Source organism: Bipolaris victoriae, assembly GCF_000527765.1.
Source record: "Bipolaris victoriae FI3 unplaced genomic scaffold scaffold_5, whole genome shotgun sequence".
Lineage (NCBI taxonomy): Eukaryota > Fungi > Ascomycota > Dothideomycetes > Pleosporales > Pleosporaceae > Bipolaris > Bipolaris victoriae.
Genome location: NW_014575387.1, coordinates 1 through 132,241, shown reverse-complemented (window position 1 = coordinate 132,241; position 132,241 = coordinate 1). Strand labels below are relative to the sequence as shown.

The 132,241-nt window shown below is 50.4% G+C and overlaps 55 protein-coding genes across 55 annotated transcripts in view; 25 read left to right on the top strand and 30 right to left on the bottom strand.

Moving 5' to 3' along the window:
• Positions 1-1,379, top strand: part of COCVIDRAFT_33491 (hypothetical protein) — a gene marked incomplete at both ends in the record, with an annotated part of 4,233 nt that extends 2,854 nt beyond the window's left edge. The window contains one exon of the mRNA XM_014706035.1: positions 1-1,379. This exon is cut by the window's left edge and continues 1,228 nt beyond it. Coding sequence (XP_014561521.1) covers positions 1-1,379 — 1,379 coding nt within the window.
• Positions 1,380-1,516: 137 nt separating this feature from the next.
• COCVIDRAFT_22458 (hypothetical protein) lies at positions 1,517-3,034 on the bottom strand (the record flags this gene model as incomplete). The annotated part of the gene is made up of 1 exon (XM_014705979.1): positions 1,517-3,034. The coding sequence occupies one exon, from the start codon at positions 3,032-3,034 to the stop codon at positions 1,517-1,519; it is 1,518 nt and encodes a 505-aa protein (XP_014561465.1).
• A 360-nt stretch (positions 3,035-3,394) lies between these two features.
• On the top strand, positions 3,395-8,032 carry COCVIDRAFT_33489 (hypothetical protein; the record flags this gene model as incomplete). Its single annotated transcript, XM_014706034.1, has 4 exons — positions 3,395-3,450; positions 3,593-3,754; positions 3,862-6,976; positions 7,025-8,032. The coding sequence occupies 4 exons, from the start codon at positions 3,395-3,397 to the stop codon at positions 8,030-8,032; spliced, it is 4,341 nt and encodes a 1,446-aa protein (XP_014561520.1).
• An 818-nt stretch (positions 8,033-8,850) lies between these two features.
• COCVIDRAFT_11889 (hypothetical protein) lies at positions 8,851-9,558 on the top strand (the record flags this gene model as incomplete). Its single annotated transcript, XM_014705948.1, has 3 exons — positions 8,851-8,867; positions 9,118-9,176; positions 9,242-9,558. 3 exons carry the CDS (start codon positions 8,851-8,853, stop codon positions 9,556-9,558), a joined length of 393 nt encoding a protein of 130 aa, XP_014561434.1.
• Positions 9,559-9,979: 421 nt separating this feature from the next.
• On the bottom strand, positions 9,980-13,582 carry COCVIDRAFT_86322 (hypothetical protein; the record flags this gene model as incomplete). The annotated part of the gene is made up of 2 exons (XM_014706033.1): positions 9,980-13,441; positions 13,532-13,582. 2 exons carry the CDS (start codon positions 13,580-13,582, stop codon positions 9,980-9,982), a joined length of 3,513 nt encoding a protein of 1,170 aa, XP_014561519.1.
• Positions 13,583-14,216: 634 nt separating this feature from the next.
• COCVIDRAFT_11887 (hypothetical protein) lies at positions 14,217-15,171 on the top strand (the record flags this gene model as incomplete). The annotated part of the gene is made up of 3 exons (XM_014705947.1): positions 14,217-14,314; positions 14,370-14,743; positions 14,792-15,171. 3 exons carry the CDS (start codon positions 14,217-14,219, stop codon positions 15,169-15,171), a joined length of 852 nt encoding a protein of 283 aa, XP_014561433.1.
• A 604-nt stretch (positions 15,172-15,775) lies between these two features.
• On the top strand, positions 15,776-17,053 carry COCVIDRAFT_11886 (hypothetical protein; the record flags this gene model as incomplete). The annotated part of the gene is made up of 1 exon (XM_014705946.1): positions 15,776-17,053. One exon carries the CDS (start codon positions 15,776-15,778, stop codon positions 17,051-17,053), a length of 1,278 nt encoding a protein of 425 aa, XP_014561432.1.
• Positions 17,054-18,044: 991 nt separating this feature from the next.
• COCVIDRAFT_11885 (hypothetical protein) lies at positions 18,045-18,404 on the bottom strand (the record flags this gene model as incomplete). The annotated part of the gene is made up of 1 exon (XM_014705945.1): positions 18,045-18,404. The coding sequence occupies one exon, from the start codon at positions 18,402-18,404 to the stop codon at positions 18,045-18,047; it is 360 nt and encodes a 119-aa protein (XP_014561431.1).
• A 2,960-nt stretch (positions 18,405-21,364) lies between these two features.
• On the bottom strand, positions 21,365-22,632 carry COCVIDRAFT_86537 (glycoside hydrolase family 10 protein; the record flags this gene model as incomplete). Its single annotated transcript, XM_014706032.1, has 3 exons — positions 21,365-21,508; positions 21,632-22,092; positions 22,170-22,632. The coding sequence occupies 3 exons, from the start codon at positions 22,630-22,632 to the stop codon at positions 21,365-21,367; spliced, it is 1,068 nt and encodes a 355-aa protein (XP_014561518.1).
• A 734-nt stretch (positions 22,633-23,366) lies between these two features.
• COCVIDRAFT_11883 (hypothetical protein) lies at positions 23,367-25,116 on the bottom strand (the record flags this gene model as incomplete). Its single annotated transcript, XM_014705944.1, has 5 exons — positions 23,367-23,474; positions 23,527-24,091; positions 24,143-24,653; positions 24,708-24,830; positions 24,882-25,116. The coding sequence occupies 5 exons, from the start codon at positions 25,114-25,116 to the stop codon at positions 23,367-23,369; spliced, it is 1,542 nt and encodes a 513-aa protein (XP_014561430.1).
• Positions 25,117-25,343: 227 nt separating this feature from the next.
• COCVIDRAFT_86551 (hypothetical protein) lies at positions 25,344-25,496 on the bottom strand (the record flags this gene model as incomplete). Its single annotated transcript, XM_014706031.1, has 1 exon — positions 25,344-25,496. One exon carries the CDS (start codon positions 25,494-25,496, stop codon positions 25,344-25,346), a length of 153 nt encoding a protein of 50 aa, XP_014561517.1.
• Positions 25,497-27,028: 1,532 nt separating this feature from the next.
• Positions 27,029-27,707, top strand: COCVIDRAFT_86298 (hypothetical protein; the record flags this gene model as incomplete). Its single annotated transcript, XM_014706030.1, has 4 exons — positions 27,029-27,213; positions 27,270-27,372; positions 27,454-27,550; positions 27,613-27,707. The coding sequence occupies 4 exons, from the start codon at positions 27,029-27,031 to the stop codon at positions 27,705-27,707; spliced, it is 480 nt and encodes a 159-aa protein (XP_014561516.1).
• Positions 27,708-27,998: 291 nt separating this feature from the next.
• On the top strand, positions 27,999-30,041 carry COCVIDRAFT_11882 (hypothetical protein; the record flags this gene model as incomplete). Its single annotated transcript, XM_014705943.1, has 2 exons — positions 27,999-29,356; positions 29,387-30,041. 2 exons carry the CDS (start codon positions 27,999-28,001, stop codon positions 30,039-30,041), a joined length of 2,013 nt encoding a protein of 670 aa, XP_014561429.1.
• Positions 30,042-30,555: 514 nt separating this feature from the next.
• Positions 30,556-32,171, bottom strand: COCVIDRAFT_11881 (hypothetical protein; the record flags this gene model as incomplete). Its single annotated transcript, XM_014705942.1, has 2 exons — positions 30,556-31,637; positions 31,694-32,171. 2 exons carry the CDS (start codon positions 32,169-32,171, stop codon positions 30,556-30,558), a joined length of 1,560 nt encoding a protein of 519 aa, XP_014561428.1.
• An 851-nt stretch (positions 32,172-33,022) lies between these two features.
• COCVIDRAFT_86419 (hypothetical protein) lies at positions 33,023-38,337 on the top strand (the record flags this gene model as incomplete). Its single annotated transcript, XM_014706029.1, has 5 exons — positions 33,023-33,190; positions 33,264-33,307; positions 33,366-36,662; positions 36,714-36,915; positions 36,964-38,337. 5 exons carry the CDS (start codon positions 33,023-33,025, stop codon positions 38,335-38,337), a joined length of 5,085 nt encoding a protein of 1,694 aa, XP_014561515.1.
• Positions 38,338-38,430: 93 nt separating this feature from the next.
• On the bottom strand, positions 38,431-39,589 carry COCVIDRAFT_33477 (hypothetical protein; the record flags this gene model as incomplete). Its single annotated transcript, XM_014706028.1, has 2 exons — positions 38,431-38,868; positions 39,035-39,589. The coding sequence occupies 2 exons, from the start codon at positions 39,587-39,589 to the stop codon at positions 38,431-38,433; spliced, it is 993 nt and encodes a 330-aa protein (XP_014561514.1).
• Positions 39,590-41,832: 2,243 nt separating this feature from the next.
• COCVIDRAFT_11878 (hypothetical protein) lies at positions 41,833-43,104 on the top strand (the record flags this gene model as incomplete). The annotated part of the gene is made up of 1 exon (XM_014705941.1): positions 41,833-43,104. One exon carries the CDS (start codon positions 41,833-41,835, stop codon positions 43,102-43,104), a length of 1,272 nt encoding a protein of 423 aa, XP_014561427.1.
• A 216-nt stretch (positions 43,105-43,320) lies between these two features.
• Positions 43,321-45,323, bottom strand: COCVIDRAFT_86257 (hypothetical protein; the record flags this gene model as incomplete). The annotated part of the gene is made up of 8 exons (XM_014706027.1): positions 43,321-44,059; positions 44,106-44,264; positions 44,314-44,447; positions 44,499-44,723; positions 44,774-44,808; positions 44,860-44,872; positions 44,928-45,020; positions 45,075-45,323. The coding sequence occupies 8 exons, from the start codon at positions 45,321-45,323 to the stop codon at positions 43,321-43,323; spliced, it is 1,647 nt and encodes a 548-aa protein (XP_014561513.1).
• A 4,526-nt stretch (positions 45,324-49,849) lies between these two features.
• On the bottom strand, positions 49,850-51,492 carry COCVIDRAFT_86536 (hypothetical protein; the record flags this gene model as incomplete). Its single annotated transcript, XM_014706026.1, has 2 exons — positions 49,850-50,971; positions 51,019-51,492. The coding sequence occupies 2 exons, from the start codon at positions 51,490-51,492 to the stop codon at positions 49,850-49,852; spliced, it is 1,596 nt and encodes a 531-aa protein (XP_014561512.1).
• Positions 51,493-52,029: 537 nt separating this feature from the next.
• COCVIDRAFT_86610 (hypothetical protein) lies at positions 52,030-54,374 on the bottom strand (the record flags this gene model as incomplete). The annotated part of the gene is made up of 2 exons (XM_014706025.1): positions 52,030-53,184; positions 53,235-54,374. The coding sequence occupies 2 exons, from the start codon at positions 54,372-54,374 to the stop codon at positions 52,030-52,032; spliced, it is 2,295 nt and encodes a 764-aa protein (XP_014561511.1).
• An 816-nt stretch (positions 54,375-55,190) lies between these two features.
• On the bottom strand, positions 55,191-57,280 carry COCVIDRAFT_22443 (glycoside hydrolase family 31 protein; the record flags this gene model as incomplete). The annotated part of the gene is made up of 3 exons (XM_014705978.1): positions 55,191-55,741; positions 55,793-56,405; positions 56,459-57,280. The coding sequence occupies 3 exons, from the start codon at positions 57,278-57,280 to the stop codon at positions 55,191-55,193; spliced, it is 1,986 nt and encodes a 661-aa protein (XP_014561464.1).
• Positions 57,281-58,128: 848 nt separating this feature from the next.
• On the top strand, positions 58,129-59,645 carry COCVIDRAFT_33472 (glycoside hydrolase family 39 protein; the record flags this gene model as incomplete). The annotated part of the gene is made up of 3 exons (XM_014706024.1): positions 58,129-58,718; positions 58,794-59,487; positions 59,577-59,645. The coding sequence occupies 3 exons, from the start codon at positions 58,129-58,131 to the stop codon at positions 59,643-59,645; spliced, it is 1,353 nt and encodes a 450-aa protein (XP_014561510.1).
• Positions 59,646-60,792: 1,147 nt separating this feature from the next.
• COCVIDRAFT_86289 (hypothetical protein) lies at positions 60,793-61,047 on the bottom strand (the record flags this gene model as incomplete). The annotated part of the gene is made up of 1 exon (XM_014706023.1): positions 60,793-61,047. The coding sequence occupies one exon, from the start codon at positions 61,045-61,047 to the stop codon at positions 60,793-60,795; it is 255 nt and encodes an 84-aa protein (XP_014561509.1).
• Positions 61,048-61,407: 360 nt separating this feature from the next.
• Positions 61,408-61,682, bottom strand: COCVIDRAFT_33471 (hypothetical protein; the record flags this gene model as incomplete). Its single annotated transcript, XM_014706022.1, has 2 exons — positions 61,408-61,475; positions 61,514-61,682. 2 exons carry the CDS (start codon positions 61,680-61,682, stop codon positions 61,408-61,410), a joined length of 237 nt encoding a protein of 78 aa, XP_014561508.1.
• A 398-nt stretch (positions 61,683-62,080) lies between these two features.
• COCVIDRAFT_86214 (hypothetical protein) lies at positions 62,081-63,695 on the top strand (the record flags this gene model as incomplete). Its single annotated transcript, XM_014706021.1, has 3 exons — positions 62,081-62,494; positions 62,548-63,015; positions 63,066-63,695. The coding sequence occupies 3 exons, from the start codon at positions 62,081-62,083 to the stop codon at positions 63,693-63,695; spliced, it is 1,512 nt and encodes a 503-aa protein (XP_014561507.1).
• A 1,618-nt stretch (positions 63,696-65,313) lies between these two features.
• Positions 65,314-66,561, top strand: COCVIDRAFT_44677 (hypothetical protein; the record flags this gene model as incomplete). Its single annotated transcript, XM_014706020.1, has 2 exons — positions 65,314-65,720; positions 65,769-66,561. Coding segments are annotated over 2 exons (1,200 nt in total), but the record flags the coding sequence as incomplete, so codon positions are not given.
• A 273-nt stretch (positions 66,562-66,834) lies between these two features.
• COCVIDRAFT_86488 (hypothetical protein) lies at positions 66,835-67,215 on the top strand (the record flags this gene model as incomplete). Its single annotated transcript, XM_014706019.1, has 1 exon — positions 66,835-67,215. The coding sequence occupies one exon, from the start codon at positions 66,835-66,837 to the stop codon at positions 67,213-67,215; it is 381 nt and encodes a 126-aa protein (XP_014561505.1).
• A 687-nt stretch (positions 67,216-67,902) lies between these two features.
• COCVIDRAFT_33468 (hypothetical protein) lies at positions 67,903-69,404 on the bottom strand (the record flags this gene model as incomplete). The annotated part of the gene is made up of 3 exons (XM_014706018.1): positions 67,903-68,828; positions 68,884-69,108; positions 69,158-69,404. 3 exons carry the CDS (start codon positions 69,402-69,404, stop codon positions 67,903-67,905), a joined length of 1,398 nt encoding a protein of 465 aa, XP_014561504.1.
• Positions 69,405-69,843: 439 nt separating this feature from the next.
• COCVIDRAFT_86663 (hypothetical protein) lies at positions 69,844-70,437 on the top strand (the record flags this gene model as incomplete). Its single annotated transcript, XM_014706017.1, has 2 exons — positions 69,844-69,981; positions 70,048-70,437. 2 exons carry the CDS (start codon positions 69,844-69,846, stop codon positions 70,435-70,437), a joined length of 528 nt encoding a protein of 175 aa, XP_014561503.1.
• A 534-nt stretch (positions 70,438-70,971) lies between these two features.
• COCVIDRAFT_22436 (hypothetical protein) lies at positions 70,972-73,518 on the top strand (the record flags this gene model as incomplete). Its single annotated transcript, XM_014705977.1, has 2 exons — positions 70,972-71,047; positions 71,102-73,518. The coding sequence occupies 2 exons, from the start codon at positions 70,972-70,974 to the stop codon at positions 73,516-73,518; spliced, it is 2,493 nt and encodes an 830-aa protein (XP_014561463.1).
• Positions 73,519-74,731: 1,213 nt separating this feature from the next.
• Positions 74,732-75,475, top strand: COCVIDRAFT_11868 (hypothetical protein; the record flags this gene model as incomplete). Its single annotated transcript, XM_014705940.1, has 1 exon — positions 74,732-75,475. The coding sequence occupies one exon, from the start codon at positions 74,732-74,734 to the stop codon at positions 75,473-75,475; it is 744 nt and encodes a 247-aa protein (XP_014561426.1).
• A 3,863-nt stretch (positions 75,476-79,338) lies between these two features.
• COCVIDRAFT_33464 (hypothetical protein) lies at positions 79,339-80,771 on the bottom strand (the record flags this gene model as incomplete). Its single annotated transcript, XM_014706016.1, has 7 exons — positions 79,339-79,789; positions 79,854-79,991; positions 80,052-80,126; positions 80,176-80,330; positions 80,381-80,540; positions 80,590-80,666; positions 80,718-80,771. 7 exons carry the CDS (start codon positions 80,769-80,771, stop codon positions 79,339-79,341), a joined length of 1,110 nt encoding a protein of 369 aa, XP_014561502.1.
• A 1,423-nt stretch (positions 80,772-82,194) lies between these two features.
• On the top strand, positions 82,195-82,365 carry COCVIDRAFT_86557 (hypothetical protein; the record flags this gene model as incomplete). Its single annotated transcript, XM_014706015.1, has 1 exon — positions 82,195-82,365. A coding segment is annotated over one exon (171 nt), but the record flags the coding sequence as incomplete, so codon positions are not given.
• A 94-nt stretch (positions 82,366-82,459) lies between these two features.
• COCVIDRAFT_33463 (hypothetical protein) lies at positions 82,460-83,251 on the bottom strand (the record flags this gene model as incomplete). The annotated part of the gene is made up of 2 exons (XM_014706014.1): positions 82,460-82,613; positions 82,671-83,251. 2 exons carry the CDS (start codon positions 83,249-83,251, stop codon positions 82,460-82,462), a joined length of 735 nt encoding a protein of 244 aa, XP_014561500.1.
• An 841-nt stretch (positions 83,252-84,092) lies between these two features.
• On the bottom strand, positions 84,093-84,780 carry COCVIDRAFT_86259 (hypothetical protein; the record flags this gene model as incomplete). The annotated part of the gene is made up of 2 exons (XM_014706013.1): positions 84,093-84,655; positions 84,732-84,780. 2 exons carry the CDS (start codon positions 84,778-84,780, stop codon positions 84,093-84,095), a joined length of 612 nt encoding a protein of 203 aa, XP_014561499.1.
• Positions 84,781-85,327: 547 nt separating this feature from the next.
• Positions 85,328-87,968, bottom strand: COCVIDRAFT_33461 (hypothetical protein; the record flags this gene model as incomplete). The annotated part of the gene is made up of 5 exons (XM_014706012.1): positions 85,328-85,417; positions 85,471-87,388; positions 87,467-87,567; positions 87,621-87,862; positions 87,920-87,968. 5 exons carry the CDS (start codon positions 87,966-87,968, stop codon positions 85,328-85,330), a joined length of 2,400 nt encoding a protein of 799 aa, XP_014561498.1.
• A 327-nt stretch (positions 87,969-88,295) lies between these two features.
• On the top strand, positions 88,296-92,044 carry COCVIDRAFT_22429 (hypothetical protein; the record flags this gene model as incomplete). Its single annotated transcript, XM_014705976.1, has 2 exons — positions 88,296-88,418; positions 88,469-92,044. 2 exons carry the CDS (start codon positions 88,296-88,298, stop codon positions 92,042-92,044), a joined length of 3,699 nt encoding a protein of 1,232 aa, XP_014561462.1.
• Positions 92,045-92,382: 338 nt separating this feature from the next.
• Positions 92,383-92,990, bottom strand: COCVIDRAFT_86296 (hypothetical protein; the record flags this gene model as incomplete). The annotated part of the gene is made up of 3 exons (XM_014706011.1): positions 92,383-92,620; positions 92,686-92,758; positions 92,918-92,990. 3 exons carry the CDS (start codon positions 92,988-92,990, stop codon positions 92,383-92,385), a joined length of 384 nt encoding a protein of 127 aa, XP_014561497.1.
• A 621-nt stretch (positions 92,991-93,611) lies between these two features.
• Positions 93,612-94,476, bottom strand: COCVIDRAFT_86604 (hypothetical protein; the record flags this gene model as incomplete). Its single annotated transcript, XM_014706010.1, has 5 exons — positions 93,612-93,721; positions 93,770-94,178; positions 94,231-94,302; positions 94,353-94,361; positions 94,444-94,476. 5 exons carry the CDS (start codon positions 94,474-94,476, stop codon positions 93,612-93,614), a joined length of 633 nt encoding a protein of 210 aa, XP_014561496.1.
• A 203-nt stretch (positions 94,477-94,679) lies between these two features.
• COCVIDRAFT_22426 (hypothetical protein) lies at positions 94,680-95,387 on the top strand (the record flags this gene model as incomplete). The annotated part of the gene is made up of 4 exons (XM_014705975.1): positions 94,680-94,688; positions 94,749-94,760; positions 94,816-95,177; positions 95,231-95,387. The coding sequence occupies 4 exons, from the start codon at positions 94,680-94,682 to the stop codon at positions 95,385-95,387; spliced, it is 540 nt and encodes a 179-aa protein (XP_014561461.1).
• A 679-nt stretch (positions 95,388-96,066) lies between these two features.
• Positions 96,067-104,358, bottom strand: COCVIDRAFT_86407 (hypothetical protein; the record flags this gene model as incomplete). The annotated part of the gene is made up of 5 exons (XM_014706009.1): positions 96,067-96,915; positions 96,977-103,058; positions 103,134-103,581; positions 103,640-104,077; positions 104,145-104,358. 5 exons carry the CDS (start codon positions 104,356-104,358, stop codon positions 96,067-96,069), a joined length of 8,031 nt encoding a protein of 2,676 aa, XP_014561495.1.
• A 1,354-nt stretch (positions 104,359-105,712) lies between these two features.
• On the top strand, positions 105,713-107,345 carry COCVIDRAFT_86609 (hypothetical protein; the record flags this gene model as incomplete). The annotated part of the gene is made up of 2 exons (XM_014706008.1): positions 105,713-106,668; positions 106,724-107,345. 2 exons carry the CDS (start codon positions 105,713-105,715, stop codon positions 107,343-107,345), a joined length of 1,578 nt encoding a protein of 525 aa, XP_014561494.1.
• Positions 107,346-107,840: 495 nt separating this feature from the next.
• Positions 107,841-109,013, top strand: COCVIDRAFT_33454 (hypothetical protein; the record flags this gene model as incomplete). Its single annotated transcript, XM_014706007.1, has 2 exons — positions 107,841-108,190; positions 108,245-109,013. The coding sequence occupies 2 exons, from the start codon at positions 107,841-107,843 to the stop codon at positions 109,011-109,013; spliced, it is 1,119 nt and encodes a 372-aa protein (XP_014561493.1).
• A 1,164-nt stretch (positions 109,014-110,177) lies between these two features.
• Positions 110,178-111,929, bottom strand: COCVIDRAFT_86420 (glycoside hydrolase family 13 protein; the record flags this gene model as incomplete). The annotated part of the gene is made up of 1 exon (XM_014706006.1): positions 110,178-111,929. One exon carries the CDS (start codon positions 111,927-111,929, stop codon positions 110,178-110,180), a length of 1,752 nt encoding a protein of 583 aa, XP_014561492.1.
• A 1,896-nt stretch (positions 111,930-113,825) lies between these two features.
• On the top strand, positions 113,826-114,453 carry COCVIDRAFT_69490 (hypothetical protein; the record flags this gene model as incomplete). The annotated part of the gene is made up of 2 exons (XM_014706005.1): positions 113,826-113,895; positions 113,957-114,453. Coding segments are annotated over 2 exons (567 nt in total), but the record flags the coding sequence as incomplete, so codon positions are not given.
• Positions 114,454-115,145: 692 nt separating this feature from the next.
• Positions 115,146-117,854, bottom strand: COCVIDRAFT_22421 (hypothetical protein; the record flags this gene model as incomplete). The annotated part of the gene is made up of 4 exons (XM_014705974.1): positions 115,146-116,293; positions 116,352-116,400; positions 116,481-117,742; positions 117,797-117,854. The coding sequence occupies 4 exons, from the start codon at positions 117,852-117,854 to the stop codon at positions 115,146-115,148; spliced, it is 2,517 nt and encodes an 838-aa protein (XP_014561460.1).
• Positions 117,855-118,688: 834 nt separating this feature from the next.
• Positions 118,689-119,791, bottom strand: COCVIDRAFT_22420 (hypothetical protein; the record flags this gene model as incomplete). The annotated part of the gene is made up of 2 exons (XM_014705973.1): positions 118,689-119,492; positions 119,540-119,791. The coding sequence occupies 2 exons, from the start codon at positions 119,789-119,791 to the stop codon at positions 118,689-118,691; spliced, it is 1,056 nt and encodes a 351-aa protein (XP_014561459.1).
• A 996-nt stretch (positions 119,792-120,787) lies between these two features.
• COCVIDRAFT_33449 (hypothetical protein) lies at positions 120,788-122,380 on the bottom strand (the record flags this gene model as incomplete). The annotated part of the gene is made up of 3 exons (XM_014706004.1): positions 120,788-121,527; positions 121,611-122,073; positions 122,126-122,380. 3 exons carry the CDS (start codon positions 122,378-122,380, stop codon positions 120,788-120,790), a joined length of 1,458 nt encoding a protein of 485 aa, XP_014561490.1.
• A 366-nt stretch (positions 122,381-122,746) lies between these two features.
• Positions 122,747-124,295, bottom strand: COCVIDRAFT_86590 (hypothetical protein; the record flags this gene model as incomplete). The annotated part of the gene is made up of 5 exons (XM_014706003.1): positions 122,747-122,946; positions 122,997-123,077; positions 123,129-123,572; positions 123,622-124,065; positions 124,121-124,295. The coding sequence occupies 5 exons, from the start codon at positions 124,293-124,295 to the stop codon at positions 122,747-122,749; spliced, it is 1,344 nt and encodes a 447-aa protein (XP_014561489.1).
• Positions 124,296-124,654: 359 nt separating this feature from the next.
• COCVIDRAFT_33447 (hypothetical protein) lies at positions 124,655-125,254 on the top strand (the record flags this gene model as incomplete). The annotated part of the gene is made up of 2 exons (XM_014706002.1): positions 124,655-124,788; positions 124,846-125,254. 2 exons carry the CDS (start codon positions 124,655-124,657, stop codon positions 125,252-125,254), a joined length of 543 nt encoding a protein of 180 aa, XP_014561488.1.
• A 130-nt stretch (positions 125,255-125,384) lies between these two features.
• On the bottom strand, positions 125,385-126,309 carry COCVIDRAFT_33446 (hypothetical protein; the record flags this gene model as incomplete). Its single annotated transcript, XM_014706001.1, has 4 exons — positions 125,385-125,615; positions 125,714-125,916; positions 125,970-126,121; positions 126,173-126,309. 4 exons carry the CDS (start codon positions 126,307-126,309, stop codon positions 125,385-125,387), a joined length of 723 nt encoding a protein of 240 aa, XP_014561487.1.
• Positions 126,310-126,853: 544 nt separating this feature from the next.
• COCVIDRAFT_33445 (hypothetical protein) lies at positions 126,854-128,225 on the bottom strand (the record flags this gene model as incomplete). Its single annotated transcript, XM_014706000.1, has 4 exons — positions 126,854-127,621; positions 127,677-127,944; positions 127,997-128,050; positions 128,125-128,225. The coding sequence occupies 4 exons, from the start codon at positions 128,223-128,225 to the stop codon at positions 126,854-126,856; spliced, it is 1,191 nt and encodes a 396-aa protein (XP_014561486.1).
• A 387-nt stretch (positions 128,226-128,612) lies between these two features.
• On the top strand, positions 128,613-128,867 carry COCVIDRAFT_86525 (hypothetical protein; the record flags this gene model as incomplete). Its single annotated transcript, XM_014705999.1, has 1 exon — positions 128,613-128,867. One exon carries the CDS (start codon positions 128,613-128,615, stop codon positions 128,865-128,867), a length of 255 nt encoding a protein of 84 aa, XP_014561485.1.
• A 160-nt stretch (positions 128,868-129,027) lies between these two features.
• COCVIDRAFT_86616 (hypothetical protein) lies at positions 129,028-130,057 on the bottom strand (the record flags this gene model as incomplete). The annotated part of the gene is made up of 3 exons (XM_014705998.1): positions 129,028-129,346; positions 129,400-129,789; positions 129,837-130,057. 3 exons carry the CDS (start codon positions 130,055-130,057, stop codon positions 129,028-129,030), a joined length of 930 nt encoding a protein of 309 aa, XP_014561484.1.
• Positions 130,058-131,200: 1,143 nt separating this feature from the next.
• On the top strand, positions 131,201-131,446 carry COCVIDRAFT_47878 (hypothetical protein; the record flags this gene model as incomplete). Its single annotated transcript, XM_014705997.1, has 1 exon — positions 131,201-131,446. A coding segment is annotated over one exon (246 nt), but the record flags the coding sequence as incomplete, so codon positions are not given.
• Between the last annotated feature and the right edge of the window lie 795 nt (positions 131,447-132,241).

Genomic DNA, 132,241 nt, shown 5'->3' with positions numbered 1-132,241 from the left:
GTATCGAGGCCGAGGTCCACGTCTTTTGGCTATCATCTGGAGACTTGGGAATGTACGAGGTCATCATCAACGGACGCGACGAAGGAGACTTTGACCAGACTGGGCGAGATATCGATTACTCTCTCGAAGATGAGCGCTGGTGGCAAGACATCAAGCGGCTTCGCCAACCGGAGGGTCTGACTGCCAGTCAGGAATTGGAGCAGACGGTCGACATTCTTGAAGCTGTCACAAGCTGGCCAATTGCTTCGTTTCAACATGGCAGGCAAGATGCTAACCCGAAACGCTTCTCTGCACTAAGAAAGATGTTACGAAAGGCTAAGCACAGGTCGTCAGTTGGAGAAAGTGGTAGATTTACAATGCGGAGTCAGAGGTTGCCTGCCGCTCTACTTGAGGACAGTGACAGTGATACGCAACCATCCATCAATGCAGAACTTGAGCGAGAAGATGACGATGCTGATGACGAGGGCGTAGCGTCAGATAGCGAAGCCGTGGTCAGCGGTAGTAACTTCGATGAATACGACCTGGACGCATCAAGTGACGAGGGCAATCAAGATGGCCCTACCACGTCGCTGCGACGCAGAAAAACAGCACCAAGCACTTCATTCTTCTCCCGCCAGCTCGACCTCCGCAAGGCTATCTGGAAAGGCAACCGCAAAGACGCCTCTTCACAAGGCGAAGACAGACCAACCTCACAATCTGTAACGCCTCTCAAACCCCATTCCAACGCCAGCGCTTCCGATACCGCCATCCTCCGAGCCGAAAAGCATCCAAAATCCCACAGCGTAGCCAGTTCCTCCTCCCAGATCTCTGGCTCCTCCCACCCAAACCCTCCAACCATCGCTCCCCCCATCCGCCGCCAATCTCTCCCAAAATTCACATCGAACCCCACCCCCCGCGCCGCCGTCTCCACAGAAGAAGACACCCAAGGCCCCTCCATCATGTTCGTCGATACCCCCAAAGCCAACTTAGCACCCACCGAAAACCCACTCGACACAACCTCTTCTTCCGCCGTCCAAACAAGCACCCTCCCACCCCCTTCCTCCACCCACCCCGCATCCACCTGCCAACCACCCCCTACCCAACCCGGCACCAGCACAACCCCCTCTCTCGCCTCAGGCTTCCCAACCCACCAATCCCTACCCCTATCCTTCAACGACCTCCCTTGCCGCGCCCAGCACCTCATCCTAAACGAACTCATGCAACGCCATAGTTCGAATACAGCTGTTATTTTCACAACGCTGCCGAGTCCACTACAAGGCACGTGTGAAAGTGAAGCGGAAAGCGTAAAGTATATTAGTGATTTGGAAGTCTTGTGTCAGGGGTTGCCGCCTACGCTTTTGGTGCATAGTAATAGTATGACTGTTACTATGAATTTGTGAAGAAACTGCTGCGGGAGAGAGGAGGAGTTTTGGGGGTGTGAAAACGTAGTATGTGATTAAATGGTTATTTTAATTTTTGCTGCATATCCCCCTTGATGTGCGGGGATAGTAAAAAGAGATATTATTTTTTTGAGGGGCTACTCGCTATCATCACTACTTGAATCTTCTTTCTTTTCCTCCTCTTCGACTTCGTCGTCGTCATCATCCGGTGTACCCGTCATGGGAAAAGCTTTTAAACACGTGATTCGCGTGCCTGTAGAATACGAGCCTAGTAGTTTTCCAACCTGGGGTGCTGAGAAGCCCTTTTCACTTTCTCCGTCTTGCTCGGCCTGGCTGTCGAGATCGGAGGTATTTAGTGCCCAGAGACGCACTGTACCATCGCTGCACGCGGTGACGATGACACAGGTAGATTGTGAAAGTGGTAAGATTTCAAAGTCTTTTACTCGTCCCGTTAGTCCTGCGGCTGGACCACCGATTTGGGCGAGGAGTTTGGCTTCTGGGATATCTTGCTTTGGTTTCCCTGCTTTGGCATCGTCTTCGTTGGAGGTAGTTTTGCTGGTGTCGTAGACGAGTACGCGGCCGTCTTCCGTGGAAACGAGGAGAATACTTTCTCTCTGCATCGTCTTAGGCAGATACATTATCTGGTGAATTTTTGATCTGGGCTCTGGTGCGATTTTGGCTTTGGGTTTAGAATCGATGGTGAAAACGACGAGTGCGCGGTCGAATCCGACTGCGAATTCCTCGCCTTCTGGGTCCCACAGTACGCGTCGGGCTTCACCAGAGGAAAAGCGACCTTCGCCTACGGCACCCAGGATGTTGCGGTCAAAGTTAAGGACGCCGGCTTTTTTGCCGGTAACGAGATTCCATAGGCGCATGCATTTTTCGCCTTTGCCGACGCTGAGCATGAGTTTCATGCTGGGGTGCACGGCAAAGTCGTTGATACCGGAGGGAACTTCGCCAGGGCCCGCGGTGTCGCCGCTGGGTCGGCCTTGGGGTTTGGGTATTGGGGCTTTGATGGTTGAGAGAGCGGTCCAGTCACGTGTTCTTGTAATAGCAATGGTGCTGTCTTCGGCTGAGCTCAGGAGCTTGCTTCTTGTGGGGAAGTAGAGTGCTGTAATGTTAGAGGAGTGGTGGAGGAGGGATCCGAGTTCCTTGTTTTTGGGGTTCTCGGTGATGGAGCCGCCGTTGAGGGAAGGGAGTTTGGGTCGGTTTTTTGAAGGCGGTGCTGTTGAAATTGAGTACAAATTTATGCGCTCGTCTGTGCTGCCGGTTGCGAGCGTGATTTTGGAGGTTTCGTCGGACAGGGGAGAGAGCGCCATGCAGCGGATGGCGGATGCATGGGCGTTGAAGAGAAAAGTGTCGGTAAAGTCAACTTTTGGAGCGTCGGATTCTGGGGCTGAGGCATCGTCTTGGCCAGTAAGGAGGTTACTTGGGATAGACGCTGCAAAGCCATGGAGAACTCTTTCGTAAGACCCAGTAATTACTTGGATGGTTGTTGTGTCTGGAATCGCATTGCCATTCTCTGCAACGGTCTGCACTTCGGTGGCTTCCTCTACTGCAAGCTCCTTGAATTTGGATGCAACATCGTTTTTCCTGCTCTTCAAGGCCTTGGCTGCAGCAGCGGTCTCGCCGTTCTCTCTCTTCCTCTTGACCATTGTGGATTATGTGTTTCTTTTGCTGGCGTTGCTGTTGTTGTTGCTTCTCCGCGTGCTGGTGTCCAAGATCCAGAAGTTTTTTGATGCAGCAAGCCGGGCTAGTCCCAAAACAGCATGGTGCCATCCGCGGAGGCCTATTGGGCCCAAGCTAGGCAGGGCTTATCGCCCCAACCCTGCAATGCGGCGCGCAACAGCGAAAGCGGGTGCTCTTTCCCTCACGTTCTCGCAAGTCCCGCGCATCAAGCCCAGTATATCGCATACCACCTTTTCATCAACCAACGCGACCACCATCCCCCATAATTCATCACAACGGCGGCACTCGTGGATAACGGATGTCGGCCTCCGTTAGTCGGCCTTCATATGTCCCTCGACAGTTTACGGGAAACCCTACGCCAGGAGAAGACAAATGAAGCCGCGTAAGTCATGCTCGACAACTGTGCATCGCGTTTGCCATTTGAGCGATAATATCGATCAAATGCGGCAATGCGACACCGAAAAATCGCTCCGTTTATTTTGATAGCGCGTTGTTGTGGTGTGGTGCTAATGTCATTTTTCCAGACTCGCATCCACGACGTTGCAGCGCCATTTCCGGGCTCTCTGGAAGGTAACAGGCTGCTGCAATGCCACTCTGAACGGGCACCAGCCCAGACCAGAGGACTTCGTCTACAACGAACCAGACGAAGACGAACTGCGTTTTCTCGAAGAAAACGACATTTCAAAGTAAGATGCCTCTCCCCTGCATTGTCGCTGTACTGTCGCTACAGTTACTGTTGTTGTTCGCGTCGTCGCTGCTGCCCCCCAATCTGCTAACACGGTCGCGTCTCTAGAGGTCGACGCTTCAACGATGCATCTTTACCCTACCCCGTGGCCCACACGGATACTCAAACAACGCCCTCTAGCACACTACCATTCCAGAATCCCACCAAATCAGTCTTCGCAAAATCATCGCCGTCCTCAGCCGTCGGTACCCCTAGCCTTGAGGATCAACTGCGCGCTGCCTCTGCCTCGCCCTCTGATGCAATCCAACTCAAGAACATAGTCGACGCATCAATGCCAAGCGACACTATTAATGTTGTTCCTCGGGTAAAGACACCGCATGTAAAAACGCCCCCTGTGGAAGAGGAGGAAACGAAAAAGGTCAACCTTGAAGCAGCCGATGCTGTCCAGGATGCACGAGATCAGAACGATTCTGCCGCCGATAGCCCTGCTGCAGACCCCAAGGATGTCGCCCCGCCAATGGACGAAGATGTAGATGCTTCTGCAACCGAAGACCAGCCCAAGTCACCACAGGTCGTACATCTGCCACCGAAAGAGGAGCAAGAAGCCAGGCTGCAGGATACGGAAAAGAGGCTGAGCAAGGCTGCTGAAAAGGAACGAAAGGAAGAAGAACGCCTTGCCAACCTCCCCACACATACATCCATTGATGTGTCCTCGCCATCATCAACTGTCGGACCGTACTCTCAAGCAACACCACATGCTCAACATCACTCTCCCGACACCAGCCCAGACATGGAAGCCTACAAGGAACGCAACAATGTACCGCTACCAGACGACGATGTCCTCGACCCCGCTGCTCAACAAGTCAAGGAAGACCACGAGCGTGCGCTGCAGAAACGAATGACGGAAGCAAGGAAACATGCTCGAGCACGTGAAGAGGACTCTCCCACACCCGACATTGAAAAGCAGCTAGAAGATGAGCAAGCAATACGCATAGCGAGAGACGGAAAGAGCCGCTTAGGCGAATCACAGCCCGGAAGCGACGTGCATTCGTTGACCGAGGGTATCGACCATGTTTCACGCAATAATGTTCCAGACACGGACCAGTCGACTGAGTGGAAGACTGCCCAAGACAATGCGGTTGACTCGTTGCCAACGCCAGCTACGGTCGCTGCGGAACCTTCGGCCCTGGACCGTGATAATACCGACCGTAGAAACAGCCAATCGCAACCTATTTCCGCTACTGTTGATCACCCCACACCCCCTGCTGACGTGGATACCGAGATGCGTGATGCACCGGCGACAGACACGCGGGGTGCAACCTCACCCCAACGGCACAACTCTCACAACGACCGTATGACCACCCGCGTCGCTTCTGGAGCAATTCGACAAAAATCTGTTTCCGAAATCATCTCAGACAAGGCGGCTCACAAGTCGATCCTCACACCTCGTTCGAGCAACCTGTCGGCTTCCACCAGTCCTCCTCGAGCGAGGACTACCCGGCGCAAATCCCAGCAAGTCTCGACTATTGTGTTTGCAAAGAAGACCCCAACGCGAGCATCGAAAGCCCTGCAATCATATAATGAGGACTATGCCTCTCTTCAGGGTGCTTCGGAAGATTCCAGTCGAGATTACCTGGAGGGACTGTTCAAATACCAGGCTCATCACCCTCCGCGGTCTGTACCCTTACAGGACCTTGTTGCATCTGCAAGAAAGACGGTGTCGACAGCAGGAACACTTGCAATGATTCGTGAACATCAAGACTACAAAATCCTCAAGAGAGTGTATCAGCTACAAAACGCCAACCGGTGGTCTTTACGACAACTTCAAAAGGCAGCCGAACCCGAACGTCCCTTTACCCACCAAGACCAGCTGCTCCTCGAAATGAAGTGGATGCAGACGGATTTCAAAGAAGAAAGGAAATGGAAGAAGGCTCTTGCTGCTACGTTTGCAGAGTGGTGTGCTGAGTACGTGAGTTGCTCACCGGAAGAGAGAGCAAGCCTACGGGTCAATGCATACATCCCGAAGACTGCAAGGCGCACAAGCAACGACGAAGATATGAATGATGCCCCCACGCCAGACCTCGTCCATTCTAGTACGCATGAGACAGAGAGTGAGTCTTATGGCGACGATGATGATGTTCTCACACCCGTCAACGCCAACCCTCCTGCTGGTCTCTTTTCCCTAGGATACAACGATGTCGTCATGAAGATCAATCGCACGCCTGCCAGCGATACCATGTTCCGGGAACTACCGCTTTATGATCCTATGTTCGAGGGCTCCAGCGACACCAATCCATTTTCTTTAACGGAACCCCCTATTCTTCCTGTTTCGAAGTTTGTCACTGGAAAGCTCGTTTCACAAATCCAAGGCCCACCAAAGAAGCGAAGTAGATACGACTACGACTCTGAAGATGAGCCTTCGACACCGCCAAGTCGATGTGGAACCTCAGCAGAACATTCGATGCCATCTACTCCAGGCCGCAGACTGTTCTGCCGCAATGATCTTCCACCAGAGATGACCAATGTTGCATTGTTTAATGCTGAGAACAAGCATGTCCGTGACCGTTTGCAAGCCGCCCACCAGTTCAGGCCGCCAACAGAGTTCAATATGCCTACTGTGTCTTTCTTCGAGAACCGGACTCCGTCGCAGTGGTTATGGGAGGAAGACCAAAAACTGCGAGCGTTGGTCAAGGAGTATACCTTCAACTGGTCTCTGGTCTCTCAGCAACTGTCTTTACCATCGCTGTTTGTATCTGGATCAGGTCGCCGGACACCCTGGGAATGCTTCGAACGTTGGGTGCAGCTTGAGGGACTGCCAGCAGAAATGTCAAAGACACAGTACTTCCGCACCTACCAGGGTCGGTTGGAGCAAGCCAACAAGACTGTGTTTGCTCAGTTCCAGGCCCAACAGCAGCAACAGCAACAACAGGGACAGACACCAGGCCAGCCACGAAGAAGACCCACAACCACGCCGATCAGAGTTGAGAGGAGAAGGGAGAACCGCCATCTCGCCATTATTGATGGCATGCGCAAGTTAGCCAGAAAACGCGAATCTGCTGCCCACAAGCAAGCCGAGTCCCAAAAGGCCGCGGCGCTTCGCAAGGCACACGAACCTGCGCCACCAAAGAACACCGTTCACACGCCTCAAGAGTTCAGTCGTCTCAAGTGGGAACGCGAAGAGAAGCTGAAGCAACGGCAAATGGCGCAGGAGATGATGGCTAGAGTAAGATACCCCTTTTTCGAACGTTTGTACGCTTCTGACACCCCACAGCAACAAATGGCAGCACAACGGCAGCAGGCACAGATGCAGGCACAAGCAGGGATGACGAACGGTGTCAGCAACCAAATGCAACGTAATGGCACGCCTGGGGGCAACAACAATGTTCCTCCACAAATGGCTAATGCGTCTATGCAGCAGGGTCAGAACGGCCCGACAATGGCTGCCAGGGGGCATCAATCCCAGCAGGGCATGCCAGCTAATTTCGGAAATGGTAACATGTCTGGTGTCCCCATGGGCACGCCAGGTGTTCCCCAGGCCCAGATGCAGGGTAACATGCAGAACGGACAACGTATGGGCCCGCCGGAACAGATGCGTATGGCAATGCAAAGAGGCCAGTTCAACGCTAACCAACAACATCAATTCCAACTCCAGCAACAACAAATCAACATGGCTACCAATCTGTCCCAGGGCATGGGTATGAACGGCATGCCAAACGCGAACATGATGGCATCCATGCCGAATCAAAACATGAATGGCGCCATGAATGGAACCATGAACAGTGCGATGAATGGAATGTCGAACAACGCCGGATCTCCACGGATCAACCAGGGCAACGGAAACATGCAAACCCCTGCACGTCCCTTATCCAGCGGGCACATGCCTCAACTCCTCCAATTCCAAAATCAACTAAAGGTACAGCATCCGGACTGGACCCCAGAACAAGTCACAAAACAGGCCTCCGACCACCTCTCCCGTTTCCTGGCTAAGCAACGTACACAGGCAATGAACGCAGCAGCTGGATCACCTGGCGTATCACCTGGTCCGCAAATGGCGAACAACCAGTACTTCCAGCAGAATGGTGGCATGGCCAACACTTCTCAGCCAAATGCGGTACAGAACTATCAGCAGCAACTTGTTCAGCAACAGCGGCTGATGGCCAGACAGCAAGCCGGTAGTCCAGGACTGAATGGCCGACCGCCCAGTCGAAGCGCGACGCCGCAAAACCCGCAAATGCAACAGAGTCCGGGCATGCAGCAAGCGCAGATCAACCGGACCTAGGTGTCCCGATTGGCAGTAGGGGCCTCGTGCGAAAACGCCTCCTCCTCATCATTGCCCTGTATATACTTTTAATGTTGCTTGTTTAGCGTTGTTCTTCTAAAGCGTGAGAAATCTGTTTCATGGTGCACAGTGGAGGAAATGCCTAGTTGAGAAAGCATGGTGTTATTGGCGTTTGGCGGCGCTATTGCGAATTGTAGAGGCAAGGTGTTTTGGGCAGTGGGACTGTGGACAGGTGAGGAGGAATTGGTCTTTTCCAGCTTTTGCTAGCTACATTGCGCTTCCTGTCAACGAGGCTTGTAGAAAAAGCCCGTAGAACCTTCTGAATATCAAACAACTCGAGCATACTGTCGAGGACAATTATCTTAACCAATGTTTCTTGCCTGGCATTACTGTTTATGTGAATTATGATTGAGTATGTAAGTGATAGAATCATTCATGATTGATTGTATTTCTCTTGGTTTTGTACTATTACGTCTTGATGTTGGGTAGTCTCTTTGAATGAACGTGGTCAAGAACTCAGGCCTTCGTGTGGAGACGCACGTTCACCGTCAGGGCGGTGAGAGAGGGCACAAAGAACATGAAGTGCGGACTAACAACCTCACCTCCGAACATCTCCACCCACAGCCACTACACTCTGTCGCAGTTTTTACCTGTGGTCAACCTACCGTTTCGGACCAGTCGCCTTGCTTAACCCTTTGGATTCAAGTATTTACCACCGCTCGAATAGAGAAGTTTGCCTCTTCGCCGCGCAGGTCCCAGGCAATCGCGTGTACATACACGACCAAGAAGAGTAGATTTAAGAAGACGACACCAGCACCATGAACGCGCCAGACAGGTACGTATCGATGTTTTCTATTTCTGCTTCAATACACACAGTCATCCTCCGTCTGCGCGATCCGCAATCCTGTGCTCTTCGGCGCGGACGATGCACTGCAACGACTATGCGACGTGGATTAACCTCCGGCTCGCGCAAACTCCTGGACAGCGCAAACTCTTGAGCTTACACGACTGGCGCATAACCAATTTACCCTAAACCATACACATATTACGCCAGCACAAAGCTAACCACATCTTCTTTCCCCCAGATTCGAGCTCTTCCTCCTCGACGAAGGCCAAGAAAAAGTCGAGGAAAAGGCGGAAACCCGTACGTCCCTCCCTTCCCTCCCTTCCCTCCCTTCCCTTTCCCCCCATCTAACACCCCCCTCCCAGGCGTCCCCAACACCGCCGTCTTCACCTTCAACAAAGAAGACCACACCCTCGGCAACCTCCTCTCGCAGCGCCTCCTCAAGAACCCCGCCATCATGTTCGCCGCCTACAAAGTGCCGCACCCGCTCTTCGCCACCTTTGAGCTGCGCGTCCAGACCGACGGATCCATTACCCCCAAGGAAGCAGTCATGAAGACGTGCAGGGAGGTCATTGCCGATTTGAGCAAGTTGAATGATAGTTTTCAGACCGAGTGGATTGGAAAGAGGATTGTGAGTGAGGGTGAGGCGGAGAGGGCGATGAGGGAGCAGAATAATTTCTAGAAAAGGGGGAGAGGTGGCATGGAAAGGCGTTTTCTCATGGAAGGTGAATGCTGCGATTCACGATTTATGGCGTTTTTGGCGATGATGGCTTTAGGGGCAATACGAATTTTATCGAAGAATGAAATATATCACCTTGTGCGTATTGTCGAGCTTGCGAAGTGGATTTTGTGATGTGATTGCTGTGAGATTGTGACTCGTGGTTGAGAAAAGGGGAGCGAGTATTACTTGTTGTTAACATTTCGAAGATATCACTCCTAACAGCCAAATGGTCATTTTATCTATGTTTGCGACACATCACGACCAGAAATGTATATCGTGTCCGTTCATGCAGTTTATTTTGTTATGCCTGACATATACTTTTGACCATACTCTCCTGATACCCTGTTCCAGAGGCGAACAAAGAGGAAGGATATAAGTTTATCTACTCCCCATCCTCAAGATGAGACCATCGACCCGATGTAGGTCTAGTCGCCAGAGGCACCTCCTGCTCCGAAGCCACAGTCTTATCCTCTTCACCCACAGCCACAGACTCCGAAGCTTCGGGTGCATCCGTTGGCGTAGCACCCTCGTCCTCCCTTATAATCTCACTGCTAGAACTACTAGTCTTCTCCTTCTGCTCCTCCTCTTCCTCAGCTGCCTCCCAATCTTCAGCCACCTCAACAGGCGTCTCCTTCTTCTTTTTCTTGCTGCTCAGACTCAAGACTGCAAAGCCGCCCTTGTTGCCAAACGGCGTGCTCTTCTGCACCTGTCGGGTAGGAATACCCTTTGATGCTGCGACTTGGCTCCATCCAGATCCAGGTCCGACGTCGGATTCTTTGCGGAGAACTGTCAGAGTCGAGTCAAGGCGTGCGAGCTGGATTTTGCCAATGCTTTGCGCGTTGAGAGCTTGGGATAGCGGTGCTCGGATGGATTCGAGCATAGCTTGCATGTCGGGTTCTGGGATGCTAAGACGTGCTGCTAGAGGCGGCTTCAATGCAACTGACTCGTCCGAGAGAAATGTAATTTCCAGTTCGCAGCGGAACGATGTAGTTGCCAGTACACTCTTGATGATAGGAGCGAGTTCCTCTATAGTGAGGGCGAAGCGAGGATTGAGGATAAGGAACGCGTTGTATGGATCAGCATTCATAGTGCTGGCCTTAGGACGTGGCGTTGCAGATGAAGAGGCAGCTGAAGCCGGTGCAGGAGCAATACGCTGTTGGACCTGGCGAGTGCGTGCACATTCTGCAAGTGTTCGCATTGGTGCCATGACAAACTTCGGAGTTTTGAAAATGGCCACATGGCGATGAGGCTCTGGGTCCATACTCTCAGAATCCATGCCAAAGTCCTCTGCAAGTGAGTGTATGAAGGCGCGCTGGTTGCGAGGCATGGGCTTGAAACGGAGGCGTTTCTCCTCCGGATCAGCTGCGAAAAGTCGTAGTTGCTTTTCTTGCGTGGCTGCCCAAGTAGAATTTTGTTGATACATGTTCAACGTGGCATCGGAATAGGGGATATGGTCGTTTTGGTGGGTTGGATCGACGTTGAGAGCAAGTGCTAGAACTCGGTTTCGCTCTAAGCGTGCGCATTCGTCGTCGCACTTGAGATTCTTTTTCAGATTACCATCGCTATTCTTTGAAGCGTTACATTTGGCCTCTTGCTTGATTCTCTGGCAATCACAGGTGACGAAAATTTTGTGTGGGCAAGGCTTCTCCTCTGTACATGGATGTGGAAAATGGCATGGAGCCAAGCAAGGATGACCACAGGTGTTGAGCTCCTTTCCACAGGCCTGAGTGCAAGGCTCTTCACATTCCCCAGGTCGGTGACATTGCTTCTGGCACTTGTGTGTGCCGCACTTGAGAGTACGACCACACACCTGGCCACAGCGAACTTCGTTTAGCCAACATGGCTGATTCTTAAGAACACTCTTGCCGCACAAACATGGTTTCGTAGTCAAGAACGCACATTTGGGGCAAGCTTGGTCGTCCTGATGGCAGCTGTGGTCCAGCTGAGGATGGCCACATTCCTTGGGCCGTTCGCACTTGAATCGGCAAGGGGGTGGTTTGGTACCACACGGTAAAGGAGGCTGCAAGACAGTGCGTCCGCAATTGCAACTGAGTTCGTCGAAGATGGCATCACGACATGTTCCGCAAGGGCCTTTGTGACAAAGTTCCTGGCAACGGTGCTCAGGATTGCCGCATTTCAACTGGCGGCCACAACTGCGGGTACAAATATGCTCTGATTCAAAGTTTTCAAGGGGCCGACGAGGAACTGAGTCCAGTGGTCTCGGCTTGCGACGGTTGGATTGCCGCTCGGCAGCCTTTTTCTCGCCAGCACAGCAGCGTTCGCCACACTCGTGTCGTCCACAGTTCAACGAGACACGGCAGACGCGCATACACTGAGGAGGCTCTTCGGTTCCCTGGTGGCATATCGTCTGGGAAGACGTACGGCCGCATCTGCACGAAATGTTGACTTTCTCCAGGCATGGTCGACACTCGCCCTGATGGCAGTGTTGCCGGCATTTATGTCCGCATGCCAGCATCTGCCCACATGGTTTATCGCAGTTAGGTATCGGGTCTTCGCAGGTCTTCCGAGATTCACTTGACATGTCGCGCAGTGCAGTCTTGCCACAAGGGCAGTGGGTGACTACATCTGGAGATCGTGGACAGTGAGGTGCTTCCAGATTCTGTGGATGACACGCCTGTTCGCAAGTGTGCTTTCCACAATCAAAGGAACGACCACACCTGTTAGGGCATTGAAACGAGCCGACCCAGTTCTCTGCCGTACTAGTGCCGTCTGCAGCGACATGCAACTGGCTGCTATTCTTTTCGATTTCTCGGTCATGACACAGAATGTCCTTCTGAACCTGACCACAGTAGCAACGCGCTGGTACCCTCTCTTCACAAGCACCACAAGGACCCTCATGACACGGTCGTTCGCACCGATGCTGTCCGCAAGACATGAGTTCTCCGCAGACGCTACCACAGCTCCAACCGTGCTCGTAATCGGTATCAACGCAACGACGTGTCACTGACTTCTTGCCACAGAAGCAGTGCTGCGTAGGTCCCATCAAACTACAAGGCGGACAGGGTCCAGCGTGGCACGTCGAACCACAGGGATGTGGACAAGGCTTGGGAAGCACTCGTGGTCGTGAGCAAGACTGACCACACGAGAATGGGGGTATACCAGGTGTGGAACGAGGGTCCAGCTCCTTCTCACACCAACAGTGGAAATTCTTTGGCAAAACATCCTTTGGCAAATTGCATCCTGGACAACGCCATTGCCTCGGTGGGGGCGTCTCTCCGTCTTGGGCTTGCTGCCGCGCCGCTGCTGAGCCCTCGTTGGTTGACCATTTCTTGATGCATCCCAGGTGGAATACTGTCCAGCATGTCCTACACGACCAGACGCCCCGCGTTCGTCTCGTAATGTCCTCTGTACAGATGGCGCACTCGTAATGACCGTTGTCGATGTCCTCGTGTGTTCTAGTGGCGATATCGGGGGCCGTCGACTTTGGGGCTTGTGGTTGCTTTTGTTTCGGCGGTCGTGGCTTACGGGTAGGAATCGGTTTGCCTGGTTGAAAGGCAGGTGCGTCTGCTTGTAGCCCTTGGGGCGTCTCTGAGGACACGGATGCAGTGTCATCCTCAACAGTCAACTGTCCACCGAACTGACGGCCACCAGCAGCTATTCGCTGGGGTGGATGCTGTGAGCCACCTCTTCCGCGACCACTGCCTCGTCCTCCACGTCCACCTCTTCCACCCCGGTGTGCCGCTTCCTGTACAGAGGCAGGTACTAGCTCAAGTGCAGCGTTAGGCTGCGCATGGGCTGCTGGACCATTGCGGCCTCCTCGACCACGGCCCCTGCCGCCTCGACCGCCGCCTCTTTGTGACTGCTGTCCTGGTTGTGCCTGTTGCTGCTCTGGCTGTGCGGGTGTGTCTGTGCTGGCATTCGCATTTGTGTTTCGATTCCGTCCACCTCGTCGCCTTTGTGGTGCTCTTGGGACATTTTCTGGGGCCGACGCCGGCGGCTGGGAAGCAACTGTGGGAGTCGACATATTTTGTGGTTCAGAAGTGATTGCGCTGGTGGTTGACAGAATAGTGATCATACAAAGGCCTCGGGGCGGAAAAGAAAGAAAACTGAGTACAATAGCAAGCTCTGGTATTTGTACGGCCTGCTGAACTGGGAAAGGAAACGAACAAGAAAAAAAAGACAGCTTTTGGGGTGTAATGCCGGGGAAGTTTGCAGTGGCGAGCAGTTTATATTGCAGAAACGGCGGGCGCAGGTACGCTAGGATGGCCGTTTCGAGAAGACGCAGCCACCGAGATGAGTCAAGTCGCACTCATTCCTCGGCCAGGCCAGGCCAGGCAGCCAGGCACAACTGCGGCAGTGCGACTCTACAGTATGAACAATCGGGTGGCGCAGTCAGTGTGGATGCGCGTAGCCTTTTGTGGATGGGTGATCGAGGGCGTGTGAATAATTTATGGCGCTTGCCGAATTTCCATTGTCATTTGTTGCATGCATGGGGAGCAAGCGCGTCATAGGGCCTGGCCGCCACTGTGGCTAGTGATCAGCTGTGGCTGAAAGGTGTGGCTAGTGCCGATGCATGGCTGCCGCATCGCGTTTGAGCTTCAGTGAACATCGCGGACAAGCAACCAGACCCCATCAACCCGCCATCCCCCGATATCATCATGGTCAAGACTCTCGCCGGCGCCCTCGTCCTTGCGGCTCTGCCATCGGCCCTCGCATTCCGCAACACGTCGCCATTCTTCCTCTTCTCTACAGCCGAGTACGCCTGCCAACTTCCCGTGCATCCTCACGTCTTCAAGCTAACCACCATGCAGCTTGCTGGTCCCAAACAATGACGCCGCCATCGCTGCATCATCAGACGTCACCGCCGACGTTCTCAAAGCTCTCGAGCACTGCCCCACCAAATCCTACCTCGTTGTTGAGCAGAGGGGCGTCGCCGCTGCCGACTACGCTGATGGCCGCGCTGCACCCCAGCTGAGCAGATACATGGCTGGCAAGCATGCCGAGGTCAAATCGACTGTCGCTATCCCCGACATTGCTGGCAGCGTCGACACGAAAGCCATCACAGAGCACCTTGTGGCCAAGTGCGGAAAGGACTACGACGATGACGACGTGTGGTTCGAGAGGAAGACATTCGCGGCGCCGCCTACGTCCAAGGCGCTTCGCATCGAGCAGCTCCAATCCGATGGTTTGTTTCCACATGGCTGACATGCAGCGCCAAAACTGACCTGTGTAGATGCGACACTCGAGCAATTCATTGTCAATGACGCCAAGGCTGACGACTACACCGTCATTTACATCACCACACCTCAGACCGAGTCGCAAGCAAAGGAGTCTATCCAACAACAACAATACGAGATGGACATGCCTTTCCCAGACGCTGTCCAGATGGAACTCAAGCGCGACCTCTCCTCCCACGCTAAGCGCGCCAACTCGACCAACAACGGCCTGTTTGAGAGATACCAGTACTTCACACCCGGTATCTTCATGGGCTTTGCTGCCATCATCCCGCTCTTCCTGATCCTGCTCGTCGGAATCCGAGCCCTTACCAGTCTCGAAGTTTCGTACTTTGCCTTTAGCAAGGAGATGGGTCCTAATGCCCAGAAGAAGCAGTAGACGGTGTCAGACTCGGGAGCGAACTTGTCAGTGTATCTTGTACGATTTGTGCGTTAGTAAGCATGGGCTGCCGGCGTTTGTATGGATTTTGGATTAGTAGGGAAATACCAAGCTTGACACAACTAGTTTTTGCCTTACCCGTTGGATTTGATTGCAACCTCACAGATGTCTAAGCCGTGCATACCGTGTTTCGCCATTTACACCGTCGGACAGCATTGCGCGTCGTGCTTCCATTGCTACCACACTTGCTTATGGAGCCATACGACTTGCACAAGGGCGGGTCGTTCGGGAACTCTGAGGTAAGGATCATGTCTAGTCGGTTCCCCAACTTTGCCGAGACTTCATCCCATCCGCACCACTCACAATGACGGTGAGCACTAGTTTCAGGAAAACAACCCTATGTATGACACTGATGTATAAGTGTCGTCCCGCCTAGCGGGGTGCACTTTGGTTTTGCTTGAATTGTGACTTGGATGGCAACTAGGGCATCATCGCGTTGGCTATAACTCGATATCTCTTTGCACACCTTTATTCTTTTAGTCCTCCAGCACTCATCAATCAAGAAATTTTAATCAGGCACCTCATTATGGCTTCAGAAAAACCTATGGATATCATCATTCTGGGGGGCGGTATAGCCGGCCTAACCACTGCTCTTTCTCTCACCAAGTTCGCACCAGCTTCTCAGACACCAAACATCACCATCTACGAGATCCGACCTGAACCCGCAACTATCGGCGGTGCCGTGAACCTGACGCCAAATGCTCTTCGTCTTCTGTCACACCTAGGAGCGCTTGACGAAATCCGTGCCCAGGACTATGGCGCAGAGTGTCTTGCCGTAGAAGTCTTCGACCTATACACCAACGTAAAAATTGCCGAATCGTCTTTCAAAGGCCCCGAAGGAAAAGGATTAGGAAACCCACCCTTTACAGCACTGAGAATAACACGAGGCGAAGCCTTAAAAGGCGTCCTTGCCGCCATCGAAAAGCACTCAAACATCAAGCTCATCTGCGGAAAAAAGACCACCAAAATCGACGAAGACTCCACCAGCGTAAGCATCGAATTCGAAGACGGAGGAAATGCAAGAGCCGACATCCTAATAGGCTGCGATGGCATCCACAGCGTTACCCGCCTCAAGCATGTCGAGCCCGAGCGCAAAGCCATTTACAGCGGCATCTGCAACGCCTTTGGCTTTGCTCCCCGTCGCAAAGACCCCAGCACCGGCACCTTCGAACCCACGCATTTCAGCATCAGCGGCATGAACTTTGGGCGCCGCGGCATGCTCCTAACCTCCTTCCACGACCGCGCCCAAGAAAGCATCTATGTTGGCGCTCTCATGCAAGTACCTGAGATCGCCGACCGCAACGGCTGGAAAGCCGCGGGCGCCGATGCCCAGAAAACACGGGATGAGATGCTAGAACGCTACTCTGGGGCTGCGAATCCGCAGATTGCACATTGGATTGAGGATGCGGAGGGGTTGTTTCTTTGGCCTGTTTTCACGCTTACCAAGGGGGGGAGGTGGGCGACGGAGCGGGTTATGCTTATTGGTGACTCGGCACATGCAATGCCACCGCAGGGAGAATCGACAGGTATTGTTTTTGAAGATGGAGTGTTATTCTCGAGGTGTTTGGCAAAGTGGATGCAGACGAGACGGGAGGAGGGTGCGCCGGTTAAGGAAGCGTTTGATGCGTATGAGAGCCTGAGGCGTGCGAGGATCGATGTAGCGTTTGATGAGAGTCAGAGTGTGGTGAAGACAGTTCAGGATACGCCGTGGTTGGGGCATAAAATTAAGATGAACGTTGTACCGTGGTATCTTTGGTGGACGAGGGGGTATCGCGAGAAGCATTTTGTGGAGGATGTCACGATGTGTGATATTGGGTATTGAAGGGAATTCGTCATTAGTATTCATGTTTCCCCCCGCCTCTCTACCAACTAAACGCAACATCCGAAATCTGAAGCCAACTCAGTTGTTTAAACCAATCTTTTTTTTGATACACCGATTGTAGGAAGGAGCTTTCCAGGCCTTAGTGCCGTAGAAGCTTTTTTGTTATCTTCTCCTTACTAGGACTCCTGCACCAATTTCAGAGACAAAAATACAGTGTATCTAGCTACTTCAGTGATAACTATGTATATGCCAATACAACCCCTATTCATTCATGTTTTGAATGAGTTAAACGAGTGTTTTATGTGAGAAGTTCAATGGCTAGAGAAAATGCAGAGTTAGTGGAAACCCGAAAATTCCTATTCTGATGCTACTCGTGTGAGATGCGCAATAAAATCTCCACATAGGATTGCACATTGTTCCATCCCTTGCTTAAACACCCCTCTTCGAGTTACTATTGTTCTCCCGTCCATACCTCGCCACACCATCACTTTGACTTTCAACCTGATTGGCCTTTCTCTTGTTTTCAAGTACTCGGATCAAACATATAATCCTCTCTTCTCTTTCACTCGATTTCTCCATTTTCAACATCAGTGTCTACTCTCTTCACTGTCCGGACTTGTTCGCTATTCACTGGTCTGTATCCGCTACTGTGCCTCTCCTAACATTCTCCTGAAAATCCTCCCTTTTACGAAACACAATACAACTACTTAAATATCAAAACGCGCCAAAACAACAAAGACCAAAACTCCACAATGCGCCCCTACTTCGACGCTTCGGAGCTCCCTTCTTTCCGCACCCTATCAGCCAGCCACGAAACCCGCAGCTTCCACACCTCCACCGCCCTCCAAATAAACTGCGTCCTCGCCCTCTCCCCCACATCCTCGAAGACTCCTACAAAAAAGACCCAACCCCTCCCTCACACCAGCAATTCCTCTGCAAACTCCTCTACCTCATCTCGCCCAACTTAAACCCTCCCCCCATCTTCCGCACCTCAGATAATCTTCTCCCCAACCGCCTTCCCAAAATAATCAAAGCAATATATGCCTCCGAGAAAACTGGTCCCCATCCACTTCCACCACGCGCTGCTCCCGAAACTAACCCCGTACTTGGCCAGTTGTGTAGTAAACCACGCGGTTTCGGCTGCATGCGCAATGTACAGGAAGTAGTAGACGAAGTTTTTCGTGTAACGCAGGTACCGCGCCACTGTCGCTGGAAGGACGGTTGAGGAAGGGAGAAGGAAGGAAGGGGTGGGGAGGGCGGCGAGGACCATTACCACGCCGGCGAAGATGATTTTGTTGCGTTGGGGGGCGGGTGGGAAGATGTAGGTGTTGTTGAGAGATTTGGGGGCCATGATTTGTGTTTAGGTTCTATTGGGCGATTGTTGCGATGGTTTTTGTTGGTGATTGCTGAAGTGAAGTGAGAAAAAAAAGCTTGGCGCTGTTATTTGGTTGTTGGCGTTTTACGGTTTGAATTGGGAGTGGGAGGAGAAATTTGGTGGAGAAGGGGGTTCGGCTTGATTTACGTGTGCGGATGTTGATGGCGATATTATATTGCGGACTAAAATTGACGGGTGGATGGTGAGGTTTTCTGAGGGTGGTTTGTAATAGGGCGGGGAAGAAATTGGAGACGTAGTACTACCGAGGTTCTGGGGGTTTGCACCTGCATACGAAGCTGGACGAGGGGTTTAGATGTTTTGAGGGGGTTTAATGGCGCGGTCGATTTAGAATGATGTATTGAATTGGATCTTAGGTATAAATCTTTGGATTTTCTTTGGTGTTTTCGTTATTCTTTCGATTAATGGCATGTCTTGTTACCGGCGGCATTGAGAGATCAGCATACTGCCGGCGCTAAGTAGTGGCTGCCTCGTATAACATTCAAGTGGCGCAAGATACTTTTCGGATGATGGCCAGTAGCGATGCTGTCGGCGCCGTAGTCGAAGCTTATGAATAGTTGCATTGAGGGGCTTGCTGCTTGGTGCTTCATTGGTGGGCAAAGAAACTCAAGCCTGAAGTTCGGTGACTAGTTATCTTTTATTTGTAACGACAAGTGGAATGTCATACGACAAAGAAATACCTTGATGCGACGAGTCCTGTATGCCAATTTTGGATTATGGTGTGATCAACATGGGATATGCAATGCACCGACACGGGCTGTTCCGATGGAGCGCAGCGCTGATCCCACAGCCGTTCTCCTCCTAAAGCGTATCATCTTTTCTCCACAAGAATAAGGCATGAGGTGAAATAGAGCGGATCTTAGATGAGACATTGAGTGTTATGTAGAGAAAGCCGTCCAACGAACTACTTGCCAAAATACCTTCGAAGCCAGAAGACGTAATTCAAGAGATGTCTAAATGAGGCTTCGGCATCTATATTCCAGGACAAATCTCGAGCCAGTCAAGAGAATACAATTCTCTGGATCATAAAATCGTTGTCGCACAAGAGCAACTACCAAGAAACCACTCAAAACCACGAGTCATGTAGACTCACCGGTAGCTCGCTGAAGCAAAAAGGCTACACAACAACCCCAAGAGCCGCAACCTCTCAATAACGCTTACCGAGAAAGAAAACCAGAACCCAGCGCAACCAATAGCAGTAGTAATAGTACCAAAACTCCCTCAAGAAACCCACATCCCAGTAGTAAGTGATTGGTCTAGCCTACGCACATGCACACACTACTACCAAGTCTCCAACCCAACATGTTCAATTTCCTCATGCGGTAAATGCAGCATAACAACCATTGATTCCTGGAACGGCTGCAAACACCATACTAAGGGCCGTAAAAGGGCATGCAAGCGTAGCTAGCCAGCTCCCCAAGCGGGCGGGAAGGGGGGAAAGGGTACGACGTCATTGGTTTGCTGGGCTAGGGGGTGGAGGGGACCGGTCGGCTGCTGTGGAACGGGGGCGGCGGGCCACCATCTATGCGGCCGGCTTGGAGGGGGTTGTTGGTGCGTAAGTAGCATGTGGTGCTAACCGGAGATTGATAGAAGAAAAAATATTGACCCTTGGAAGTGCAGGTCGTGGGTCTGGTGCGAGGAGGGGGGTTGCGGTGCTAACCGCTTGCGTGTGTGGAGGTTGGGGTGGGACTGGGTTTGGATGGGGAGTTTGGTGTGAGAAGGGAGTGTTATTGGAGATGTGTGGGAAAGTTTTTTTTCTGTTGGTCTTTTCAGGTGAAGGTTTTGCTTCTTACATGCATGTACGAGAGGAGGGTAGTTGAGGCGGAGCTACGCCGAAGCGTGCAGTTACCATGTGAGTGTGTGTGTGTGCAACCTTTTTCGAAGGCATTAATACATGACGTTATGTTTTTTTTCCTTTTTCCCTTTACCAAAGCCGACTCCTTCATCTATCTCTTACAGGTCAACATGCATCCTAGTAATAAAACGGAAGGTTTACAACCATCCAACAAGACTTTACTGTAAGTTACATGTGCACAAGTACCATCCCACCCCACATATGACGGGCATAACAAAAGACACACCCTACGGCAAAGCAAGATTCCACGCACACGGCAACACTACGGGCCAAACCCACACATACCCGGTAGATACAAATGCAGATGCATGCGCCCACACCCTCTACGCCGGGCGCCTCCGCCAGCCGCCAGCCTGCGGAAAGCCATTTGCCCGGCCTGCGCGCGCCGGCACGTGCTAATCCAATGCCGCCATCACCCACACACACACACACACACACACACACAACCGGCAGCCTGCGCCCCCCCCCCACCAACGGCGAGCCCGCCCCATTAGTCTCCTGCACACAATTCACTTTAAACCACAAGTCATGCCGCTCCCCAAGCCCCCCCCCTTCAAAACAGGGAATATCCCCCCAGAGGATACGCCCTGGCTACGCGATACCCACACGGGCTAAGGGTCCGGTGTTGCGCATTGCATATCCTCCTTGCTGGCGGAGGGACCTCGCCGTACGGGCCAATGGCTGTGTGACAACGCCGAGGGTGGGTGCAGGAGAGAGGCGAGGCCAAGAGGAATACGGGGCTGTTCATGGATGATGCCTTGAGGCTCACAGCGATCGATAGGAGTTGTGCAAAATTGCTTGATGGGGAAATATTGGGGGTGATGGGAGAGAAGGTGGAGCGAGATGTTGGCGAGAAGAATTGATTCATTCGTTCACTTGGGGGGTTTTTTTTGTGTGGATTGCTTTGGAAGAGGTTATGTACATGGAGACATTGCGATTCTGAATATTTACAAGAGAAGGCAGAAGAGATGTTGCGCTTATTGTGTCACACGTTTCTGGACCCGGTCCTTTTCCAACAACACCACTGTTGCCGAATTCCACCATTTCGCAACACAACGGAGATCTAGACGGTGGTGACGTTCTTGCCGTTGAGCACGTCCAAGAAAGCCGTGTAGGCGGGCTTCTTCTGGAAGTTGTCGTTCCACAGCAAAGCCGAGCCCTCGCCGTTGAACGTGCCAGGAACCCAAGAGTACTTGTCAGCAATTCCCTAGTACTCGTCAGCATTCCAGTTTCAATCACAAAAAACTCTTCTCTTTTACTGCGCCCAGAAAAGGCGGATCCGTGTAAAAGAGAAATAGAAAGGCAGGAGGAAAAAGGGAATCAGACGTACCCAAATAGTCATGCCAATACACCTCTGCACATTAATACAGCTCTGCGCGACTCTCGCCCACGCCGCCGCTGCATCCGCAAGTTTCTGGCTGTTACTCGGGTTCTTTGATCGGATATCCAACTCGGTGTACGCAACATCGACATTCAAATCAGCGTAATCCTGCAGCACCTTGGTCAGGACCTGGACGCTGGGCGTCACGTCGCTAGCCGTGTTCGTAGGCTCAGACACCAAGTGGCCCTGCAGACCGACGCCGTCGATGCGGACGCCCCAGGACTGGATCAGCTTGACGATGCGGAGGGCGCCGGCGTGCTTGGCGGTGCCGTACTCGAGGTTGTAGTCGTTGTAGTAGAGCTTTGCAGATGGGTCGGCGGCAGCGGCCATGCGGAAGGCGATGGGCATGTATTGTTCGCCGATGAGGCGGAGGAAGACGTTGTTGCGGTTTGTGCCGTCTTCGTTGAGGGCTGCGTATGTTTGTGTGAGATTTTGTGCAGACGGTCAAAGTTGTTGGGGGTTGAAAGGGAGAAAAGATGGAAGTTACCTTCGTTGACTACATCCCAGTGAGTGCACTTGCCACGGTATCGGCCCATTACCTGCTTGATGTGGTTCTCCATCACGCTCATGAGTGTGGCGTTGTTGTTGATCTGGTTGACCCAGTTTGGGAGCTGGCTGTACCAGACCAGCGTGTGGCATCGCATTTGCTTGCCATTCTGCGTGGCAAAGTTTGCAATGGCATCGGCATTGCCCCAGTTAAATTGGTTGCGGTTGGGCTCAGTGGCATCCCACTTCATGGCGTTCTCAGGCGTGATGGAGCCGAATTCCGAGCTGCGGATGATGTTTTGCTCCGTATTGTCGTTGCGGATGGTCAATGAGGTGCCGATGTAAGAGCGGCCTCGAGCACGGAAAGCAGCATCGAGAGCGTTGGCTGTTTGCCTGACTGAAAGAGGTGTGCCAGAGGCAACACTGGCGAGCGCCAGGGCGGTGGTAAGAATTGAGAAATGCATCGTTGACTGAAACTCGGTGAAGTTCTGTCCTTTCACTTTGTGGCATCGTTTTCCTATTTATACAAACGTACTCATCACACTTGATGGTGGGCGAACTCTTGGTTCCTAGTAACTCTTCATCTACACGTTACCCGACTCGATCTGAATAACCGTCTTGTCATGAATACGAGAGTGGAGTTCCCCATATGACCGTTTTACATAACGGCGATCACAGTGCTTAGACTAGGTGTGGATACACCATGTCTCCAATCGTATTTTGCCCAGCCAGTCACCCTTATTTAGACCCATAAATCCCCAGAGTCAGGAGAATTGAGCCAACTGTAACTACTGTCTACAGCTCTTAAGATTGCCACGTATAACGCAGACCCGAAAATATAGCTGTGCTAAAGACAGGGACGCGTTCTGGTTGGCATGGAAGACGTTCGACAACTTTCTGTTATTGGTTGGGCAATTATGATTGCAGGCATTGTGTAAGTGTGAGTATATGGGGTAGTGTGTTTTGCATCGGGCAAGGCGTCACATGGGTCTTTTCGGACATATTAAAAGATGCGTCTGAAAAACAACCGATGGGCTTGGTATCCAACTCATAGTAGTGCGGGGAAAGGGCAAAGCTTTAGCCCTGGCTTTTAGCCTCTTTATCCGCTGCTATCTCGCCCAGCACCATAGCCGTACGTCTGCAAGGAACCGTTATGGAAAACAACAGCGAAAGGCTTGTTTGCAACCCTGCTAGCTTTTTACGCCTTGGATTCGGGGCAAACCATCAGGCCTTGAAGACTGGCTACACCGCCAGTAACCGTATATTTACCGAGCTGTTTGATGTCAAAGTCGAACCGGCGGATAATCTTCATCAGTTAGTATTCGTATATGTGAGGCATCATCTGCCTTGCAACGTACCTCTGGCAGCAATTTATGCGACTCCAGTATTGCCACGTCTTTACCCAGGCAAACCCGTGGTCCTGTCCCAAATGTAAATTGAACTGCTTCCATGTCGAAACTCCTTTGCTGGCTTTCTAGCCACCTCTCTGGTTTAAATTCGTTGGCGTCTTCTCCGTAGAATTCCTTGTTTCGCTGAATCGTGTACGCAAAGTTCGTAACGTCAGTACCGCCGGGCACAAAGTGGCCGTCGATGACTTTCCCACCCTTTGGAACTTCTCTGGAGAACAGGTTAACGGCTGGAGGCCCAAGACGTAGACTCTCCTTGATAATTGCTCCAAAGTACGGGAGATGCTGCTTCATCTCATCGTAACGGATTGGCGTGGAAAGAAGGCCCTTTGAATCAGCTGCTTCAATCTCTGCTTGTGCTCTTTCTAGGACCGAAGGGTTGGTGAGCATGAACTGAAGCGTCATACCCATTGCTGTGCCCGTCGTGTCAGCTCCAGCTAGGATAAGCAATGTGACATGACTGAGCTTCTGAAGTGGGGTCAATGGAGAGCCATCCGAGAAGCGAGCTTCTAGGCAGCTAATTATGCTTAGTAGGCTGCTCTATACGCAATCTTCACATACGACTTACTGTTGCAAGAAGTCTGGCTTTCCCTGGAATTTCTCCTCGGCAATCAGCTTCTCACGAGCAGCCACCTGCCTTTCTGCCTCTCCCATAAGCCAGCCCATTCCTGCCTCGTCAGCGGTAGATGGAAGAAGCAGTTTCCCCATAATAGGAAGAGGCAACAGCTTCTCTCGGAGAAACTTGAATCTTCCTGTGAAGCCGAAGATGGGAAGACCCTTGCGAAAGTTTCCAATCAATCCCCTCTCATCGCGCTGGTTTTTGATGCTGCCAAAGGGCTCCGAGAACGATATCATGCCGAGAATGTCAGCTGCAAACTCGGTCATCTTGTCGGATAAACATATGATGCTTTTGGCCTCGGCATGTTCATGCAGCTTGGTGATAAAGAGTGTAATGAGTTCGTCGAAGCGTGATTCCCATGCGTTCTTCAGCGGACCAATAGTCCACGGACCATTCGACAAAGCTTTTCGCAACGCACGATGTTCTTCGCCGTCTACAATCGAGACCAGGTTCGGGGGGCCTTCGGTACGCAAAGTTAATACGTGAATGGTGTATGGTTCACACCTACACTAACCTAGTGCTCCGGATTGATAGACTCCACCCTTGATATTCATCTGGTTATCTCGATAGATGTCTTTCATCGAAGATGGTCGGCAGAAGAGGAGCACATAAGGAGATATGCGAATAGGGTGTTCCGCTATGGTATGTTAGACCTTTGTTACCGTGTGGGACCTGGGAGTCACCTTACTTCCGTACACTTTTTCGAGATGCGCAATCCACTCGGGTTCCTTGCGAAGAATCGAGATCATGGCACCCACGATAGAGAATGAAGTCGCATACCATGGCCCATGGAACTTCGAAAGTGGATGGAGCTTTTGCATGTAGAAGATGCGCCATAGTGTTGCTGTAACCATTATCCCAAGCGATAAAAGCCCAAGGTTGAGCGGTTTTTCAGCGAACTCCGCCAACGCTAACATCGCCATGTTTGTTGAGATGTAGATATTTAGAGTTCGGAAGTGCCTTCAGGTACTATTTCGGTGTTCCTGGGGTTTCTGGGTGAGATCAAGAATCAAACGCAGCTTGAACTTATAATCTGGGTTACTCCTCACTTAAAAGGCGCACCTACTACTTACACCTGCATATTGTGATTTGTGGATATGGATATCTTTTCCCCACAAAGTGCTGATTCAGCTATGTAAGTTGTTCAGTTTCAAGGCCCGCTGCGCACATGTAGACGTCCAGTTGATAGGCCGACTCGCGTCGTACAAGGGGCCTGACATACAGCAACTTGCCAAACTTGGGGACGGAGACTTTCCAAATGGGATATTCCATGCCATCGAGATCCACTTCTGTTTGGCCACATCGGTTAGCATGTTGAACACTGCATCCACCGTCGCTGATTTGCCAGCACCTATGCAGGGATTATATGCAAGATATGTGGGAGGATTCCAAAGGTGCGCATCACGCCGGACTGGCCCGTAGCGTTGAGATGTATCCAAGGCTTGGTTCTCTGGTCAGTGAGCGCTTAGATAGCAATGCCGAACATACATGCATATGCGTATTGTCTATCCTGGTGTACGGGTATAGGATGACGACAAATGAACGAACGAAGAGGGTGTAGTAATTTGCCCTGTCAGGAAACATGTGAAGCCACCATCTCGCTGAAGGATCTCAAGGCTGACATTTTGTCGTTTGATTGGATACATCGCCATGTGAATGACTGGTTGGGACACGACTTGCTATCATGTGTTGCGATGAATCGTTCGCCAAGTCTCGTTCAGGTCTGTCAGTCTCGGGAGGCGTCCCGAGTTCTAGAGCCTATCAGTCTTTGAAGCCGAGCCGAAGTGGGTGTTGCATCATGTTTAACGCGGATTTTTGATAATAGGAGCCAGCACACTTGCCTAGCTTTCGGCCAGCCGGGCTTTCGGCTAGAAATGTGCTCAGTTATTCTTGGCTTAGGCTCGTAGGCGCTACAAACACCTCCAGCAGCCTTTGCAGCTACTCCACGTAGTTAGCTACCAATTGAATTCACTCGGTATTATTCATATGCTTGGATGTACCAATGCACTGTACGAACAAACTGATTTATCAAGAACGTCTCTGCTTCTCTCGTATCAAGCTTTCTTTTTGAATGCTGGTCTTCCAATTGCGATGCTGCAAATGGACGAACTTCCTAAAAAAAAAAGTGGAATAGCGACAGATTGTTCTCATTGCCAAGGTGCTCGACTTGCACACTACAATCACTTTTGCCCATTTTCCCCGAATCATTTCTTCCATATTGCTGAGACCGCTACGATGTATTGGCAGATTAACGATACATGAGAATATTCATGTGAGTTTCAATGATCCATGTAGCTCAGATGTGATATACGAAACAAACGTCCTGCTTGCACTGAAGTTCCACAAGAACTTTTGAGTGAATGGATGGAAATTGCAAACAGTATTTGGAGACAGGTTGTCAGAGAGTAAGTAGTATGGTGGAAGAGGCCGGGGGTTCAGTTTCCCAGAAGCGATATCAGCTGCGACATAAGTAATTCAAAGAATGGCGTTTGTTTCTGAAGTGGTACCTCTATTGAATCTCAACATCAAAGCTGCGCGGTCCGAGTATATTAACTTCATTCCAATCGCTATTTGGCTACAAAGTTGATAATCTTGAACATGTATAGCTTGGTGGCATATTGTGTTTCGGTGAGATATGTGGAACTAGTCGGCTAACTTTAAAACAGGTATGAGGCCATCAAAGTTATTCACACGTAGGGTGTATAGGGATAGAAAAGCTCACCTCTATCTCACCTTGACATCTACAGTTTCGGCTCCGAAGAGTGGGGTTCCGGGAGAGTAAGCATATAAGCCTTTTACCCCGCAGAGGCATATCTTGTCCTCAAACTATCCGCTATGACTGAGATCAATCCGCTCGATGTGTTGGCCATAAAGAATGTGGTATCACGTTACTGCCAAGCACTTGACTCGAAAGACTTCGATATGTTAGACAGGGTGTTCGTTCCAGATGTTGACGCGAACTATCCCTTCAACAACAGCATGAAGAGCGTGAGCGAAGTGAAAGACGCTATCAAGAACCGGTATTACTTTGACCCTCTTTGTGATTGTGTAGTATGTCAGGATCTAAATGTCTTAGTCTCGGACCAGTCCGCACACACCATAGCCTTACAACGCAAACCATCACTTTCAGGCCTGATGCGCGCACGGCGCAAGTGGAGACATACTTCCAGGGAGTGCATGTAAGTGATGGTTGAGATATTCTCTCATAATGCCGATCTGCTGCCTTCAAAAAACCTTTCGCTTACAGTTCGTGTACGTAGTTTGGACAGGGCCCACATGAGGGCAAGATGCTGTGCGCATACGGCAAGTATATCGACAACGTGGTGCTGCTGAAGGCAGAAAATGATAATTACGAGGGTAGGTGTTTCTTTCAAACAAATCTGTATGAACCATGCGCTTATTAACACCCGCGATTCTAGGTGTGCGCGGTGCGAGCGGAATTTGGAGAATCACGAACAGGACGGTGACCTTTACCCAGAGGATTGGTGATGAGAAAATTATGCAGGAGCATTGATTATGATGACAAGATCTTTTTCTCGAAGAGAGAATTACCATCGAAGCTCTCTTGCCTTGGTATCCTGCAAGCGAAGGACGTCGAGGCGTGTTACCTCTCTTAGAAAGTTCGTATTGACGGCCACGTGCGTGACGACACTGCGCCTTCTCTCTGGTCCTTTCGTCTACAGACAGCTTCTGATAACCACGCAAAATACACTCTATACTTGTACCATCGCCATCGTTATCGTCAACCGTGTCACAGTCATACCATCGTTTGATATAACATCATAATCTTACTAACATCAATATCATGGCTCCTAAGAAACGCCCGCTACCATTCAAACCCGTCAGTGCAGGGAAAGCGAACTTCGAAGGGCAAAGAGCTGCCATTCGACAGAATGTGGAGATATTCAAGACCAAGGAGGACCATCACCGTAGGATTTTCAAATATCTCGTGGCGGAGCTATATGCTCGGAGCGAACGCCAGGGAGATGACGACATCACAGCAGAGCAACATGATATTGTGGAAAGACTCAGAAGCAACGCCAGTGATTTCAACTTGCTCTATGGTGGGGATAGCGACTTTGAAAATGGGAGCGAAGAAATGGTTGATGCTGAGGAAGAAGCCTATTTGATATCTCAAAGAGACGAGGTCATTCAGCAAGTCCTCGAGCAGCTCGATAAACCTATAGTCATGCGCGTGGATGTCGAATCATCATCTTCTCCGGAAACAATTATTCTCGAAGAGCCGGAGATCTTGGACACAACCGAAAGTTTCGAGGCACAGTATACGGATGACGAAATGGGGATCATATGTGGCCTTGCCGATTTGACCGGCGCATCATATCATCGAGCTGAGCAGTGTTTATCCGCAACCCACTGGGATCTGGAACTCGCTCTATCATACCTTGAAGAAGACCGACTCGCTTCGAGTACTGGAGGCCTTACAAATGATCAAAGTGATGCCTTGATCAAATTCATTCAGGATAGGCCCGTACAGCATGTATCGGTGGGATCGAGTGATGGTGCAAAAGGATGGGCTCTGGGACCGCAAGAGAGCGTCAACTTGATCGCGGCACTTAGGATCAAGTTACAGCATGCCAAAGAGCAGATCGCCGCTGAATACCCACAAAACGAGGAGTTTGAACGTGCCGGCAGTAAAATAAGAGTAGAAGAGGTAATTGGGGAGACTGACTCAGGCTCGTCACAGATTGAAGCTGCATACACTGCACCAGCGAACAAGCTAGATACCACAAAGAAAAGAAAACCCAGAATGCGAAAAGGCCTGTCTCACTCTGGCCAACCTCTATGGCTCGATGCTGCAGACAACGTCATTTCCTGCGCCGGCTCCCAAGGCACACCATACCAACAATACCTCCAAATGCGACGCCGTCTCCAAATTCAACATTACGGACACGAAACCATTCCCTCCGACGACCCTCATCGCGGCATACCGACAAGAGAACGATGTCCACCACCTTTTGTACAAGAAGTATCCGACGACGAAGGAGATGACAATGCCGTTTTCTTCGAAGAAGAAGACCCAACCAACGACCTCCAGGCCATCATAGATGTCATTCTCGCCCAAGAAGCAAAGGAAGCGAAGGAAGCAAAGGAAGCGAAGGAAGCAAAGGAAGCACAGGAAGTCGCGAAAAAAGTCAAAGCCGCGTAGCTCGCGCATGTCGAAGCCCTCAATAGAACTGTCAACGACATTTCCGGAACAGGCGATGAAGTAGACTCTGTAATCGGCGATGAGGCAGACTCGGTGATTAGCAGCCTAGAAGGAGACACGCGGGTCAACTCTCCTGTTAGCGGCAATGAAGGCCAAGATGAACTCACCATAACTCCCGCGTTAAGAGATCTATCACAGCCCAAGAAACTCTACATGAGGGTCCGGTTTAACCTCGGCGGTGGCGTCGAAGTCGCGCCGGGTGAGGTGAGCAATGAGGCTGCTGAAACTGAGGAGTTAGAACAGGAGGGGCAATTGGAAGAGGAGGGGCAGGTGGAAGAGACTGAGCGGGTGGAAGAGACAGCAAAGGGGGAAGAAATAGAGCAGGTTGAGGAGGAAGAGGAGGGAGAGAGAGGGAGGCGTGGGATGGGACCGGAACGGGAGAGGACGGCGGATGAGATAGAGAAGAGGAGGAAGTTGTTTGTTTCCGAGGAGGAGGATGCGTGGGATGGAACGTTTAGTGATGAGGAGTTGGATTTGGACGAGGGTATGGACGAGGAGGAAGAAGAGGAAGAAGAGGAGGGAGAGTCAGCTGGTGATACTGAGATCGGGATGGATGATGAAAAGGAGAGTGAGGTCGAGCGAGGTAGGGAAGAGTATCAGGGCGAGGGGCAGGGGGCCTAGAAGAAAGAGAATGAAGGAGAAGTAGGCAAAGAGAAGGAGGATCAGGGCAGAGTCGATGAATTGATGATGATTGAGTGAGGTCTGTTAGAGACGTGGTTAGCAATAGTCTTAGGGCATCCATTGCGCGAGTCTAGTCATTTTTCTAGACGCGAAATCAAAGGGTTTCATATGAACGTGTATTTTCGTCCGATGCATTGCCTCATCATTGTCACGATAATCACTATGATAGCAGTCCGAAGCACTGGTTCCATTGATGGGTACAGAAAGAGGTAGCTGTATTTGCAAACAATGCACGGGTATTGACTACGTATCGGTAGTGAATCATCAAAAAAGAATCTATACAGGGGGAGACCGCGCCAGTAATGTAGGTATGTTTGGAACAAGAGCCATAGGATAAGGCTCTAATTGCGTCTCGTCTGTCGTCCTAATGTCCTCCATTTCTTCAATCTGAGAGCATATTCTTGTGCATAGTGAAATCCATTCCTATACGCAAGTCGTCTCTCAACAGAGCCCCTTACTCGCTGTCCATGAACTCAACCATGACACTTGCGCCCTTAAGACCAGCAGCTTCGACCGTTTCGTCCAGATGCTCGATAAGGTTCTTGCCCATGAAAGAAAGATCAAACTCGGCGCCTTGCTTGCCCTCCCAGGGTACATCAGACTTGATCCATTCGTACACGCGGCGTACAGGATCTGCGAGGTTGAATCGGCGGACAATGGGTCGACCTGATGGGCCTCGGAACTGGATGCGTGTGGTTACCTTTGGGTCGGTAACTGTAGGCTCTGTGTGAGGAGCTTGTGCGGAAATGGCGGCAAAGGCTGGATTTGACGGAGCAGCCTCTGGCTCTGGCTCTGGTGCAGCTTCTTCGGCCTTGCCCTTGCCCTTGATGTTGTCGGTCGATTTAGTGAGAGCATCCGGATCGTCTTCCTGTGGGCCTTTGCCATTCTCCAAGCTGTTTTGCAGTGCCATCTCTAACATCTCCTCCTCAGTCATGCGGTTGACGTCCTTTTTCTTCGACTCTGACTTTCGCTTCGCCACTGGGTTCTTCGCATTGACATTCAAGCTGTAGCGGTCGAGGAACTCGTGAAGCTGGGCGTGGAACTCGACGGCCTCGGGTATCGGTGGGCCTGACCATACTTTGACCTGTTCACCAGTTCGAGGGTCGACAATGGCGATGTGTGGGTAAGCATCTGAGCTGTCGCGAGCGTGGAAGTAGTAGTTCATGTACTGTTGTCCACGCTGATCGTCCTTTGCGTACTGCAGGAAGATGAAGTTCTCGCGGACAGTCGCTTTGATGTCTTCGTTCTTCCAGATGTCTCTGTTCAGTCGCTGGCAGTCGAAGATTGCAGGATCCTGAATGTTAACGAGGAGCCACTTCTCTTCATCCTTGCCCATGTCGCGTGCCTTCTCCCACGAGCCCTGATACATTATTTCAAATGGTGGCCGGAATAGCTCTGCGAGCATGTTCATCTTAGAAGACTGCTCGGACGCACCTCCCGTTGCGGTCGCGAGTTCTCGTCGCCGCGTGCTCGAATCTGTGCTAGCGTCCCAGACGTTCGTGTGGGTTGTGTGTTGGTTGAAGATACCAGCGCGGCCTAAATTTGAATGGGTCAGTCAATTGTGAAAGCGGCATGCGAGAAGTGCGGCATACCAGTTCGGCGACGAGCCAGCTGTTCTTGCACTAGAGCATCTATATCCTCCTCTTCGTCGGCAGGGCCCCAATTGGAGCCAGGACCGACCAGGGTCTCTGTCGTCCGTTGCATAGGCGCGCGAACTTCGTCGACGCCAGCTCCTCCAGGTCCACCACCGCCGTACATCTCCTCTTGTAACCGCCGCGCCATGGCCTCGTCGTCCTCGACACCAGGTTGACTTCTTGAAGGCTGGTTTGTGCCCGAAGGAGTGGCATCGAAGTCCATGTCATCGTCGGAATCGATATTTATAGGATTCTGTGCGGTGGCGGCTGGGGCAGGTTGTGATGGTGCGGATGGAGTGAAGTCGAGCCCCGGGGCATCGAAGAAGAGTTGTATAGCCTGCTCAAAGTTGCCATCGGTCAAGCGCAGATACTGCGCAGCCTTTTCAGGATCACACGAAGTGATGCTGCAGAAATTGAGCACGGATTCCTCATCCATCTTGGGCGCGTGTTTGCGTTTTGCTCGCCAGTGATTACGTCTAACGAGAAATACCGGGCGTAGGGCCGTGTGTCTGAGGGTCTGGCGCAATAAATGAAATGCTTTGCGAGTACGGAAAGCTATTCCGCGGAGGCTGCTTGGGTCTGGAGTGTGAGGTTACAAGGGAGGACGCTGAGAAATTCCGTGTGGCGGTTGCGATTGAGGTGCAAGTAAACCGTGGCGGGGCAGAGTACTATGTACCTTTCAAACTTTCCGATCAACAATAACCGGACACCCTGTACCCACGCAAAGGGGTGATAATGTACAAGTAAAGGAGATCCTTCGGTAAGAGCGGATGCACTGCACAAGGTGAGGTTTGTGTGCGGTGCGTGTCGATATGACTGCTGGGCGGATGGTGACAGGCACAAGCTCGGCTTGTTTGGCTGTTCCGGTACACAGAAACCGTCGCGGGGCAAACTGTCACCAAAGGAGGCGAATTGCAGTTCTGGATGTGGTTGTAGGAGGGAATTAGAGTAAGAGACGTCGACTGTAAGAGAATCACGTCGAAGACGCGGTGCGTTTGTCCACAACTAATGCAGGCAGCGGCGAGTGCGTCATTCGGGACCCCGTGCGGCAGACCCCTGTCGCCTCACTGGTGAATGTCCGATACACGACATGTGGCAATCACCGCGAATACACTACGCCCCTCTTGGCCTCTATCCCCGTCGGGTCGTCCGTCTTTCTCGCCAGCCGACAGGACACGTCCTCCGTTTCTGCCTGTCGTCTTTGCCATATTTAGGCCTCTGGTTTGATCGCCAAAAAAAGCCGTTTGCGTCTGCATCACCACTACCACACGCCAGCCGATTTTCAACATGGCGGCAGAGCTAACTCCAGAAGCCAAAGAGCTTTCGCTGGTGGGAAAGGTTGAGATGCGCATAGCACTTGCCAGCTCAGACAAGAAACTTGAAGACTTGCTCAAGACCTATCTTCCGCCGCTGCTATTGAAGCTCGGGTCGGAAAGTGCTGCTGTGCGCAATAAGGTAAGAGACTTGATCATGAACACATTCTGTGGCCCCTGTTTCCCTTGGTCGCCGCTGATAGCGGGTTTCCTAGGTCATTTCCATTTGCCAACACATCAATACGCGCATCAAATCACAGTACGCATCTCTTGTTCAATATAATCGCCGAGATCTTTTAGCTGACACAATCATACAGAGATATCAAGCTCCCAGTGAGTGCTCTTCTAAAGCAGTACAAAGAACATGGGCATGTCGCCCTCATTCGGCATTTCGACATCCTGTACATTCAACAGGGCATATCGCGTCTTTCCGTAGCTGAACGGTTGGAACTTCTCCCGGTATTACTTCAAGGTATCGCCAAGGATTACGAGAAATCTGAACAACATACCTCTCAACTGTTTCATCTTATTCTGCGCCTTTTGGTCCTCTTCAAATTACCTCTCCGAGGTAGTAAAGAAGACGACGAGCTGAGAGCCAAATTGGGTCTCTCCGATGATGACGCGCAATTTTTATCCAAGTGGTTTGGAAAACTACTTTTGTTGACTATTGTTCGAACAAGCAACCCGCAAGATACCGCATCTTTAAAGTGTCCTGGGCTTTCGTCTGAAGAATACAAGTTCCTTACACTTCAAGGAAAGCCAGATGCTTGGGATCCTAGTGCAGATGCCGGTCTGAATCTGCCTGAATCAAAAGCCTTAGTTGCGCGACTCATGGCAAGTGGGTTGTTCAATGATGACGAAAAGTTCTTGCCGGCACTATTTGCATCTGCTGATACCAACTCCCGGATATCTGAGGTTGGCGAGGATACTTTGAAGCGCGTCATGTTATCCAAAGATATGGAACAACCGGAACTTGTAGAGAGTTTATTCGAACTCTACTTCGGCTCTAGTTCAGCTGGCGGGTCGCTTCCCGTAAAGACACCGTTGCGCATCAAGATCTTAACTGTGCTCTCCAAGTCTGTGAAATGCACAACGTACCCACGACAAATAGCAAGGATTGTTGAAGAAGGCCTCCTCTCGCCTGAGCTGAATGCGACCAACAAAACCGCTGGAAGAGAAGCTTCGAAGTTCCGCTCAGCTATATTTTCTCTTGTCAACTTTGTCGCCCGACGTGGAGCAGTATCGGATTTATCTCAAGTTGCTGAGAGTCTTGTTGGAAATCTGAGGGCTTTCATTCAAGACCAAGGCTGGCCAACCCCAGATCGCGACCAAGATATGGAGCTTCGGGGCTACGGCTATGAAACCATTGGACTCTTGGCCAAAGCTGCCCCAGAAAAAATACTATTGGAGCCATCGCTTGATCTTCTGGAGTTTCTGTTCCGATCATTACGTGAAGATTCAGCTGGCAAAGATGTGGCGGTTAGTATAGAAGAGGCCCTTTCTTCTGTGCTTGGAGCGTTCTCAAAACCGTTCGATGCTTCAATTATGCCCAGGTTCAGACAAATACTGCTCCGATATGCTACTGTAGATCAGGAAAATACACCAGCCTCGGACAGATTCACGAGAAGTACTCGTTATGTCGCCACACGTTTCGCGAATCGCTGCCTTCCCTACGCAGACGTCCTTGCGCGATGGATAGACATCCTTGCTGTTAGCGGGGGTCCAAACGATCGACACGAATTGATAGAGGAAGGAAGGCGAGGCCTTGACCCCTATTGGTTCAGAATGTCCAACACTCCACCAGGTGAGCGCGAGCAGACCAAATTGGTTTTTCCAGACTTTGACAAACTGGTCAACTTTGTCATTGCGCAACAAGGGCAAGATGCCGACGCGATGGAAATCGACCCGTCAGAAGACCCTCTTGTCCAAGTTAGATACTTCCAACAAGAATTCCCAAGTACCCTCCCGACCGTCATCAGCTTTTGCTCTAGCGTCGCTATGCAATCTGCTTTGGTTGAGAAAGGTATAGATCAGGATATCCCAGAAGATTGGGAGAGAAAGCTTGATACGCAGATGACTACAGATATGCGCGCTCGGCAAGCATTTCGCGCATACGCAGCAAACGACGCCCACGCCCGCTCTCTGGCAGTGTTATTGCGCGCTAGCTTCGATAGGCTCACACGAGACGATGTCAGCGACATTGGAGATATAGGCACCACGTTTGTGCGAATACTTTCCTTGCTCCCACAGAAACATTGGGTACAAGCAAAGGTTGTTCAGGACTTCCGTGAACTGCGACGATCTATCATGTCAAATAATCCAGCACGGCGTCTTGCTGCTGCGCACGCATACGGCCTGTTAGCGTCACATGAGAGTGCTGATCAAACTGCACTACAAAGTGAGCAAGTCGCCTTCTTTGAAAAGTTGGACACTTGGAAGACAGCGATTGGTGCTGATATCAATCAAATCAGTGGCATTATCCTGGCACTCGGCTACTACTACAGTAGAAGATTTTGGAGGGAGAACGCCGCATCCCCAGTCATCACGGATGATCATCCTGTCCATCAGCTGGTTCGCTCCCTGGTTGCCATCATGCAGGAGTCTCGAGATGCGACACTGAAGAATGCAGCCTTTAGTTGCATCGATCAGCTTAGTCTCTTCTATGTGATCACCCCATCACTGCTTTCTAAACACGCCAAAGTTGAAGATATCGCCCAGCATATTTATGACTCTGCTAAGACAGGCACCACCAGTGCGATACTGGCATTGGGTCATTTGTCTATGATCACTGAGGAAGCAGAGCCCGGCTCGGATGATGCATCCGATTACAAGGCCATACAAGACAAATTGTACGAGCTTCATGAGGTGCGTCAACCAGAGGTTCACTTCTCGGTAGGCGAGGCGTTGAGCTGTCTCGCAAGCGGCTGGGAATCGAAAGCTTTGACTGCCGAGCTAGATGTCTTGGATCCGAACCAGCCCGTAGAGCCATGGGATGCACCCCTCAAAACGCCATCTGGACCCAAACGGGAAAAGACACTTGGAGTTGTACTGGAAAAGACCTTGAAGGGCTGTGTGCAGACGAAACCATCCCTCAAGAAAGCGTCGGTGATATGGTTACTGTGTCTACTCCAGTACTGCGGACACAAGCCTGAGATGCAGGGTTATCTTGGGCAATGCCAGGTCGCATTCAAAAACTGTCTTTCTGACCGCGATGAGGTTGTACAAGAGGCGGCCTCGCGAGGACTTGGATTGGTCTATGAAAAGGGAGACCGGCAGCTGAAGGATGACCTTGTCCGTGACTTGGTCGGTTCATTTTCAGACAACAAGTCGAAGATGGCGGGTACCGTCACAGACGACACGCAGCTCTTCGAGCCCGGCGCATTACCCACTGGCGACGGGTCTATTACAACCTACAAGGATATCTTGAACTTGGCAGCCGAAGTGGGTGACTCGAGCTTGGTTTATCGTTTCATGTCTATGGCTTCAAACAATTCTATCTGGTCTAGTCGAGCTGCGTTTGGACGATTTGGACTAAGCAACATTTTCTCGGACTCAAGCGTCGATGGCTACCTTGCATCAAATCCAAAACTATACCCGAAGCTGTATCGATATAGGTATGAACTGTGAGAGACAACTATGAAGAAGTGCTGCTGACCAATATCTAGGTTCGATCCCAACACTAATGTGCAACGTTCGATGAACGACATCTGGAATGCCCTTGTCAAGGACTCTTCGGCAACGATAGACAAGCATTTTGATGCAATCATGGACGATCTTCTTGTCAGCATCCTCACAAAAGAGTGGCGAGTTCGCCAGGCTTCTTGTGCAGCCATTGCAGATCTGGTACAAGGACGTAGTATTGACAAGGTGAGCATTCATATCTATTGTGGTGCCTAAGCTAACAATATTTTGCAGTACGAGAAGTACCTTGACGCCATCTGGGAAAAGACATTCAAGGTCCTGGACGATATCAAAGAAACAGTCCGTGTGGCTGCAGCGTCCCTTGCTCGTGTCCTTACTGGTATTTTAACCCGCTCTTTGGAAGCTGGAGATTCATCATTGAAGTCTGCGACCGTTCAGCTTGAGCGTGTCATACCTTTCCTCTTTTCAAACTCCGGTCTGGAGTCGTCGGCTGAGGAAGTTCGTCTCTTCTCCGTACACACTCTCCTTCAAATTGTGAAGAAGAGCAACGCAAAGACACTCAATCCACATGTACCTGAACTAGTCGAGCGCCTACTCGGCTTGCTCAGCAGTCTGGAACCAGAAGCAGTCAACTACGTTCATCTCAACGCCAGCAAATACAACCTTACAGAGCAAAAAATTGACGACATGCGCCTCGCCAGCGTACGCCAGTCGCCATTGACAGAATCTGTAGAGCGCTGTCTCGACCTTGCAGATGCAGACACTATGGCTGCACTAGTCCCACGTATCGAAGCCGCCATGAAGAACGCAGTCGGTCTTCCATCAAAAGTAGGATGCTCACGAGTACTCGTCACACTCGCCACTCGCCATCGCTTCCTTTTCAACCCCTACGCCGACGGATTCCTCAAGCTAATCCAGAAGCAAATCCACGACCGCAACGAAACAGTCAGCTCCTCGTACGCAGCAGCAGCAGGTTATCTCGCACGCCTAGCATCCGACAAGCAAATTCTCTCCACCTTCGCCTTCGTCAACAAACTCTACTTCGAGTCTGAGGAAAACAGCGACAGAAACCGTTTACTAGCCGCAGACATAATGCGCGCCATAAGCTCCCACGCAACCGATCGCTTCAACTCTTTCGCCGCAGACTTCCTGCCTTTCATCTTCCTCGCTAAACACGACTCGGAAGAGCAAATTCGTAAGAGCTTCGGCGAAACATGGGACGACCATGTCGCTGGACCCCGCGCTGTAGCTTTGTACCTAAAGGAAATCCTCGCGCTTTCAGACACGCATCTCGAGAGTCGACAGTGGGCTATCAAGCACACGGCTGCCAAGACGGTCGCGCATTGCGTGCTGCAAATTACGAATGCGGTTGGTAGCGAGAAGATTGATGCTGCGACTGCGAAGACGATCTGGCCTGTGTTGGATAAGGCACTCAGTGGGAAGAGTTGGGATGGCAAGGAAGTTGTGCTTGAGGCTTTTGTGCGATTTGTAGAGCGTTCCGAAGCGTACTGGATGGATGCAGGGAACAAGGATGTTGCGAAGCAGCTCGAAAAGGTAGCTACGCGGGAGAGCAAGAGACAGGAGGGCAAGAATGAGAAGGTCGTTGCTGGGGTTTTGGAGAAGCTAAGAGGACATTTGGGGGTTTAGTAGCATGTTGTTGATTCATTGTTGTAAACACCCCTTTCTTCTTTGTATCTAGAAATACATACAATTTTGGGGATTTTGGAGGCATAAAATTGTTCAAGCCCCCTTATCCTGCTTCAACGCCTCCTCCAACGCCCGATCCGCACTTACTTCCTTCTCGGCCCCGTCAATCACTCTTCTCAAGCCCTTTGCGCACGCCGTTAACTTCTCTCGCTCATCATCGTCCAGCTCGATCGGCATCGCGCGTATAATGCCTTTTCTACCTATCACCGCCGGCATGCTAAGACAGCAGCCTAGATCTGGCTGGTAGAATGACAGTGGGCGCACGGAACGTGAGTCGAATAAGATGTACTTGCAGATGCTAGCGGCGATGTTGCCGATGCCGAAAGCGGTGCAGCCTTTTGCGGCGATGATGGCACCCGCCGCACCGCGTGTGTGGTCTGAGATGCTGGCTTTGAATTCTTCAGTTAGGGTTGAGGGGGGAAGGGCGAGGGCGAGAGGTGTTGTGCCGATTGTGGCGGAGGACCAGGCGATCTGTTGGAAGTTAGTATCGTTTTATATCCTAGCATCCTTTTCGCTTCCAAAAAATCTAGTACTCGTTCTTGTATCCGGGTAAGGGACGTGATGGTGATGATTGAGTAGTTTTTTGCTTTTGATAGTGGCCAAAGTAAGAAAGAAGAAGAAGAATGAAGAAACTCACAAACTGACTATCCCCATGCTCCCCCAGAACATACGCATCAATACTATTCGGCGCGACCTCCGCCTTCTCCGCCAGCACTCCCCTTAACCTCGCCGAATCCAGACTTGTCCCCGTCCCCAACACCTGGCTCTCGGGCAACCCACTCATCTTCCTCGCAAAATACGTTAGGATATCCACGGGATTCGCCACAAGCAGCAGAATCGTATGTGGATTCATCGGTGCCATGGCACCGAATATGCTTTCTAAGATGTGCAGGTTGCGACTCAAGAGTGAGAGGCGCGATTCACCGGTCTTCTGCTTGGCGCCAGCGGTAATGACGACAATGTCTGCTTGCCCGGCTTCGGCGTGCGTGGCGGCACGCACGCGGACGCCGCTTCCGCCACGGTAGGTGGCGTCGGAGAGGTCACGGACTTGGGCTTCGAGGAGGGATTGCTTGAGGTCTACGAGGAGGACTTCGGAGCAGATGGGTTGCAGGATGAGGGTGTAGGCGAGGGTGGAGCCTACGTCGCCGCAGCCGAGGATGGCGATTGTGGTTTTGAGTTTGGGTTGGGTCATTGTTTTATCGTCTCTTTTTGGATGTTGAGTTGGTGTTGTTGATGGTGGTGATGTTCTTTATTGGTTTGGAGTAGGAATTGGCAAGAGGCCTGGAGTGGTTGTGGGAAAAAGCAAATATACGTTGTTTTTCTCGGTCCGGGTATGGCAGGTAAAAGGGATATAAGCAAGAAGAGCTAGGGAAAGAATCTGAATGTTATATACACTTCCCGTAGGTAGGCTCGTGTAGTCGTCCGTTGTTCTACGTTGCCAAGAGCTAGGCAGGCGAAATGTGGCGTGATGCCACCCTGCAGATGGCAGGCTCAGCCACTTAACATGCGCTTCATCCCACTTTATTAGTTGAACAACGGTATTCAATGACAAACCTATTGACAAATTGCAAATGTTTCCAGATACTTGATGTACCGCGGACCTACCGTGGCAGTACTTAGTAGTGTTACTACTCTGTTGGTCCGTGGACCGCTAAACATGGTTCATCTCTCGACATAATATCACTTGACAGGAACAATCGAACCTCACATAATTATCCCTTTCGCTGCATTGGCTCTACGCAAAGACTGATGTTCATCACATGATTTAGCCCTAGTCAGGAATAAGGATCTTGGTATCCTAGTTAGCCTTGACCTGAAGGATGAGAGGAGTAGTATTTAAAGCTGATTGAGGTGAATTACAATGGAGCAGTTTGTGAAAAAGACAGCGAAGATACAGGGATGAACTTGGGGCCGCATAACACTTGATAAGTCAGCTTCTGGGCAATCTGATGGAAGGTGAGTAAAGAAAAGAAAAGGAATCCCCTACTTGTGCCCTTCCAGTTAGATCACCTGATACTTTCCTGCACCCACATATCTACAGGTTAGTATCGATCGCTGCCTTAGCGACTTCCTCATTCCGATCCTTCCTTGTTGTGCTCCTAGAAAGCAAGTTTGATGCTTACCTAAATGGACAATGTCGCGGTCGTGCAAATCCGCAATACCTTCCAAGATGGCTTTGAGAATTTGTTTTCGAGCTCGTACCGATACCTGACCTTGAACCAGATTTAGGAGGTCTTGATCTAGGTATTCGTACACGAGTATGGGTCGATCTGGTATAGTATCTACTGGCAGTCGTACGCGAGGAGTGTGAGGAAGCCTCGGTCGGATTTCCTCGTTGAAGCCCGAAACCATGTTTTTAGGTATGTCCTTCAGTATGAAGTTTTCATTTCTGGACCTTTAGAGGCATTAGTTATCAGAGCAAGTACGATATGGGAGGTGGCTCGAACGACGCTAGCCAAACGCGACCAACATGTGGTCTTTCCTGAATCAGCCTTTTGAATATGTAAGAGCGCCCAGTTGAGCTAACTAGATTGAGCGACCTTAAGGCTGCCATTTCGATGTATGCCTGGTGTATGTTCCACCCGCCGCAGCTGAAGGGGGCGATGAACGTAGGAAATGACTTGACAGCAAAGGTGGGCTTGGAATCACGTGTGGGTATAGCCAGTTCAGGCGTTTGTCAACCGTCAATGTAACATTCACTATTGATGAGTGCTGACCAACTAACAGGTGGTCTATTTCCTTAGCTCACGTATCTGGAGAAGGGTAAGGCAGCAATAAGTGAAACGAGGACCTTTGCGCCGCACTAGGGATCGAAACTGTTTGTTTTCCTTTTATCTTTTCTTAGAATGGAAGGCGTGTGGCGGCTTATATGAATTGATTCCCAGATGGGCACTGGTAACAATTTTACTCTTTCTACAATATAGAGCAGGCACGACTGAATCTGTTGTGAGACGCTGGTGTTGTGTATAGCTTCGGAAGATACACATGAAGTGACTGCAGGAATTATTGCTCGTCTAAGTAGATATTTCTGAGCGATTAGACTTCTGCATTTTTTCTGACTCCGAAGTGTGCGTTCGAGCTAGACTTCACAGTGAAAAGCATCCAGTGTGGGCCAAAAAAAGTTACATTCACCATTTGAAAAATGTTTGTCTCATTGTTCTTGCCACCAAATTGAACAGAATCCGGTTGGCTTGCGGCGGGGTTTCATCATGCGGCCCTTTGTCTCAAACTTCACAGCGTCATTCACGCTTAGATCATCTTGTAAGGAAGAAATCTTGCTCTTCTATTCTAGTTCCTATACAATATCATACCGCTCTACTGATTATTATGTGGTTGGGCCCTCGCGAGTAAGACTGTCGATAGATCAAAGGCACGCCCACGACACGAATTTGGAACATTCCTAATATCACAGTCGGGCAAGCCCAATACACAAGCATGGTCAGCTTCAAGAAGATCATGGATTCCTCAACAAAAAATGACAGCAATATCAAGCAAAACACGCCAAACACCAAGTGGGCAGATGAAGGCGACAATGCGACAAGAAAACAAGCAAATCACGAAACTCGTGAGAGGCAGATTACAAACTCATCACTCAACTATGGTAATCAAGAGGGATTTTATTTCCATAATCTAGAAACTCTTACTCCCGCTATGGAGAAGCGACAAGGTAGAAGTGAGAAGGAAAAAGCCTGGGACAGTTCTATGCCACGGTATTACTCTGTAAAGAACATATATAACTCTGGGCCAGAAGGCGAAAACCAACCAGCATGGGCAACATGGAAAATGCATGAACAAGAGCATAGGGAATATACCCTTTATCGGCTAACTGATCAGGACGTATCGAGCCTGTATCCAGTATCTCCGGCATCTGATCATCCACTACGTTCACATCGGCATGCAGTAGTTTTTCCGGTATCCCTACCAGGAACAGCTCATAAACAGCATGAGGAAAATGAAAATGAAAATGAAACCATGAACACGCGTACAAGAAGAGACTCTGGGGTTGTACATTCCTACGCGGGATTACCAATATCCATTGAAAAAGCTATTAATACGAACAAGCCACTACCTCCAGTACCACGTATTAAACCAGCATCAAGGCCGGGTCCGAAGGCAGGTCTTCCTTCTTCACCTCGCCCCATCACATGCCCCCAGAATATCAAGACTTTGTCCAAGAAACTCAAGTCCAAGACTGACCAGAGTTCTCCGCGGTGGAAGGGGCTTCACTTGACAGTTCCCCAAGTAACCCTCAAATCCAAGATTTCATTCCCAGGCCTACTCACAGCTTCCAAAAGTGGCTCAATTAAAAATATTGCTGTAGAATGCGACGGCATTAGCAGCTCTGCAAATGTTGTCTCCCTCCCAATCAAGCACATCGACGCCCTTCTAGGCCCATATCCATCTGAAACCACATCCAGTGCAAAGCCCAATGTAGAGAAAACACTCTCATTACCTTTGCACGTTCCAGCGACCAACGCCGCGGATATGAAGGCAAAAGGAAAACCCGCGGCGGTACGTGACCATGCACCCCCAATACACTGGCGAGATGCTTTTGTCGAATCTGCATTTGAAGCTAGTGAGTTTATTAAGCAGAGTGCGAGGGAGAAGCTCGATGGAGTTATGCGTGTAAGTCGACGAAGAAAGAGCTCGGATGCTAGCTTTATGTGTCAGGGTGTAGGGAATGAAGGGCTTGATACGTGGAGCTAGTGCCAAAAAAAACCAGCATCGTTGCTACCTGGCTATTTATTTTGATTCAAAGACTATTGGGTCTCATAACCCTGGCTGGACGTCGTCGCAAGTTTAAGCTTGCGACTCTCCCTATGAAAAACTCAGATCGCCACCTGTTGCTTCGCACACATCAAACCCGAGAACGGAACCTCCGAATTGCTTGAAGCGAGAGATTAATAATGGCATACTACCCAATCAATGTGCGAATCTGAAATCCAACCTCTTCATACCCTCATCTTTTGTCGATAACAAATAATCTTGCTGCTCCTCCTTTGTCATCGCATTCCATTTCCTGTCTCGGACTTTGTTCCTCCAGATGTAGAATAGCTTCACCAAGTAGAACAAAATGATGTTGAAGGAGCAAATCGCAAGCAATATCTTGTTGCCGCGTCGATACAGTGGCTTATCATCATCGCGGTAGATGTTCGTTGCGATGATGTTTCCTGATTGGACAAACATGTTGTAAAGAGCAGCAGAAACAGCGCGGGTCCGGACTGCATTGCTGTTCTTGGCGTTCCAGCCCACAAGGATAGCGTGGCAATATGGATAGCTTAGGAGTCCAGTAAGCAGTGCGTATCGAATCCAAGGACTGGCGCTTGCAGGCAAAGTTACTAAGCCAACCAGCCACGGGAAAATCCAGATGTTACTAATACTGCTGATGATGGCTCGCTCCTTTACTCTCTCGGAAAGCCAGGTAAGGATGAGCAGTTGCACGGCAAACAGGAATTGCGACGGAATGGTGAGCAAGTTGGCTTTAAAGACGGAAAAGCCGAGCTGTCGCAGGATGTACGAGAGATATGTGTTCGGCGGAGCAGGAGGAATGTATGCCGTCAAGCCAATAATGTAGAGCGGCCACTGTTCCCAATCGAAGCAGGATTTCAAAAGATGGCCGATGCCAACGGCTTGACGGTTGTTCATGTCACCTTTGGAAGGGCTACTAGAGTCAGCACTGTAGCAAAGGTACGTATTATGCCACTTACTCATCACGGAGGACTCTGTTGACGAGAATGTATTCCTCATGATCAGTGAACCATCCGTTCTTGCCTCGGAACCAGTGCTTCGTTTGAGTGGGACCAGGAGGCATTAAACCCCAGGACAGCAAACCAATGAAGCAGGTGATGACGCCCTCGATAAGAAACCTAGCATACCACTCAGCATCGGCTCTCACAATTAGATCTAGTAACATACAAATATTGCCACCCTGACCAGCCGTTGATTCCTCGCATTTGCAGGACACCAGCTGCAATCAATGATCCAGCAATTTGGCAAGTACTAAGAGCGGTCCAGAAGAAAGCCAGACGCTTCGGGAGTTCATTGGATTTCTAGGGTAATGTTAGAATACGTCTATCGAGTGACACCAACCGTACACGTACGAAGTAGTAAGTAAGCCATAGCACGATGTCGGGGATAAAGCCACCCATTGCTAATCCTAGCAATCCACGGATTACATAGTATACCGCTTTTGACTTCATTGCTGCCTGAGATGCGCTGACAATTGACCACGCGCAGATGATGAAAGGAATCCATCGATCGGCGCCGATTGCCTTACTAATGAGGCCACTCGGAAGCTCCGCTGCAAGGAACGAAGCGAGGAATATCTATATAGCATTAGAATTACAATTGAATAGATGGAAAATGTGATAAATACCGTTTGTCCATAATTGAAGTCATTAGTGGTCATGTCTGGAACAAAGTAAGCTACTTGTGGTGCGTTTCTCTCATTCTCTCACTTACTCAATTCTTCCAACTACAAGCATTATCAGCTAGGTGATTTTAATTGGATGAGTAGAAAGCAAGCTTACCATGTTGTCGGAGATAGCGCGATTGATATTTTTCCTGTTCAAGTCCAGTGCGCAAAACATCAGCCAAGCCCAGAACGTAATCCTGAAATCGAGCTGCCAAGCCGTCAGCGTTTTATTTCCTGACTCTCATGAGTTGTCCTTGCTTACTTTACGGACGAGGCGCTCCTCCTCTTCAGATGTCCACTTGTAGTTTGGATCAAATCGATGTCGGTTCTCGTATTTGTTTCGCTCATAGACTTCTCGCCAATGCTCTGCAACAACGGGATCACTGAAGACATGGTTGTCGCCATTATCTCCGTATGGCTCCTCAATGTCCCTGGAATCCGCATCTGAAGATCCCGAATCAGTGTGTTTGGGCACGGGTACCTGGTTCTTGCCGTCACCTAGTTCCGCCATCGTGCCTGTTGGCTAAGAAAAAGTAACCAAAAAGAGATGCAGCTGAATACAATTGACAAACAGAAATCAGGGTTCTGGGACTCACATCTGGTGTCTCCGAGCATCTCCGGGGCACTGTATTTAACCTACACGAAAACATTTCTCTTCAAGACGCCGCCACGATGTCGCAACATCAACAGGAATTGACAACATGTTCGAGCGATCCAGACGTATCACTTTGCCGAAGCTACAATCGGCCAAGGAGCGCCGGAAAATTGTACCCAAGTGACACAAGAAGGACTGTGATTGGGCATCGTCGTTCTTATCTGTGAATCCACTGCCTTCAGAACCGAGATCTGCCATTCAGTGACAGTCATGGCGTCACGCACGGCTCGGCAGCAGTCTGGCAGCTCAAGAGACGCCGGTGCTATGGGATCGGTGGCTTCAATACCGAACTAAACCCTCCATATGTATACCCTACACTGTAACCACCACAATCTGCTAGCCACTCAAGGTAACCCCCCGAGATAGCGCAATGCAGGATCACAATTGTGGGATGAAAGCTGGACATGTTTTCCTGGATGGGCTTGATTAGAGTCTTCATTAGTTGCTGGAAGGCGGCGTTATTGATGGGGGTGTGGTGTTCACGTCAATTTCTCAAGAATGGCGTCAGGAAACCCCATGCACGCCAAGGCCAACGCGTATTCCCGCATACAGGGGACCAACCCCACAACACAACACGAGGGGCGAGTGCCGGCTTCACTGTTCGTATTTTTGAGCAGTTGGTTGAAATGCTTCTGCGTATGTATCTAGAGATGATGATTGGCGGACCCCAGTACCGGCATCCAGGTAACTGACGCAGAAAGCACGTGGCGATTATATACATGTTGAGATCTCACGGTATAGATTGTACCGGATGTCATGGATGTTCTACTTGGCAACGGCATTTCTGTTTATCTCCGGGATGATCGGTGGACACCTTTGACGAAAGCGAAAGTATTCTCTTTTCCGAACGCACGGTACTCATCGCGTATACATACATACCTGTAAGGAGCCCCACAATCAGACCCATCATCAACTCGAGCTGTTTTTTTCCTTCAATTTCCTCATTTTGAAAACTTTACACCTAGTTATTCTCCTCCCAATTTATAATGAAGAAGAGTAAGGCAATGTATGTATGAGGATATACATTTCTGAGACAGTGGATATCTCGCTCTCTGCGTTGAAATAATGGGATCAAAGCAGCGTTTGCCAGCTTACCCATGTCCAAAAAAATGAAGACAGCTACTTCCATGACGTATATATAACATATTGCATGATTTTCCGTACTATAATGGTTGTTACCTGTCAGTCCAGCTTGCATCGTGACCACGGTGCTTACACCTGAATAGCCGCGTGAAGAGTATTATAGACTGACGTATGATTACTTTTATTACGCTTCGTGAGGCCAGATAGTTCTTTTAGTTTACTCGGATAAACGAATTCTCAATCCATGAGCCCTACGCGTATGAAGAGAAAGCTTAACAGTACCTGTGTTTCTTTTTGTTGATCCTATCAAAACTTGGGATGATGAATTAAACATAACCACAAATGATGGTCCACACGATCTGGTGGGGCTCCCATGGGTCAGCCGGCAGATATCGCGAATAACAAACTTCACAAAGTCAGCTAGTATAGCTTGAGAAGACTTGTGATTTCACTCCTCATCAGATAGTATGACTGAGTCTTCTGTTAAATCACCTTGCTGATAATCGACATGCGCTAGTGAATGAGTACTCCCTACCACGAGGTATGGTAAGGATATGGTAGTGGCCGCGCGGGCAGCGGGTAGGGGCATGGTAGGGTTGCCAAGCGTTGGGTAGAGGTAAGGTAGAGTCTTACATAAGTCCAACCCCTACCCTACCTCTACCCAACGCTTGGCAACCCTACCATGCCCCTATCCCTACCTGTATACCACCTTAGATCGTCAATACATTTCAGTTAATTCAAATCATATTTCATACTGCATTCAAACCATGATGTTCAATCTATAAAAAGTCGTCAAATTCTTCTCACATCTTGGGTGCCCCAAAATTTCACCCTGACCCTTCATTTCATTTCAGTCAGCAAATTGTCTGCTCTACTCAACCAATGATGTATCCGCTATATGATCAGTATTGATAACGTTGTGGAAGAAAGTAACCTCGATGTCCCACTCTAGTGTCGCTTTCCAAAAGTATGTACAAGCGCTACTTATTGTTCCGCTATCCGTTCAGGAGTGTACGGTATTCAGTGAGGGACCCAGTACACCACTGAAACAACATTGGCGTTCAAGCCAATCAACCTTATTTGATGGCCCCTATATCTCAAACCTAACAAGCATTAAAATCGTTCTCGTATGCTCAAGGCTATCTCCTGGTAAGCAGAACAAGGGTTACTGCTGGACCTGGTGTCTTGAAGGTGAACATGTCGAATTCCTTCTATGACAAAACCACGTTCAATGGTCATGTTCATTCCACGCGACAAGCAGGATAACAATCAAACAAGAAGACACTGATAAGTATTTGTATTAATCCGTATCAAAACCACCTCAACACACCACCTCCAGTCCTCCTTCTCGATGCATCCGTATCGCAAACCCCCATCTCCCCGTCATCATCGCCCCAAACCCGTGCACACCGGCGGATATTTCGTCCCCCTCGGCCACGTCTTCGCACAAAATCCCCATCTGCAGTCCACAATACACTTTGTCGACCAGCAATTCTTGTAGCAGCCACAGTATCCCGCATCGCAGCCCATGACGTATCTGGGGTCGTTGACGTCCCTTGATTCTTGTTGGAGGTGTTGTTCCGGCTGTTCGTGTGCGGTGGGGGCGGTGGAGGCGAGGCCTGCTAGAGCGAAGGTAAAAAAAAGGCGAAGAAGCGCATTCTTGAAAAATGTAAAAGAGACGGGTTGAGTTGGAGTGGAAGAGAAGTGAAGTTGATAGTAGTGATGGTGATGGTTTGGTAGAGAGGACGTTTAGAGTGAGAGCAAGAATGGGTTCTTATAGTGTGGGGGACTTGAGAGAGTGCATGTCATGAGTTTCTGCTTATTGTTAAACTCGGGTCTTCTGCGATAGTTCATGTTGTTGCGTGATTTTCTCCTTTATTTAAACTTAGGTACCTAATAACCCAAGTGATATACATCTATGCATGTCATCATTCGTGGTTTAAGTATAGGCTGGTAGATGGGGTGAAGGCTATGTAAGGATTTGGGACTTCCCTATAGAAATGGGGTGTCAAATATCTCTATGAACATCAGAGCCGTGAGATTACTTGGTTTTGATTTAGGTAAATATGGAGAAACCATGTCCCTACATTACTCGATGATGATAACACTAGAGTTACGTAAAAGGCCAGCTGCTCTTATAGGAAGATAAACACCCCTCAGATAACTCCGCGATACTATCGCGGAGCTACCATAGAATTCTAGTGTTACCCTTATCCACTGGTACAAGAAGATTCATAGTAGAGCGGTAGTAAAGGCTAGAACTGAACCTATCTACGTAAACCTCGAAGATCTAGAGTATCAATTATGATAGCCAGGCCGGTGATGAGAGCGAATTTGCTGGGCTGGAACAGAGCTATTTCAAGTTACGCCGACATTTCCCGGAGAAGCTCGTATAGCTGGTCCACTATCGATACTTCCCCTGCTGCGTGGTAGGTGATACTTGATATCTGTGCTTTTTCGGAGAAACAATCCGATGATGACGCGCTCGGGCAACTTTGGCATGATTTCTCTCGTAATAAGTGTATAAACAGCTGCACAGAGAGTTGTGCACTTCTATTTCAGTCTAGGTGCTGGTATATGAAAACATGGATATAAACCCTAGGAAGTTCAGCCGTGTACTTTGTCAGGGCATTTCAAGGGGACGGGGAACTACTTAGGACTCATGTTATTAGGTTTTTAGCAGAGACTAAGTCTATGGAAATAGAAGGTAGGTATAGGGATATATAGCGCATCTACTTCTAACTTAGCGTTCTTTCTTACTATTTTGTAAATCCTATATCATATTTAAATTCTGATTAACCAGGTAATTTAGCACGAAATCGCAGACACGCCCTGCAGTTTCAAGAAAGTCCTGATTCCAGCTGCTACCTCGGGCTGCGAGAATTTGACTTAAATAACAAAGTGCTGTCACGTTCGCAGAATAGTGCACCGTCATCACTCATCACGTATATGTTCATATTAACGCTGTTTCATGATACCAAAACCAGTCAGAAATGCTATCGTGGATGCTTAGAGTGAAAGAGGTCTTTCAAGATAGCGATTGTCATCCAAGCTGCCCAGCAATTCCCTCCAAACTTTCACATTCTTTCTAACTCGCGCTTTGACCAGATCAGTGCGGTTAATGAAATAAAGAAATTCAGTTTGCATTCACCCTAGGAATTTTCGGTGAGAAGAAGCTGGGAATGACGCAGCTCTGTCTCAGCATTTGCGGTGATTAGAAAAAGCTTACTACAGCAAGACCAAGATATGAGAAAGGCCAAGGTCTATTTTTGGTTTGAGGTTGACAGATGAATATGAGATCAGGGTCGCTGGGTCAAAGCGTCCTTCTTAATGGCTGTGTCGGTGTACGCATTTACCTCATAGCTCTTGAAGTCCCTAGCTCGGACACCTTGTGCGAACAATATGTCGATCTCCTCGAAAGTGCGTCCTTTGGTCTCAGGTAGGCGGAAAAAGGTCCAGATAAAGAAGAGGAATGCAAAGCCACCCCAGAAAAATCCTGTTTTCCCCTTCCAGTTACCAGCTGTTGGGTTGAGCATGTAAGGATTGATGACGTTGCTGATGATCTGCGCGATGTAGTAGACTATGCGGCTGAGGCAAACACTCTTGCTACGTAATCGAGTGGAGGATACCTCGGTGATGATGGCGTAACACATTGGTCCAACGGTGAGATAATAGATCGCGAGCCACCCAACCATCAGACCAGCTTGAGCATAGTTTCCTTGTGATGATCTGCCGTCACCAGCACTTATAGCGCCGACAGTTACAAGAATCGCGGTAAGTCCACCTAAGCCCCAAAGGTAGATGGTTCGACGGCCGCAGTAGGACATGAGAAACCAGGATGCGATCGTGCCAATTGATGCAATGCCCAGACCACCAATAGACATCTTGAAAGAAATGCTGCTGGGAAGACCGGCCTGAACGAAAAAGTATGTTGGGGTGCCGCCCATGGCTGAGCCGCAGAAGGGCTGAGCGGCAAAAGCCATGCAAGCAATCTCGGTTCGACGCAGGTCTATGCCCTTGAAGCATTGGAAGTAAGACGTATCCTCGCTAAGCGACACTTCCAGCTCGTTTGTACGGACCATCATTGCGACCTTCTGCTTGATTGAGTCTAGCTGGGACGGTGAAGAAAGACGTTTCAACATCTTTTCTGCCATTCCAAGGTCGCCTTTACGGACGTAGTGCCACGGTGACTCGGGAGCGAAGAAGAGTACCAGGAAGAGCGGAATGGGCCATACCCACTGAATGGCAAACGGAATGCGATATGCCCATTGGCTGGTACCACCAGAGAATGCCGACTGTACACCTGCAGAGATGAGTTGTCCGAGACCCCAACAGAGATTGACATATACGGCGAGATATCCCCGCAAGGCCAAGGGGCAAACCTCGCTCGCATAGGCAGGTGCCATAGTTGCAAAAACGCCCTGTAAGCATTGGTGAAAGCTCCAAGCTCTCTCGAATGAGCACTTACCCATGGTATACCGCAGAGAAATTGGCCTACAAGTAAAACAGGCAAATTGGGCGCGGAGAACGAGATGGCGATGAAACCACAGATGAAGGCCAAAGAAGTGAGAAGGACCGGGCGGTAGCCATATCTGTGGCAGAAGTGTCCATTGGCAAAAGCACCGATGATAGTCCCACACCCAACAGCGTTACCAAGTCCAGCTTGCCAGGAGGCCGTAATCTGACAGGCTCCGCTAGAATCGCATTGACCGTACCGACGAGCGAAGGCTGGCTGGGCGAAGAACGAGTAGATGAGGACGATGTCGTAGCCTTCCATGATGATACAGGTCGATAATAAGACGGACCACATCACCGATTTGGGGTGAAGGCGGAGGGCTTGCAAAGGTGTAAGATCATGCTCGTCCTCAGCCGCCTGCCTGGCTTGATGAAATCCTTCATCGTGCTCATCATGGATAACTTCGTTCTTAGTTAGGGTAGACATGAGAACACTCAATGTTGTTGAGCGCAACTGTATAGTACAACAGAGAAGATGACCGACTTGAAATCCATGCAAGTAATGATAAGCAGGAGTATATAGTTGCGTTATCGAGGGAGAGTAACATTGCGCAGTCTCGTTCTTCAATCTAACCCCAGGCACCCCACCGGAGCAAAAGCCTGATAATCTGGGGTAAAACCCGTCTGGGGTTACATGTGGAGAAGCAGGGGAGACGTTGGCGAACCAGGTGACACGAGCTACGGAGGGGCCGACCAACCCCGGTGGGCAATCCGCCCAGAGTTTCGCAATACAGTCTCCACTTTTTGGCAGTATGAACTAATGGGATGGCAATTCATTTCGATTACGAGACAATTGTCGGGGATTTCGAGTGCGCAGGAAAAAGATCTCCATGCATTGGGGTTTCGATTACGAAGGAAGTTGGCTTCGAACTTAAACTTTTGTCTGTGTCAGAACAGCGCCTGAATTTAACCTTTATGTTGATCCATCGGTACTAATGGGGAAGAACGCGCACGATCAATATTCTCAGGCCATCGCCAAGCACCAAGGGAAGATGAGAGAGCTCTGGTTCGTGCGATTCCTCTCCGCACGCGACATGGTCTCGAGTATCCCACTCAATGACTTTACATAGCACTCCTCAACACCCCATGTAAACTGTGGCGCTGTATAGTCCGTGTTGCTACATGCTCGTGACCCTGCCAGAAGCAGGCTCTGTCCTTCTCGAAGAATATTGGGGGCAGCTTGGGGATCGAGGATATTGCCAACCCTCGAGATGTTGGGACACATCCTATGACCAACGCGTACGAACAGCTGTACCAGTTCATCATCCAAGGGTCGGTCCAGGTGGCAGAAGCTTGGCTCTGGAACACCATCTCTGTCGTTGAAAATAGCCTCAGAAACTTCTGGTAGTTGCATGGTCACGCAGAACGACCACAAAGTAAGGGTTGCGATATAAATGGCGTAGGGCTCTTGCACACTGTCTCGACTGTACCTTCGTACATGCCAGTAAAGCGCAGCACAGTGAATCACAGCAAGTCTGGTCTTATATCTATCTTCAACGACCCACTGCATTAACTCATTTCGTGCGCGGTCTAGACATATCCGGCTTTCAGTCTGAGCTCCGTACTGAGTAATATCTGTCAGACTCCTTGCCAAAGATTGAATGCAACCAGTAGGCGTGAGTATTGTGATACGTGCGAGGTGCAGTTGCAAGATTGTGTGGTGTTCAAACCCAGAGGATGTTGCTACTTTGCTGTTGGCATGCCAGTGCAATATGTCCAAGGAGTCGCAAGCACTGTTGCGCCACTTGGAACCTATCTGAGTCGAAGGGAGCCAGTCCGAAGGTGGACGGTTGTGTTGACTGGCGCTTCGATGTTCTGCCATCGCTGAAGGAACCCACGATCTCAGTCGACTTGCCGTCAGCATATCCTTTGTATGGCGGTAGATTGCGTGTATCAGTAGTCCCACACTGAAATCGTTAAGACCCATGGGTAATCTCTTCTCCATATAAAGAACCTCAAGGGCCTCATTCAATGTCATAGATTGGGGAAACCCATGCTCTGGACGATTCTGCAAGCTGCCCTGCCATATGTCTTCGCATGATGGCAGTTTGGTTCTCACATCATCAATGTTCAACAAAGGTCGAATTCCAAATTCGTACATCATTGAACAGTCGAACAACTACTTCAGTCAGCTGATAAGATCAGTGATGAAAAGTTGATGCTACACACCCAGAGCGAGATCCCAGTCCGGATTCTCGCTTCGTTTCTCAACCAGCCTGGTGAGCCAGGAGACGTGCACGAAGAGAGGACACCACTGTTCGAGGAGTTTGGTTCGAGGAGTTTTAGGGAGCGACAGCTATTGACAAGATCATGACGCACTCTTAGTGCCTTGTCCATGGATCCCTGCCTTCCTGACTGCAGTAGGCAAACAAGGTGCAGTATACCAGCTTGCAAAATTTGAATATCAGCGGGACTGGTTGCCAGCAGATTTCCACTAGGTACGTATAAATCACTGTCGATAAAATTGTTGAATGCGAAGTAACTCCCATTTTTGCAATGATCAAGCGCAGCGTCTAGCCTTCCCGAGAGGATATTATATGAATCTTGCGATCCGGGAACGAATCTGGACCCTATGGCAGCAACAGCAAGGAGAAGCAGCCATCTCTGGGGACTTCCTTCTTCGAAAGTTGCTTTACGCAAGAAAGGAAAGACCGGGTTGAAGCGGGCAAAGTACTGCTGCACGTAGCGCTCAATTTGCGAATAAGTAGGGAATGCCGCCGATTCGACGCCTGATTCGTTCGAATCAAGCCCGTGGTGTCTGAGCGTGTCACGCAATGTACTGTACGCTTCTTCAGAGCATAGTGTAGATGAGCAGGATGGGTAAACTGTTTCCGGTGCATTGCTTATCTTGAGACCGGTCGGTAGCGTCTGATCAATAGTAAGTGAGCCACGATCATGATATCGGCCTCTGAATGGCGCACGTGAGCCATCGCCGTTAACATAGTATTCTGCACTAGCGGTGAGAGGCGTTTGCGTGCTCTGCGCGCTGTCGCAACTTGAAGTTTCAATCACCAAAGAGGTAGGTTGGTGTGTTTGCTGGCGGAAACCGTGATCCATGTCATGTGTCGTTGGGATAATGGCGTCTGGTGTTTGTTGTCCGCGCGGGTCAAGTGGGGACTTCCCAGTGCCATTGTTGGGTAACATGTTCCAGTCAATATCGTACTGATATCCAGGCGAGATCCAATTGATGCCTAATGGGCCAAGATCGGGAAGGTCAACGTCGTAAAGCGTAACAACGTCACCCAATGACGCACCCCAGATGCCATTCTCCTCTCCAGGTTCACCAGGAGCTGCGTCATCCCGACGCATTGCAGTACCGTCACTTGACGGAATCTCTACTGCGCTGTCGACTGCAACAGTTTCATGGGCCATTCCTAGCAAGGCGCTTGAACCCAAGTTTTCGGGTTCGGCCGACTGCATTCCTCTCCGCTCGCTGGTATTGCCTCGTGAAACTGCTCTACCTGAGGCAGGGTAGCAACATGGCAAGTTGCGACTCGAGCATCTCTTGCATGGTAAACTCCGTGAACAGCGAACGCGATCAAGCGCACACTGCTTACATGCTCTGGAAGAAACAGGTGTTGCTGACACTTCGTTTTGCTGCTCATGTGATGCCTTGTGACGGGTCAAGACATCACCGATTTTGGTTAGATGTCATCTCCAATACTTAGAAGATAACTTACAGTCGGGAAAACCGTTTTTCGCAAAAGGAGCATCTGTATGGCTTTTCGTGTGTATGTATGCGAAAATGACGCGTGAGATGCTCTGGCCTGTGGAATGTTTGGTTACAAATAGAGCAGCTAATATGCATCTTTGGCAACGACTGAGTTGGTATCACACAGGCCGGTGAAGGAACAACTAGAGCACTAACACCTTGGCCGTGGCATTGTTCGAAAACTCTTGTAGCGAGTGTGATAGGTGGGCTTTCTGATGTCAAGGGAACCAGGAAGACAGTGCGGGGTTGTCTGGACAGCTGACCAGGTTTTCGTGTTGAGACTAGGAGGTACCAGCCAGGAACGAGGGGAGGGAGCAAGGGGGAAGACACATTCGGGCATATCATTGCACAACATCTTGGTCCGAGGCATTAATCTCTGCCAGACTTGTGTATTAGAAATCGCACGTCGTTGTTTACGGCCTGATAAATACAGGCATTTCCTGCAAAGGAGACGCGGTAGTAATATGGATGCCACCCTCGTAGGTATCTTCGCTCCATAGCCTCTGCCACTTCTTGCCATCACTCAGCTTTGGTAGATACACTGTCGTCTGCGTCTGACCCTCCGAAAAAACCGGGCAGCAGAGATACTTGTCGCCATACATGTACTGTTCATCGACTTCCCAACAAGTGGCATCATCCGGAAACTCGAAGAAGAGCGTCCGCATGACTGGGGTGCCATGCTCGTGAGCTTCCTTCATAAGCTTTCGCGTGTAAGGTCGAAGCTCTTCACGAAACTGCATGTACCTTTTGCAGATCTCAAACACCTCCGGCCCGTATGACCACACCTCGTTGGCTGCACCGCTGCGACATGATGCTCCTCCAGTATTACCGACCTTCGCCTGCCTTGGCTCGCGATCGCCATGAAGTCTCATAACAGGGCAAAACGTTCCCCACTGGAACCATCGCACGAACAACTCCCGGAACTTAGGGTCATTGGGATCACCCCCATGGAAGCCACCAATATCTGTTGTTCAAGGTAAGTCTTCAATTAAAGCCAGGACTGGAAGGAGGTTACCTGTTGTCCACCAGGGAATACCGGCGATGCCCATAGATAACCCGGCCGCTAGTTGGTTTCGGAAGCTGCTCCACGAGGAAGCAATATCGCCACTCCATACAAGGGCACCGTACTTTTGACTGCCTGCCCAAGCACAACGAACAAGATTAACAACTCCAGTCTGGCCCTCGTCTAACATGCCCTCGTAAAAGGCACGCGAGTATTCTCGTGGAAAGATGTTGCCGATTGCCAGGTTGGATCCAAGATGATACCTGTAGTTGTCGAGGTCGTACACCGTGTACTCAGGCTCAGCTTCGTCCAGCCAGAAAACCTTGATGCCCTTTGAGTAGTAGTTTTGCTTCACCTTACCCCACACGTACTTTCGCGATGCTGGATTGGTTGGATCGAAATGTACAGTGATGCCTTGGAATGTCATAGCGATGCGCTCACCACGCTCTGTGCGAATGAGCAAACCCTTCTCCAGCATCTCTTCATAGTTCTCAGACTTGCGATCGACTGTCGGCCAGATAGAGACCATAAGTTCAATGCCCATATCTTGCAACTCCTTGACCATGGCGTCTGGATCTGGCCAATACGTCTCATCAAAGCGCCAATCACCCTGTTTCGGCCAGTGCTGAAGCTCGTCAATACAAGTTCTGAACGGGATTCCAGTCTGCCGAAACTCACAAAGAAGTCGATGACGATCAAATCAATTGGCAGTTGGAGTCGTTTGTACTCTCGTGCTATATTGAGAAGCTCATCCTGGGTCTGGTAACGCAACTTGCATTGCCAGAAGCCGAGGCCATATTCTGGCATCATAGGTACCTTGCCAGTGGCCTCGGCGTATGCCTCAATAATCTGTGCTGGCGTCTCTCCTGCTACGATCCAGTAGTCCAAGACCGTTGTTGACCGAGCCTCGAAGCTCATGATGTTTTTGCCAAAGATGGCAGTCCCAACGGACGGATTGTTCCACAGGAAGCCATAGCCACGAGAAGACAGCGCAAATGGTACGCTGGCCTGAGAGTTGCGGTGCGCAAGTTCGATCTGAGTTCCTTTGATATCCAGATAGGGCTGTTGGTACTGCCCCATGCCATAGAGCTTCTCCTTTGGATCGAGGCTCTCGAACCGGGCCGTGAGATGATAATCACCACCAATGATTGGTTTGAACTCGCGAGCTTCAATCTCGAGAGCGCTACATTTCGGATCTGTAGGCTCTCGCCGGTTCCGAGCAAACTCCTCGAGCAGGACTTTTCCACTGTCATCACGGACAGTCACTTTACCCCGCTTCGTTACTGTAGCGTTGATACGGCCGTTCACCAGGGTAGCGCATTCATCTGTGATGTTAACATCCGATTTTGTGGGCTTGGCTTGAAGCAGCGCCCAGTTTTCGGTAGGCATGCTACTGGCTTTGGTCGCACGAACACGGAGAGAGTTTTGGCCCCACGGTTCGATCCATAGCCGTTCTGCGTCGTACGCAAATACGAGACGACCGTGCTCTTGGAGGAACATCGTTCAGCTTAAGAAAAGTATGTTTGTGGTTAAGTCAGAAACGTCTATTGAAAAGCGGTTTGAGTGAAGCCACGCATCAGATGCGTGCGCACAGCTTTACAGGCAAGCCAAAGCGCTGCGGCTGCAAGACCGTGACAAAAGAACATCATTAATGTAGATCAGCGGGGTCCACCAGGCTCGTGTACCAGTACGTGCAAGAACAGTACACTTTCCCCGTGTTGTTCGGAGAGAAGGATTTGTCTCCACGCGCCTCCACCGGAGCATGAGGGGAAGGGGCGCTCGAATAGTAGTGGGCTAGTGTGTTCTCCACCAGAGAATTCAACCCGTTTTCTAAGCGTATTGTTATTATGCCATGATAGTCTTTATAGCTTAAGACTATCTCAACACTTGAAATCTCAGAAGAATATGACCAAAAATAACCCTAGAAACACAAAAAAACTAGTCATTTACAACGGCTGCTGTTCTATACAACAAAACTACTTATCCAAGCATTGTACGTTGCTGAGCCTGCTGTACCCCACCGGAGACATTGTATCTCAACATGGGTTATGCGGGGTTACAGGCATCCCTTCCCTCTCCACCGGAATTTCCACTAGGTCTACACAGATTTGGCAACAATTAATTTAATTTCGCGCTATTGTCACCCCGCATGGCGTCCACAGCTACAATACTGCTTCTTCACAGTCAATCGAATATTCTTTTGAGAATATGTCGCTGGAAAATAATTCCCGGATTAATTTAAAATGCTAGTAGGAGCTTGCCAAAGACGTGCATACATAAGAAGAGATTGATGTACCATTCATTGAGGCATGCTATTAGGCCTGTGACCGGTTCATTCTCGAGAAAAGATGAGATCATCCACAATTGCTAGTATTCTGCTTTCGAGCCTCACGCTCCTCGAAGCAGCCAGCATCCGAAGAGCAGCCAAGGGCGTTGCAACCGTTGACCTTTCCAAGACTTCGGGCCAGGCAAAATCCCTTGCTTCAGGATGGATCTACGGATTTCCCGACAACGGGACAGAAGTAGACACTTCGATTCCCGCGAATTACATTACTGACGTCAAATTCGGTGCCAGCCGAGCTGGCGGTGCTCAAACCTCGACTCGTGGCTGGGTCGATGGTTACGACAGCTACCTTCCGCGCTTCAAGTCCACCCTTTCGAATTACCGTACCACTCGGAAATACAATGGCGAGTTTATACTCCTCGTCCACGACCTATGGGGAGCAGACGGTAGCAGCATCCCTCTCTTCCCCGGCGACAATGGCAACTATACCGAAACCGACGCCTTCTTGACCCAGCTCGTCAAAGACATCAAGGCCAACAACATGCTCGACGGCCTTATCCTCGACATCTGGAATGAGCCTGATATTGACTTATTCTGGGCTCGTACATGGCCCCAATTCCTCGATTACTACGTCCACGCCCACAACTTCCTCAGGCAAGTTCCCACACACATGTCACTTTCTACTTTCTCCCTAAACCACTAAGCTAACCAACCCTCTCCCCTACCCAGAAAAAAACTTCCTTCAACCATGCTAAGCGGCCCTTCCATGGCCGCCTCCCCTAGCACAAACTCGGAAAACTGGCAAACCTGGCTCAGCACCATCGCCAGCAAAAACGCCGTCCCGGATATCTACTCCTGGCACCAAATCGGCAGCTGGTCCCGCCAACCCGACGCCACAATCCCCGACTTCAACACCCTGCGCTCCTCGAACAAACTCCCTGAACGCCCCATCGACATCAACGAGTACGCAGCAAAAGAAGAGCAAACCCCCGGCTGCTCCGTGTACTACATTGCCCAACTCGAGCGGCACAACCTGCGCGGTCTACGCGCAAACTGGGGCTCTGGAACGGGCCTGCACGATTCGCTCGCTAATCTGGTTTTTCCAGAGAGTGGCGCTGGGTATCGTCCGAATGGCGAGTGGCAGTTGTACAAGTACTACGCTGGCATGACAGGAGAGAGACTTGCGACAAAGGCCGCGGATGATAGTTTGTTTGACGTGTTCGCGACTAAATCTGCAGACGGCCTTGTCAAGGTTATCGCGGGGACGCGCATTGTGGAGGGTCAGTATGATATTCAGATTAGTGGGTTAGAGGGTGTGGCGGTTAGTGTTGCTACGTATCGTTTTGACTGGGCGGGGCCTGCGGGCGAGATTGGGGCGCCTGTGGCGTTGGGTACGAGTACAGTGAACGTTAGTGATGGGATGGTGAGTGATGTTTTTCTTTCTTCTGCTTCTTTTTTTTTCTCCCCGGTAAGGACCTGGATATGAAGATTGCTAATGTTTCGTCTGAACAGATTACTATTTCGGTTGATCCGGCGACTAATGCGACCGCGTATGCGTATGAGATTTCTGGTGGGAAGTAGTGAACTGTCACCACTCGCCTTGTTGTTGATTTCGATGCCTAGAGAGTCCTAAAATGACCGCGTTCTGGGATTTTGTATGTAAAGTGTATAAAGGCAGTCTCTGCAATTAATCTTCATCTTTCTGTTCATGTATATACCTGTATAGCAGTGGTTTGCTTCCGCCCTAAACATCAATTGTACTTACATGTGATGTGCTTGAGAACTGCATGAATTCCTTCCTATATAATATAGAAATATGGAGTACAGAACCCTAGTTCTTCATAATAGGACTTATAAAATTAGCCTCAACGAAATACATACATAGCTGGTTATTGAAAGCTAATTGGATCGCGTTTCTTCACGCGCGAACACCCTCTCCAGGACCGATTGCAATATGCAGCTAAAGCTGCCATTATAGCAGACCTGGACTCTTTCCATGGCACATCATTTCTCTCGCGCAAGGGCTACTAAACTCCGCGTCAATGTATGGTTTGCTAATTATAAAAGCGATTTTGCGACGGGCTGGCATTGGCAAAATGTTGGTTGGGTTTCTATTGAGCATCGTACGATGACACAATTTTTCAGGCAGCCAGAAAACCAAGGAAAAACATATATCGGATGGAAAATATATACATCTTCCTGCATGATTAATATCGACGGGACAAGGGACAAGGAAGATTCAGACGAGCAAATATCCAAAGTCGAGGACGCGAGGCTAAAAGAGGGTAAAATTGTTTCGAAACGGGCTGCACGGCCGTGCCAGCTGGGGGATCCGCGCTGCATGCAGAGAGAACGGCTGGCCCCAGTGTTTGTTAATTATGGGATTTGGGATTCGACAAAGTGTGCGCAAAGGGATATATTTAGGTAGGGTTAACCCATCAACTAGAAGTAGCGCACACGACCATGTCATAGCTGAGCTATCAGCGCGTTGGTGCTACCCCACGATGCAGCTGACAGCGGGGGGCCAAAAATAAGCCTGCATTCAGTGAGCAAGAAACGAAACAAAACTACCGCAAGACAGCTAGTGCGCGGACGACGTGCAGATGGAGAGCGTTTTGCGGGAAGGTGGCGAAGCGGCTCGGGGACTAAGCAGCAGAGGGTGCAGGAAACATGTTTGTAAGTCGAGCACATGTGAGGCCAGGCCTGGGGAGCCTGGATGCCGCAGCGCTCACATGACTTGGCAGCGGCATAGACGAGGCCTAGGTGTAGTAGAAGCAGGGCGCAAAGGCGTGGGTGGAGCTGGGGTGCTGATGGAATTGCGTACGTATGCACTGGGGCAGTTTGAAGCTTTATGTCGGACGAGCTGCGGGCGTACGAGGACTGGAGTCAGCGAGTCGAGTGTTGGTGAGGCAGCGAGCGGTGATGGACGAGTGCTGTCAGGGCTGATGGTGGTTGTGTGTGGACTGGATGGACTCGAGAACATCAGCGGCAGTGAATTGGATTCAACCAAGTGGGCCGCTAACGCAGTGGGACGGCGCTTGCAGGCCCAAACAGGATTAGCGCGCTTTTTTCTCATGCGTCGGCCAACCACTCAGCTGCTGCAACCGCCATGTTACATTTTGCCCATTTTGCGGGCGTCAAATGTGTACCAGTAATTGGGTATCAGCCATTTCCATGCCCTGCCTCGCTGCACCAGAATCCTGGGCACAAGGCGCTCCCGACGACTCGCCCCCGCCGCCCGTCGTCCCATGGCTGTTTCCTCGGTGTTTCCTCGACCTGGGCCATGCTCTCTTAACGTCTGAAGGCGCTCCAGACGCCAGAGGTACATTCACCCACCACTACCTCATCCTCTGACCCATCTTACGTCGGCAACAAAAGAAAAGAGAGACAGAGACAGAGACAGAGCGCAATCTAGAGCGACAGCGTTGCATATTGCCACGCTGACCGACAGGATAAGCACGAGGCATTGCAATCACAGCTGCCCATAAACCAAGCTTCTGGTCGCATCATCTGTACATCCTCTATCGACTTCTCCCGGGCGTCTATTTCGGGCCACCACTCGCCTCGTTCCTCTGCGCGCCATTGGCATCCACCTCGTCTCCCCAGCCGGCCTATCATACGCGAACCTGCAGTCGTGCCAGCTGCCTGCCTCTAGCCGCCATACATTTAGAACGTTGTAAGTACCCGCCCGCTTTGCCATCTTCTCTCTCCCCACCTGCTACTATCCGTGCTCCCCACCTATCCAATCCTCGCCCGTTGCCGCTTTCCAAGCGCCCCGACAACAAAAGCCCAGCGCTTCGCCCACTTGCCACGCCTTTTCCTTTTCTCCAGCAGGTCTCTTATTGTAATTCGTCGTGTTTCTTCTATCATCCATCTCTTGTAGCCTTTCTCGCGACTCGTCTTAGCTGGGCTGGATTATAGTCGTCGACGTTGTGGCACTGTTCTCTTCCTACTTCTCTTGCCCCCACTTGATGCCATTCCCCATTGCCCTCGAGTAAAACTCGCATATCCTTAGTATGGCCGCCAACGACAAGAAGCTTACCCATATCACCATTGAAAGACGAAGCTCCAAAGACTCTCTCGACGTCAGGACACCACGTGCAGCCCGCTTCGCAGAGGCAACATCAGTTCACTCGCCTATTGACCCTCCTCGGTCACCAGTCGAGTACCCAACGAACCACTACAAGCCACAACCCCAGATCGCCGACACAGGCTTTGGCTACATGCAATCAGTCGAGATGGAGGAAACCGACCGAAGGTACCTTCCTCCCCCAACGCCAAAGACGCCTCTCAAGAGCGCCTTGAAGTCGCCTGGCGCTCCCCCACGGACACCAGCCGGCGCAATGTCCATCATGAGCCCTACCTTTAGGGAAGAGCAGCAGCTTGAGAAGCGCGAGGCCATGACTGAAAAGGAGCAAGCAAAGGATCTGGTATGTTTATGAAATCGCCATCTATGCTACGTGCATTCACTAACACCAACTAGAAAATCAAAGTACGCGTGCGATTGGCAAAGATCTTCCTCCGAGGTGTCAACTTTGCCTGCTCTCTCATCGTTCTCTCCATGGTTGCAACCGCATTTGCCATCTTCAACGCTACCAAAACCCTGGCTCCTCGCAACGGTCTACCTCCATGGGCTAACAACACCAAAACCTGGCCCCAGATTCTCCTGCTTACCATTGCTTGCATTTCCCTGGTCATGTCCATCTTTGTCATCATCGCCTATTGGAGAGGAGGTCACCATCGGGCCGAAAAGGTCGCTGCCTACTACACTGTCTTCGCCGTTGCATTCTTCATCTTCAGCATCATCATGTGGGGCGTTGGTGCAGCCGTCTTCAATCAAAGTAAAGCGCAGAACAACAACAAAGACATGTGGGGTTGGTCGTGCGTTGACAACAAGCGACGACATCTCTTTGAGGATGACATTGCCTATGCCCTTGTCTGCCGTCTTCAGGTATGCATCCCTAAATTCCTCCATTCTACAACCCACTAACAGTGCGTCAGAACTGGGCTCTTGTCTGCTGCATCATCGAAATCGTCATCGAGGTCCTCGTCATTGCCATTTACGGAATTGTCTTCTACCGCTTCTGGTCCAAGCGCAAGCTCCGCAAGTCCATGGCCATGCGCGACCGCGCTCGTTCGGATCTCTACCTTGCTCAGCTGCGCTCCCAGTCCGCTCCCAACACCCCTGGTTTCGGCCCAATGTCTCCTCGCTCCGGCGGCTGGCGCCCACCACCAGGCCACCCAATGTACGTGGACCCACACTCTGCGGCTGAGAATGGCGAAAGCGATAAGGTTCAATACGCATATGCACGTGAAATCGCTCAGCCCCAGCCCTTCACCCTCCAGGCACCACCTATCAAGGTCACTGGTGCGACTCCCAAGGTTGAGCAGGAAGGCTTCGAGGCGCCTGTTCGCACAAACACCGTTTCGCCACCACTTCCATCTCCAGCATTCCAAGAAAGGAGAAACGACCACGTTGCTGCTGCGCCAGGCGAACAGCAGTACGCCGCTGTGCCCATTCCTGGTGCATACACCCCGCTAGCATCACCTTCATACCCACCACCACAGCAACAGCAGCCACAAGCACCTGCTGGCTTTGACTTTGGCCCGACCGTCACCGGCCAACGATAAGTTGTTTTTGGGTATTTTTGTGATTTAGCGCGCATCCTCGTCGTTTCTCTCTTCTCTTCTATCTCATCCGGCAAACGCCCAAAAGAAAAACCTGTCCATCGTATCCACATGGCATGGTTTCGGCGATTTTGACCCTGGAGTGTACATTTTTTTTGTCCCTCATGCGAAAGCCCCGGCTTTGGCCGGCTTGTGCTTAGCTTGTTTCCCTTTGTTCTTGGTCCTCACTTTACTATCGCTAACCAATGGTCGATATACCTGTATTTTTCTTGTTATCGCTTGATACCTTTTTTTTATTTACACAAACTCGAGTAAAGATTGGCGAACTCATCACACCGCTCTCTCTGAACGCAGGTTTATATCTTTTTTTGTATCGTTTTGTTTCTTGATGAGATGGACGATATATAGAGATATGAAAGGGGAGGAACTGGATGGTTTTCAGGAATGCGAAGAATGAACCTAATGCAGACTGGAACCTTTTTCCTCTCTTACCCTTTTTTTCTACGTGCATTGTCATGATGTATTGGTGTGATGTTTGGTATCACTGGTGTTATACCCTACATACAACATGAACTTTGAGGAATAGCGGAATAGCTCAGTCAGTACTCATCACCGCATTCTTGTTTTTTTTCTCCTACCAAAAGAGATTTGAGCAAGGGAAGCTGCGTTATTACCCCACCCGCTACACCCCTCTTGCTCTCTCGCCGTGCTCTTCACGTGATTCCCACATGTGCCAGCGTCTCGCCCGACGGGATGCGTAAGCTGTCACATATGCCTTGCCGGTTCAACGTGCCGTGTCTAACACCCCCCCTTTGATTGTCTCGTGTACGTGATGGGTCGCAGAAGCGGTCGGGTTTACGCGTTCGGGTTGTGATGGTGAGTTGGAGGGGGGGGTGGAGGGGTACGGGCGCTGGTCGGAGGGAAGATGGGGGGTGATGAGGTAGGCGCGCGGGATGGTGAGGGTTGGAAACTAGGCTTTGGACTTTTGGGCTTTGGACTGGGGATTCGGGGTTTCGAATTTTGGATGTGGTTGGTGGATGGAGTGTGTGCAATGTTTTTTCTTTTTGATGATTTTTTTGGTTAGCTTGGAGATGGGATGTATTGCAGCCACAGACATGTGTGCATGCTGTGGCTTAGATGGTCGCGATACTTTGGGGTTGAGCTTGCTAGGCAACAACGATCCGAATACTTACCCCTCACTTTCTTACTTCACCATATCTCTGTTGACATCTCACAACTGACGATACCCCAAATGCGAGCTAACTATGACAGAAACAAAGTTATGTGAGCCGTGCCGCAGGTTTGTAGTTGGGGACCTTCGGTTGAGAGATGACTACAATTCTCGGTTCGTTGTAGCCTTCGATCACCACGTCGATTTCGACTCGTACAAAGAGGCTATGCAACTGCCATGCTCGATCTGTACCTTGGCATGGTTGAACGCCAAGGAATGTCCTCTGGAATCTGACTTTCAACGGGTCACAGCAGTGTTGTTGTATGGAAAATGGGAGGACACACTAACCTTGCGTTTCTGGAATCTAGGTCCCGATTACAAGAGAATTAGTAGTGCCTGTTTAGTTCTTCAGCGTCTTCCAAGTCCGTCTAGTCAATACAACTGTGGACGATGGCTGATTCATCCATAGCCTCTACCGATGTTTCGATTGGTCGCACTCTGCCCTCAAATACTCGCGAAGCTCTCCCCTTTCTTCTCAAGCAATACCATGACTGTTGTGCCGATCATGTGCAATGCGGTACCCCAGAGTCAGCAGAATTGAATCAGTACCCATCAAGACTTCTTGATGTTGGCCATGAGGGTAGCCCGATCATACTCCGCAGCGCGAAGATGTTCAGTAGTCAAGAATATGTCTGCCTCTCGCATTGTTGGGGAAATTCGAAGCCATACACGCTGAATTCGAAGACACAGCAGGAATTGGAGAAGGGAATTGATGCAGAAAATCTGCCAAAGACATTCCGCGATGCTATTCATGTAACTCGTTGTCTTCGTATCCGTTATTTATGGATTGACTCGCTGTAGGTGATAAACCAATTCGAACATAGGATACCAGCTCACATTAGCAGTTGCATTATTCAGGACAGCGAACCAGACTGGGAGTATGAATCTAGCCGTATGGAACAGGTCTATGCACACGCAGCATGTACGATTGCAGCAACTGCTTCGGGTAATAGTGATGGAGGTCTGTTTTTTGAGAGGCATCCACAACAGTCATTGCCACGCCTTCTAGACATTCATTTCAACCCTGATGCACCCTGGCTAAGGAATAAAGATAAAGCAGTCTACCTGATGGGTACTTATTTGTGCGACATAGAACACATGACCACATACTGCATCGAACGGGCGCCACTTAATTCACGAGCCTGGGTTAGCCAAGAGAGGCAGCTCTCTCGTCGAATTATGCACTTCAGCGATAGCCAGGTGTTTTGGGAATGCTACGGAAGCAGAACTTGCGAAACCTATCCGAATGGAATTCCGCGAGAAGCATTGCCATATTGGTATGATGATGCCACCATGTTAAAGAGGCGTCTTCATGAGTTCTCACAACAATGCGATGCTTATTCGAATGGCATTAAGATAATGCCGCGCTTGGAATCGGGCTTGGACGACAGGCTTTATTGGGCTTGGTGTTCCTTTCGAGTACATTACTCCAGAAGCGCACTTAGTCGGGATAGCGACAAATTGGTAGCACTTTGCGGAATAGCGAAACAAGTTGGAGGTGCCACAGGAGATGAACTTGTCGCTGGGCTCTGGAAGAGTCGAATGATCGAGGAGCTCTGTTGGTTCATATTACGCTTTCCCAATGAAAACCTTCCCGTCGAGCCCACAGAATGGAGAGCTCCTACTTGGAGTTGGGCTGCTTCCAATGGTTATATATGGATGAGTTCAGTGTCCAAGTACCACAGCGGGCACAAAAGTCGACACTTTGAAACAGAGCTTATCGATCTCGACATCGCGACTAAGCTCTCTGGAGAACTCACATACGCATCCATGAGAATCAGGTGTAGGCCAATGCTTGCTACGCTCATACCAGACGCTGAAAATGTGCTCGCTACATACGAGTTTAATTATCACCTCGTACTGATGGAAGATGATGTGCATCTATCAGACGCAAAACTCGGTGGGAATAGTATGAAGATTTCATCTCATGTCCACACGGATGATCCAACTGTTTGTGAGCCACAACAAATTTACATCATCGTGATTCAAAGATGTTTCCATGAAAATCATTTTGATGACGACGGAAATGATGATACACAAAACACCAGGGAGAGCAAGATCTCGGGCAATTCTCGAGGAAGTGTTAGCAACAGTGACGAAGAGGATAAACAGGGTGAAAATGATGAAAGGGATACAAGCATGCTGGAAGGTTTGCTCTTGCAAGCAAGAGGCAATGATTCAGCGACTTTCTCGAGGATTGGAACGTTCCTTGTTGGTCTCTCTAGAGGAGACCCTGGGACGATATTTAATGCTCACCTCAAAGCCGAAGAACGGATTATAACGCTCGTATAGTCCTCACCTTCATACAACTCTGCTTTGTGGCGAAACAAAGCCTCCTCCAATCTCAATAAATACTTCAACTACCCATTTTCACACGACCTACGTCAATTGCCTCGCACGCCAATCCGAACTTTACAAATCAAACCGGCACTCTTCTTGGAAGTAACTGCATGCTATGCTTCCAAACCCCCAAGCAATGGATGGGATAAATAATCCGATCCCACAATTATCCAGAAGCAACATTCGAGACCACCCACGACCTTCCCTTCAGAAGCTCACTACAAAACCTTGTTACTTAGTATGACCACGATCACACCATCAACTCTCAAAAAGCACCAATGTGCGCGTTCAAAACATCCTCTTAGCGCTACACTCCCGCCCCTATACCTTCCCAGCCACTAAGCGTGTGAGATGCACTCCACATGTGTATATACAGCTCCGTTGGAATCTCACCGCTATGTATCAAAATGTATATCTACAGGGCGTATGCAGCCAGTCCGAATTTTCATGGACAATTGGAATTCATTGATCTTAATCGCGATAAACCATGGAACTAGGGGAAACACAACGCCGGGTTTTCTCATAATCTCACTCCAGGTGTCCAATATCTTGATTTCTTTTAACATGGCTATATAATTATATTCCTAGCACCCATTCATGTCCCGCATCCCAGCATTCTGCGGCCGCCGCACCACCCCCTCAAAATTCCTTCTCGAACTCATCTTCAAGCGGCAGCATCGTCTTCTGCAACTCCGCCGCAACCTTATCAACCTCGGCCCACACCCTCAGCAAATTGCGTCCTACAATCTTACCCGCATCCTCATCGCTAACCCCCTGCCTCAACAACTCTGCAATCAAATCCGGAAATTTGGATACATCCTCCAGTCCCTTTGGCGTCTCCTCAATACCATCGTAATCCGTGCCTAGCCCAACATGATCGTACCCAATCAACTCTCCAATATGCTTGATATGGCGCACAACATGCGCCAAGGTATTATTCTCGGGTACGAATTCCGGAAAAGAATTCGGGGTATCTGAAGCCTTGCAAGATACGAAATCGGGGTTAAAATTAACCATGACGAGCGAGTTGCGCTGTTTAACCAGTTGCAAGATATCGTCTGGCACATTGCGTGGGTGAGGACAAACTGCGTATGCAGAGCTGTGACTGAAGATCGGGGGAGCAATACTGCCGTTCCAACCGGGCGCGCCGTTGCCGACGAGGACGTCGCGCATTGTGTCTTGACTGACGTGGGCGAGATCGACGAGCATGCCGAGGCGATTCATTTCTTTGACGAGGTCGCGTCCGGCGGGGCTGAGGCCATGCCAGTGGGGTTTCGCAATCACGGGACTCCAGTCTTTTGCTGTCTCGATGGCGGCGTCGGCGTACTTGTTGTGGCAGTTCCAAGTCAGGGTTGCGTAGCGGACGCCGAGTTGGTGGTAGAGGCGGAGGGTGGAGATTGAGTTTCCGATTTGGTGGAGGCCTTCGATGATGACGGGGGCGATGAAGGTGCCGGTGTTAAAAGCGCGGAGGGCGTCTGCGCTGGTTCGGGTTGGGGTGAAGTATTTGGGGTAGGAGGAGCCTAGGCGGTTGAAGAGGTCGAGTTGTTGGAGGGTGGATTTGACGACTGGGATTGTTTTAGTGTTGGAGGGAGAAGGAAGGGTTACGGAGGCTTGAATTACTGTCGGAATATCTTGAGTCTGAGAAGTTTGTGCCGTCGCCCAGGGGACATGGCCAGAATGCACTCCAGAAGGCGCCGCCCTGGAGTCCCTTCTCTAGGCGCGGAATGTCAACGTGCATGTCGAGCCCGCCATTTTCGAATTTCTTGGCAAAATCACTGTCAGAGTTGTTGTAGATGTGATTCTGGTATTTGGCGCGAATGAAGATCAACAGGTCATTATGCCCATCTTGATGAAGTCAGTCAATGATCAGATGATAACGGTTCATGGCGCTAACCGATGAGCGGATTTTGCTTGAGTATTCTCACAGCTCTTTCTTCGACAGTCAGATTTCCTCCACACTTATGCTTGCGAGGTGTCCAGATTCGAGTGGGTATCTGTGAGGACCACATGACAAATGCGATAAGCAGGAGCACGGCGGAGAAGATGATGCCATTCGAAGGGCGTGTACGCCGTTTTTGAGAGCTATCATTTTGCATAGCTGCATGCTTTTCACGGGCGGTAAACCCAAATGGCTTCTCCATGTTGAACAAGAGAAGTGTGTAAAGGAGGTCAGGTCAAGTGTGAGACTCGGGGGGGTGGTAGATGTACACATAAGTCTTGGCAGTAATACGGATGTGGACGGACTTTGTAGAGTACGGGTGGCGATTACGCCCTAAATGTCAGAATTCATAATTATAAAAAATGGTAACTAGTTATAAGATAAAGATGAGTAATACTAAATTCCTTAAAAATTAAATATTAGTAGAAGTTTTTATACGTTACTTGTTATATTTGTAAGATTTTAGTTTTAATTTTTATAGCTTTAAATCCTGACGTTTATGGCGTAACCGTCACCCGTAGTAGAGTTTAATCCGAAACAACACGCGACGCGAATGCTTGCACACGCATTGTAGCAACGCCGTTCTTCACTCCACATTCCACATCCCAAGCCGTCCCAATTATAGCATTACATATTTCAAAATGCCGTTAATATCAGCAAACAACATGATACGCAGCATATCGCTGTTCCACCTCACCCTCGCAGTTACCCTGCTGAGGAATCCCGCCTTGATAGCGAAGCAGGGCATCGTTCTTGTCCTTGAGCAATCAATGCAACTCGTACGCGTCCCAATCATCAATTGAGGCTACACTCAGATGGCCAAACAAGTCGCTGACAGTCTCCAGCCCACACCGCACGAATTCACCAAGCCCTCTGCATCAATCGCCTTTCTGGCCGTCCTCTTTGCCTTTATCGGCATCAGCGATCTGACGTCTCTCTCGCTTCACGAACAAATTTCCGACGAATACTGGGGTCTCCAAGCACCCGTGCGCCTATTCTTCCTCTTCGCCGTCACCGGTTACTCGTACGCATTCAAGGAGGGCGGTCTACTTGGGGCAAAGGGTGCGGACTACAGAGCAAGCGTGGGTGCGGGCTTGAATAACAGCATCCTCTTTACCTGGGGTTTCTTGGAGATTGGAATATGGTTCTGGGTGTACACTGCGTTGAGGGAGGAGAGGGTGGCCAAAGCAAAGATTGTTGCTGAGAAGCAGGCAAGGGAGAACAAGCAGCTTTAGGTGGCTGGCCACGTTATGGAGTCGGAACACGCTTCCGAAATTATTCGGGGGCAGACGCCGTATTCCTATACGTACGCGGACTAGGGGAACTCAATTGCAGTGAGTGACGGGTTGGTGGGAGCACTTTGGTCTTGTTTGTACCAAGCGCATGGCTTCCTCATAGATTATGAGACGAAGAACACGGCCGACCTTTTTTTGATATGATTGCAGCGCGTTCACTTACACAAACTAGACTAGATAGACGGCGCATGGGGTTTGAATTGAGTAATTTAGGACAATGCTTGTTACTTGATGTGCCATGCACGAATACGATGGCGCATTCCGAGCGTTCGGGACCGGCCGCACTTATCTAGGCCCAAGACACGACTCCACCGTTCGCCTTCGCGTCTCCCCCACTCTTGCAAGCACTACAGCCAGCTACGCTATATGCTAACAAATGGTTTCCTTTGCAAACCCTGCTGTTTCTTCTTCTCCTTCGAGTGACTACGGGTGAACGAGGCTTTTTGCAGGATACGACCGTATACATCAAACATCATGGACGAGGCGGGGTGCATCAGTTACAACAATGCGATCGAGGAGCTTCGCGCCAAAGAGTATCCCATGTTGCAGGGTGGGTGCAGCAATATTTGTTATAGGATATAGGATATAGGCTCACACCAAACAGACACAACCTACCTTGACCATGCAGGGACTACGCTCTACTCCAAGTCTCTCATCGAGCGCTTCTCCGCCGACATGATGACCAACCTCTACGGCAACCCGCACTCGGCCTCCAACGCCTCCCAGCTGACCACACGCCGAATCGAGGATGCGCGACTACGCCTCTTGCAATTATTCAACGCCGATCCGCAAGAGTTTGACGTGGTCTTTGTCGCAAACGCCACTGCTGGGATAAAACTGGTCATGGAAGCGTTTCGTGACCAAGATGGTGGGTTCTGGTATGGCTACCATCGAGATGCGCATACGAGTTTGATAGGCGTGCGCGAGGGTGCCACTGAGCACAGGTGCTTCGCTTCGGATGCGGAAGTGAATGCGTGGGTCGAGGGTGACGAGAATGAGTTTGGTACTGCACAACTATTCGCATACCCAGCGCAGTCTAACATGAATGGGCGTCGTCTACCGTTGGATTGGTCGCGCCGCATTCGCACCAACAAGCGCGACTCAGTGTATACCCTGCTAGACGCTGCAGCCTTAGTCTCTACATCGCCCCTTGACCTTGGGAACCCCGACGAGGCCCCCGACTTTACAGTGCTGAGCCTGTACAAAATGTTTGGCTTTCCAGATCTTGGCGCACTTATCGTCAGGCAAGCATCAGCATCGATATTCGACAAGCGACGCTACTTTGGCGGTGGCACCGTCGACATGGTCGTGTGCCTCAAGGAACAATGGCATGCAAAGAAGGCAGAGTCACTCCATGAAAGGCTAGAGGATGGTACGCTACCTATACATAGTATCATGGCGCTCGATAGCGCAATGACTATTCACCAGGAACTGTATGTCTCATTGGAAAGGATCTCAAGGCACACTGCTTTTCTTTCCCAAAGACTACACCAAGAGCTCCTATCGTTGCGGCACGGAAATGGCCAACAGGTCTGCTACGTCTACAAGGACCCGGCGTCGACGTATGGAGATTGTCTTACTCAAGGTCCAATTGTTGCCTTCAATCTCCAAAACCAATATGGTGGCTGGGTTAGCAACGCAGAGGTGGAGAAACTGGCTGCAATCAAGAACATCCAGCTCCGAACTGGCGGGCTCTGCAATCCTGGTGGAGTTGCATCGTCGTTGGGGCTGGCACCGTGGGAAATGCGCGAGAACTTTTCGGCCGGGCAGCGGTGCGGCAACGACAACGACATCATCCGCGCGAAGCCCACGGGCATCATACGTGTCAGTTTTGGAGCCATGAGTGCCCTATCAGATGTAGAGTGCTTTGTTTCCTTCTTGAGCGAGTTTTTCGTTGAGAAAAGCCCCCAGTTGGACGTGTCTCCAATGGCGATTGTTGATATCGAGCCACCAACGCAAAGTCGTCTACATGTGGAGAGTCTCTGTGTGTATCCTATTAAAAGCTGTGCGGGGTTCAGCGTGCCGCCGGGTAGACGATGGGATGTGCGTCCAGAGGGCCTTGCGTGGGATCGTGAATGGTGTCTTGTCCATCAGGGAACAGGGGCTGCACTGAGCCAAAAGCGCTACCCAAAGATGGCCCTCATACGACCTAGCATTGACCTTGAAAAGGGTGTGCTACGAGTGAGTCTTGCGGGCGCGCTGCAGGACGCCGCTATCACGCACGAGATAGCCATCCCTCTCTCAGCAGACCCACGTCTGTTTACAGAAGAAGCCATGTACAAAGATGCTAGTGCCAAAGTATGCGGAGACGCCATCCAGGCAAAGACGTACAGGTCGAGTGACATATCAGCCTTCTTTACACAGGCTCTCGGAGTACCCTGTCACCTGGCTCGTTTCCCAGCTGTTAGCAATGGCAGTGGCGCATCAAGACATTCAAAGGCGCATCTGCAAAAGCATCAAAAGACGGGCGCTATGCGAGTGCCCGGCGCGTTCCCAGAAACGGTGCCAGTTACACCTGGCGCGTGCGTTTCGAAGCCTATTTTACTGGCGAATGAGAGTCCTATTCTAACTATTTCACGATCGAGCCTCAACCGTTTGAACGAGTTAATCAAAGCGGAGGGCGGTAAGGCGGCGCAAGCAGAGGTGTTCAGAGCCAACATTGTGGTTGCGGAGAACCCAGCGTACCCGCCTGGGCTGGAGGACCCGTACGCTGAAGACGAGTGGCGCTACCTTCGGATTGGTCGACAGTATTTTGAGATGCTGGGGGCGTGTCGGAGGTGTCAAATGGTGTGCATCGACCAGCAAACGGCTGAAAGAAACCAAGAGCCGTTTGTAACGCTTTCGAAGACGCGACGATTTGACGGCCGCGTGTACTTTGGCGAACACACATGCCATCTACCATGGAGCAATGCGTCATCGCCCATTGCGCAGAACCCCACTATTACGGTCGGCGACGCCGTGAGCCCCATTCGCGAGGACGAGGTAGAGCAGAACAGCGAGCTGCGAGCTCTCGTTGGTTAGGCGTGGTGAGAGAAGCGAATCCTTGGTTGGGACGGGGCACAGCGGAAGCTGGACCGACTCGGTCGCCACTGTGTGGAGGGACCCGGTCTCTGTGCTTTTGACCTTTTTTTGTACCATAGACTCGGAGCATCCGCGCGTGGCTTCATCTTGCATGCGGCAGGAGACGGTCATTGGCTGGGCCTCTAGGAGCTGTGTAACAAAGGATAGATGGGCGGATCGCCGCGTAGCCGTCCATGGGGGTAGACGAGAAGGTGTTTGGGCAACGTGATAGGCATCCGGGAAGAGTAGTATTGTAAGCGCTGGTCGTCGTGTTTCAACGGCGAACCAGAGTCAGGTGCTTGGGGGGTAGAATAGGGTTGGAAGAGCAGAGGCAAGGTATGGGCTGGAAGCGCGCGCGCGTTGTCCAGAGCAGCGTAGAGATACACAGCGGCTGCAAGCAAGACATAAAATCATGTCACGCTCGCACGACGAGGACATGCACTGCTTGCACACAGCTTCAGCCTGGTTGCAGCAACATTGGTTTTGCCGGTACATTACGTTTTTGAGGCACTTGTCTACTTTTCTGCGACGACTACGACTACGACTACTACTACGACTACGACTACTACTACATACTACATACTACTACCACTCTGCCATTGTCTGACGCCAGCGTCTCAGCAGGCCGTGTCAGGATTCGTTACTTCAGGCCCGCGACACTGCTTTTCTACCAGGTCGCCACGTTCAGCTTCAGGTTACCAGCCTGGCTCCCGCACATCCGCACCCACCATCACACATCCGCCCGGTGAGCAGCGAATCAGACTGCGCATCGAGCCGGTCAGAGACTCTCGACCTGCAGGGGCCCAAAGGACGGCACATTTTGTTTCAGCGGTGGGCAGCGAATCGAGGGGCGGTGGAGGAGTTCACCAGTGCACGGGGCCTGTCCATCCTTGCCCTCGGCGCTTAGCAGACGCTGCAACTCTTCGCGCCCAAAAATAACCCCACCCGGCCCATACAGCGGCCAACGACAACAGCGCATCCGCGCCAAGCTGCCTTCGAGTAGGCACAATAAACACCTGCCATCCCCAGGCGCCAGCAGCTGTCCGTCTGCCTGCCTCGCCCTCCAACCCTCTCCACTTTGCTGTGGACAAAGGCATAGCACCGCCCGCCCTCTGAGCCACCAAGCCCCCGGCCAACCATCTCCAGTCACTCGTTCATCAAGACTTCACCAACAATGGCTGCCACCGACTCCAAGCCCGCCCTGTCTACCCTCAAGACGCCCATGTCGGCCACGTACCCCTCAGAGCTCCGGTCGCCCATGGTCACTTCTGCTACCACGCCCATCTTTGCCAGTATCAAGCGGGAAGACTCGGACATCAAGACGCCAATCACTCCCCCGACAGCCTACCTCGAGTTCCTCAAGAACCTGTCGCCTGTTCTCTCAAGCCCCATGTCCACCGGTACTAGCTGCAGGTTCGTCTTTGGAGAGAGCCGTCCCACTTCAGTCACCTCATCGGCCTCGAGCGCATCCTTTACATCAACATCAGCCCCATCAGACAAGGACTCGCCAGCAACGTCAAGATCAAACAGCTGCGGTAGTTGCGACACTTCCAAGGATGAAGCAAAAGAACCAATGTCTGCACCGCCAACCAAGGTTCAAACCGTCACCATCCCACCTCCATCACCTTTTCGGCGGCACTCAGCGCGGACACCCCGCCTCTACATCCCCCAGTCACCCTACTCGCCTGCTACAGTAAGGTCCCCTGCCAGCGCAAAGTCAATCCAGTCACCCTACTCTGCCGTCTCATCACCCAAGACATGGGAGGCAGACAAGAAGACTGGCCGGTCCAGGCGGGTCAGTGTGCGCGAAGTGGTGACGAGGACAGTGACTTACAGTCGCACCCCCGTCGACGCAAAAGCGCCACACTTTCCGCAAATCGACCCCGCACCCCGCGGCAAGAGGAGAAAAGTCGAGTAAAGAGAATGCGTGTGAAGGCTGTTAGGCAGAACACACTTGTCTCTACAATGCCAAGTCGAGCATGCATGTGCGCGCAACCTGCTCGGACTCCGTCCAACCATGCTTCCTTTCACGCCCTGCATTGGCGCCCACTCGACGGCGCCTAATTTCTCATTCGTCCACCAAACACCCGCCTACCTTGTACACACACTCACATTCACACACACACGCGCGCATTCGGTTTACTAAACCAACCCGCCCGTCCGCCAATTTCAAACTAATACCTTGTCGGGTCCAGGCGATCCGATCGCAAGCCAATTACTCTTCAATCATCACACCACATCACCAATCGACAGATCTAACCACAAATCTACTCTCACTTTCCAAACCCACTCTGTTTATTACACCACCCCCACTACTACCCCTACCAATAGAGGAAACGACGTTACGGCCCACGTCCTTTCTCTTCAACTCATGACTTCACTTTTTCTTTTATTAACGGCGGAAAACATTATCACATTGGCGTTTTTACTTTTCTTGGGAAACACCCCCTTGATCAACTTTACTACATTTGTTCCTATTTTATTGTAGGGCCAGGATACCAAACATTAAAGGACCCGCCGCTTGCGGGAGGTAAGGGGGGAGGGGTGTGCAGTGCGGCCACCAGCCAGCGCATGCGCGAGAAAGAGACAGAGAGAGCAGGGGTGTAGGGTATATGACATCTATTGGTTTATCGCTCTCTCCCCCCTCTCTCTTTTTGGGCAGCCGGGGGTTTTATCAGCAAGGATTTTTTTGCTTGCTGCGTAGGAACAGGGCGAGAGGGTTTAGCGAAATTCCGCACGTGCAGCAGCGCACCTGGCTGGGCGGCTAGAAAGAAAAAACCTGCTGTCCCAGACTCTCTGCCTCTCAATTTCTGCCGCGTGCGGATTGGCTGTGCTGCCTTTTTCGCCCACCTTATTGGAGCCGGGGGATGTGGAGGGGCGTTGCGCGTGTTGGAGCGGGGGAAAGCCAAAGCGGTAAAAGAGGGCTGGCGAGCTGGCTGGGGGTGTCAGATGAGAGAAACCCGTATGTCGACGTAGTAGTAGTTCCTTTTTTTTTCCTGGCATGATGCATATACACTATGCATCATCGATACTATTATCAATTTTAAAAAAAAATTACTGAAATCCACATTTTCCTCTTCGTATTTGTTTCTCTCACATGACAAAGTCCAGTGCGTCTTGTAGAGAGCATGTAAGTAAGTGCCAGTCTACTCCAACTCTCCCCCCCCCCCCGGTCTCCCTAAATACCAATAAAACAATACCTACCCCCTGCTCCCTATACCACAGCATCCCAGACCCTTAACTTACACAACGCAGCATACATCCTCGATATCACGGATCGCAAGCTGCTCAGTGCGCAAGAAACATGGGTATTGCATCCTCGTATGCAGGTCGCGATAACGCAATCCGGTGAAACGGGCGTATAAGTCTGCATTGTGAATATGTGGAGGGGGAGAGGGTTATGGGCGATCTGCGGTGTTTATTGGGTGGATTGGGTAGATACGTGTACGATGGTTTTTGGAGGAGAGGTATGGAGGATTGGGGGTAGGGGGTGCGGTATTTGCACACAGCACACCTGCTTTATCTTCACTCTCTCTCTATATATATATACAATACAACGAGTGCATACGTGTGTGGGTTGATGAATTGAGCGCCTCTCGCACCCGCGTTGACCCTTTTAATATCCATGCCCAACGTACTTCTTACAGAATTTTCACTGTACTGTATATTTCTTCATGACGTATATATATGTTATTGAGAATGCGAAGAGACGTATGCACAACCATCTCGAACAAGAAGAGAAGGGGGAAAAAAGCAAATACCACTGCATCTACGGTAACATGTTTAGCTCCAGCACAGCGCTTCCAGCGCGCACAGATCATGTTGATCACCCAATCAGAGTCTAGTGCAGGGATATGCGGGGTCAAGGGTGTGGGCGCTTAACCTTGCGGTTTCCCGTACATACGGTTGCGGTGAAGAACAGAGAGAGAGAGAGAGAGAGCGTGTAGATGGATGGAGTTTTGCGAGTGAGGGGGTGTTGGAGGTGTTGGAGTTTTTCCCTTTCTTGCTGCCTCACTTTGTCTTAGCTCCCCCCCATTCTTTACTCCCACGTCCTTGTGTAACCCAACCTACCCACTTTCCACCGCGCTGAAAATGCAAGAACCAATGTTGTGTGGCAGCGCACAAGTCACGTGGTACCGAAACTAAAAGCGAACTGAACTTTAGAACATCGGGTACAGATGGCGGGAAAGACAGAGATGCGAGATATACTTTGCATTTGTTGTACGAGTTCTCTCCAAGAGAAAAAAAAAAGCGCGAACCCCCGCCCCCTTGAGTCTGTTGGACGATGAAAAGTTTAAGCACCCGCGACACACACACACACACACACACAGCAACCCTCTTTTTCAACCGAGAGAAGCGCCGTATGTTGCTTTGCGGCACGGTAAGAAGCGTATGCGGCGCGCTCGCCTCGGGGGTTTTTTTTAACCGCGTTGTGGCACGGTTTGGCTTTGTCGGCTGCTAGACCGGCAACGAAGAGGCTCGTAAGTTGCAGATTTTGGTAGGTCAGTTCGTACACTTCGGTGCTTCGGTGTTTCGGCGGTACCGCGGTTGTACCTTTGCACCCCCGAGGTTTTTTTGTATAGGTGAATGTGGTGGTGGTGGTGGCTGTGGAAGTGTGGCTGTGGTTGGAGGCGTTATAAAACTTGCCTACGTATCCCTGTCGCTGCGACTACAGTGCAGAGTAGAGTAGAGTAGAGTAGAGTGGTAATCGGGGTGTCCGAAGCAAATAGGCGATGCCTCTTTGCGTAATTTTTATGTCCTTTTACTTACTCGCTCGTTGGGAAGATTGCTAAGGGCTAGTTTTCTTTTCGTGTGGGTGAAAAGGGATATGCTAGTGGGATGGCCCTTCTTTTCTACGAGCGCTGCGGCATAGTAGTGAGATAGCTAGCGGCGTCGCTATTGCCGTGCCGAGGTATCCCCTTTCCCTGCGGAATGCTTGTTGCGAGGAAGCGAGGTGCATGTGGCACGGATATGCAGAGAGACAAAAGGAGGGTTGGTAGACGCGCGTGTGGTGTTGGCAGTGCGTCATGTATTGCGTTTGACTGTGATGGTGTGCACAGGTGAGGATGCGATAAGAGGGGATCAGGATGGATGTGCTTGGATAGTGGGTTTAGCATCAGATGGGTAACTTTAAATCTGATGATGCACAAGGCGATTTTTTTAAGCTTAAATGTGAGGCTGTGGGGATAACCCTTGTGCTTAATAGATGATAGAACGGATAATGTAGGGTGGGGATAAGCACCTTAAGTTTTTAACGTTGCTTTTTGTGGATATATGGTTAAACTGTGGTGTTTGGCAAAAGACCAGAATGGTTGTTTTCTGCGTACTGTCGTGATTTGATACGTTAATGGGTAGAAGGAAGTGGATGTGTGGAATGTGTGGAATGTGTAATATGGGAAGAAGAAGAACAATGTGGAATGTGGATGCACATGACTGTATTCACCCGAGAGATGTGAATGTGGACAAGTCTGAGTTTATGATATTCTTTTACTCCTCGTTGTTGGATCGTACGCATGTGGAGCTGATTTTCAGTCGTGCCCCAATCACTAAAAAAAAGCAAGAAGGTATAGTCATCATCAAAGAATACCATAGACATTAATCAACTATGATAAACACATTACCACCACCCCCACATTACTCCCCAATTAATCTATATCCCAAGCCCCCCAACTAACAGAGGTATATCTAGTAATATACGCATCATAGGTATCATAGCTTTTCATGCACCAAAATCATGGTATTCGAGAACAAAGAAAAAGAAAAATCGCCTCTTCCCAAGAATCAAGCCCTTGATGATATCGCAGTGACATCCGTCGTTTGCTCCAGGCTAATCTCATCCGACGACCTGTCGTCAATGGCATATGGATCTCTAGGGTTGCTAGACAGATTTCGTAACTCGGTTGTGCTATGGAATTTGACTTCCTTTTGGATATAAATCGAGCTGCCTGGCCCACTCTTTGTATTCTGCTCGTCGTCGAGCCGCGTGCGTTGGCCATACGCATTGCCGTACGCATTGCCGTAGCCGGATGAATCCTTGTTGGAAGATCCGAGCAGGACCGGTGCAATGCGCTTGACCAATGGCCGCAAGGTAGGCACGCAAGCGCACATTATGCCGAGGTTCGTCTCGACAATGGATAGCATGGCGGTAGTTGCCATTATCCATGTCCCATCCGTAGTGTTCTTGGTCACATGCAGTTGTTGCGCCAGTCGCACGGCTGAGATGACACATACCCTGATCTGGTTGTCAGCATCATGTTCACCCGTCAGGGAAAGAACTAGCAGATAGAAGCACTCACACGAGACCCAAGCACAAAACAGTCAAGAGGTATGCTTTGCGCACTTTGTTGATCTGCAACTGGAGCACGGGCTTGATCGGAACCATCAAAATGGCAAAGTCGGTAACCATGTTCATTGTGCTGTTGAGAATGAATGGACTGTGCCTTGTGTCAGCAAATCATGTATCATGTATGTGCCGCGCGGGATATGGTGCTTACATGTCGGGCCGGATGCAAGCCACAGTCTTCGGATAGATAAGCTGTACAATGCCGCACGCGAACGAAGTGTATATCCTTTAGCCGTTAGATTAGAACTCGGCATGTTTTGCGAGTCAAAACTTACTGTTGCGCAATTCCCCATACGAGCAGAAATGCCACGCTCCAATTGCATATTGCCCGCATTGTCTGGCTGGGAAATATGTGCCTGTATTGCAGCATGAGGGATACCTTTGTTGCAATCTGCGTCGCGTTGTAGACGGCCATGGCAGAATAAACCAACTTCTCCAGTCAGCATATTTCTCAGTACTTTCTCGCAGTCTAGGCCTCACCTTCAGAAATATGGGCAGTTTGTCCATTACAAACTGAATGTGTCGTCCTATACCCCCAACCGTGAAGCACACGATATTGATGGCCGTGAGGCCCAAGCCTAAGATTTGGGCCAAGAGAATGACATAGTCGTCACTTGTGATATGTCTCAGGAGTATCTTTCTGATTTGTTGTCAGGCCATGATACGCCGAGTTTCCGGGCAGTCCTTACCGTGTGTACAGTCGAAGGGCGACTGTGGTGCACGAAGCTACTGTGAAGACAATAGTGACGGCGAGACCGGCAGGAGCCTGCAAAGTGTCAACAGGTTTGTTCTAAATAGTAGGCAGTTGATCGCATACGAGAGACTCTTTTGCCAGTTTCGGGTCGAGGTTCGGCGGCGGAAAACCATTCATGTTGAGCTCGATTAGTGTGCAACAGCACAAGTGATCTTCATCCGTGTTCAAATGGGGTAATGGGGGTCCATGTGTAAGACTTTCCAGAGTGTTAAGTAAAGCTTCAAAGGAGACCAGGGAGCAACTCAAGCACTTTTTCTTCTAGAACGACACGGTGTGCTGTTGTTATGCGGGGCGGGGATAGTCCGGTTCATTGGGCGTCGTACAAATTTTGGGATGTTGCTAATTAAGTGTGAGACGCCACTTGAAAGTTAATCGATGAGTCGCGGCCGACAACGATGTCCCCTACACTTGCCCGGGGAAGCGTAGCATCCATGTCAAAGCGCTACAGGGTGCACATGGAATCGTACATGCAAGTCGCCATCACACTCGCTTCTGGCTTGAAGCAGCTATCTATCTAAGCCTGGTTCAGCTGTAAATTACACTAGTTGCCTTAGCTAGAGATTGGACATGCCGACGCGCAAGCATCATGCGGGCCGTAGTATTGGGCACCGATGCAATGGCAAAAACGCTCGGTGGCCAGGCGACGGATGAGGAGTCGCAATGGCAAAACATCAGCCCATGGTGGCAGATGCCCCAAGACCAAGAACCACCAGGCCTCAAAGAGTCAGCTGGCAAGACTTGGTAATGCACGGCTAACATCTGTCAGGCCATTCTGATGGTTCAGATGAATCGTCTTTGAGAACTAAAGTGAGACTTACCTGAAGGGGCATCTCGGAGAGTTCCGTGCGAACATGGACGTACAGCGTTTGTAGACGAAGACTCAGTAGCGACCAATGGACACACTAGGAAGCGTCACCCGTATCTTTATCAGGTCCCGGTTGACGGACCAATTGAACGATATTAAATGGTTAAGGGTGCTCGACTATCGTGGCAATGGTGATTCGTGCAGATCGCCGTCCTGTCCTCCCGTCCCGTTCGCTGACCGTTCATCTCATCACCTTGCTATAAGGGGTCGCGTGGTGGCACCGGGAATATTTCGGTGTGATCCATGCGTATGGGGAGCACGTGTCGCCTCCACACACTAGACGAGGGAATAATTACACGGACCAAGAATACGGCTTCTGATGGTTCCGTCGTTTCTGTCAATGAGGTTGTCATTAGCTATCACACTCCACATTCCGTAGTACGTACCCCTTACACACGAAACCATCAAAACGTAAACCGGGGGTCAAAACATAATGAACAAGACAGGTCGAAACACGCGCGATACGCACCTTTAATGCACACCACTTACCGATCGGGCGCAAAGTACCCTTGTATTGTACAGGTACTGTGCATCAATAGTGTCGGTATTCCCCACATGCTCATCGTCTCGGGAACAGTGGAAGAGCGGGGCCCCTTGCAGATCCGTAAGTCGCGCGGTCTTTTTGGATCGATTCTTAGTCCTCACTTGTCTGTGATCGATTCTGCATAAGATTACGTGCATATTTGCGACATGAAACGCAAGAAATTTGAAGGAAGCATGGACTTTGTCACGTTTCATGTGTGTCTGTCAACTTTGGTGTGTTCGGAAAAGGAGGGTGGATACAGTCGCCAGGCGACTGCCCTTTCTTGTATACGACATTTCTTCCACCGTTGTCGTGTATCCTAGTATGCCACTTTAGTACTGCACGACTGCAGTGTCTTCCAATAGCATCTATACCGGCCATGGTACCCTCTCATGGAACACCCGCACCTTTTGTGCCTTATTCCACTGCCAGCTTAATCTTGACCATTAGGCCAAAAATGTGTCCATGTTGGAACGAAGCATACACTGCAGCTCTCCTTGAGTCCATGTCAATATGTACAGTCCTTGTTCCCTTGACCGGATCGCGTTCCGGAAGGAGGGTAACCCTGCGACTATTGACATCCATATTAGTACCTAGCCGGGTTGAGCTGGCATATTGACAAACGTACATATTCGATCGGTACTTCGCAAGGAAAACCAAGATGGATTTCTTATCTACATCCGTAGCTAGATTGGAGAGAATGAGACGACGAGCAAGTTGGCGTTTCTTGTCCTCCTCATCTTCAACGTAACTACCGGTGCCAATGAGCTGTTCGTTCTCGTTCCGAATCATGTTCTCCACTCCCCGCTTCCCATGGAATTCATCTGTGTTGCTACTAAACAAGTACGTGCTCCATCTTTTGACGTGTTCCCACCTGCAACTAGACGCCTCGAGCATGAGCGCCACGGCATACGGAACGATCTCCAGACTAAGCGAGCCAGCTGAATCGATGCAGAGGCGACTCTTTGGGTCCGTACCGAAAGGAACCGCGGGCCCCGTACACCTAGTAAGCGGTGTGGATTGGCAAGCTAGTGAATGGAAAGGCGGGTATGGGGTGTCCGATTCCCCGCGGGCGAGCTCAAAGTCGCCATCAATATCCCTGGATAGTTCCAGCCTTGGCTCTGACGTGCTCCCCTTGATTTCTAAGAGCATAGCTTCCAGTTCAACAAGATCGCAAGTCTCAGTATGGGCGGTGCCTAAGCGAGTCATAGTCGAATACGCTCGGTCGGTGTCTCCGCGGATGGCCGTCACCTCCTGGTTGGTAGCACGGAGGCTGTCCTCGTTATTCAGATCAGTATTGCCACTCTCCTCCCTTTCAGTGCTTCCTCACCCTTCACTCTTGCCTGTGGTCACCCGTCCCACTACCAGTCGCTCTCGGTTTCGCAACTCTGCCTCCCGCTGATCACTCGCTTTGACAAGTGTATTTCTGATCTCTTCTAATTGGCGGCGAAGCAGGCTGGTCGTCATTGTTATGATCCGGCGAGATGAAAAGAGATAGATGGGTTGGTTCAGAATGGAAAACGCGTATATTTTTGGTTGGTGAGAAGTGATAGTGTAGAGGACGTGGGAGGGGGTTGGTTGTCCAGTGACAACATGGGCAAACAACCTGGAACCACCATGAGGAAGACACAGACGACCCCTAGCATTAGTCGCAAGAAGCATTTGTGGTGAGACCGATGTGTTCGACGGGCATTAACCGGTGTGACGATTGTGTGATAGTCAATTTTCTTGTAGTGAGTTTGATAAACGAAGGCATTGAACTAGCTTCATGAATGTGTGATGATACGGTGAAAAGTGGAATGTGAAGATTCAACACTACATATATAGCTCGAAAGGAGATGCATACACATGTGCTCTTCTCCATCCTTCCTACACCTAGGTAGCATACAGTTTCTTAGGTGAAGGAACACCGAACACCCAACCTTACACGAACCCTCAATGGTTTCGTTTGAGGCGCAAAGCATATGAATTTGTAAGACGAGTCTATCCAGACGTCCTAACCCAGCTCACATAGCTTTCCTTTTGACCCGAAGAGAAATAAAGCGCGCACTCACTGCTTCTTCTTCCCCGCTCCCTTCTTCTCTTCAGCCAGACGCTCCATTTCTTGAATCTCCTGCTCCTCGGCCCTCTTGGCATACCACTGACCCGCCTGCAGGACCAAGACGCCCACGAGGACAAGCGCAAGAATAGTATTGCTAGCTGCAAAGACCCTTAGTGTGTCTTCCCTCGAGATGTAGTCGCCCATGTCCTCTTCGGTAATCTCGCCCGGGTTAGCCTTGTCCATCTCGCCGTAGATACCAGCCGTGACGACGCGGAAGCCCTTGACAATGTTGGTCAGGTAGACGGTGATGCCGGCCATGTACAGGACGAGGGATGCGCCGTCAAAGAGCATATTGGCTTGGTTGGGCTTGAAGAGCTTGATCAGGAAGCCGAGGAGGCCGGTGCCGATGACGAGATTGAGGATGCGCGAGACGATCGCGGGCGAGGCATAGAGAAACTTGATGTGTGACTCGAGAATGTCAAAATAGGACGCGCGGTCCTCGGGCGTCGTCCACAGGACATTGTAGTCGTAGGGGAGTTGTGCGAAGAGGATGCCGAGGAAAAAACATGTCGCTGTGCGCTGATTAGAATGTACTTTGTGCTGGATGCCCGAGGCTTAGGCTGAAGCGGAATTGAAGGGCCTACATACGTCCAACTACCATGAATTGCGCAAAGTTGTTTGCTGCGCCGACTGCCATGATTGCGATGTGGAATGGGATGCGGAATCTAGGGCATGTGCAATCAAGGGTCTTTGAGGGTGGATAGAGGCCAAGTGGAAGCTGGCGCAGGCTTATCGTGCTCGTTTGCTAACCGCGAGGCGCAAGAATCGTCGTTGGAGGTAAGCCTATTTTAGAAGGTAATGCCGGGAACACGGCTTGGAAAAAAGTCCTTCACTTGGCTAGTATCAAAAGCGAGGCCCGAATCGGTGTTGAAGCGGTGATTGTCTCGTCGGTTTGCGAAGTTCGTTCTCGCAGTTCGCTAAAGACCCCGCGATAGTTCATGCCGCTATGATGCTCATCTGCAGATACGTGCCTTGGCATGTGACCACATACCTATATCACGCGATATTTATCCCAAGGCGTCCAGCGTAGGCGTGGTGATAGAATTGCTTCATTGTAAGCTACACACAGCCATATATGCGGCTGCAAATACAATAGTAATGTCCTAAGCGCCGCTTGGATATCCAACGCCTTCATACGCCATGTCCCAATCGCACTGCTATTCTTGCTCCTTCTCATGCGTAATCTAGAAGTCATTGTCGGCATCCATGTCCTCATCTTCCATACCAGCCTCGATGAAAACAAGTCGTGTTCCTTCTCCAGTCGTTTGCCAGACCTGTCGATTAGTGTTAGCGAGCAATTAGCTACGTCTTTCTGCTGACTACTTACATCAAGCATAGCGTATTCGTCAATAGCCGACTCGAATTGATCGGCCGTGAAGCCCTTGGCCAGAACTCTTTCCCTAACTCTGCGGAGGTCAAGTTCACCCCTGGTACCATCGCCAACGGCTGCAGCACCGCTCGCCTCCATGGACTTGATGAGGTGGTAGATCTTGCTGCTGGGGGTATGATCATCCCTGCGGTTCTCGTCGGCGTAAAGACTGGCCTTGCTGACCTCTGTAAGGCGGAGGGCCTCGTCGACGTCTTCCGAGATGACCTCATCAGCAAATCGTAGACGAGCCAGAGCCTGGGCCAGACGAAGCACACCCAAGAGCGTACGTGGCGACGTGTGCGTGAAGGCCTTCTTATTGCCATCATCGCGCTTTTGTTGTTGACGCATGCGCACATAGGCGCCAACCATGTAGTCGGCAACCTCCTTGGGTACAGTTGGTCGATAGGACCTGGCACGGGCAACCCACTGTCGAACTTCCGCAGGGCTGAAGACGATGCCTCCTGGGGCTTCGGGATGGGCGTTGTGCATGTGGACATGCGTAACGTGGCGGGCAAGCTCTTCGTCCGAGTCACGCGTAGGGGTATCAAGAATGAGGAACAGAACGTCGAAACGGGACAGAAGAGCGGCGGGGAGGTTGATGTTCTCAATGGGCGACAAGCGGGGGTTGTAGCGACCGTACAGTGGATTAGCGGCTGCGAGAATCGATGTGCGGGCGTTGAGCGTGGTGGTGATACCGGCTTTACTGATGGAGATTGTCTGCTGCTCCATAACTTCGTGGATTGCTGTTCGGTCGCTGTCGTCCATCTTATCAAATTCATCAATGCAGCACATTCCATTGTCGGCAAGTACAAGGGCACCTCCCTCGAGAACCATTTCGTCCGTTACTGGATCGCGCATGACGGCTGCAGTCAGACCAACGCCACTGCTACCGCGACCAGTCGTGTAGACACCGCGAGGCGCAACCTTCGTAATGTACTTGAGCAATTGGGATTTGGCCACACCAGGATCACCCATCAGGCAGACATTGATGTCACCACGGATGCGCATACCATCTCCCACCTCCTTTGTGACACCGCCAATGAGCTGGAGCAGAAGTGCTTTCTTGACATCGACATGGCCAAAGATTTCAGGTGCAATGGATCGCGACAGGTACTCGTACAGCTGGCCGGTCCTCTCGAGCTCATTCATTCTTCGCAGAGTTGGTTGGGCAAGCACAATGTCGTCGTAGGCCTTCTTGTGCTGCAAGACGTACTGGGCCTCGAGATAGGTATCGGTAAGAAGACCAGCGCGAATCGCCTTGAAGCCAGTGTAAGGCGTTGGGAGGAAAATTCCAGTGCAGTCAATGACGTCGCCAGGGTTAATCTGGCGGACCAGAGCGCCGTGGCAGTGAATGGTTAGCTGTCTTGGGATGTGGCCGACTGGCACCTGATCGGCCATTTCCTGAATCTTGACTTCCTGGAATGGGAGGAATTTTGAAGCGCGGGTAGACAGAAACAGCTGGCCCTTGGTCTTATTGCTCTTGCACTCTTCTGAAGGGCATTCTACAAGCGGAGTGAACTGCTTGGTCGTCACCGGTTGGAAAACTTCACTACCACAGCGGTCGCAAGAGTAGGCGTTGACAAGCACTGCAGGCTTAACGTCCGAGACCCTTGTTGCAATACCGCGGACTGTGATGAGGTGGCCGAGGTGCTCTCCGCGGACGTTCCGGACGGCGAGTGCTTTGAGACTGCGCTGGCTGCTGGAGCCAGATGGTACTCTGGGCTTGAAATTGAGCGTGTAGCGTCGCGTCAGGGCTGGGGGAAATATTGACTCGGGAGCGGCCTGCTCGGCATCGTCGACGCCCTGTAGCTCTTGCATCCTTTCATTGCGCTTGGAGCGCTGTGTCATGATCACGTCCAGCACATCGTCCTTGAAGCTGTGTACAGTAAGTGCTGGTGCTGGCAGATTTCACGTAGTGCCATACCTCAGCTCTCTAGTGGGTTCTGGAAGGCACTTGTCCACGGCGCGCGAAAAGATCTCAATGTAGTGGTGGGCGTTCCGCTCGATGGACTCGACCAGCCTAAGGTTTTGCTCGTCGTCTAAAGCTTTCTCGTACTGGCGACTATGGATCAGTTGCGGGGTGTCGGTAGCTGGTCGTGGTCACTCACCGCCTCGACGTCGTTGAGGTCTATTTGGATCTCGTCGCGCATGCGATTGGCAACCTCTTGAAGCTGGTCCATGTACTTCAACTTGGACTTGTTGCGCGCCTGGGCTGCGGGGCCGCTATCCTCGTCGTCGACCATGTCGTCGTCATCCTCGGTGCCATTGCCGTTCAGGTTGAGGCTCTCGAGCTGGTCCGCTGCCTCGGTCGAGGTGGACTTGTAGTTTTTGAGGAAATCAACAAAGGCAGCTATGCGGTGTTAGCAAAGGGCGGCCAGGTGTTGTGTACGCGTATGTATATACACACCTTCCTGCTCATTGTAGTTGACGGGCGCACTCGTAGTGAGCAGCGCCATGGGGGACGAGATTGAGAGGTGGCGGCCGGAATATAAAAAAAGTCGGCCGTTGGTCTGGTGTTATTGGTGATATCTCGGAGACAATTGCAGCGGGGAGGGAATGGCAAAATCGGGGCTGGGCTGGGCGCGTTGCTGGGTTGGGGCGCGTCCACCCGCGTCGACAAGGGCCCGCATCCCGTCGGTTCTGCCGGCTGCCACCGCCCTGGGCCCATGGCCGCCGACGACCTCGGCTCGCTGGGGAGAGAGAGAGAGTGATGCGCTTGGGCTTGGGAGTAGCAGCCGTCATTCTGTTCTCTCCATTCTCCATTCACGCTCCCTACCCTAGCCATGCCGCCCAAAAAGCCCGCCGGCAACGTCGTCCAGGCGGAGGTTGTCTTGCACCAGTCGCTCAAGAACTGCCTTGTCAACTTACCGTCGTCGCTGGTGTCGGTGCTTGTCAACGCAAACACGGTACGCGCCATGAGCTACACTCAACACCCGGTTGCTTACTCTCTGTCCAGGTCGCCCAGAATGTCGTTGTCGAGCTCTCCTACCGCCAGCCTCCCCCTCCCGGCGCTACCGACAACAAGAATGCCGCTCCAAAGTCCGTCTTTCTGGGATGGACGGGCATGCAGAGCAAGCGCAAGATTGCGCCCGTCGTCGGCAAAGACGGCCTGAGGGGCAGCCCAGCAGTCAGCCAACAAGACCTTCCGGCAGTCGAAGTGGATGCTACATTTGCGCGACTGATCGGTCTTCAGCAGGGTCAGAAAGTCGGCATCATACTGCACCTCGATCCTCCCCAAGCCCACACCATCAACATCGAGCCATTGACCCCTGTCGACTGGGAAATGATCGAGCTGCATGCCCAATTTCTCGAACTAAACTTCCTCTCACAGATACGCGCACTGCCTAACCCACAAGCTCAGTCGCCGCACCCCCTGACCCTCCATCTGTCCCCTACTACCACCGCAAATATCACTGTCACCTCCATTGCCCCTGCGCCGCAGAACACATCGCTCTTTGTAAAAATCTCGCCCGACGCAGAAGTCATCGTTGCGCCCAAGACACGACAGAAGGAGAGGAGCTCGACTCGGGAGAGCCGGAGCGTGGGCGCTGCTTCAAGAAAGAGCGGAAAAAGTACTGCGAGCACAGTCCGGCGCCGCAGCGGTCGTGAGGATGCTGCAACAAAGGGCGTTGTCTTCCTACGCGGTCTTGACCGAAGCGTTGCCCAGGAGTGGTTCGACGACGAAGACGATGCTGACGCAGAGGGACTGAAGGTCTGGGTTGATCCCGAGGTACTCCTCACAAAGGCACTCAGGGGGACTACTTGGGTCTCTGTATCAGTTATCAAGCCTGCAGGCCTACAAGAGCCCGTCGACATGTCCAAGGAGCAAGAACAGGAGAAAGCTGCGACTCGTGTAGTAGCCAAAATCGTCCCATGGGAAGATGCGCCTGACAGCCGTCATGTGGCGCTTTCGGTCGACCTGTGCAAGGTTCTGGGTTGTGAGAAGTTTGTTGGCGGATTGGTTCGTATCGAAGGTGCACCTGCCCAAACCCCCAAGCCACCTGCCATCAAGCCACAGGGTACCAAAGAGTCCAGGGAGCCAACTGTGAAATCAATCAAGATTGCGCCTTTCGCCACAGTAGCATCACTCAGCAACGCATCGCTGAAATTTGGTGGAGAGTCAAAGCAGGATCACGAGAATGCTATACAGAAGATCAGAGCATCATATGGAAAAAAGAACGGGATTCTGGACGGGCCAGTTACGGATGGCATGATACTACCACCAACCAAGGATTCTGATATTGGTTGGCAAGGAGGTATTGTAAAATTTGAACCTCCCTCGACAACCAGTGGTGTATCATGGGTCCTCTTTCCTGAGAGGAAACCACCACTTGAACTGGGTCCAGAGGTGTCGGTACCGTCGAGTTGGGCCAAGGGATGGCAGCAGGGTGATCCATTACCTGAAACTCCTGCTCACCTTGTTGGAATTGACCCTCTGATTGCACAGCTAAGATCGCATCTGACGCACAATTCATCAGTGCTCCTTACTGGAGGTCTCGGTGCTGGAAAATCAGAATGCGCTCAGCTCCTTGCGCACCAGCTTCGGACCGAGTACTTGTTCAATACCACATACTTTCCCTGTCGCAAGCTGGTGACGGATGAGACGCGTGTTGCGACTATCAAAGAAACACTCAATCGGTTGTTTGCCACGGCTTCGTGGGGTGCACGGGGTGGCGGAAATGCCGTAGTCATTCTGGATGACCTTGACAAGCTATGTCCTGTCGAAACCGAGCTTCAGGTTGGCAATGAGAATGGCCGAAGCCGGCAGGTCAGCGAGTGCTTGATCAATATCGTTCGACAGTATTGCTCCATGGACTCTGGAGTAGTGCTGCTAGCAACAGCACAGGGCAAAGAAGCTCTCAACAACGTCATCGTTGGAGGTCACATTGTTCGCGAAATCGTCAGTCTAAAAGCACCCAACAAAGATGGCAGGAGAAAGGTCATTGAGATGCTAGCTTTCAAGGATGCCAAAACAGAGCCAACCGAGCAAGCTAACGGCCATGCCTTCCCACCCTCTCCATCAAATAGTCGACCAAGTACTTCACACCGCAGCAATGCTAGCGTTGACAGCATACAAAAACCGCCTTCTGACGAATACGGCTTCACAGTCGATTCTTCCATTGACTTTCTCGATCTTGCGGGACAGACAGATGGTTACATGCCTGGCGATCTTGTTCTGCTGACTTCGCGTGCGCGGAACGAAGCACTCATCCGCTCTGTCACATCAACATCTCCTACTGTGACTCTTACGCGAGAAGACTATACCAAAGCCCTCTCAGGCTTTACACCCGCCTCGTTGAGGAACGTCACATTACAGTCTAGTACCACCAAATGGGATTCAATAGGTGGTTTGCATAACACACGACAGGTTCTCTTGGAGACATTACAATACCCCACCACGTACGCCCCAATCTTCGCAAAATGCCCACTACGTCTCCGCTCAGGTCTGCTTCTTTACGGCTATCCCGGATGCGGCAAAACACTGCTCGCCTCTGCTGTAGCAGGTGAATGTGGTCTCAACTTCATTTCAGTCAAGGGTCCTGAGATCCTCAACAAGTATATTGGAGCGTCTGAAAAGTCTGTACGTGATCTATTTGAGCGAGCAGAAGCAGCGCGGCCTTGCGTCTTGTTCTTTGATGAGTTCGACTCGATCGCGCCAAAGCGTGGCCATGATTCCACCGGCGTAACAGATCGTGTCGTCAACCAGCTCCTCACCCAGATGGATGGTGCGGAAGGTCTTTCAGGCGTCTACGTCTTGGCCGCTACCTCGCGCCCTGATCTCATCGATCCTGCGCTCCTCCGTCCCGGTCGTCTGGACAAATCCCTCCTCTGTGACATGCCCGACGAAGAAGAGCGCATCGACATCCTACGCGCCGTAACCGCAAAACTGCACCTCGCACCCAGCATCCTCTCAGCCGATACATCCGGCCAGAATCTCCGCGAAATTGCCTCCAGAACAGAAGGCTACTCCGGCGCCGACCTCCAAGCCGTCGTCTACAACGCCCAGCTAGAAGCCATTCACGACGCCCTCGGCGACATCGACCCTTCCAAACTCGACGCCGCCGGCAACAAAAACACCGGCACAAAAGATACAAAGGGTATCCCCGACTTTTCCTACTTCCGCTACGGCGACGACGAAAGCAACACACCCGCCGATTCCGCACTGCGCACCTCGCACCACATCTCCGAGCGCGCCCTCATCGCCCAGAAAATTTCTTCCCTCCAGTCCCTCCGTAAAAAGCAGAAACAACTCCAACGTTCTGTTAGCGGTCTCCTTGACCCTAAGGATTCCTCCTCTTCCCCTAACGGCCTCGCAGACACCAAAACAGAGGATGCATCTACCGATCGGAAAGACCCTCAGATCCAATGGGCTCACATTGAATCCTCATTGGTGTCTGGTAGAAGCAGTATCTCGGCTCAAGAGCGAATGCGCCTCAAGAGGATATACACGGAGTTCGTGGATGGAAGGGATGGCAATTTGCCGAATGGACAGGGAGGAACGGAGATTGGGGGGAGGAGTAGTTTGATGTGAGATCTTCTTTTTTGGGAGCTTGTTGGAAGGAAAAGGGAAGGAATAGTAATGTTAGTTGGAGAGGGTTTTTTTGTGTGTCGATATATGTATATCCCCAGTTTAAAAAACAGCACTGGCCTAATGTCCGTCTATCATGTTTGTAATTCGAATCAAGAATTCTTTTTTTCGTCACAAGTACGTATCTCGACCTGCGTGGAGTAAAACACACTTCAGAACTAGTAGTAAGAATGCATGCATGATATCATGTTCATTTCATCTCTTATCCTTCATTCCCCCCACCTAACCCTCAAATATCAAGATTCCACACCCTTTCCTTCTCTCCCGCAGTCCAAAACACCTTATTTCGACACCGCACTCTTAACCGTCTCGCCCACCTGCTCCGCCTTGCCCTTCAACGTCGCCTCCCTACCACCAAAGTTCCAGTAGTTCAGATATCGGTATCCCTGCACAACCTGCGAGGTGAAGTTGATCGCGTGGCACCCGAAGAGCAGGTAATTGGCAGGTGTAACCGCCATGGCGTAGCGCATAAAGGTGGCAGAGTAGAGAGTTAGGGCGCCGGTCATGCGGCCCGAGATACTATTTCGCATGAAGTGTTAGATAGGTGAGAGAGAGGAGGGTGAGGAAGGAGGAAGGAAACATACATTTCAGGATCTTTACTCATATCCGCAATGGCCGCAATCGGGATACCAAAGTTACTCGCGGGGCCCCAGAAGTCTGTTTTGTAGGATATCAACCGTCAGCAATGTTTCTCCTCGCAAATTCCCAATTCTCCTATCATTCCCTTATTTCTCCTGTCTTCAATCTGCGTCGAAGACGCAGCCGAGTGCGAGTGTGCGCGTGCCCTCTCCGAAAACCGGGGTTCTAAAAACGTACGAGTCGAGCAAAAGTAATCCGTGTACTTGTTTGAGCGAATCTTCGCGTTGAGGGCTTTGATTGCGGCGGCCATGGTTGCGACGGTTCCTTTGGTCGGGTTTTTCTTTCCTGAGACCAGAGGGTTGTATGCGACGGCGGAGAGCGGAAGGGGACGTAGGCAAAAGTAAAGCTCGTGGTTCGGAGTTTGCGAGATGGGCTCGGAACGGGGACAGGGCTGGCTTGCCAAGGCTTTTTTGATGGGGCCGGGGCGGGAATAGATGGCGCACCGCAACCGCGAACCGGCAGTGCATGATTACGTACGGGAAGGACATCACGTGTAAGGTGATATAGTAGCTAGTAATTGGCCATTGGATTGGGTGCAGACAGAAAGTGTGACAGTCCAAATCTTGAATTGCTGCGACTGGTTCTTATTGTGGCCTGTAGGCCAATGGTATATCCTAAACTCCTCCAACCAATCTTTCGTACACTTATGATTTAGGTACGCTCGCCTTGTCAGTGTCATCTGCGGTTTTCAAGCATAGCCAAAACCTTGGAGCACTTGCAACGTCTACGGTCTGCTGGACTTTGATCTCCTCAGTCTCCCGATACGCTCCCTGACATCCGCAACATGGCCACGCGTTGTGTTTGTAACTCGCCAATTCCGACGCTTGTTTCTTCTCGTAATTTTCCTTCATAACTGCGCGTTGTTGTCCGTCTATCTGCCACCAAAGCCAGGAGGTCCGCCACGACCAGGGAAACCTGGCGGTCCACCGAATCCTGGGGGTCCGCCAAAGCCAGGAGGTCCACCAGCGGGAGGGAAGCCAGCTGTCAAGAGTTAGCACACATTACTCAAATGTATTTAGAGCGACGCACGTGGTCCACCGGGTGGTCCACCACGGCCTGGGAAGCCAGGTGGCCCTCCAAAACCTCCAGGTGCGCCTGGGAAACCACCTCCAAATCCAGGGCCAGGAGCTCCAACGCCAGGAGTTGGTCCAGTCAGACCAACAGGGAGACCACGTCCAGCAGGTCGAGCGACACCAGGTCCAGCAGCCAATGCCGCAGTAGTCGAAGGTCCAGAGTTTGCTCCGAGACGCGCAGCGGGGTCCGCAGGCGGTGGCCCATCAACTGACAGTGAAATGACATGAGCACCACGGATAATGGTAAGTCCAATGGCGCGTCGTTCTTCGGTTTCGGTGACTTGCTGGGTTGCGCCCGGTGCGGCTTTGCCCTTTCTCCGTGTGCGGCGGAATTCTTCTGTGTCGGCGAGTACAAGGTTCATGTGCTACAAACAGCGCGTTAATTCAGTTCTTCCAAAGAGAAAATGCGACACTGACCTTGTCGAATGCGAGCATCTGCCCGACCATTTGCCTACCATCTTGAAGCGTTACCTTCATGCGGTAGTTGATCTAGTCTTGTAAGTTGGGTGCGATTGTGAGCGGAAATCTGGGACGCTTACTAGATTTTGCTATATCATCGAGCGTCAGTTAGTTTCTATGCGCGTCTTTCTCTCAGGTCAAGGCCTCGAGCTGCTAGGCAGATTTACTTACCATCTTTCCTTGACGGTTTGCAGCGCCCGACATGATGTGTTTTGCGCGTCCGGAGACGACTTGAAAGCTCGAAAAAGAGGTATATGGGGTTATTGAGGTGCGATCCCCGTGTAGTTGGCGATCGGCGGGGCGTCTGGAGCTGTTGGTGTTCGCAAGACAAAGTTCATGTTCGGAGCTCTGACATGCTGGCACGTGACCGGCCTAGTCTCGCTTAATTCGTGCCCTCCACAGGCCAAATGGATTTCGTGATCGCGAATTCCACTCCAGCGACTTCGACAGCCACCCACGCCTACTAACCTCCGCAGTCAATCACAATGGTACGCAGCAAATATAGACGATAGTTTGCATCGCGCATGCTAACAGCAATGACAGTCCGACTCCAAGGCCTCCAACCCCATGCGGGAGCTCCGCATCCAGAAGCTCGTCCTCAACATCTCCGTTGGCGAGTCTGGTGATCGTCTCACTCGTGCCGCCAAGGTGCTCGAGCAGCTGTCCGGTCAAACTCCCGTCTACTCCAAGGCCCGCTACACCGTCCGTACTTTCGGTATCCGAAGGAACGAAAAGATTGCCGTCCACGTTACCGTCCGTGGCCCCAAGGCCGAGGAGATCCTCGAGCGTGGTCTCAAGGTCAAGGAGTACGAGCTCCGCAAGCGCAACTTCTCAGAGTCCGGCAACTTCGGTTTCGGTATCAGCGAGCACATCGACTTGGGTATCAAGTACGACCCTAGCATCGGGTATGTGGAACATGGAAAATGAAGGCAAGAGAGGCAATGGCTGACTGGAGCAGTATCTACGGTATGGACTTCTACGTCTGCATGACCCGCCCCGGTGAGCGTGTCGCCAAGCGCAGGAGGTGCAAGAGCAAGATCGGCCCATCCCACCGCGTCAACCAGGCCGAGACCATCAAGTGGTACAAGAACCGATTCGAGGGAATTGTTCGATAAACGTATCGACGGAGAGGTGAAGAGGGAACGAAGTGAAGATTCTGCACGATAACCAGCATTTTCGGTCTCGGGGGTTCGGTCCAACGGAGTCCTGGAATGTATCTTACAAAAAGAGCAAGCATTGAACTTGCGGCCTATCAATGGAGCTTGGCCCTTGTCTCTTATGAGCGGGTCTACGACCACGTGTACAATGGAGGCTTCACTAGGGTGAATGTTCCGCATAACCATTGTGTGGTCATCTTTTGCTCGTTGTTTTCCGCTCGTGAAGTGTGTTGTTGTTCTCGAAGTAAATACTAACCTTCAGGCTTTTCCTAGGAACTTCACCAATTGCTTTCGCATGCGCACATGGGTCACCGTGGGCCAGTGTGTTCGATATCCGATTTGTATTGTGACACTTCTGTAAACGATCAACCCGCAATGAGTGCTTTGTCCAATTTGACGTCACAAAATTTTCTAATCATGAGCAGACATGATTCAGTATAGGCCATCCTACGTAAGCTAACCTACACCAAGTTGACTAACACCTATCTGCCCGTAATGTAACAATCACTGTAACGAAAAGGATGTTGGTATTATCATTTGGATATGAAATGCGATTGGAACTTCTATTGACTGCTACAACGTTTGAGTAGGAGTTTATACTGAAACTGACTCAAAATCCAACAATTGGTCTGTAACACTATTCGCTAGCCTTTTCATCTTGCTTGACATCCACCGCGCGACTCAACGTAGCAATCTTCCTGCACAACACCTTGATCGTCGAAGTCCCCATAACATCCAACATGGGTACATCCGCCTTGACTTCCCTTGCAAGGAACGTCCTGAACTCTATAGCCACTAGCGAATCAATACCGTTTGCGCTTATCGACTTGTCCTCATCGATATCCGCCGCTGCTACCGACAACAAACTCGCCAGCTTGCCCTTCACCGCCGTTGTAATGATATCAGCTGCCTCATCCAATGTCTTTGACTGAGCAAGCAAAGCTTCGACAGGAATCTCAGTGCTCTCAGATGACGCAGCGCCAGTCAACGTCTCACTGTTTAGATGCGCAAACAGTGGGAAACTCATGAATGACGGCGTCGGCATTCCCTTGTGCCGGTATTTATCTCTGTTAGCCAGACCAGTAACAATCTGCGCAGGAGGATTCTGGCACGGATCGATGCTGTATTCGAGAATCGCGTGTAGTTCTTCTTCGCGGATTTGCTCGAGTTCGACGCTTACGCCTTTGTTGATGGCGACGCGCGAGGAGTTCTCTGCGACGTAGCCGACGGAGAGGATGGCGCCGACGTCGATGGTGGAGGCTGCGAGACCTTGCGAGCGGCGGTATGCTGCGAGGGCGTCTTGGTAGGTGTTTCCTGCGGCGTAGTTGGCCTGGCCTCGGTTACCGAGTATGCCGGTCGCGGAGGAGAGGAGGACGAAGTGGTCGAGGTCCTTTGGGAGGTGCTTGTGGAGGTTCCAGGAGCCGAGGACTTTGGGGTTTACCGCGGACATGTATTGTTCGTAGGTCATGTTTTCGAAGATGGAGTCCTGGATATGAGAGTTAGTTGAGTTCTTTCTTACTGTAGTAGTGAGTTGGTGATAGACTTACTGATAGTTGCATAGCTCCCTGAATCACACCCTTGATTGGTGGCAGAGAAGACTCGCAGTCCTTCAAAACCCTCTCAAGATCGGCTGAATCCGTGACGTCGCATTTTTCAATGCGGACTCTACACTTTTGCTCGACCAGATTCTTTTCCATCTCGGCAACGGCTGGAGTGATCTTGCCACTACGTGATAGGAACAATAGGTTGCGAACACCCCTGTTCACCATCCACCTTGCAATACTTCGTCCCAATCCTCCCAATCCACCGCTCAGGACGTATGTTGCGTCTGGCTTGAAGTAAAATGGGGTTTGCTGCTCTGGCACGATCGGGACAATATCGTCATCGTGTGGGACGAACACCATCTTACCAGTTCCACGACCAGATTGTAGAGTCTGGAAGCCTTCAACCAGCTTCGAAAGGGGGGAGACGGTTGTTGGCTTTGCAGTCTTGACAACGCCCTCGCTCCATAGGCGTACTGTGTCGTCGGTGAGCTGCTTGACTAGCTGTGGCCGACACTTCATCATTGTAACCAAGTCTACGCAAGTCATGGAAGTGCCTCGCAGAAGAGGTCGCAGTTCGATCCTAGAATTAGCTTGAATGTCCTTCTTTCCAATTTCGATGAAGCGTCCGAAGGGGGCGAGAAGTTCCCAGGAGCACCGCAAAGCCTGAGAAAGTATGTCAGTCAAAATGATCAAGAAGTGTTTGCGGTATGCGGTGCACGTACATCGCCAGCGAGTGAATTGAGTACAACATCCACTCCATATCCGCCAGTCACTCGACGAATTCCCTTCGCAAAACTCAAGTCTCGACTCGAGAAAATGTGATCTTCCGGGATACCGTAGTTTTTCACGAGCACCTAAACTCAAGTCAATAAACAATCCCCTCCATACGGATAAATCACAACTCACATCTCTCTTCTCAGGGGTCGAACAAGTAGCAAAGATCTCTGCCCCAACACTCTTTGCATAATTAATCGCCGCCTGTCCTACGCCTCCCGCCGCAGCATGAATCAGCACCTTCTCCCCCTTCGCCAACCTCGCCACGTCTCTCAGCGCATACAGTACCGTAACATACACAGCTGGCAGTCCAGCCGCATCGCTGAAGCTCAACGAATCAGGAATCTTCGTCACGACCGACTGGTCCACCCGCCCAAACGTGTGGAAACAACCGACATGGTCCAGTCCAGTAATGTACGTGACACGATCTCCGACTGCGACGTCAGTGACTTGCGAGCCGACGCGAGAAATGACACCCGCGGCTTCGCACCCGATGCTGTAGGCCATATGTTCGCCCATTGCAATCATCAAGTCGCGGAAGTTGAGGCCCATGGCTTTGATTTCGATCTCGACGTGTGTGGGATCTAGGGGCGTGGTGTAGACGGGATCGGTGACCCATTGGAGACGATCTAGCTGCCCGGGCGATGCAGAAGATAGTTTGACTGGTCTTCCAGCGTCTTTCCAAGCTGTAGATATGGGCTGGGGGGTGCTGAATTGGGAGGCGAGGAAGTGGTTTCCGGTGGTGCTTGAGTGGAGGCGGCTGGTGAAGTAGGATCCATCTTTGAAGAGGTATTCTCCTTGCTTTTCTTCTTTGGGGATGGAGTTGGTGAATTGGAGGGTGATCAGCTTGCTTATGCATTCGATGATATTGGCGGTGTTGGGGCGGGGGGTTGCGATGGATAGGGTGACGAGGTTTGCGTCGTCGAGGTCTCGTTCCCATCGTACGGTGCGGATGAGACCGAGGGCCATGCTGTTTTCGGGGGTTTCTAACATGTCGCCTGTGACCCAGAGAAGGGCGTGGCACTCGGTTAGTACCTTTCGGACGCCTTCGTACTCTTCTGATGTCAGAGTTGAGAGAACAGGGGTGTCCAGCTCCAGGAGTGAGACGCATAGAGTCTGGCTCAAATCTTGGTCTTTCAGCTCGCGGATTGAGGCAATAGAGATACTTCCACTCTGAAGTGTCTTCTCTAACTCCTGCTGCAACCCTAAGATAAAAGCCTTGTCCAATGATTCAGGAACAATGACAACCACCTTGTCCTTTTGCGCTTCCAATGCCGCATTCTGCTCAACAGCACGCGACACAAGAATGCTCTGTGTATGCGACACATCAATCTGAGCGTCCTTCAACTCTAGCTCAACGCCATCAAAGCCAGCTCCACTCAAAATCGTCGCCCACTGGTCCTTTGATGCAAACGGACTCCACTTCCTCGTCTCCTCTTTCGAAAGCCACCATCCACTCAACTGCCCAAAAGCCAGCGCTGACCAGAAGTAGTCCTGCCTCATACCCTCCTGAATCAGAATCCTTCCACCGGGCTTAAGCAGCTTCCTCAAGTTCGACAGCGTAGAATGCAAATCCTCAGTCGCATGAATAACATTCTGCGCAACAACAACGTCATAAGTTCCGGCCTGGAAGCCCTGACTTTCAACATCCTTCTCCGCATGCAGGACTTTGTACTCAAAAATCGACTGCCATGCTTTGAACTTTTCGCGCGCCTTGTCGAAAAATGCAGATGAGATATCTGTATATGTGTACTGCAGCACGCTAGATTGCAGCAGCCGGCCGTCTTCAGACACCGGTGCGAGGTTCCGGATCACGGCTTCGGTGGACGATCCAGTTCCAGCGCCGACTTCAAGAACGCGCAGATTAGTACGGTTTTCACCGAGGATGTGTAGGTATTTGGATAGGAGCTCGGGGAGGTCGCCGAGGCGCACGAGGTCAGCGTAGACTTGGTCGAGGATGTCGTCTTGGCCGAACATCAGCTGGAGAGGGTCGGTTTCCCCGCGCAAGACAGAAACGATATTTGAGCCCATGCGATAGGCCAGACGGCCTTCGGCTTTGTAGGCTTGGATCTGAGTGTAGATGTTGGTTTTGGCGGCGTCGTTGTGACGAATGGCTTCGAAGTCGGAGCGTGGGACTGATGAGATTTTGTCTTCTTTGGTCCAGTGTTCCAGTTGCTCTAACCAGTTGAAGTAGTTTTGGAGATGGCCTTGGAGGGTCTTGGGGGCTTTGCGGTACTCGTCCAGCGCGTCATGGACAAGGCAGAGGGTGGCTAGTTGCAACCGATGTACCCATTCGGCTGTCAGGCTGTCCGATCCTACGGGACGTTCCTCTGGAATCAAGTCTGCTTGAGAGATGGTCTCGAGGTAAACGGGCCACTTGACTTCGTGGCACAACTCTCTGCTGGTTGCTGCTCGCTGGTCGGCAGAGTCAAGCGGTGTAGCACGAATACCAGTGACTGAGATTCTGGCATTTCCGGTTTCCTCATCCCATACAAGTACATCGTTATCATACTTCTCGAAAGCAACTCGCTCAGTTCGACCATGTACTTTGTACTTGTGACCAGGCAGCGGGCTCAGCTCTGCTGATAGCCAGACATCTTTGATGAACGTTGGAACTGCTGGGTTTTCGAGGCTTGTTGCACCGAAGAGATCCATGATAGCGGCAAGAGCAAAATGTATCATGCTGTCGAACGTAGCAGGATGAATCAGATGTGGCGAGGCGTGCTGCTTGGGCATAGATGCCGCAATATCTGGCACTGTCACTCGCCCGATGACTGCTCCGCCTTGATCGCCAGTACCCCTGGCATCTGAGCCGTTACGGAACAATGGACCAAATTGAAGTCCTACTGTGGCCATATTCTCATACGCACGGAACATGTCAAACGTTACCTGACATCTGTGCTCAGCATCTTGTAATTCTCGGCGTCTTCTGGCTGACTCCTCTCGAGCTTCTAGCCCATCGTCAACAGGACCCGTGATCGTAGCATATTCAACAGCAATGTATCCTGTGCAGTGCTCGATCCAGTCGTCACCAGCAGGATTGTAAGATGAGATCTGAAATCGGCGCCATGTGTTCGAGACCGTTATGCTAGATTCGTCTACTCGGTTCATCGAAAGCATAACTTCCAGTCCGTCTTTACTATCCGGAACGATCATTGCGCGTTTGATTGAAATGTCTCTTAGGCGGAAGGAAGTGATTTCGAGGCCTTCATCGGCAATTTGCTGGATCGCTTCAATGGCCATGATGAGGTAACCCACACCTGGATAGACGTGGGAGTTTGTGACAATGTGATCGCGCAGCCAAGGCTGTTCGTTCAGTCGAAGGACGTTCCTCCATTGAGGGCGCTCCTTGTTCCAATCTGGTACTGGTGCGCCGAAGAGGTCGTGGCGAGGCGCTTTGCGAAGCCGGTAGTTGCGGCTCAGACGGCTCTCGTACCAGAGGAGTTGAGAGTGGTTGAACGTGTAGCCGGGTATGTCAGTCAGTAGAGAATTTGGCTCAGACTGGGTGCTTTCGTTAACTTTTTGGAGGCTAAGTGGATATCCGCGAGACCAGATATGTCCCAGTGCAGTCAAAAGCGTCTCAGGCCCAGGTTTGGATCGATTCAAAACGGGGAATGATGTTATACTGGATCCACTGGGTTGAGTAGCGAGGATGTCCTTGATGGCGCTTTGGAGAGCGCCATGTGGACCAAGTTCCAAAACGACATCTGCGAAATGGTTACCTCCCTGAGCATCAACTCGGAGGGAAACCTGGCCTTTTTGTGCGGATCGGAAACATGTTGCTGTTAAACCATCTAAAAATCGAACTGGAGAAACCAAGTTTTTGACCCAGTATTCAGCATCTAGGACTTCTTCAGTAACGAAAGCTCCAGTCACCGTTGAAACCATCTCCACCGTGTTCGGTGAGATGGATTTTTCCGGTGATATACCGTCCAAAAGTGCAGCATATTCTTTCGCAACATGATCCATGTGCGGCGAGTGGTACGCTTTTTGGATAGCCAACTTTCTCACAAAAATTTCCTTCTCTTGTAGCAAGTCATGCAGTTCCGATACCAGATGTTCATCTCCCGAGATGGTGCAGTTTCTCGGACTGTTGCTGCAGGCCACCACCAGGACCCCTTTCTTAACCAAAGCGTCCACATATGGCCGGGCATCATGTTCGGACAACCCAACAGCCAGCATGGTGCCCTTTTGTTCGCTTTGCTTCGCAGATACTACTCCTCGGTAGTATGCCACGCGCCATGTAGACTCACGATTCAGTTTCCCGGAAACGTAGGCTGCAGCTATCTCTCCGGAGCTGTGTCCAACAGCTCTTGATGGCTTCACGTCCCATGATCTTAGCAGATCTACTAATGCCACCTGAACTGCTGTGCATGCGGGCTGCGATAACCAAGGCTCATTAACATTGCTTTGTTCTTTAGGGTGGGACAGTTCATCGAGGAGAGACCAGGTTGCGCCTAAAGATGTAAAGAATTGACTTGCTTGCGTTATGCTCTCACGGAATACAGGATACATGAAGAGTTCTTGGCTCATCTCTGCATACTGAGCTCCTTGGCCTGTAAAAACGTAGGCGATAGATATGGGCCCGCGGGCTCGGATAGCTTTTGTGTGAACGTTTGGAAGGGCCTCAACCATGTCAGAGGGGTCTCCAGCGAGGAGAAAACTGCGCCAGCTGAACTGAGAACGCCGATTCAAAGTGTGAGAATAGTCGGCTAAGAAGGATGGAGGATATGTAGAACGGGACTTGAAGAAATCAAGCTGTGTTTCTGCATTCCGTGACACACCTGCTTCATCAAAAGCGGAGAGCCCGATAAGTTGAGGAGGTTTTGGTATGTGTTCAGCCGACACCCAACTTCTCAGACTATTGCCTTTGTCAACACCGTTTCCAGTGTGAGCATGACTGTTGGTTTTTGATGGTGTGTGGGTCCCATTCTGCTTTGGAGCACTCTCGTCTCCATTCAAATGTGGGGTCTCGCTGAGCTGTTCAGAAGGGGCTATAAGACCTTCCGCAGCCTGGCTGAGAGAAACGATCTCTTCCATGGAAGGAGCCATAATGGCTGTGCGGTGATTGCCAGTCAGCTCATGATCTCTCAGGTAGTGGTACGCATCATCCAGGATAGCATGTGCATTCGTTCCTCCTACGCCGAAAGAGTTAATTGACACTCGGCGAAGACCTGATGTAGGCCATGGAACAGCCTTATCGACAATAGAAAGATTCCATTTCTCGAAGGGAATCTTGGGGTTTGCCTTTTCGAAATTGGCTTGTGGTGGAATGACACCATTCTCTAGTGCCAGCACACTTTTGATAATTCTATACATGAAATGGTTAGTTGCGTTCTTTCTGGTAATTGAGATTTCATGAGAGGCCCGTTGGTGGATAACATACCCTGCAACACCAGCAGCACCTTCCAAGTGGCCTACACTCGCTTTCACCGAGCCTAGATAAAGCGGTTTATCTTTTCGTCTCGATTTGAATGCTTGTGCAATTCCGCGGGCCTCAATTGCGTCTCCCTGTTTTGTGCCAGTACCGTGTGCTTCTACTAATGTGGTGTCGTCAAAGTTTAGTCCGGCAGATGCGTACGTGGTTCTTATCAATCTTTCTTGTGCATCGCTACTTGGAAGAGTTAGGCCTGGAGTACGGCCGTCTTGGTTGATACCTGTGCCACGAACTACTGCACGGATAGTATCACCATTGCGAATGGCATCGCTGAGACGCTTTACAATGACTGTGCCTGCTCCTTCTCCACGAGCAAAGCCATTGGCGCGGTGATCGAAACTGAAACATCGACCATCGGGGCTGAGGAAGCCTTGATGCGACATGCCATTAACGTCGCCTTAAGAAGACATGATGGTCAGCGATTGTAAAGCAAATTCATCGCAGCTTTGACTAACCAGGGTAATTGAGAATTGTTACTCCAGTAATGATGGACATATCGCTCTCCCCCGTTCGTAGACTCTGGCTACCAAGATGTAAAGCAGCCATGGAGCTAGAGCACGCTGTATCGATAGTCACACTTGGCCCTTTTAGGTCGAAAAACCACGAGACACGATTACTGTGCATTGAGTTGGTAAGGCCAGTAACGCGATGTCTCAGTGTTGTCTCTGGATCGCTGTTTAGGATGGCTAGGTGGTCGTGGTTGAAGCCAGAGACGTAAACTGAAGTATTGGATCCCGCGACTTGCTCCAATGTCAAACCACTGTTTTCAAGAGCAAGGTACACATTTTCCAGTACCACACGTTGTTGAGGATCCAGTGACATGGCTTCGCCTTTTGTGATTCCAAAAAAAGAAGAGTCAAAGTATGCAGGATCTTCGGCAAGAAAGTGACCGCCTGGGAAGTGCAAGATACTTTTGTCAGCTACTGATGTTCATCAATCTATGGATTATGCGTATCGTACCTGCGACAGCATGTGTGCCGCCATGTTCAGGATCGGGATGGTAATGTCCTGGGCCCATTCGGTCTTCAGGAATTGGTGTATGGGCACATCGCTTCGCCAGTAAAAACTGCCATAGCTTTTCTGTGTTATAGGCTTCTTGCGGGAAGCGGGTTGCAAGGCCAACAATGACTAAAGGCTCTGCTGCTGAAGCAGTCTCAACAAATGACACTGGCATTTTCGGATTTGTTATTTTGACATGAAGAAAAACTAGACTTGATGCATTGGCATGTTCCTTATAAGATGAGCTTGCACGCTAAAATTTCCAAAATAGTTCGTTCTCCTAACTTTGATGCAGGCTTGATTTTCATAGCATCCGCTGTTACCACCGATTATCATATTACCCGATCTAATACAGTCCAATCGAAGATCACCTCAGAATATCTATATCCTTGAAGCATACAAAATGACTCGATGTAAGCTCTTCAATACAGCCGAGACAAGTAGGGGACTGGGTCCGGTGATGGCAGTGGTCCAGAATGTGTCTTATTTCGTACACTATCCTCCGTTTTGCTGGTATGACAGCGCTAGGTAGGTAAAATGGAGCCTTAGCAGCCGAATTAATTGGCCAGAGGGGCATATCAAAATTTAGTCAAGAGTACGCAGAGTATAGCGCATTTCAGCACAGCATCACTACCATGCTCAACGGCAAAAAGCGTGACTGGGTTTCGGATGGGATACCCGGAAGAAAAAAAATGGGGTTATTGGATTCGATAGTTCTCTGTTTGGCGGAATACATGTGAACTACAGAAGCGATATCGGTGGTTCTCTGTGTTTGCCTTCGTGAACGATTTCTAAGATCACCAGGTTTTTGATCCTACAAGTTTTATTCGGAACAGCTCAAAAGAGATGTAACGGGCCCCTGCGTGCATAGGCGCTACTGCAAAACTTACCCCAGGTCGCTGCACTCCACCTCAACTTCGGCCATATATAGCGGTCCGATTTCAAAAAAAAACGAATTCCCGCATGATCACGCCACAGCTGATCAGCTCTGTTCCAGGTATCCATTGGCACATTCTACACACATGCCTAATTGATAACGCTAGATAATTTATCCTCCGCATCCTGTCCAAGGGCCTGCTCGGTTCAGCGTGGTTTACTATTAGCTCGACCTCTAAATCCGTAGCTAGATTTCGATACCGCCCTTTCACTACGTGACTTTACTAGACTTAGACTATTACGTGGCTATATAATAGGGCCCTAACTAAACAGCCCGTCCGTTTTTTATCCTATTCCAGATAGACCTAGCCGCGACGCTAGCTAGCACTCCCCTGTTGAAGCTCTAAACTCAAAATGGGATCAAAATGGAAACCGAAAATCAAAAACCAAAAAGCACCAATTCTTCCATATGGTGGGGAAGAAACGGGCCGGCCATTGTATTTCTTGTGGGGCCTGCATCTCAGAGGTGAAAGCATGAACTGAGAGTAAGGGAACGAAAATGAGTCGCTAGAGGAATTTTTGGGGAGCAGTAAAATCAGTCTATAGAGCATCTTCCTAACTTTTTACATAGTCCACGCGAATATATTGGCACCATGGTCCTCGAAATTCAGTGGCAATATCCGAAGGATTTGCTTGGGTTGCTTTCTCTCATCATAGGGCTGGTTGTGGCAACGATCCTTTTCACCTACTCCATCTCCTACATCTACAGCTTCCAAGGATCTAGGCACGAAGTATCTGAGCCGCCTTTACTGCCTTATTGGATTCCATACTTCCAACATCTGCCCGCATTCCTTCTAGACCCGGCAAGTCTCTACGAACGTGGTAGAGAATACTTCTCAGGGAAACCCTTCACTCTTCTCCTCGGCGGGACAAAGTTTTATGTCGTTTACTCTCCCGAGTCTGTCAGCCATGTCTTCAGTCGCTCTCGACTATTCACTTTCGAGCCAGTCATGGCAAGCATGATGGAAAATGCTGTTGACCTTCCACCTTCAGACCGACCCAAATTCGTTTCATCGTCAGCGGAAGGAAAAGATGGGAAATTTCTGACCGAAAACCACAACATTTGGACCCGCAATCTTTCAGGGAAACGCCTCCATGACATTATGCAAATCTACATGTCAGTTCTCCCTACTGTTTTGGAGTCGAATATCGATCTTTCGAGCGATAAGTGGCAGAAAAAGAGCTTGTACCCATTTCTTAGGAAAATCATCTTCGAGACCAGTGTGCAGACGTTCTTTGGTCCTCGTTTGATAAAATTCTGGCCGACTATGTGGGATGACTGGAGAAGATTCGATGATGCTACATACATTGGTGTGCGATCGAATTTGGTGTTCAAATTACAGCCCAAGACCCATAGAGCACGTGAGAGGATGTTCCAAGCATTTGAGCGCTGGCTAGATACCGCTGGAGATGATGAGTGGCAAGACACAGATAACGTGTGGTGTGAGAAATGGGGTCTCCGTATGAATTGGGAGAGGGATGTACTAGGCAGGCAATGTGGCTTTACGAAAAGAGGAAGAGCATGCTTGCAAGCGAGCTTTCTTTTTGTGTCAGTATATGGGAGTCATCTACAAGTTAGGAAGGGGGCTAATTGCTTGGAACAGGATCGTAACCAACGCTGCTCCAATGGCCACTTGGTTTGCATACTGTGCTGCATGCAACCCGTCTCGTCTGGCCGAGTACCGTGACGCCGCCACACCTCTTATGCTTTCTCCCTCAACCCTTTCAGGTTCAGCTTCGACGCCTCACTTTGATCTCCCAGCTCTCATCAAGAATCCATTTGTTCAGTCCCTCTGGTTGGAAGCATTGCGTCTAGGAACTATATCTGCAGCCGCGCGGGTTATAACCCGGGAAACCACTTTAGAAGGTTATCTTCTTCGAGCAGGTTCCGTAATCTTGATGCCAGTGCATTTGATGCACTCTGGTCTGGAATTCCCAGATGCAAAGAATTTCCAACCAGATCGTTGGCGAGATGTAGATGAAGAGACATTAAAACGGCAGAATATGGTGATGCGCCCCTTCGGAGGGGGCACAAGTTTGTGTTCGGGAAGATATGTGGCGGAAATGGAGATTGTTGGCGTTGTCAGCGTGCTATTGGAGATGCTCGATGTGAAATTCGAAGGTGCTCTTTCAGAGAATCAGTGGGAGTTCAATCCTAGAAGCATCGGCGTCATGGCGCCAAAGAAGGACGTTCCAGTCTGGATAAGGCGAAGAGGGAAGATGTAGACATTCCCATTCCCGAACCTATCAACTTCATAACTTTGATCAATATCATAGTAGATTGATTAGATTGCCGTTTTCTCTTTGCATGAAATTGAGAATAGAAGGAATTTCTCGACCAGTTTTGTGCTGTAGGGTTTTGGAAAATAAGTTTGCAATATTGATGTTCAGAATCGTTATCGAAGTTTAAAAAGTGGAGTCTACGTCCTTACCCGTATGACGCGCCTTGTCCGCGAGCCTAGCTGGACCGCTGACCGGGTACAATATGTAGTGCCGGAAACAGCTGGATAACAACTGCAGGGTCAACGGATTGCCCGGCCTCACCCATGCTTCTTTCTGTAGAACGAATTTGGCGATCTACCCACGTGATGTGCATGTAGGTATTTATTTCGAGTTGCCGCGGTGAACCTCTCGCATAAAACGTTTCGCGAACCCCAGAAAAATATTACATGGTTATTTGTGTGATATTCCCTCAATCACCATTTGTCGCTTGACTCAACTATGCAATTGATTGCGGCAATATTTTGCATACTTCTCGCCGTCATCGGCTTCAAATCCTTACACCTCTTCGCGACGTCTAATGGATTGTTAGGACACTTGGAACGCATAATCACCAATAAATCTACCCCGGCGGGAAGACCGCTACGTAATCTGACCACTGGCGGTCGTTTCCCACGAATCGATCTTCAGCTCAATGCGGTTGCTACGTTCCTTCTGCTCTCCTGTGAGGATTACTCAGAGCCAGATGTGAATCTTGTAGGCTTCTGGTTTGATCTATCATGGGGTCCTTCGTGGATATTGATTGTATTGGAGAGTTTCAGGGAGTACAGTCAAAGCCGACTGATGTCCTGGTAAGGAGGAAGAGTGCGCATCCGGTCCTTGATTCGCTATGCTAATCATTACAGGATCGCAATCCCGGGGCTCTTCATCTTCAACCAGTCACATGCTGTGTTTACCTCCCTTTATCTGGCAATCAGATTACTCGTTGCAGTTCCGGCGACTACAGAAGAAAGTCTGATGATTGATGCCATCCACGTCCATGCGATTCCCTGGAGCTTCCTATTGGGTTATATCCTGCCAATATCTCTCATGGCGCTGCCCGGAGTATCCATATACAATTTCAATACACAACACATGCTCGCATCATTTTATCAGCAGTGGCATCTTTACATTAGTATGGTGCATATTCTACTGGTGACATTATGGACCCATACCGAAACGATAGGCAGATTGGAGGACGGAGATTTGAAGACCTCATTGTCCACAGTCAAGCCAGTTTACGCTTTAGCCTTCGCCATGTCTGTTATCTCAGTTTGGATTCCGATCCTTGTATCTTTCGCCATCCGTACGTTACAGCGGATCCGTAAAGCACGTCCGTTTAACCACAAGAATCTCCAGCTTTCTAGTATATTCATCCCACCTTCGCCATGGAGCAATGCGAAATGCAAAAATGCATTCGAGGGAGGAAAATGGCTTCTGCAATGGGACGGTATAGTTGGAGGGCTTAGTACCGCAGTTTGGGCAGTCGCCTTGTACGCTGAAGCTCGTAGTGCGGTCGAGCCACAGGAGGGTTTAGGTTCATTTTGCACGAGGCTCATGTGGTATATGGTCTTAGGTGGACCGATTGGTGTTGCAACGGGGGCTTTATGGGAAAGAGACATGCTCTTGCTGTAGCGGATCTAAATTTGTGATGGTTTAAAATATCGAGCAAATAGTTTCCATATAGCTAACATCGCTCAAACCCCGATCTATCTTGCTCTCTATCAATTTTGATGATGTCGTTGTGACCTTTCGGCATTACACCTTACACCATTTTTAGCGTCCATCTTCGCGGTGGATGGGGACAAGCCAAGCAGAGCATGCTTGAAAGCGGTGTAGGCGGCTCCACAAGCAGCCGCTCGCATCGAGACTGTTGAGCAGATTTTGACAACACAGACATCCTATAGCTAGAACAAAAAGGGCAGTATGCAAGCGTGCACGAGATACATCGGCCCACCCACATTGACGTAAAGGATTGATACCAACCAGCGATCGTTGTGGTCGCTACTAGGACTAGAAAATTCGAAATGCCATTTATGATGAATCAAAGAGAAGCTCCTATTAGCTTCCGATGAATCTCGAGAAAACGATGCTAAAGGCCGTAAAACAACAGCGACCTTCGACTTACGTGGCCAGATGGATCTTTTTCAAAACGACTACCTGCGTAGCGACATACTCAATTTTCTTGGCGGAGTTGCATTTTGACGCAGCGGTCTGCTTGGGGATAGGATGCTCGACACCTGCCGCTGAAAAGAGAGCGTATTATGGGGACAAGAAAACAACCGGGTGAAGAATGTACTCGGGAGCTTTTGCAAGTCTAATGCAGTGCACTGACTTGAAGACGCTAGATTCTGTGAGTAATTCACTTGTGGAGGAAACGTCTTTTACCGGCTCCACTACTAATCGGACCGAACACCTATACGAATACCTCGGAGCCATTCCCCGAATGTCACACATGAGATCCTGGTAAGCACGCGAGCTAGTTTTTGTGACGTACATAATACATAAGACTAGGCTTTCGAGCCTTGTTGGTAATAAGCTATGTAGATCCTTGCAACCATGCTTGGAGTCGGATGATTGACCCGATATAGTTTTCATCCTAGGTTTCGGATAGTAGTCAACTCGGAAGCGTATCATCGCACGTGGCATGTTCATGCAATTCATTAATATATATTGACGTTCTATTCCTGATTTCCGGAACATGTCCGGGCGGACAAAGCGCTCGAGAGGCTAGAGTGATCGCGTATTCTCTAAGCTGCACTTTGCATGATCAGTTGATTGAACAAGACAACCCTAACGCTACAACTTCGGTGCCAGTCGATACAAGCGACCCTCCCATGGCTGCAACGTGACTTCATTCAAGCCAGCTTCCGTCAATGTCGCAGTTGTCGTGCAAACGAGATGCATGAGATCTTTCCCGATTGGCACCGGAATCAGAGATTCCTCGCTCGAGAAGTTCAATACCACTAGCATCTCGGACTTTCCATCAGTGCTTACTTTCGTATACGAGAACACACTGGGGTTGTCCCTGTCAACAAGACAAAAAAGCCCGCAAGCTAACACATCATACATCTCTTTCCTCATCTTCATCATCTTTACCCAGAAAGAACGTATGCTATTTGGGTTTCCGAGCTGCTCTTCGACGTTTATGTGAGTGTAGTTGTCGATGACCCTAATCCAGGGCTTCACGTCACTGAAACCAGCATGCTCTTTGTCTGACCACTGGACTGGTGTTCTTCCGTTATCTCGCCCCCAGGTAGTAAGCGCATCAATTGACTTCTCTACCGCTTCAGCGTCTTTAGTTGGATCAATATCTTCGATGTGTTCGAGGTCGGCGTTGTCTTTGAAGTCATCTCGCCCCCAATGTGATGGGACGTTGGTCATTCCGATCTCCTGACCCTGGTAGATGAAAAAGGTTCCGGAAAGGGTTGCAGCCATCAGAGCAAGCATCCTTGCGGCAGCTTCGCGATACACCCCCTCACCTGGCCCAAAACGGGATACACTGCGAGCGAAATCATGGTTCTCGAGGAACGCAGTAGGCCAGCCTCCATCATCGAGAAGGCTCTGCGTCTTCAGGACGGCATCCTTGAATAGTGGTAGCTCTGGCTTTTTGAGCTCGTACAGCCCATCTGTCCATTCATTCCCGACGATGAAAATGTCTGTATCGAGAGCCATCTCCAGTTCTTTTGATTCGGGAGATATGTATCGTAGGAAAGTCTCTCGGTCCGTTGAGGGGAGTTCCCCAATCAACACGATGTTCTCTCCAAAGTCCTGTACGATTCTTTCTTTCAACTCCTTTAACCAGACATGAACCTCTTCACCATTCAAACAACGCGATCCGTCAAGCGGTTGCAGCGCTTCTCCAGGATAAACTTCTTTTGCATCAGGAAAGGTTGGATCTTTCCAGTATAACCCAACCAAATCCATCCGGAACCCATCAACACCTCTCTCCAACCAAAATTTCACCGCGCTATCATATACTGCCCGTCTCAAGTCGTCGCAAAACCAATTCAAGTTTGGTTGATAAGTGGTTCCAAAGCAGAAATAGTATTGACCCCGTGCTTCAACGTACTTCCATGTACTCTTTCCATACCGTGACCCGGTGCGCCAATTATTTGGCGGTTGTCGATTGCCTTCGCTATCATATTTTGGATCCCTCCAGATGTAAAAATCACTGTATGGCCCTGACCGAGATTTGCAACTTTCCAGGAACCAGTGATGTTTGTCGGATGAATGATTTGTGACCATATCCATGACGATCTTGATGTTACGTTTCTTGGCCTCTTTGATGAGGTTTTCCATGTCGGCAACGGTGCCATATTGCGGGTGAATGGATTCGTAATCGGAGACATCATATCCCATGTCTCTGTTAGGCGAATCATAGACAGGAGAAAACCAGATGAGATCGATTTCCAGCGATCGCAGATAGTCGAGCTTGCTGAGAACTCCATTGAGGTCGCCTATGCCGTCACTATTCGAATCTTTGAAAGACGCCGGCCATATTTGGTAACCGATGGCAGTTTGCCACCAAGGCCGTGAGTCTGGTGGCATCGTGAATGTGGAGTTTTTGGAATAGAGCCGGGCGTTCTGTTATAGCACGTGCGACCAAATTTGTGAAGTTTACAACATATGAGAGCATACGTATTCTATGTAATATTTTGCAAGATCCCTGAGAAAGGCTACCTGGTAGTCGGACCGCTGCCTATTGAACGACCGGGAAAACGATTACGGAATGTTTCCCGTCCGTATTAGCAACACCTGATCCCTTGCAGAGCATCCGGCTGTATTTGCCTGCTGGTAAGCTCCCGCAAGCGTCCGCCAGAAGCCGAAAATCTGGAATCGAACAACCCCAGCAAAACCTTTTCTGCGAATATGACGGGTTTTTGATATTTCTTGCACAGAGTTGATTACTGATGCTAGAGGAACCATATTCTACGTATGCTACGTCTATGAGTTTCACTCCCGTTGACGCCGAGAGGGGATTGCATCGGCACTACACTGCAGCATTTCCAAGCTTTCATGGCATTCATGCTTCGCTGCTGCCGATTTCTCAGTCCAAGCTTGTGAGGGTCTACCTAGTTCCACACCGTTGGTCAGGTGTCATTTCGCCCGGTCGGCAGAACCACATACGACGTCAGCTGCGGTGGGGAGAAACTGGGGTCTCCAGTTCCAGTATTGCTGGTGTAGAGGGTTGCATTAGCAATGCAGGCATGGATGCGCCACCACGCGATTGACCCATAAATGGTCGGTGTTAGTTGTGGAGCTAGATTCGGGCCTATACAATAGGCGCTTGAAGCGGAGCCAAGAACAACAACGTATTCGGGGCATTTGCGACATTTCTCTGCTTTAGTGACAAACGGCGTGTCATTGGTGCTATTTCTCCCCTGGCCGCCGCTACCACCTTAGTAAAACAGCCCCGCAATAATTAAAGATGTACGTATTCATCCTATATAGTAAAAAATGGAGATAAGAATTTTCACACTAGCAACGTCTCGATTCCTGTGGCTGGCGACGAGAAGAGGTGTACCACACCAAGCTAGTGTCAAAGGTCATTGCTAAATCTCTTCAGTAAGTTATCTCCGCACCCTAGGAGGGATATGAATCCTTCGTTTGTGTCTTGGAGGTGGGATCGGAAAGTTTTTCATGTGAAAGAGCTTGAACTAGAGAAGCTATTCGTTTAGAGGAGCAAGCAGTAGTTTACCCCATAATATCACACATTCTTATGATAGCTTGGATTTCAGAAATGATTTTGATCCATATTGTTCTTTGACATATGTACTGCATTGGGACTGATGTCTACGTGCTCGCTCTTGCTATGATATGCTTCCATTGGGAAAGTCGTGTGACTGCGTCTTTTTATCATACTACTCTGGGATTTTCCCAAACGAATGTGAGAGGGCCATAGGTGTGCATTTTACGAATCAGTGTCTATGTAAGTCTGGGTGAGCAGGGCAAAGCTGGCAAGACACAAGTGGAGGCAACCCGAGACAAACAACCCACCTTTTCTCGACTCAGTCCTAGCCGATGCCCAGGCTGAACTAACTGCCACCCCTGACGCCGCAAATAGGGTCTTTGCTCGTGTTTGGAAATCTTCGCCCAGCGGGGTTTAAGAAGTACGTGGTATATCGCCACGCAACCTGAGGGAGCTGACTTCCACGGAATATCCCGCCGCTCAGCTTGTACTACAGTACTCAACTTTTTCAGTGCTCAACTTGTTCAGTAGTTAACTTGCACAGTGCTCAGCTTGCTCAGTCACTCAGTTTGTCCTTTTATCTCACTTACCCTATCAAACAGCCCACTACTTCACTTTTCTGTAATCAGGTGATTAATCATGAAGATTCTTTGCCTCCACGGACGAGGCTCTAACAATGAGGTTAGCAAAATGTCAAGCCCCCTTGCGGATTTCCCTCGTTCTAATCACATCCCCAGATTTTCCGCATGCAAACGGCTCCTATCCGTGCAGCACTAGAAGATTTTGAGTGGGTCTTTGTTCAAGGCACCGTCCGCCACACTGAAGGTAAGAATTACGAAATTACTACTTGGAAGAGCATGACTAACGTGCTCGATGCTTGTAACAGGAAACTGGTCTCTACACACATCCGACTTTTCCAAGCTCCCTTTATACACATACTACAACCCATTCGACCCTGAATCCATCATACAAACTCATGAAGAGCTCCTCCACATCATAAGGAGCCACGGTCCCTTCGATGGTGTTTTCGCCTACTCTGGCGGAGCAGCACTAGCGGCCGAGCTTCTTATTGAAGCTGCTCGTTCTGAGACAGCTATCGAGCCTCTATTCCGCTTCGCCGTCTTCGTGAACGGCGCATCGCCGCTACGCGTCTTCGAAGTCGACGATGTCGACACGGTGAGCGGCCATGTTGACGTCTCGCAAACATTTCAACAAGCAAAAGAAATGTTTCTCCGACCTAGCGCGCTGCGACACAAGCCTGGTGTCAGTGAAGAGGATCAGGTGGATCACAAGAAGTTGCTCGGACTCTTGAGCAGATTAGAAGGGAAAATGATGGCAGATGGGACAGCCTTTTTGAGCGATGGCACGTATGGGCTATGTCGGTGGGAGCAAAACAAATTGCAGCCTGCATTGATTGAAATTCCGACTCTCCATGTGAGGAGCACGGCGGAAGATCACGTGGACCCGCATCATGGAAAACATCTGGTTGAACTGTGTGACCAGTTTGATGTGGAGGAAATCCATCACGAATTTGGACACGATTTTCCTAGGGGAAGACAGTTGATGAAGCAAATAGCGGATGCAATTAGAGAAATGGCTGAGTTGGCGTGATAGGGGTGGTCTAGGCAACACAATACTTTTCGTTCTAGCAAATTATACCCCTTGCCATTCGCAAAGCTTGTGCAACTCAGGTGTTAGTGCGGGTACAGTACCAGACTGAGAAAACTGGACGAGTCAACCTGAACTTGAGATCTCAGTCCAGACCCATGCGCCTGAGGATCTCAAAGAGCTCGTGCGCCAAGGTATTCGGCGGCGATAACGTACGTTCTGCTCGCATTAGTTGGAGGTCGAGGCCCGCTAGCTCATGCGACGTTCGTACATTCATTGCTTCTTCGCTCAGTAGCCGCATCTGGGAACTTCCAAATGAGTCCTCCTCCTACTTGGGCATATCAGATGGAGGAATCGGATGGGACGTAAGAAGGTGAATTTTATGACGCATTATCTTTCGAAATCGTAAACAGAATTTAGGCTGCCCCTAGGAAGTAGGCGTTCGAGAGATCGGAGTTCTCCCGCTACTATTGTTCCAAACGCTCATTGTCACCCTCATTCATCAAACGCTGCGAGACTGTCATGTCTTCTTTGGACTGAGGGCTCGTCTCATTTTCCACCTGGTTGCCAGCGTACGGTTTATCTGGAGCCGCAGTTATTACCCTATGTGCATCGTTCTTCGCCCATGTTTTCTGTGAAGACTGCTGTGAGCTAACATCTGGATATAAAAGCGCTGTAAGATTGCGTCCCAACGAGGTTTGATTAAGGAACCATCTCATCCTATCCAACCCAGTGCGCTGCAAAAGCAGAAGTATGACTGTAGCGACACTTATGATGAGTGTCAGCAACAGCAACAACATTACTGGTACCGCGTAGACAATATTGTACTTCGTGCTTCGTTGCATCAGAATGACGTGGGGTACCTCATGCGGACTGTTCTGGTCTTGAGATACAGATGTGGCTGAACCTGGCGACTTAGCCAACCAGGATCGAGTACCAACTACAGCGTTTGCAGCGATGTCTGTCCATATCAGGTTGATAATGTCTGCAGACCGTGTAGCTGTCCGTCCAAGTTCAAGCCACCTTTGATATAGGGCGAATTGACCATACCCTGAGTAGTCATGGATCTCTACAGATTCAAGTGCTGTGTCACTGAATAGCTCTGCATAGATATATTGCATGATAGTGCTGTAAAAGCTTGCTCCTGGTGTGTTCATCTTGGAGTCTACAACTGAAGACAAAAAGCGCCCAGTATATCCAGGAAGCCATAGTGACTCCCTCTGGATAGATGAAATGTTAGACCTTTCTGCGAATTTCGGGCTTAATAGACCCCAAAATGGTTTTATATCCCTATAAGTAATACCAGAGTCTTCCACTCCCCAGATGGGCATGGATGATGTATTGGGATAGGTCTTTTCCGTCACATTGATGACACGCAGATCTGATAGGCCTCCGTTACCATTATATAGAAATGTAACAGTTTTGATAGTAGCTCGGGAAGCCGATGCACAGGTGTAAACTCGTTGTGTCCATGCGTCTCCGGGCTTGCCAAGATCAAAAGGGTTCAGGTCTCGTCCCATAGGTCTCGGTGGAGGGTAAAAGGTACCCGTGGCTATCGCGATATTCGAAATGTTTGCTAAAGACCATGAATCTACGCGTCCCTGAGCAACATCCTCTTGTGTAGTAGGTTAGGATGTGCGCTTCTTCTGAGTGGAGTGGAAGTATGCACATACCGAAGTATTCAAAAGCATCCGTTGTGACATTATGAGGATTCGTGTAGATCTGGTTATGGTTCAAGAAGAACGTGGAGTTTCTGGCGATGTCGGTCATCGAAGGGAGCTCTAAATGTTGACCAAGCCTACGAAGAGCAATTCTCCCTGGTTTTGGGATGAATTGGCCGCTTTCCCACCGCTTCCGCTGAATGAAGTTGTGTTCGACTCATCTTCAAGAAGGTATGATGTCCCGACTGGCGCCTGTTCGTACATCCTGAATTCTTTCAGGCCGCGCTCTTTGTCCGTCAAATTCATATAAATCATGGTTAATGCGTTGCTATATCCAGCTGCAAATAGTGCTCTAGTATGGAGATAGATGCTGTCTTGTGAGCTGTTCATGGTGTGAATGCCTTCCAGGTTGACTGTACTGTTCAGATCTGCGAATCCGCCACGATCTGTCAGCCGTAGGATGCCACCAGATACCAATGTGTGGAGTGTATCGTCTTCTTTGAGATCGTAATCGATCGTTAGATTGTTATCGACGCAACTTGTTTCGGGCACAATGAACAGGATATCTTCTGTCCATGTGACTTCATGAGAAATCTGAGGGGGAATAGTGTGGTTACGAAAACCAATTCCACCTCTTTCCAAATCGACCACCAGCCCTTCAATAATTTTGAATCCGTTGCTTGAAAGTAACCCTTGTATCGGCCGGTATCCTCCCACTAGGTATGGTGATCCATTGTCGTAGTACTTCTCAGTAGATGAAGAGATATCATTGTACCTAGTGAACATGCTTGATAGATTCTGCTGTCTGATCTCATAGGAACGCCACTGAATATCAAACATACTGGACACACTCCTTTCCATCACGTCTAGGCCACTTGCCCATAGGTTCTGTGTCTCCAAAGAGATGTTGGTGTAGTAGTAGCCATCTGTCCAGCTCCAATTGAGGGTAAAATTATCAAAATTAGTGTAGAGTTCTCGGAAGACAGAGAAGTTTGAGCCGGGACAACTCATCGATCCTTCCGGGCTTCCACAGATACGATTAAAGCCCATATCATTCCTAGGAAGACTTCCATATCCGAAGGGTGTCAGATCTTGCGCGTAGCTGAAAGGCACTCTCTGAGGTTTACTGGACAGCATTGCATCATAAAGACCAAGGGGCGTGATGACGGCAGTCACAGCGACTAGAACTGTTGTGAAGATGCCCAAGTAGACTGCGGCGACAACTGCAGGGTTCACATTCTTACTCGCTGACGAGTCCGAGCTGAGGATTGTTGGCCAGTATGTTGAGTGGAGGGTTCGACTGAGCGTAGACCATGTGACAGCGGTCTGCTGTACTTGATCATCCCGCTTGTTGATGAAAGCTATGAGGATGAGCGGGATTGCTAGTGGTAACAGGAGTTGTACTTTTCCGATGGTTAATGACTGGCAAGTAGCTGTGTACATTGAGGTTGACTTACGTGAAGTAGTGCCTGCAGCAATCAACGCCGAGACTTGACCAACAGACAGCGATGTCATTGTGACAGCAACGCGGATCGATAGCAAAGCCTTTCATGTGTCGCAAGTTTGGGGCCGTTGTGGTTCGAAGGTAGTCAATAACAGATCTTGCTTATGTTCCAAGGTTTGCATCAATCCTGCCCAGTTGGTTTCCTCTTCAACTATAAGAAGGAGGTCTACGGGATGGTACATGTAGCTAAGGCTTCCGCGGAAGGCAGACCAGGTACAGCCACCTCTGCCATGTCGTGACCTAAACACAAGCAGTCGTTTCACTATCTTGCACTTGCTCCAATAAATGAAGAAAACTCGTGGACGCCATGAGTCGGCATTTGCTCACAGGTCAAGCTTTAGTCGAGCTAGTTGGGCCAGATTCCTGACCTGCAAGCTGAAAGAGGCATTATTTGTGACCATTGCCGCCGCCGAATAGAGGCTGTGAAGATAGCGTCTCGGCATTTTTCAGCTGGCGGAGATCTAGACCAATGACATAGAGGTGTGCCCAAGGTAAAAGCATACGTTTTGTCTTTACTAGGATTCAGTCGAAAAGTCGGGTCATTCTCAAAGATCGGGTCAAGAAAACATCCACGCCAACTCGACTACCTGCTATTTCGTCTCACTCAACACACGACAATTGCTTTGCTTGTTTTTGGGCCATCTTCTTAAGTTCGCATAACTATGACGTGTACTAAATCGGGCAAAACAATTCAAAGTAGCATCGCACAATGAGAAAAAAGAGAAGTTCCTTTAATGCCGCATAATTGATCGTCAAACCGAAGCTTCATAGCAAGAGGCTTGACCGAAACCAGAACACTTACTACCCATTCCAACTTCAAAAAAACACCCCTATATATTATTTCCCTACAACGACCCAAAAACAGGATCCAGCCACCTGTCAATAACGTAGACGCACGCATTCCCCACGCACTTCGGCTCTCCCTTCACAGCCGCATTATTCACGCTCGTTACAGCCCCATCACCATCTCTTCTCACAACCGCCGGGAACCCAACAATTGACTTTTCACTACCAACCGTCGTCGTATCTATGAAAGGATACTCAAGCAAGTACGAAGTGAACGGCTGATTACTTGGTTGAATGGCCTTGGCGCTTTGCCCGACAGCCGCAAGAGCCGCGTTACTTGGGGCGAAGATGGAAATGTACTTTCCAGCAGGTAGAGACGAGTCTAGAAAGCTGAAGAAAGCCGGAGATGTTGCGTTCAAGAGAGCTACGTATGTCGAGATATCTGGCAAAGAAGATAGGGCCGATACGATGGTTCCCGAGGGTCGCAACTCGTACTCTAAGATTTTCTTGGCTTGTCGGCGTCTGGCGGATGCGATGGCAGATCCGTTCTTGTTGACATCGGTTCCGAAGATCGATACCAAAGGATCGATTATTGAGGTGATTTTGAAGATTGCCCCGTTTCCTACAACAGTACCTTGCGCAGAGACTAGTTTGGCTTGGTTGCTGATCGTGATAGTGTTACCCTCGGACACAAACTTGAGAGGTATGCCTTCGATGCTTATAACGGGCTTTTCCGAATTGCGGACTTCCTCGGTTGTCACTAATCCTTCTGCGATGTGAGTTCTCAGGATGGCTTCGAGGAGCACATATGATGCTGGTGCTGTCAAAGCTGCTGCTAGTCCCGGCTGCAGCGCCTCAAATGCCTGTATCGATCAGTAATCCACTTGGTTTAAGACAGGTCGCTACCTACAGAGTTGACGGGTGCGAAAGCCGTGTACTTCCGTCCATCTGCGAGGACATTGAAGCGCTCTTCGAACGGCGGACCAGGAATACCGCTGGTACCTCCTGTACTATTGAAAAGGCTATAAAAAGTAGAAAGTTCTGGATCTTTGGAAATTGCAGTCAGGAGTGGTAGCGTATTTACGGTAGCTCTTTCGACTATAGAGGAAGATGTGAGAACTGCCAGCAAAGTCACTGGACATATCCGTTTCAACAGCATCATGGTGTGTTGACCTCAATCTTCAAATCAGATCTGGAGATTTTATCTCCTTGACTTGGTTGCCTTATGGCTGAGCTGAAGCTATGATCGAGGTAGCGTAAGTTGCACTTCAAGTTTCCGTCCCCACTCATGTTATAAGTACGTTAGACGGGCTTCGGGCAAGCACATCGGCCCTTCCAGAGGCCTTATGCTTCCTTGCCGATGCATAAAGAATGACCCCACCCAATATCTGCCAAAGAAACATGCATTCAGTAGAGACTATCTTGTTTGTTTCACAATTTACAGTCGTCTGCGATAATAAATAGCGAAACTGAGTCGACATTAACACTAAACGCATTGGCTTGATCTGCTGTCTTTGCGACGCCTCCATAGCAGTCCGTTCAATGTTTTCCACGGATGCAATATCACTGTGGTGAGGGTATCCCATCTCTGCAATCTCGGGGATACTCTGTCATCGAATAAGGTTTCCCGCTCGAACGAATAGAGTTCATTGTGGTAGACTGCGGTACGCGGAGCAACCAATGGCGTATAGCAGTGGCAGGGATCTAGGATTGTTGGTCATGTTAAAAAAACATGATTACAATGTCAATTGAATCTGCCGTTGACAGTGAGGAGAACATATGTCGTCAGACGGAACGGCTCTGAAGCAGCCAATCAAGAGCGAGTGCCGATCGGAGTCTGACGGAAGGCAGACATTTGGTTGCATCGGCTGCGTCCAGATCATGATACTTCGACCAAACATTGTTAGTGAAATGAGGAGGAAATAAGTCAAAGCTAGGTAAAATGAACGATAGGAACAGTATGCAAAGTACAGGGCCTGGAGCTGAAAAGTAGGTTCAACCCAATGACAGGCCAAGGGTTACTTCGACCAGATATGACGACATCAGCCGATTACCACATTCACATGCTAAACTTTATATGATGAAACCTAGTGGACATCCCGCCTTGAGTAATTTTCAGTCTCCCTAACCAACCCGAAAACCAGACCATACTCACGACTCAGTTTTGGCGGCTCTTGCTTATCGCGCTCTCGCCTAGTGTAGCAAAACTTCTCAAAACCTTCCTCAGCGACTCCGCAACTTTCTTAAATTGCTCATCCGTCATAGAATAAGGTGGAGTCAAAAGCAGGCAATGCTTGTTTGTACTCGCCCTTAACACGATACCGTATTCTAGAAGCACCTTTTGCTCGATATCCGTTGCGATGTCAGAAATGAGATCGATCCCAATCATGATACCAGTTCCACGAACTTGCTGAACCGTATGCAACCCCTCGAGTTCTGACTTGAGGATATCAAGAAACTCCCTGCCGCGCTTCGCACATAGCTCAATCAAGTTCTCCTGGTCGATAATGTCGAGTGCGCGGAGAGCGACGGCAGAGCAGACTGGATGACCTGACCAAGTATAGTCGTGCTGCCAGAAATCCGATAGCATCATCTTAGTACTGATATTATTGAACGCTGTTTTCCAAATGTCGTTGCGGTAAATCACAGCTCCAGCAGGGAGATAGCCGCATGTAAGACCCTTGCTGATGACCATGATATCTGGGCACACGCCGTACAACTCCATACCGAACCAGTGCCCCATCTTGGCAAATGACATGATTTCATCTGCAATCATCAAGATGCCGTACTTTCTGCAAATCCGCTCCGCAAGTGGGAAGAAGTCGCGGTGCATGTCGACAGCGCCACCGTTGCCTTGAACGGGCTCAAACACGAAAGCGGCAACGGTATCAGCGCCTTCTTGGAGAATTCATTCCTCCAGTTCCCGTGCTGTTCCAGCATCAGCAGTATATCAAGGGGATTCACATGGAAACACCACTTACCAGCCGCCTGCCCGACATTCTCTCCGTGCTTCAACTTGCTCCTTTCAAAGAACAACTCATGTGGAGGATCGATATTGCAAAACATCCTATGCGAGCTGCTTTCATACACATTACGCCCATGGCCCTCCATCCACCTCTTCCACCCGTAGTCGGAGAACTCGGGTTTCATGGACGCAGGGATAAACGTACTGCCATGGTAGCAATTGCGGAAAGAAATGAGTTTCTGCTTCTTGTAGCCTCCGCCATAGCTAGTACCTAGAGGCCCAGATTTATTCCAGTAGCGCAAAGCAAGATGATACGCAGCTTCTATGCCCTCGCCGCCGCCAGTAGTGAGGTACACGCGGGAGCCAGTCATTTTCTCTGGAAAAGCTTGACCCGCAAGGCCGGAAAGGCGCTCGCAGAGTTTCACGGCATTGTTATTGGTCAGATTTCGCTGGTTGGAAGAGACTTCCAGCTTCGTCATCTTTGCATCCGAGTTAGTTTGGTCATCAGAAACAAGGTCGTATCTGACCAACCTGCTCAAAAGCAACTTGCGCGAGATCCTTGCGGCCGTGACCAAGATGGGCAACAGTAATGCCCCCCATGGCATCCAGGTACTCTTTTCCCATGACATCTTTCAGAACAGCTCCATCACCCGATTCGAAGACGACGAGCTGTCTTGGTCCTTTTTGCATGAGGGGATGACCAAAGCCGTGCATTTGATGCGCCTCATCTGAGGCTTTGAGATCTTCGTATGTGGCAGTCTCTTTATCTCCTTGTCCTAGAATCATTGTCTCCCCATCTTGGAGAGTTGCTTGATCGTGGGAAGACATGGCAGCTGTGAGTGAGAATGATCGGGAGGACAGCGGAGGAGTTGTGAATGCTCGAAGCGACGATAGCAAGGGGCGACGGATACGGAGAGAAAACATGGTACAAGATAGCGATTCCAACTTTGATGCGGAGCATATAGCTCATATATCGTTCAATAAATGAGGCGGGGCAATGTAACAAGAAGCATGTCATTTGTTTGTCAATGGGAAGGCCTCGGACTAATGCATGCACCATCGTGAGAAATGCAGGTAACTAGTTCTGGAATTCATCATATCGTCATTCTGAAAGAACAATTAGAAAATACTACATATCGAAAAACAGGTTCCTTAAAGTTCCTTCAGCTCTGGGGTGCCAGCAGCCCGCGGCTCCGAGAACTTCGTTTCAACGAAACACTTTAGTAAGCCATCCTGGCGCTTCTCCTGCAGGTAGTAGGCCTTCGCAATGTCCTCAATCTTGAGGCGATGGGTCACCATGAATGTCGGGTCGACCTCGTCCTTTTCCAGCATTTCGAGAATTTCCTTCCAATCTGTTGCATGTCAGTAAATAAGCCCACCCATTTAGGCAAGAGATCCTTACATTTCTGAACTGGACACTGTCCGCATCCAATCAGTCGAATACCGCGTTCCATAACCGCACCAATGTTGAAGTGGTTCGTAACTGTAGCAGAATGAGTCCAAGTCCACAGCCAACTATGATTCGACAACTTACATCCAACGTAATCTCCAATGATACCAACTCGGCCAAACTTCCTGGTTGAGTAAATGCACTCGTTGATCATCTCGGACGTGTCCTGCTCCATTCCAGACATCAGTTCAAGCTTGTGTGTCCAAGTCTTTGCATACTCTCCGCCGCTAGCCTCGATACAAGCGTCGACACCTCCAGGGACCATCTCATGGATCTTGGCAGGAATGGACTGCTTCTTGAGCTCTTCGTAGTTGATGGTCTCCAGTCCCGGGATCTTTTTCTTTGCAAATTCAGTGCGCCAATTGTTGTCAATGCCAATGACACGCTTCGCGCCCTTCTTGAACGCCCATACACATGCCATGAGGCCGATAGGTCCAAGACCCCAGATAGCAACACTGTCACCTTCAAAGACGCCAGTGTCACACACGCTGTGGTAGGATGTCGGAAGTACGTCAGAAAGATAAAGACCTTATTCTTATCAGCATCATTCACTTGCGAGGCCAATTAAATAACTTACCCTTCTCAAAAGGAACACTGTCCGGCAACTTCAAAAGATTCTGATCGCCAAACGGCACCCTAACATACTCCGCCTGTCCACCGGCATATCCGCCCACAAAATGCGAATACCCAAATATGCCCCCCATCTTCTCGCCATACAGCATCTGATGGACGGTAGACGCATTCGTCTTATCGCAAGCCGTCGTAAGATTCTGCTTGCAAAACCTACACTCACCGCACGAGACAACGAAGCTATTCACAACGCGATCTCCAACTTTTCGCTCAGTAACTTTAGACCCAACTTGCTCGACGACGCCACAGAATTCGTGGCCGAGGATATCACCCTTCTCCGTCTGGATGATGACGCCGTGCAGGAGATGCACGTCGCTTCCGCAGACAGTGGAGCCGGTGACACGTACAAGCACATCGTGGTCCTCGATGAGCTTGGGCTTGCTGACGTCCTCTTTACGGGAATCATCAGTTGAAGCTTTATTGAAACGTTGGATGGTTGTACATACGAACACGCACGTCGTTCTTTCCCATCCACACCAGCGCCTTCATCTTCTCGCCAGACGGGTCCGCGTACTTTCCTCCATCACGATCCGGATTGGAGATATCAGTTTGCGTTACGGTACTCTGTTGATCGTGTCCAAGGACCTTTTCGGCCTGTTTTGCTGCAAAGTTTTCCGCCATGATTGTTCGTGCTTGTTATTTCCAAGAGGATGAAGATTGGATGTAGAGTTCGACCTGGTATTCGAGGCACCCCCCACTTATCATGTCCGATACCGCCAGTATAATGGCAACTAACGTTGCAATAAAAGCATTCTGACGCTGCTATGACGCAACGTCGACAGCTGTTCCGAGCAGCGTATGCAGCTTTCACGAGAGCTGAATGTCAGTTTTCACCGCGTGACGTCAAAATGAAAGAAACACTGGGGTTTCATTACCACCACGCGACGTAAGGTCGAATACCTCACCCTACACTCTACCTTCTCAACCTCAATCCCAACCTCAATCTCCAGCAAACACAACGCCAACACATACCAAAAGAAATGCCACAATACCACCACCCCGGAGGCACCGTCTCCTACCCGGACGCAAAATCTCTCTACCCCTCCGTCCCTCGCGTCAGTTTCGGCCGCGCCGTCGCGATCGGTCTCTCCGCCGGCTTCCTCGGTGCCCTCGTGTAACACTTCCCCCCTTCCATACCAAGCCCCTCCTCCAAAATAACCAACTCCCCCAGCATGTCCGGCACCAACAAACTCGAACAACTTCTCACCCACCGCCCAAACTCCTTCGTTCCCGCCCGTACAATCGGCAACCACCTCGGCGTCAGCGCCTCCTTCTACGAGCGCAACACCAACCTGCTCAACCACCTCCATCACTTCGGAATGGGCATCTTAGCCGGACCGGTGAGGGCGGTGATGTCGTATTACGGGGTGATTGGCCCGTTTGCGGCATTTGTACATACGGGGATTAGGATGATGATGGATCAGAGTGTGGAGTTGACGGCGGGGACGAGCGCGGTGCCGTGGTCGTGGCCGATTAATGAGCAGGTGGTGGATGTGCTGCATAAGGGAGTTTATGCGGTTGTCACGGGGTATGTTTGTGATCGGGTAGTTAGGGGGGTGGACTGGTTTGGGAGGGATTGAGCCGAGTGCGGGTAGATAGTGTACAGTGAAGAGGTAAAAGGGAAAACATGTTGATCATGATTTTGTGGTTGGGTAGATTTTGTATTGTACAGTAACTCCAAACGAGATTTTGAACGGTTAAACACGGAACTTAGGCATTCTTGTCCATTCTCGCCTTCCCCCTCTCCTCTTTATTCTCCGGTCCCGGCCGATCCGTCGAAACAGTGCCCTTGAGCTTCGCCGTCTCCGCCACACCCTCACCCTTCTTACTTTTCTCGGGCTGGTGCGAAACCTGCGATGTATGATGCGTATCTGCGTTCGACAGACCCTCTTGTTTGCCAGACATGTGGTTCATGCTTGTGGGTTTGCCGCGGGGATCGGGCTGTTGTTGTATTAGCAATCTTGACATCCCGAAGAACAGAAAAGAAAGAGTGAAAGAGGGTTAGGTATTCGGGGGGAGGTAGGTGTAAGTAAACGAACCTTGTCGTATAAGTCAGGCGTCACGGCGCCTGGGTCCCCAGACTTCTTGGAATCACGCGGTCCGTGGCCTCTGAGACCGCCTTCTTCGTCGGGGTCAGGACGACCGGCGCCAGGTTGACTAGAATCAGGTTTCTCTTGTATCTTTTTCTGTCCCAGCTTTTCGCCGCTTTTGCCGTTCTGAGTCCCGGGTGCAAAGTCCTTGTCTGCTTGATCCGTTAGCTTCGGTTCAACGGGAGTGTTGGGGGATTTATCTGACCCTTTGATGGTGTAGTATCGCCCTCGTTTTTGTAGGTGATTTCACCCACGTTGGTGTGTTGCGCTTTTGCTTGCTTGCTGTCGGCGTGGGAGGTGTCTTGCTTTGTCACGAGATAAAGACCCCCAGCGGTACCGACAGCGGCGGCTGCCATCCTGCAGGAACATGTTATTGATTTGACATTTCAAGGGTTTTGTCAAACGTGCCATGGGACGTTGCTTGTGTTCATTTTGGCGGGTAGGCCGCGCGCGCTGGCATACGTCCGACCTTGGACTTGGACTGCATTGCGCAATGGGTGGAGCCTCGAGGCTACGCGCGACGTGGTTGATCGAAGTAAAGACATTGTGGATTGAAATTCAAGGATTGAGATGATTGAGACATGGCAGAATTTCAGACGGCGGTTTTGATGATATGGAGGCACTTTGTGTTGCTAACACGGACATATCGTCAGAGCGCAATAGTTGGTGCGTCACACGGGTAATCGCAACGTAGTGTAAGCGTCACTGAAGCACATCACTATGCGATTCCTAATCCGAGGACACTCAAATCTGGTCTTCCTCATATGGCTTAAACTTTAAGAGGAGAATGGCTAATCTCGTTCGCGTCACTCGGTATAAGGACAATCTGGTTTGGAATGGCGTCATCTCGACACCATTGTAATGTATGATGCGCGTTGACATGCATCTCTTCCCATACCTGTCACACCCCACATAGATTCATAAGAAGCATGACTACGACACATGCAGTTATCGATCGAGGAAGCTTTCAAGTCGAAAAGAAGAAAATGCCTTTCATTAAGCAGCAATAAATCGCAATCCCACGCTAACCCAAGTCTAAACAAAACGCCAAGGAACCTTTCTATAAAGATGACCCGATATGGCTCACTCTTATGAGCACTCTACACACCCTACTTCAATCCCCTCAATAACAAACGGCTTGCTAAGCTCGCTGGGCACACTCACCTTGCTCAAATCAAGATCCTTTACACTGCCCGTCTCGCTGGTAGTCTCACTACCAAGCGCAGAGTCGCTCTTGCGCCGGCGAGCCTCAGTCTCTTCTTCAATATAAGCATACTCGTTGCGCCAGTCACACAGCATCCTGCTGTTGACATTGCTGCCGCCACAGAGGACAATGACGACTTTGTCTTCGGGGCGGACAGGGCGACCAAGTGCTTTCTCGAGACGCCCGTCGTAACAGAGAGCAACGTTGATGCCGCAGGCGAGCTCGACCATGATGCGCTCGTCGTCAGCAAGACGCCAGCAGCCCATTGCGGCTTCAGCATCGGGAAGAACGACGCTGCGGACATTGCCGCGTTGGGCGTATTTGAAGGTTGCGTCTGTGACGCGGGCGCAGCCTAGGCTGGTTGCTTGGGATGTGATTTTGGGGAGGGTGATGACTTCTTTGGCTTGGAGGGCCGCGTGTAGACTCTCGGCTCCGGCAGTCTCCATGGCGAGGATGGTGGTCTTGGTCATGTTGAGGGAATCCATGGCTTGACAGATGCCGTTGAGAAGGCCGCCGCCGCCGACGGAGCAGATGAGGACATCGGGCTCCTCGCCGCCAGGCATCTGGGCTGCAATCTCGGTCATGCAAGTGCTGTTGCCTTGCCAGATATCTGGGTGGTCAAATGGTGGGCAGTAGATGGTTTCTGTTTGTGCCTGTGTGATGTGTTAGTCCAGTGAAGCTATGTGATGTGAGATGGGGACGACGTACATAGGGCATGACGTGCTCCTTCAAGTATGCATCAGCATCCTTCCATGCGGCACCATGTTGGATGACTTCGTATGCACCAGCAGCCCTGAGCTTAGCTACCATCAAGGGTGCAGTAGCGGTCGGCACGACAACAGTGCATAGTAGGTTGAGGGCACGAGCCGAGTGAACAGCAGCGAGGCCAGCATTCCCACCACTGGAAGCAAAGATGTGAGGGCGTGTGCCTTTAGGAAACTCTGCGAGACGACGGAGGATGTAGTTGCCGATGCCTCTGTTGCTGCATTAGTAAAGTGACAACCATGAACAGTGTAGTCAATCCTTACCGTGACTTGAATGATCCGGAAGGCTGGAGGTTTTCCAGCTTGAGGAAGACTCTGCTTCTGCGATTTAGAAATCTCTTTTCCCAAATGGTGAAAGTGAAACTTGGGTGACAGGAAAAGTGTGACCGTACCATCCCGCTGCTTCAGAAAGCGCATACGACTCCCTCAATGGAGTCTGAACCCAAGGGCTCTGGGCAGACTGCTCCTCAGTGTGGTACTCCTTGACGGCCATGTTGAAGATAGTAAACAAAGTTGGGTATCACAAAAAAAGTATCAAGAACAAGTGCAGGGTGAAAGCCTAGTGAAGATTATGGGACCTGGAGCTTTCAAAGTTTCTTTCGCGGATGTCAAACTCAAGTACACAGGATTCTGATCTTTTATCTCTACCAAAATTCTCCTTATCGCTCCGCACGCACCCGCAACCCCAGAGTCCAGGTGCATAGGGCCAGTGGGGTAACTGGCTCATCACAACCATGATACCTAGTATTGATTACCCTATAAAGTGCATGAATTACCCTATAGATTCTCGATAAGGAACAGGCGACCACGTAGGTACCGCAGAATGACACAAGCATGAGACCCGGTCCTCGAAAAACCAGTCCCTGGTTTGCATTTCCCGATGCGGTTATCAGCGGCGGTCTATATTCTGCCGGGCGTTACCGCCTCAGATGGCGTTATGCTTTTGGCGTATTTGCCTATCACAAGACGCGAACCAGTCGTTTATACAGGGGAGCTTGTCCAAAAGGTACCCATCCGATCACAGCTCGGCGCAACAGTGGGGATGGTGTTGGGCTCGGGAAAGTCGCGGAATCCAAGAGGAGATCCCCGACGGAAAGGGAAACTAAAAAGCATGCGACCGCATGGCGCGTCCTAGCCTGTTATCACGATCGGAATATTCGCCAACAATGCGTTTGCGGGTACTCTAGGCACTTTCGAAATGTACTCGCACTGGAATATGACATGTGTGGTGCGGATCCGCAGAGGTAGAAATGGATCTACGCAGTTCATCCTCGTCGATTCTACCCGGCCCTAGTCTACGCAGCGACTTTGGGCTGTTCGAGCAAGCCCTTTCTGAAGTTCCAGTAACTGGCGCGTATCGGGTCGTATTTGGTCGCCAAAAGATCCAACGCCTGCTCGGCTCTCCTCTTGCCGTCTTCTTCTTCGGCGTAAATGTCGGCCAGCAGGTCCAGGGCGTGGCTTGAGTGCACGTTGTCGGGGTCTTGGACGTCGGCAAACTCACCTGCAAAGTCCTTGAGGGTGGACTTGGGGAGTCCGGCCGCACGGAGGATTCCAAGGATGTAGTTCCACGGGCTCTGGTTCTGGGGCGCTTTACGAATGGCTGCTTTTGTGTACCTAGTCGGGTTAGCAGTCAGCCATGTGCGGGAGCAGTAACAGCAGTAGCTCACTCTATCTCGCGGTCGGCAATGTCTGCGCTGGGCTTGCCTTCACGGCCTCCGACGACCAGGTAGTAGCGGTGGTTCCACGCCGAATTATTCCGAACATCCTGCTCAATCATGTCGTGTGTCCATTCCAGCTCTTCGGGCTTGTCAAACATGTCAAACCGCTTGACCAGCCATTGCCTGTAGCTCCACACATGGTAGTTCTTGGAGTCGAGCTCGAGCATGGAATTGATGAACTCGGGCTCGCCCTCTGGTGAGCCCAGCTGGTCAATAATGGTATGGCGGTGATGCCAGATCTGGTAGTTCTTGAGGTGTTTGAGCGCAGTTGGATTGAGCCATGCGATTTCGTCCTGCAACGACCTGCCGATTTCGGATATGGTTTTCACGCGGTAGAGCCTGTGGAGCATCAGGTAGCCGTAAGGTGCGCATGCAGGTCGACTCACCAGACAGTGTAGTGCGCGGGGTTCATGCTGATGATGTGCTCTGTGAGGCCGAGGACTCGCTCGCTGTACTCAGTCTTGGCCATTATGGCGCGCAGGTAGCCCATGGCCTCGCTGTACTCGTCGCTATACGCAATGGCAGCGAGGGGATGCAGACCGCCGTCATCCTGGGGGAGGGGTTCTATGTCCGCCCATGCCTCGTCATCGTGGTAGAATTTGGGCATTCTGCCGTCTCTGCCAGACGCGTCTAGCTCTTCGAAGTATGAGCGCGTGGGGAGCAGGGCGCGCAGTAGGCGATATGGCAGCAAGGTGATGGCCCCTAGCCAGGCGCGGATAAGGTGGAAGAAAGCCATGGCGGGGTCTAGTCGAGCAACCTCGACTCCACTGCTTGGCGGAAATCGCGACCTCTTGTGGAATTTCTATCTCTCGCAGAACAATAGCAGCCTGTTTGGCACAAGTATGAGCGCCAATTGCATATGGACAATAGGTGGCGCATGTTGGTGAATCTTGTGCCAGGAAATCCCTCGCAGATTGATCCATTGTGCACATGGGGTGTTTTCTGAGCATATGCAACGAACAATGCTAAGGGCTGGTATGTACTAAATCGCGCCCTGTGAACCCATCACCCCGCGTATGCGGTCTTCTCATATGGAGATGATGCGTATGAATACGAGCATGGCGGATGCAAGGACTTTGGAACATGATTTGGGAGTTTGTAGACTTCTCAACGAGGGCCAGTACAGGCCATAGTCACGTGGTGCACATGGCCATACATTGTCTGTACTAATCTTTTACCCAGATCAAATCAGAATCATCCAAAGAACTACATTGATATTTTTCCCCAAGATTGCTCGATAATTTACCAAGTAAAATCTCCAAAAGAGGAATAAATATATGCACATCACCACCAGCTTCCCTCACCTCACCCCCCATCTCCCACGCACCTTCTCCCACCTTCCTCAACCCTCGCTCTTTCCACCCCCAAAAAAGAAATGCCAATCCACTCCCCTCCTCTTCCTTTCTCTCTCTCCACAACACCAAACACCACCTCACCCGCGCAAATGTCTCAAACAAACCCACCAACCTCAACCACACCTTCACCCCACTCCCTCGCGCAACCCTCCCACCTCCCAACCCCCCAGGACACACTAGTCCCCTACCTGATCTTCGAAATAGAAGATTACCTCTCTGAAGACTACCTCGGCAAATCCATGGAGCGCACGCAAGCCGACTATACACCTTCACAGTTAAATAGAATACGAATCACTGTAATTTTTCTTCTCTCTACTTTTATACTACCTTTTCACCCAACTCACTCACACATCCAGCTCCGCGCCATCCTCTCCTTCACCTCCTCCTACGCGTCCTACAAACTCCAGGCCACCTGGCAACAATGGGCCACGAATCCGTACAACCTGCATCCGTCGTGGCACCTCTTTATCTTGTTTATGCTCCTGGCCTGGATAATTGGGAGTTCGGTGTGTGGGTTTTATGAGGTTGGGGCTGATGGGGGCAAGTTGAGGATTGCGAAGTTTTGTAGGGGTGCGCTGGGGAGCGTGCCGCCGATTATTCAGTTGATTTTGTTTTTGTATCCGCCGCTTTTTGTGCAGTTTTGAGGTGGTGGAGGGGGTGGGTTAATGGGAGTGAGTGAGAAAGAAGGAAGAAAGGGAAAGAGGAAAGGGGGCGAAGAAAAGAGATACCAAGACAATGGGCCGATTTATGATTCTCGATAAGCCGAAACCACTCGGGTACGAATAAACAAGAGCGAAGAGAAAATGAAAAGCCAATACGCCGTGGAACTCAACAATCAAAACACCCTTTACGCCCCCATCCGCAGCCATCAGTACTAATACACAACAAACTCAAGTCCACCGCTTACGCCTGCGTCTCCTGCGTCCCCAACAACCTCACCAAATCCTCCAACCCCCCTTCCTTCTCCTCCTGAATCCCCAACACCCTCTCCTCCACCCTCCCCTCAACCACCCTCCTCCAAACCCTCGTTTCCCGCGTCTGCCTCAACCGATGCACCCTATCGACCGCCTGATCCTCAATCGCGGGAGCCCACCACGAGTCCGAGAGGATAACTTGGTTGGCAGCGACGAGATTGAGACTAACGCTGCAGACGGAGAGGGAGGCTAGCAGGACTGTGGTGATGGGGGAGGAGGTGAAGTTGTGTAAGGCGGTGTCCCGCGCAGAAGGCGGCATGGAGCCATCGATGCGGGTGTAAGAGTACGAGTGCGCGGTTAGATGTGGGGAGAGGAGGGAGAGGAACGGGGGCCATTGGGAGAAGATGATTGTTTTTTTGCAGTGGGATCTTTGTGGGAGGCGGAGAGGATGGAGAAGATGGCTTTAATCTTTGTGCTTGTGTTTTGCTCCAAGGATTCTTTGTCGAGGGTTTCGGACTGAGA